The sequence below is a fragment of the Oncorhynchus nerka genome, linkage group LG16, assembly GCF_034236695.1.
Source record: "Oncorhynchus nerka isolate Pitt River linkage group LG16, Oner_Uvic_2.0, whole genome shotgun sequence".
NCBI classification, from domain to species: Eukaryota; Metazoa; Chordata; class Actinopteri; order Salmoniformes; family Salmonidae; genus Oncorhynchus; species Oncorhynchus nerka.
Genome location: NC_088411.1, coordinates 16,304,685 through 16,448,863, shown reverse-complemented (window position 1 = coordinate 16,448,863; position 144,179 = coordinate 16,304,685). Strand labels below are relative to the sequence as shown.

Sequence of the window (144,179 nt, the reverse complement as noted above, 5' to 3'; positions counted from 1 at the left end):
ATGGGCCTGAGTCGTGCCTGTCAATGCAATAGAAAGAATCCTACTCCAATGCGCTCTGCTTACAAGAAAAAAAAAATTTCCAGGTATGTTGCAATGGAAGTGGCTAATATTGCATTGATTCGATCACAAATCACAAAGGGGAAAACTAGACAGTTGAGTGAAGTTCAATCTTGTGCTTCTCTGAGTGGGCTGATATTTCTTCTGCGTGACAGTCCTGAGGGAACATTGCTCCTAACCATAAAACTAACCTTAGCTCCTAACCCTGAACCTAATTCTAACCCTTAACACTAAGCCCCCTAGAAATAGCATTTGATCTTCTGTGGACTAACAAAATGTCTCCAGCTGGTAAATTATTTCCCTGTTTACTATTATTTTGGGGACTTCTGGTCCCCACAAGTATAGTTAAACACGTCCACACAGCACACATTCACATGTATGCACAAACACACATACACACGCACACACACACACACACGATATTCCCCCAGAGAAGCAATCCTTTAAATCACTGGGTCTCTTTAACACGAATCTTCATGACAATTTAACTCATATCTCTTCCGCTTTATCCATCTCTCTATATCTGTCTCTGTCTCTCTCTCTCTCTCTCTCTCTCTCTCTCTCTACTCATTAATGATAAAACAGCTGCTACATCATCTGTTTATACTGTTGTGAGCGGTGGAATGTAGAGATGGAGATCTCATACACAAATAGATTAGCATCTAGGGGTGTGAACGTTTAAACGTTATAACATTTCAACGAAATTGCGATCGTTAAGAAAAAATCCCTAGCTGGGGAAAATATTTTTTTTGTTTTTGTTTTTTTTTTCTCCCACAAAATGGCAATCACAGTGCAGTTATCACAAAACATATTATTTCCCCGAGTTATTGCCTAACTAGACAATAGGCTATAAAGGCCTGGGGAAAGTTGCGTAATTGAAATAAGAGCACAGAGGAAAAGGCTAACTTTAGGATACTCTGGTGGATTTGCAAGACAAGACATTGAGAGATACAGATTACCAAGACAGATGAACACGTTTATTTCTGCCTGCCCCCTCCTCTCTCTCCCTCGTGCTGGCTCACTTGCTCTTTCTCTTCGCTAATGATGCGAGTACGTGCTCAGTTTTCGGTCTGATGATATGCCCTGCTTTACTGAAGTTGAAAGACATTGCAAGCCAATACATTTGAGATGCAGCATTCCATTGCGAGATACAGCCATTGATTACCGATAGATAGGCCTAAGTGCCACGGTTCTGACTCTGTTGGTGGCCTGGTGGCCGACCTGCCTATACTGTGACCCTCCCCTCTCTTGCCGTCCCTAGATAGCTCGCTATGAAAGATGTGAGTGTTTGTTTTCTCGGAAGTACGGAAAGTAATCAGTCTCCTCCGCTCCAAAAATACTGAATCCGAGGAGTCAAGGAGCCGATTCCTAGCGGAATCGAATCTTGACACTCAGAAATGGGAGTCGACACCGGTAGCCGACGTGCAAGGAGTCAAGGAATCAATTATTTTGGAGTCGACTCTCCACCAGTATGTCATTGTCGTTAACAGTTGGGAAAATGGCAGAGAAAGGCAAGCGACAGCAGCGAAGTCCCGTATGCCAATACTTTGAGAAGATAAATGAGAAGGTGGTGAAATGCAAACCTTGCGAGGTGGAATTTCAGTATTGCTGGCAGCAGAGCAGGCGCATTGTGAATTCAGGTGGAAGTCTATGAATTTTTCTTATAGTTTGTCAAATTCCTAGTAGCATCCACACATAAAGACAGTGCTAAACACACACTCTCACACACACACACACACACACACACACGTCTACAAGCGAAAATTACAGTATTCATGAACACACACACGCACGCACACACACACCTACTCCCTTCTGCTCAACGGCTTCATATATGAGACACACTACAAAAGCCCTGGGGAATATAGAAGAATATATATGAGGCTATATGAGGCTATATGAGGCTATATCTCCCCTGTAACTATTCCCCAGGTCGTTGCTGCAAATGAGAATGTGTTCTCAGTCAACTTACCTGGTAAAATAAAGGATAAATAAAAAATAAAAATAAAATATGGACGGCTGCTCTACTCTACTCACATGTGAGTGTGTGTGGGGGTGGGAGGTGGGTATGTGTTTTGGGGTGTGTGTGCGCGCGTGTGTGCGTGCATATGCACATGTTTTGTGTGTGTGTGAGAGTTGACAAATTTGAAAACGTTTTGCAGATGGCGAGGTGGTATTCTGTAGCAAAGTAGATATAGATATACACAGAGAATGGGAAAAGGCCATCTTGAATTGTGCAGTTGACCTAGGCTACACTCACTAAAGGCCAGCGATGGCTGTGGGCTGAGTGTGTTATGGTCAGTCATTAGTAGACCTGCTCTCGCTACACTGCTCAGTCATCACACACTCATTTAGTCTCTATCACTGCTGGATGGGTGACTCACCTTTGGGGACACACACACACTGAAATGTATGACACACTCACATCATGTGTTTTATCCCTCTCAACCACTCCAATCTCCACAATTGTGTATCTCACTCCATATACTCCTTCTCTTCCTCCCTCTCCCTCTTTCTCTCTACCCCTCTTGCCACCTCTGTCTCATTCTCTCTCCTCTCTACCCCCTCTCTCCACCTCTCGCTCTTTCTACCCCCTCTCTCTATCCCCCTCTCTCGTCCCCTCTCTCCCTCCCCCTCTCTCTGATCTGTCATGCCAGTAGAAAAGCTGTCAGCTCAGTGAGCCAGCTAGCGAAGCTTTGTCTCCACAAGTCAACATCTCATCACCTCTACCGGTCCCATTAGCACCTTCTCTCTCTTTCTCTAGCTTCTGCTTCTTATTCTATTTTCACAACACTTTCCTTAGAAAATCTGCAATAGCATTTTCGGGCCTGGTATGACTCTTCTATGTTCCCTGGGACTTCTTCTGCATTTTTCTGTAACAAGAAACATATCAGATAATACAATCAACCACTTAAATTCCTCTTAACTCTTTTCCTGCAATATTTGTGGTATGTGTTTCTCAGATGACAGGCAGAGTGGAAGTTACGAATGTAACTATGGTTCTACTTCATACCTTTCAGACCGTCAGTACGGTTGGAAGTATGGATTATGTCCCTCACGCTCCTCGCAGGTCGAGTAATAATAACAAACAAAGTCAAACCGGCGACGTGACAGCGTGGGAAGACGTGCTCCGGCGGTTCATAAAAATAAAAAACAGACGACAGATCAGAAAATCTTCTCGCCCAAAACGATTCAGAGTGACAGGAAAGTACTGACGGTCTTCCAGGTATTCGTAGAACCATAGTTACATTCTTAACTTCCGTTCTACATCATACCTTTCAGACAGTCAGGACGGTTGAAAGTATGGATGACTCATACCAACAAGGTTACGAGGAATAGCACTACTAACCTCTGATTAGCGCATCAGTGCCACTGGAAAGAATGACAGAGCCCATGTTGTGGCAGGATGCGACGTTGACCTTGTAACATCTTGAGAACGATCAGCAGAGGGTCGGGCTCTTCAGAGTCCGCACCCATAGCTGTAGTTGGTCTGGGCTGGGATGCCATATCCTGCCATCCCAACTGTGAGAGCAGATCCTGTCTGTGAGGGAGCTGCCACGGCTCTCTCCCCCAGATGATTGAAGAGGGTTGGAAACCAGGGTCTTGTTGGCCATCTGGGGCTGAGCCTGAGAGGCCCTGTGCAGCTATTGCTAAGATCAGGGGAGCTGGAGGGAAAGCAGACAGTAGGACCTCTAGCCATGTGTGAGCTAAAGCGTCCATGCCCAGGGGGCTCTTGGACTCTGCCAGAGAGAACCAGGGGGAGCAGTGGGATGTTTGCTCTGAGGCGAACAGGTCCACGTGTGCTGTTCCGAACCGCTGCCATATCATCGTCACTACTTGCGAGTAAAGTCTCCATTTCCCCGGGGGCGGTTTCTATCACGACAAGAACTCTGCCACCTCGTTCACCTTGCTGGGGAGATGAATGGCTCGTAGGAAGACCAGATGTGGTAGGGACCATGTCAAGAGTTGTTGGGCCACCTGTAGGGACCGTACAGACCTCATTCTCCCTTGATGGTTGATGTGGAACACTGTCGATGTATTGTCTGATCGAATCAGGACATGTTTGTGTTTGAGAACCGGCAGAAAGTGATTCAGGGCTAGGTAAACTGTCTGAAGTTCTAGCATGTTGATGTGCTCTTTCCTCCAGTGGGGGCACCGCCCTCCCCGAACAGACCTGTGTTGCCACACTACTCCCCAACACTGCCACACTACTCCCCAACACTGCCACACTCCTCCCCAGCCTGTTAGTGAAGCGTCGGTCATCACTACTTACCGCCTTGCCGGAATTGATCCAAGAGGGACACCTGTAGTCAGGAAGGCTCTCTTGCTCCACGGCCACAGAGCACGCTCTTGTCACCTGTATTTTGGTGTTTCTGTCCCGCTTGGGGTCCAAGTGGAGGTTGTTGAACCACATTTGTAGTGGCCTTAAAGAAAGTAGGCCTAACGGTGTCACCGCAGAGGCTGCCGGGGGCAAGCCCATCAGTTTTTGGAACGTTCATACCTTCAGCAATGCATTCAACTGGAATTGCTGCAGAAGAAGAAGAGTGCTGTCCACGCGCTGAGGTGTTATACATGCCCTCATAGTGCGGGAGTTGAAACTGCTCTTTTCGTTGTTCGCGATAAGACCCAGTGCAGTGACGTGGGTCAAGTGTCAGCTCTGTGCCCACGGCCGCACACTCGGGAGAGGGGGCGCAGATGAGCCAGTCATCGAGGTAAGGAAGGATCTTGATCCCCTGTAAGTGGTGGTAGCTCAGGGCTGCGCTCACACATCTTGTGAAGACGCAGGGAGCCAGGGAGAGACCGAAGGGTAATACTGCAAACTGGTGTGCCTGTGTTCCGGTAAGTAAGTATCTTTTAAGTCCAGGGATGTGAACCATTCCCATGCAGTTACGGTCTGGAGAACCTTTTTCCCTTTTTTTACCGGGGGCACCATCGGTTTGGTAGACTTTCCCTCTTTTGATGGCCCTGTGTGGGTCCTGTGAAAAACAGGCCTTCAACTCTGGCTAGCCGCACTTCCCTCACCTTCACAGGCAGGACAGCACAGTTATTGCAGAGGTCAGAAAGGGCCTCACGCACGTGACCAACGATTCGGCAGGCGGGGCACAAGTCACGACCATCTTCTACTTGTGGTTCAGCTCCACAAGAGGAGCGTGACCCTGCATGCCCAGCATCCTGGTGATGTGGTGTTCTCTCAGAATGAATGAAAATGCTACCCCAATACACAATATGAGTAGAGCGCTACAAGCATGGATAATCTGGCGGGAGCTGTACAGCATGCTATGACCAGAAGGCTGGAACAGGTGGCTTATTTATCCGAAACGCCAAGCTGACGACACACAGTGGCAGCTAAGGTGGAATTGGTAACCTAGCTGACGACACACAGTGGCAGCTACTGTAGGTTGAGTTGGTAAACTAGCTAGCTAGCTAGCTTGTAGCATGCTAGTAAATGCCATCTCACATTTTATAGCTGGCTAGGCTAACAACCTTCCTAGGCATGGTTATCTAGGGAAGTGACCCGTTCGAGTTTTAAATAGTCGAAGGTTGACTAGTGCCCGGTGGCCTCGATAATGAGCACAGCAGTGGAGGATATCTTGACAAGGTTAGCCCCGGAGAATGGTGTTCAACACACATACTAGTTGGTGGGCTAAGTCAACACAAGAAACGGAAGCCCGATATCCTCTGATTAAAGGGATAGGTAGGTGAGAGCTGTCACACAGCCTCTGAGGGCGAATTTCGCACACTGACCCACAGATCACAGGCTGTTGGGGACAGACTGATAGTACACACAACTCACACACAGAGAGTGCGTGGTCTGACGTCCGGTTTTATATGAACCGCGGGGCACGTCCTCCCACGCTGTCACGTCACCGGCTTGACTTTGTTTGTTATTATTACTTGACCTGCGAGGAGCGCGAGGGACATAATCCATACTTCCAACCGTACTGACGGTCTGAAAGGTAAGAAGTAGAACCAATGCTGGTGTGAGTACAAACTGTAAGGCCAGGAGGGTTCAGGAATCTTAGCTAGGTTGTGATGAGTTCATGGGGGCCAGGAGAATAATATGGCTAGGGTACCTCTGAGTTTCTGGCATCTCTCGCCCTGAATTCTCTCACTCTCTCTCGCTCAGGATTCCCCGTCTACTCTCCTCTACTGTACGGGGGGCTGCATCTCCCTGACAGAAATACAGATAGCTTTACACAGAGAGCAGAGCGTGAAACCGCTACACACACTTCACTGAGTAAACCCAGAGACGCATACACACTTCACTGAGCTAGCCCTGAGCCACGAGGGCATACCCCACCACTGGGTGGATGGAGAGAGAGAAAGGAGAGAAAGAGAGGGAGAGAAATAGGTCATAACAAAGAGGGGGGAGGGAGGGAATAAACCTGGAAGAGAAGAGAAGCTCCTGATACATTTTTTTTTTAACTGTCACCATGACAACCTTGGAAGGTGGGAGCTAGCATACCAGAAGGATGGAAAAACCTGTGGAGTGAAAGGAAAAAAAGTGAGAGTGGGGAAAGGGGGGAAAGAGCAAGATATTGTAATGTGTCTATGCTCAGGTGGGCCCCAACAGCCACGCCCATAGGTCAAAATTTGATCTCAACAAGGCTGATGTTCACAAGCTATCACCTTAGTAACCCCCACAATCCGTCCATTATAACTTTACACCCCTATATCAGCTAAACACAGGAGAGGAGAGAGAGGGAAAGAGGGAGAGGGAGGGATAACAAGAGACAGGAAGACTGTCCTACAAAGACGACACACAGTAACTACGAATTTGATTTTTTTAAAAATCTTTGATCTGTTGTAATGGGCAAGTATATGATCTGATCGTTTCCCGACACTAGAACAAGCCAGTTGATCAGAACATATCAGAAATTGCTGTCAGTCTAGACATAAAAATAGTCTGATTTTGCAGTAAAGAAAGCAACATAATTACTGCATTTTGCATTTGTAGGGCAGAATATAGAGGGGAATACAGAGCGAGAGGAAGAAGTAGTTGTGCATATTCTAATTGTCTTGTGTTACAAGAGACCAGGGTTATTGGGGGACATGAGGGAGAGGGAGGGGAGGGAGGGAGGGGGAAGTAACACTTTTTTTTTTAAACACCATATTGCAAATCCCAGAGTCGATGCCAAAGCACCCAGCTCTCCTTCTCTCTGACTTCCCCCTTCTCTCCATCCCTCCCTCCCTCTCGCTCCCCTTCTCACAATCCCTCCCTCCCTCTCGCTCCCCTTCTCACCATCCCTCCCTCCCTCTCGCTCCCCTTCTCACCATCCCTCCCTCCCTCTCGCTCCCCTTCTCTCCATCCCTCCCTCCCTCTCGCTCCCCTTCTCACCATCCCTCCTCCCTCTCTCCCCTCCTTCTCACCATCCCTCCCTCCCTCTCCCTCTCTCGCTCCCCTTCTCACCATCCCTCCCTCCCTCTCGCTCCCCTTCTCACCATTCCTCCCTCCCTCTCGCTCCCCTTCTCTCCATCCCTCTCAGTAACTTGGGTTCTAATGGGGGCACATTTATATATTTCTATCCCTCCCATCTCCATCTCTCCATCTCCATCCCTCTCCAGATCTCCTCAGGGTTAGAATGTATTGAATAATTCAGAAGATTGTCTGATTTATAAGGGTGCTTATACAGTATTTCCCAGACATTTCTGTCTCAGTCTAACTGACGACTCATTATGGCTACAGACTGTACGACGGTCTACATGTTCTGTTCATTATGGCTAAAGTATGACAATGAAGGGGGGACATCTCACATGACACCCTACTCCCTATAGGTCATTATCAATAAAACATGATTATTCAATAAATATTTGGTTTTAATTTCATCCCCTCTTGAAGAGCCTAGTCAGAACTACATATTTCCCATTATTCCACTCTGTGTTGTCAGATACGTGAGGGTAGTCTATCCATTTGGCATATAGCTAGCTAGCCAGCTAGGGCAAACAACCTGTGCCGGGTTAGCTTGCTTCATCAGAGATTAGACTTTTGGAAAGAGAAAGTCCTCGTCCTGGTATGGTAAAGTTGTCAGTCGGACTACTGTCATCACCACTATAGATGGCAAGAAAATGTAGCCATCTGCCAGTAGTTTATCCCCTTAAAGCTAGCTTGTTAACTTACCATATTGACATAATCTATTAACTAGCTAGCCAATTTGACGTGGTTCATCAATCAATGTAGCCTATTATGTATGTCAGCAGTAATCGTGATTAAACACTCTCAAAAGCAATGTTGAAAAGGGGATATGATCATGTCGGCTAACTTCGCTAGGTAGACCTTCGTTGGTTGGAGAAAAAAGTACATTATGTCTACTTAACACTATGTTTAGCCAACTGTACAAGGTTTCTACCGGTAGCTTGCAAAGTAAAAATGATCAGCTAACATTACATCGGCAAATGCTGCTGCTTGACAGGCAGAGCCCACAAAGGACAGGAAATGAACCTAAACCACTCATACTTGTCAGGAATAGTTCACTTTAATTTTATATCACTCAAATATCCAATTAATGGTGGCCATTAAGTGACATGATCAATTGATGTTTACTGATCATGAAAAGCAGGCAGTTACTTGCTGTATAAGTCTGATGATATAGAGCTAAATGTGCTCAATTGTTTTGCATGGAATAATCAGGGGGGGGTGTACTGACTACACTCTTCAAGAGGTGATGATAGTACAACCAAACAGTTGACATTTATTTAACAATCCCTTGAAAACGGCACGCAGTTGTCAATGGTTTTAGCAGAGCTGGGGGACTCCTTGCCCCCAGCAGGCTAATTGAACACTGCACCTTATTGTGACATGTTATTGATAACGACCTATAGAATGAACTACTTTTGACCAGAGCCACATAGTGCTACATCTCAAATAATCTCACATGACTCACTAGCACTTCTGTTTACATTTTAAAGCGGATGATTTTGTAGCATTTATTTGGACTATGATTGGGCTTGAGCAGTTCCTCGTATAATATCTATAATAGTACTACACCCATCCTTGACCCTTACCTGCCTGTCAGTTGTGTTAGGGTTATGGATGTGTCCCTGGCCCTGAGGTCACGGGCTTAGTGTGTTACAAGGCTAAGGGTCAAAGGTTACTATATCGTGTTTAATAAAAAGGAAAATGCCGCACACTGCTGCTCATGCTCCCAGATGATTTTACTATAACAACGTTTCGAACCTTCAGTCGGATGCCTGATGAGCATGAGCGGCAGTGTGCAGCGTTTTTATTGACCTTTTTCATGGATTCACCTACAAAATGTACCTGGATGTGCGTTTGTTCTTCTGCTTTTGTACTACATCTTGTTTAACTTGGCGAGGGGGAAGAACGGAGGAGAGGAAGCGATGAGGAGGGGTCAAGAGGATACCTTAATAAGAACATATAATCTTATGGGGTTGTTACGGATTATGTAACCTTTGACCCCTAGCCTTGTAGCATATTAACTCCATGACATGTAATCCATTTTGCGGTCCCGTATGGCTCAGTTGACCGAGCATGGTGCTTGCAACGCCAGGGTTGTGAGTTTGACTCCCACAGAGGACCAATACAAAAACGTATGATTATGACAACTTTCTGTTTTCTCAATAACTTTTAAATCAGCTTCGAAAGAAGGCGTGAGTTTCAGTTTGCTCCGCCCGTGCGAGTCTGACCACAAGTCAGAGACCACTTTGATGACCAGTGGTATAGTGCTATTTTTTTAGGTCATCCTTTCCTCATTCAAAGTTTGTACTGACAAATGTAGCCAATTGTGGTCACACCAGATACTAACTGGTTTTCTGATCCACGCCCTTACCGTGAAGAGCACACTTCTCCAGCGTGCCAGTGGCCGTCTAAGCATTTGCCCATTGAAGTCGGTTACGACACCGAACAGCAGTCAGTGACCCTAGTGAGGACGACGAGCACGCAGATAAGCTTCTCTGAGATGGTTTCGGGCAGTTTCTACAGAAATTCTTTGGTTGTGCAAACCCACAGTTTCATCAGCTGTTCGGATGGCTAGTCTCAGAGGATCCCGCAGGTGAAGAAGCCGGATGTGGAGGTCCTGGGCTGGCATGGTTACATGTTGTCTGCGGTTGTGAAGCCGGTTGGAGGTCAAAAAACGACATTGGATGCGGCTTATGGTAGGGAAATGGACATTCAATTATCTGGCAACAGCTCTGGTGGACATTCCTGCAGTCAGCATGCCAATTGCACGCTCCCTCAAAAGATGAGACATCTGTGACATTGTGTTGTGTGACAAAACTGCACATTTAGTGGAATTTTATTTTCCCCAGCACCAGGTGCACCTCCTGTGTAATGACCGTGCTGTTTAATCAGCTTCTTGATATGCCACACCTGTTCAGGTAGATGGATTATCATGGCAAAGGAGAAATGCTCACTAACAGGGATGTAAACAAATTAGTGAACAAAATTTGAGAGAAATATGTTTTTTTTTACGTGTATGGAACCTTTCTGGGATCTTTTATTTCAGCTCATGAAACATGGGAGCAACATTTTAATATTGCGTTTATATTTTTGTTCAGTGTAGCTTAATATATTGCGAAGTGAGCTTTATTTCATTGTATTGTTTAGCTTACGGTCTGTATCATAAATAAACTATCATTTGATTAGCTTGAACACATGGTTACGATATACCCTATTACAGAATTTAAGAAAACATAGAGGGGAACTAACAATTTATAGAATATACTTGCATAGGTTAAACATGCTATCAACTCAATTGACCACGTACAGTGGTGAACACAAATCATTACTAGGTAGAATTTCGGGAAATTATTTTAAAACAGCCATAAAATCAAGCTTTTGATGTGTTGTATTCATAGATCTCAATAAACTATAACCTAAATGCATTACTACTTCCAACTTCGTCCAGTTCACATATCCATTTGCCCACCCTGACATAGCAAGCTAGAATGGGGCTAGAATGGGCCAATAGCCAACGTGGGCTAAATATCCCAAGCAGGGCTACAGCAACGTCCAGGGTCGGGCTCCTTGGGCTTTGCGGTGCCCACTCTGGTTTGGGTGTCCTCGGCAGAACAATGTCGCCTTAACTAAGTGGTCACACATCGTTCTGGGTTCCACTGTGCAAGAGTAGATAGCGTGTCCGTGGAGTTTTATGAACATCAAGGCAGACACACTATGAATTAGGATTGTTTTTCAACATTGTGATTGGCCAAAGTGGTCAGGCGTCCGACGGGCCTCCGCAATGCAGAAACGTAGCCAATAGTTCTTCATCGTTCTCGCCACCGCCAGAGAGAAGACAGGGAAGAAACCACCATTTACAGTGCCTTCAGAAATCTTTCACACCCCTTGACTTTTTCCGCATGTTGTTGTGTTACAGCCTGAATTAAAACATGGCCCACACACAATACCCCATAATGTCAAAGTGGAATTATGTTGTTATGTTGTGAACCATTTTTACAAATGTATAAAAAATGAAAAGCTGAAACGTCTTGAGTCAATAAGTAATCAACCCCTTTGTTATGGCAAGCCAAACTAAGTTTAGTAGTAAGCATTTGCATAACAAGTCACATAATAAGTAGATCTCTGGAACAGGATTGTGTCGAGGCACAGATCTGGGGAAGGGTAACACATTTTCTTTGCAACATTGAAGTTCCCAAAGAACACAGTGGCCTCCATCATACTTAAATGGAAGAGGTTTGGAACCACCAAGACTCTTCCTAGAGCTGGCCGCCCGGCCAAACTGAGCAATCAGGGGGAGAAGGGCCTGGTCAGAGAGGTGACCAAGAAGCCGATGGTCACATAAGTATATGTGTATTTGAACCCAATACAAATGTATATGTGTATTTTAACCCAATAATGGTTGAATTGAAGAAGTTTAAGCTAACTATCAATCATTGTTTTTGCGACCAGTGGAAAGCCTTATTGCTCAATCTAATTTGTGCTGATAAAAAAATATATCCATATGCTTAACGGACACATGCTCAAACTCGCTCACTTTTGACAGACTTAAACAGCTGCAAATGATTGAGATATTAAAGTGTCACCAACAAAAACATAAACAATAGGCCTATAGCAAATGTAGCATATGGCAATCATTTTTCACATGTAAATAGCACTTTTCGGTTGTGCTCAAAACATGCCATTTCCTAAGAGCAGCAACTGGTATCAATGAACCCAGTCAGTCCTCCATGAGGACAACAAAATCATAAACAACAGTCCTTAGTTTTTGGGTTATGCTCAAGTAAAACAATTTGGCTAATCTATATTTCCAAGTCCTATTCTTGAAGATCAAGGGATATTAAATGAATTGGAATGACTGGACATCTAACAGATATAGTCTATTCGTATTATTATCTGTAATAAAGTAGAAAGCAATGGGTTCGGAAAAGCCTACTTAACCCACGAAGTACAATGCAACATCCATTTATGGCCAGCTATGTAAACTCGAACATTGATTTATCCTGCAATAGATGTCATTCAATTGTTCATTTTTGTCTACTTCTAATGCCTTTCAAGGGGAAAGTAATCTAATCAGATTACATTACTGAGTTTGGGTAATCCAAAAGTTCTGTTACTGATTACAATTTTGGACAGGTATCTAGTAACTGTACATTTACAAAGTAACTGACTGACCCCTACAGATACCTATGGAGTTCATGTTGAGTGACATGTCCTCATGGTGAACATGGTGTCAAATTATCCTGGATCTGGACGGCCTATTTTAATAACTAAGACACACACCCCACTGGGCACAGACGTCAGTTCAACTTCTAGTTTTTGGATGAGTTGACAACTAACGTGAATTCAAAGTGAAATCAATAAAAAAAAATGTAGGGTTAAAAATATGAAATGGCCTTACGTTGATTACTTTTTGCAAGTCCAATTAGTTTTCCACATTGATTCGGTGTCATCACATTGATTTTTGGGGTTGGAATTACGTGGAAACAATGTTGATTCAACTAGTTTTTGCCCAGTGGGACACATCCTCTCTCATTCTCTTTCTCAATATCCTCCCCCTCTGCTTCACTCTCTCTCTCTCTTTGCTTACAGTTTCCCCATTTACTGTACCTTCATGGTCTAGTCAGTAGTAGACTTTTGTGCCGCAACTTCCTTAGTAGAGCATTGACCAATCAGTTGCTCCGATGAGCCAATCAGAATGGATTCTTAGTTTTCTATCAGGACAATTGGAGTTCTATTTGGACAAACTGTTCACTTTACCTCCTTTCTCCTTTCTCAAATACCTATTCTTTCCCTCCCTGCAAGCCTACATTTCTGACGTTCTTTTTCACGCTTGGGTGAGTTGTTCTCCAGATTTGTTTTTCATGGGGGACAGAAATGGTCAAGCAGATGAAATTTCTTGCATGATTACGTTTGTCAAACTCTCTCAATCTCTCAGCTGGACCATCATTAAAGCAATTCATTTTTGGACTTGGTGTTGAGAGAAGAGAGTGGGAAGGGAGCTGACAGAGAAGGAAAGAGGGAGAGGATGGATAGAGTAGTGTGAGCGGAGAAGATAAGAGAATAGCCCAGCATCCTTCTCTATCCCCAAGTCATCCCCTCCATAACTACAACTCGTCTAATGACTGTTCATTAAAAGAAGATAGTAAAACCCAAATGAATCCACATCCGCTTGTATTGACTGATAATTACCTGTTTTTATTATTTTAGTTCCTGTGCGCTGTTAAACATGGTCCCCCGTCGTCTCATTTTAGGGGGATGGTTTTGAAGTGCACTCATCATAAATTAAATTAAAAAGCAGCACGTCTGCAGATAAAGACACGGCCCACTTCTCAGACCGCCAGCAGACAGAGCGGAGTGTGTGTGTGTCTAGTTGAGACAAATAAAACATGTGAAGACTTTTGGTGTGAAAAGTGATATATAAAGAAATATCCCTATCTCTATTATCTAAGCCATGGTATACCCTTCACTACTATTTCACAGTCTACCTCGGTGGAATGGAAAGCACTGGGAAGCTAGTTAAGTGTAACACATGGTGGGTCTGGGAGAGGACCTATTTTAGTGTAACACGTGGTGGGTTTTGTGAGGGGAGGGACTATTTGAGTGTAACACATGGTGGGTTTTGTGAGGGGCCTTTCCACTATGTGCCACGTTAATTACTTTCAGCTGTCAACTTCCTCCAAAACATCTTATCTGATGCTACTTCACCCGCACAAGGAAAACACACACGCCAATACACACACACACACACACACACACACACACAAAATACACATATGCTTACAAACACACACAGTGCAACACACACTATCATCCACACTATGCCAAAACTACACACGCTAACAAACACACACACAAGCCAACAGACACATGTCACAAACACATACACTACCGAAGACAACTTCAAAACAACTTCAAAACAGAAGGCAGAAGCACGACTATTCACTTTTTACTTCTAACGAACATAAGAGACATTGTGAAGAATCACACAACCAAATCTCTAGTGTTCCAGAACCATGCCAGTGTGCCAGAGGAGCTGCCTTTATTTATTAATTTAATTTGTGTTGTTTTAAACAGGCACAGCCCACTAGTACGCCGATGGGAGCTAGGACCCAGCGAAGGAGGACCAGCCAAGCAGCCCTCAGTAAATTAAAAGCAGACTTCTTTCCTTCTTTCTCTCGCTGTGTTTTTTTTCTCTCGTTCTTTTTGTCTTCTGCGAGGAGAGGGAAAGGCGAGGGAGACAGAGACAGAGAGAGAGGGAAGGAGAGAGAGGGAGAGAGTCTGTTACTGGTTTTGTAGCCACATCTTGTAGGAAATCCTGAACAGAAAATGTTAACGAGAAACACGAACCGAGCACCGAAGCTCCCCTCCCTACGCTGTGTGTCGGCAACACACACACACACACACACACACACACACAGATACCCAAGTACACACATAGGCCGTCATTGTAAATAAGAATTTGTTCTTAACTGACTTGCCTAGTTAAATGAAGGTTAAATAAAAAATAAAACATTTAAATAACCTCCCACACATTCTCTCTCTCACACACACACACACACAAACCCCCCTTATGCGTACACACACCCATACAGACCCCCACCCCCATAGAAACCTCTAGAGATCAGACAGGGTTTCCCTGTGTGTCTACAACACCAGACTGGAAAGCCCAGAGAACAGTCTCCACCATAGCATTGTAGGACAGGCAAAACTATCGAGAAACTCTCTCTTACGGATCAAAAGACAACAAGACAGCTCGCTAGCAGATGAGATCTACCTTCTGAGAAATGCCTATCAAATGCAAATCAACCCACCCATCAAAGCCCCTGGTATACATGGAAGAGAAGAGGGCTACAGTATATATTAACCGGCATAATCATCATCCTCATGCTCACACAAATGCTTTAATCTGATCCTAGGTATGGGCTTACAACAAAACAAACATGAAAAATCACTTGAAAAGAACACGTGATAAAAAGTAAAAAATAAAATAAAAAGTGTTTTTTTCAGACACAAGTTTCAAATCACATGGTAAAAACAAACGTGGTTTCCTAACATTTCACATGTGATATTAATTGACGGGTTAGCTGGCAACGTCACAAAAACGATGTGTTGTTTTGTTTCAGCAAGTTCTGTCTTGTTCTTGATACCATGCCTAGTTTTGAGGTGTTTTGACTGATGTCACTAATATGGCAAACATTCGCTAGCTAGCTAACCTGTAACCTCTAACTGTAACGATGCATTTGAGATTAAAAGTGCTCATTGTACAAATGTATTATGTTTTCAATAAACACCGCAGATGAAATACATTTGACATGTTGTCAACAGTCTAAGCCAACCCCGTCTGTTTTGTCCCGTAGTTGTGCATGCGTCGGTTTTGTTGCTAAACAACCAACCCCTCTAGAAGTTTCACATGTGTGCTTTTGTAACTGGTGGGATTAGAACCCGGGAAACGCCAACGTCTTGACCATTCGACCAAAAGGGCCAACACTAATTTGCAAGTCGCAGGCCTCATCAGTACCTCATCAAGTAACCATGAGCAACCATGACCGACTCATAACCGACTCATGTTCGCTGCGTGTGCATTTTCACATTTGAATGCCAACTAGGACTGTCAAACTAATTTGTTCAAATTGACCTTTCATTTGATTTGATTTGATGTAAATACAATAATTTTGACATCTTGATTTCCTCCAAAGTAACGGTTAACAAAATCAGGTAAATTGACACACTTTCTTTCAACCTCAAAGTCAACTTGTTTTGACATGGCATTGTTGTTTTTAGCTGTACAGATGATGTATTTGGAGTATTTTGAACACTTTCAGACAATGCGATTATAAAGAATGGTGCAATAAAAACACACACATTTTTAGTTACCTGATTTAATTCTAACCGCACTCGTTGACCTTTTGTTAAATAAGGAGACACAGAGCGCTAGCTTTCTCTGTCCTTTTAACTGGGCCTCTTCCAATGATCCCTCACCAATGAAGAAGAGAGGTGTGTGCCTGCAGCAATTACACTCAGAAACAATCAAATAATATGAATAAATACATTATTGCTTTTTAAAAACTTGAATTATTATACTCAGGTAGGCTAAATTAGCTTTTAACAGGATGGCATTACAGAATTTGCAATTTCGCATGTGGAAACATTGCTACTGTAACCATGTTAACACCACCTTTTCTGTGGGGAACCACCACCACCTGTGAACTGCAGTTCCACAATTTGAAAGTTAGAATGTTGTGAATGTTTCTTACGTGTGAAACTGCAAACTTGATTTTTCACATGTAAAAAATTTTTAACATGTGAAACAGCAACAAAACAAACATGTAAAAAGGTGGTAACATGTGACATTTAAGCTCAACATTTGAAAACAGCTATTTCACATGTGAAAACGCGATTTTTAACACGTCAAAAATGGGGGTTTCACATGTGGAACTGCAAATTTGACATCTTCTTTTTGTAAGGGTGTCGATACCATCCGCACCCAAGCGCGCGCGCACGCACATCCTGGAGGGAGATTAGGTGTAATGACTGGGAAACTGTAAATGTCACAGCCATTTGAGCTAGGGCTGAATCCTAGAGGGTGTGGGTGTATTTGTGTGTTTATGTGTGTGTGTGTGTGTCGTCGTGTCAGAGACATGATCAAAAATGTATCCGGTAAAGGGCAATGAAGTGAGGCAAAGTCATTACAGTGGACACAAACACACACACACACGTACACATACACAGATGGTAACATACATAAACACGCACGCTCAGATATAAAAAGTCACATCAATACACAGATACATAGCACACACACACACACACACACACACACACACACACACACACACAGAAGCCACAAATACAGAGCACCTGTGACTGAGAACCCGAGGAACCCTAGACTGAGAGGGTAGTGAGAGGGCTCTGGCCAGAACACACACACATACTGGACAGCGAGGCCAGAAAGATCATGACTCTTACATAAGCCTTCTTCCCCCAGAAGTATTTATATCACTGGTTGGTTATCTATAATAAGACATCTCTCTCTCTCTCTCTTTCTTCCATTCTTCCCAGACAGGCGTGGGGATCTCTGATTAGAGCCCCAATGACAGAGGGAGAAGAAAGGAGGGGTGAGAAGAAGAGAGAGGAAGGCGGTGAGGAAAGGGATAGAGGGGTGTGAAGAAGAGGGAGAGCAGAGGAGGGGCGAGAAAGAGGACTGCATGTGTGTGCCAGTCAGCGAACGTACGCGTGTGTGTGTGCGTGTGTATGGGTGTGTGTGTGTGTGTGTGTGTGGTAGTGAGATAAGGCTAGTGGTCAGTCTGGTGTATGTCACTGCCACCTAAGTTCCAGTCAGACACATGACAAAAATAGGATTTCTGTCAGACCTGGCATCCCATAGCAACACACACACACACACACACACACACACACACACACACAGGTAACTGCCACACAGGTGTGGTTCCTGAGTTAATGAGGCAATTAGCATCCCACACTGCTTAGGGTCATGTATAAAAATGCTGGGTAGGCCATTATTTTGGCTACCCTGGTTATGCCTCCATAGGATGACAATTCCCTCATCCACAGGGCACGAGTGGTCACTGAATGGTTTGATGAGCGTGAAAACTATGTCAACTACATGCCATGGCTGTCTCATTCACCTTATCTCAACCCAATTAAACACTTGTGAGACATTCTGGAGCAGCTCCTGACACAACGCTTTCTTTTTTCCCACTGTATTTTTGGTTAGTTAGTTAGCTGTAATGAAGTAGGCTAGTCTAGCTTAGGGGTATTTTTGGTTAGTTAGTTAGCTGTAATGAAGTAGGCTAGTCTAGCTTAGGGGTATTTTTGGTTAGTTAGTTAGCTGTATTGAAGTAGGCTAGTCTAGCTTAGGGTTATTTTTGGTTAGTTAGTTAGCTGTAATGAAGTAGGCTAGTCTAGCTTAGGGTTATTTTTGGTTAGTTAGTTAGCTGTAATGAAGTAGGCTAGTCTAGCTTAGGGGTATTTTTGGTTAGTTAGTTAGCTGTAATGAAGTAGGCTAGTCTAGCTTAGGGGTATTTTTGGTTAGTTAGTTAGCTGTAATGAAGTAGGCTAGTCTAGCTTAGGGGTATTTTTGGTTAGTTAGTTAGCTGTATTGAAGTAGGCTAGTCTAGCTTAGGGGTATTTTTGGTTAGTTAGTTGTGTTGAAGTAGGCTAGTCTATCTTAGGGGTATTTTTGGTTAGTTTGTTAGCTGTAATGAAGTAGGCTGGTCTAGCTTAGGGGTATTTTTGGTTAGTTAGTTAGCTGTATTGAAGTAGGCTAGTCTAGCTTAGGGGTATTTTTGGTTAGTTAGTTAGCTGTATTGAAGTAGGCTAGTCTAGCTTAGGGGTATTTTTGGTTAGTTAGTTAGCTGTATTGAAGTAGGCTAGTCTAGCTTAGGGGTATTTTTGATTAGTTAGATAGCTGTATTGAAGTAGGCTAGTCTAGCTTAGGGGTATTTTTGGTTAGTTAGTTAGTTAGCTGTATTGAAGTAGGCTAGTCTAGCTTAGGGGTATTTTTGATTAGTTAGATAGCTGTATTGAAGTAGGCTAGTCTAGCTTAGGGGTATTTTTGGTTAGTTAGTTAGCTGTATTGAAGTAGGCTAGTCTAGCTTAGGGGTATTTTTGGTTAGTTAGTTAGCTGTATTGAAGTAGACTAGTCTAGCTTAGGGGTATTTTTGGTTAGTTAGTTAGCTGTATTGAAGTAGGCTAGTCTAGCTTAGGGGTATTTTTGGTTAGTTAGTTAGTTAGCTGTATTGAAGTAGGCTAGTCTAGCTTAGGGGTATTTTTGATTAGTTAGATAGCTGTATTGAAGTAGGCTAGTCTAGCTTAGGGGCTATTTTAGGGGTATTTTTGTTAGTTAGCTGTATTGAAGTAGGCTAGTCTAGCTTAGGGGTATTTTATTTTGATTAGTTAGATAGCTGTATTGAAGTAGGCTAGTCTAGCTTAGGGGTATTTTTGGTTAGTTAGTTAGCTGTATTGAAGTAGGCTAGTCTAGTCTAGCTTAGGGGTATTTTTTTTTGGTTAGTTAGTTAGCTGTATTGAAGTAGACTAGTCTAGCTTAGGGGTATTTTTGGTTAGTTAGTTAGCTGTATTGAAGTAGGCTAGTCTAGCTTAGGGGTATTTTTGTTAGTTAGTTAGTTAGTTAGCTGTATTGAAGTAGGCTTGAGTCTAGCTTAGGGGTATTTTTTAGTTAGTTAGATAGCTGTATTTTTGAAGTTAGCTGTATTGGCTAGTCTAGCTTAGGGGTATTTTTGGTTAGTTAGTTAGCTGTATTGAAGTAGGCTAGTCTAGCTTAGGGGTATTTTTGATTAGTTAGTTAGCTGTATTGAAGTAGGCTAGTCTAGCTTAGGGGTATTTTTGGTTAGTTAGTTAGCTGTATTGAAGTAGGCTAGTCTAGCTTAGGGGTATTTTTGGTTAGTTAGTTAGCTGTATTGAAGTAGGCTAGTCTATATTAGGGGTATTTTTGGTTAGTTAGTTAGCTGTATTGATGTAGGCTAGTCTAGCTTAGGGGTATTTTTGGTTAGTTAGTTAGCTGTATTGATGTAGGCTAGTCTATCTTAGGGGTATTTTTGGTTAGTTAGTTAGCTGTATTGAAGTAGGCTAGGCTAGCTTAGGGGTATTTTTGGTTAGTTAGTTAGCTGTATTGATGTAGGCTAGTCTATCTTAGGGGTATTTTTGGTTAGTTAGTTAGCTGTATTGATGTAGGCTAGTCTATCTTAGGGGTATTTTTGGTTAGTTAGTTAGCTGTATTGAAGTAGGCTAGGCTAGCTTAGGGGTATTTTTGGTTAGTTAGTTAGCTGTATTGAAGTAGGCTAGTCTAGCTTAGGGGTATTTTTGGTTAGTTAGTTAGCTGTATTGAAGTAGGCTAGTCTAGCTTAGGGGTATTTTGGGATATTTGTTTCTTTCCTTGGGTCCAGCTCAGCCCCAAGCGGTGTTTGTATACAATGCAGCGTCATTGTCAAGGACATTTTTGCTTGCAACAACCAATCATATCGCCATCTGCATCCAAAAAGTAACCAAGAATTGCACTCGTTAACCAATCTGAGACACCAGCAGAACCAAGGAGTAACCAAGAATTGACCGATGAGAACAGAGCTATGGTATTGGTCGGAAAGAGGAGAGGAGCGTCCCTCCTCTCCGTCTCTATCTTTTTTTCTGAAATCAGAAGTTTTGTGGTCTGCTGTTTTGATTGGAATATCTTACACTAGCAGGTAAGATCAGTGCATTAGGCTGCATCAGTTAGTTAATAACTTAGCTAGCTACAGAATTTACAGTAAGTAGCTAGTTGCTTGTTTTGACAAGTTGTCAAATGACAAGTGTGTGTGTGTGTGTGTGTGTGTGTGTGTGTGTGTGTGGTACTAATGTGCTGAGCAAGTTGAGATGTTAGGTAAAGGTTAAGACACTATTCATTTAATGTTCCATATGTACATCTGCTCACTGTGACTGCATTCTACATCTTAACCTGATCATTACCAACGTCTTATTTCCACGGCAGACATGGAGCGTCCCGTCTTCAAAAAGTTGCTAGATTGGAGCCTTGTCCTGGAAGACACCAGCTTCTACAGATGCACCATTGAGAGCATCCTGTCTGGCTGCGTCACCGCCTGGTGAAGGCAGCTGCACCGAAAAATCACCAAAGACTTCAACCAAGGCCTATTCTCTCTGCTTCAGTCTGGCAGAGAGGACCAGAGCATCCACCACCAGGCCATAAACACGTTGACAAGCTGTCCACCTGTACAACCTGCACCTTAAGAGACTGTTTCCTCTGTGTATTGTTGTGACTTGTTAGATATTTCACTGCACTGTTGGAGCTAGAAACACAAGCATTTCGCGACACCCGCGATAACTTCTGCTAAACATGTGTCTGTGACAAATAACATTTGACTTGAATATTGCTTCCCTCCCTCTCCTTCTCCCAACCTGGGCTCCAACCAGGGATCCTCTGAACAACTTGTCACCCACCTGTTACTCACTACCTATCGCTCCACAACCTGGGCTCCAACCAGGGATCCTCTGAACAACTTGTCCCCCACCTGTTACTCACTACCTATCGCTCCACAACCTGGGCTCCAACCAGGGATCCTCTGAACAACTTGTCCCCCACCTGTTACTCACTACCTATCGCTCCACAACCTGGGCTCCAACCAGGGATCCTCTGAACAACTTGTCCCCCACCTGTTACTCACAACTTCCACAACCTGGGCTCCAACCAGGGATCCTCTGAACAACTTGTCCCCCACCTGTTACTCACTACCTATCGCTCCACAACCTGGGCTCCAACCAGGGATCCTCTGAACAACTTGTCCCCCACCTGTCACTCACTACCTATCGCTGCGCACAAACACACACACACACACACACACACGGCTGCTATTATTTATTACATTTTATTTGTACTGCTCACTTGATCTACTTGTTGACAATGGCCCATTTCATAGTACATACCGTTACTGCTAGTTTTACTTCTACTTTATAACCTTTCATATTCATTTAGCACTTGTCTTAGTGTTATTACTTTTGATATTTTGATATTTCACTAGACTGTTGACAGGTAGCTTGCAAGTAAGCATTTCATTGCACCGTTTACACCCCGCTGTACCCGGTGTATATGAAGAAGAAATTGGGATTTGATTCGATTCGATTGAAGGATGCTTGCCACTTCAGGAGACACCGTTCTGAAAGAGAGTGCACCAGGGCTATATCTCTGGAGGATTTCAGCCAGAAGGACTGTACTGCTCCGGAGGTGACAACCCAGCCCATCTGGGTCTCCGTCTGGGACCTCCACACCTGTGCCTGACTGGGCCTCTGTCCATCCTCCACATACACTACATCTATGCTCGGGCTGTTCCTCAGTCAGCACCCTGTCCTCTGCTCCTCCTCCTTCTGATGGAGCCAGCGATCAGTCTCTCTCCTTTTTCAGTTAATTATATATCAGTGTAATTATTTGTGTTAATTTGTTTGTCCCTCTGTGGTGTTTATTTAACTCTATTACTATTTTTCAAGCTTATACAGAATCAATTTCAATGATTTATTAGTCGACAGTATTCTTCCCTTCCTCGATTCACTCAAGTCACAAAAGCCCTTAGCTGAATGCTTTAATTACATTGAGATCAATTCGTGTCGGTCTTTGAATGCTCCATTGTATAAACACGTGTGCTACTGTATGTGCACTGATTTCAAACACTTAGCGTATATTTGTCATTCTCACGTCTTCCAACAATTCTGTCTTGAATTACTTCCTTGATTTACAATCAAAACAACTTTGTCCCAACGTTCTGTTTTTGATGTAAAATTGATCTTAAAATGAATAAATGAGGGCCTTTCTCTTAATTGAAAATAACCTAATTTTACTCCTGTGGTGTTTAGGCTTAACACATGAACCCTTTCACAAGTTTGAATCCTGACGAGGGTGAGTGGTTTGACAAAAAGAGACTCATTTTCATCATATTAAAAAGTTATGGATGATGATGACAGATTCATGGGGGAGAGGAGCAAGGATTGTCGGAAGAAACCAACAGGAGGGAAGATCTCCAGGAACAGGGTTGGAGAGCCCTGGCCTATATCCTAAATTAGGCCAACAAGTTAATTGCATTTATGTAAATGTTTTCAAGAAGTAAAACGAACAGTCTGATAATTTACACATCAAAGAAAAGTGTCCCGGCTCGACTCATCTTTGGATAGGCTTAAATGCATAAACATTTTGACAGCTTTTTATGAAATTAACTATTAAAGCCATACATTACAGGCTTTCAATCCACACCAAAGACCAGAAGTAAAGTGACAAATTATACACAGCCTAACAATAAAATGTGGTGGAGCAACCACATTGGAGGAGAGTTTATCATTCTACAGTAGGCTTACATCTGTCAATCAACTGAGCTCATCAACTCAGCCAGGGAAACACAGTAGGCTATCATCAGCTTCCACTCCTTTCATTATGTGACAATGGATAGGCTAATGGGTAGTCAGAATGTAGCCTATTGGAATATAATCAAATATGGGGCCTATTGTAACCATTGATGGCACTAGATTATCGCCAGCTGATGGCCTCGATTCAATCAGATCAAGTGTTTAGCGTTAACCGGCGATAGCCGACACCTGCATATCAGATTTTTTTTTTTTGGGGGCGTTCAGAACGAGAAAGTGGAGACTATACAGAAATAGTGACGCTCAAACTGAAAATCATTCAATAAAATAATGAGGGTTTCTATGAGCTTAATCAATGTGTAGATTACATCACACATTCCAGTGTTCCAACATGTAAACAAGGCTGCATGGGACTTCACTTAATGCGACTCTGTGCAGCCAATGGCAATGTCCGGTCTAGGTATAACGCCAGGAGAAGCTTGTGGATTGGACAGTTCTAACGCCGTTCCACCTCCGACACCGCAAAAACAAATCGCTATGCAGATGTCGGCTAAAGCGGATCTGATCGAATAGAGCCCGATGTCTCGTTAAACCATCAATATGTGCTAAACCCCCCCCCCCTAATTACCGCTCCCTAAAAGATGTCGGCGTTGCCTCAGTCCTGCTTGCAACCAAAGTCTTTCAAGATATCAAAGATGCAGTTTGTTCGCCCTCTGGTTGGTATTGTCATCAGAACAACCTTTTTTAACAGACTAATGGCAATTGATCTATTTTGACAAATCTTCCGTAAAATAGAAATAGTTTACCACGGCACATCTACTGTGGCACTTTACCCCACACTTTGTATGAACGGAAACTAATGTTGGTGTAGCCTACTGTTATTTTATTTGTTTCCCATTTATGTCGCCCAAAAGTGTCTGGTGTGGTCATTTCGGGCATAAAATATCCCTGGACTGTCCATATTTGAAAATGTGTACCTAAATCACCTCAATCAGGGTAGGAGATATGCTCAGACAAAGAGTGAGGGAGGACAGAAGAGAGGAAGAATAAAATACACCTGAGAATAAAAACCAGAGGGCAGAAAGGAAGTATAAAACAGCTACCAGTCTGCCTGTTCGCTTGTTGTGAAATGGGTTAATATGACTAGAGAGAGAAGGAGGGAGGGAGAACAAAACAAGAGGGGCCCCTATTTAAAAGGAAATCAAAGAACAAATAGGTCTGACTAAAATAAAGTAGGAGGGAAAGTATGGCTAAAGAGAGAAAGGAGAAGGGGGAGGAGTAAGAGAGAGCGAATGAAGGGGGAGCGAGAGAAATAAAGGAGCGAGGGGGTTTAGGTATTAGGTAAGTCTGGGCACGCAGACAGAGCTAAGCGAGGCAAGGTAACCAGATTCAGATGCCCAATACAAGTATAGCACGTTAAACCATACATACTGTACATTCTCCCTCTCCTCCTCCCTCACCCCCCTATCGCTCCCTCTCCTTCGCCCTCCTATCGCTCCCCCCCCCCCCTATCGCTCCCTCTCTTCCTCCCTCACCCCCTATCGCTCCCTCTCCTCCTCCCTCACCCCCTATCGTTCCCTCTCCTCCTTCCTCCCCCTATCCTTCCCTCTCCTCCTCCCTCACCCCCTATCGCTCCCTCTCCTCCTCCCTCACCCCCTATCGCTCCCTCTCCTCCTCCCTCCCCCTATCGCTCCCTCTCCTCCTCCCTCCCCCTATCGCTCCCTCTCCTCCTCCCTCCCCCTATCGCTCCCTCTCCTCCTCCCTCCCCCCATATCGCTCCCTCTCTTCCTCCCTCCCCCTATAGCTCCCTCTCCTCCTCCCTTTCCCCCGTCTCTTCATCGCCACTCTTCTCCTTCCTCTACTTCTCCTCTCCTCTCTCTCCCCATCTTGCCCCCTCTCCTTCTTCTCCTCCCGCTCCTCATACCCCTCTCATGCCATTCTGTGCATCCAAGCCCCCTCTCCTCTCCTACAATGGTTTAATGAGAAGAAGCTGGTATGAAAATCCTGGCTAGAAGCCTACATAAACTAACAGCCATCTCACGACACAGGCAGCCCACAGAGAGAGAGGAGGGAGGGAGGGACGTCGAGAGAGAGGAAGGAGGAAGGGGGGGAGAATAGGGGAAAGATGGAGAAAGAGAGAGGTTAGGAGGGAGAATAGAGGAGAAAGGAAAAGACAGCAGGGGTAGGAGAGGCAGTTGTGGGGGAGAGACGGAAAGAGTAAGGGGTGAAAGGGAAAAGGGGAGAAGAAGAGCGAAGGGAGGGTTTGAAATCGAGGAATGAGGAATGCCCTCAGAGGGACACACACAGAGAGGGTCAGACACACACAAGCACTGAGTGAGGGACAGACACACGCGTACGGGGAGCGGGACAGACACACAGACAGACGGGAAGGGATTGATGCAAACACATCAGTAAAGGTATCTCTCTATTTTCTCTCTTTCTCCCTCTTTGTCCGTCTCGGTTTCTCTCTTTTAACATTATTTTACTTGCTACTTCTCCGCTCTTCCTCTCCTGACATCCCCTCCGTCTCTCCCTTCCCTGGCTTTCTCATTTTATCCTCCCTCCCCTCCTCCCACTCTCCTTCTCCCCTCCCTGGCACCCTCACTCCCTCCCTCCCTCTCCTCCCTCACATAATAGGGAGTCAGTCTGTGGTTTTAACTGGCTTCATGTTCATTTGTTAACTAGGCCACTAGAGTCATGGGGGAAGAGCACTACACATGTCTGACAAGACAAATAAAGAAATACAACAACAAATACCAGCACACGCACATTCCCATACCCACCCAGATACACACACACATTCACGTATTAGACACACATAGCCGAATAGTTACACCGTGTGCCTCACTTAAGTCAAAATGCAAAGAGACCCATTTCTCATACACTGACAACACAAGGGCACAAACACACACACAATACACACACACAAATGCTGACAGGTCAGAGAAATTCTGTTCTTCAGTAACTCATACACTGTAGGATCCCCTGCCTGCTACAGAGAGTATTATGGCCAGTACTGGTGGAAGTATTACATAGTGAACATGGTGTCATGAGTATTGTCACATCATGGGGGAGATACAGTGGGGAGAACAAGTATTTGATATACTGCCGATTTTGCAGGTTTTCCTACTTACAGAGCATGTAGGGGTCTGTCATTTTTTATCATAGGTACACTTCAACTGTGAGAGACGGAATCTAAAACAAAAATCCAGAAAATCACATTGTATGATTTTTAAGTAATTCATTTGCAATTCATTGCATGAGATAAGTATTTGATACATCAGAAAAGCAGAAGTTAATATTTGGTACAGAAACCTTTGTTTGCAATTACAGAGACCATACGTTTCCTGTAGTTCTTGACCAGGTTTGCACACACTGCAGCAGGGATTTTGGCCCACTCCTCCATACAGACCTTCTCCAGATCCTTCAGGTTTCGGGGCTGTCGCTGGGAAATACAGACGTTCAGCTCCCTCCAAACATTTTCTATTGGGTTCAGGTCTGGAGACTGGCTAGGCCACTCCAGGACCTTGAGATGCTTCTTACGGAGCCACTCCTTATTTGCCCTGGCTGTGTGTTTCGGGTCGTTGTCATGCTGGAAGACCCAGCCACGACCCATCTTCAATGCTCTTACTGAGGGAAGGAGGTTGTTGGCCAAGATCTCGTGATACATGGCCCCATCCATCCTCCCCTCAATATGGTGCAGTAGTCCTGTCCCCTTTGCAGAAAAGCATCCCCAAAGAATGATGTTTCCACCTACATGCTTCACGGTTGGGATGGTGTTCTTGGGGTTGTACTCATCCTTCTTCTTCTTTCAAACACGGCGAGTGGAGTTTACCCCAAAAAGCTCTATTTTTGTCTCATCGGACCACATGACCTTCTCCCATTCCTCCTCTGGATCATCCAGATGGTCATTGGCAAACTTCAGACGGGCCTGGACATGCGCTGGCTTGAGCAGGGGGACCTTGCGTGCGCTGCAGGATTTTAATCCATGACGGTGTAGTGTGTTACTAATGGTTTTCTTTGAGACTGTGGTCCCAGCTCTCTTCAAGGTCATTGACCAGGTCCTGCCGTGTAGTTCTGGGCTGATCCCTCACCTTCCTCATGATCATTGATGCCCCACGAGGTGAGATCTTGCATGGAGCCCCAGACCGAGGGTGATTGACCGTCATCTTGAACTTCTTCCATTTTCTAATAATTGCGCCAACAGTTGTTGCCTTCTCACCAAGCTGCTTGCCTATTGTCCTGTAGCCCATCCCGGCATTGTGCAGGTCTACAATTTTAACCCTGATGTCCTTACACAGCTCTCTGGTCTTGGCCATTGTGGAGAGGTTGGAGTCTTTTTGATTGTGTGTGTGGACAGGTGTCTTTTATACCGTTAATGAGTTCAAACAGGTGCAGTTAATACAGGTAATGAGTGGAGAACAGGAGTGCTTCTTAAAAGAAAACTAACAGGTCTGTGAGAGCCAGAATTGTTACTGGTTGGTAGGTGTTCAAATACTTATGTCATGCAATAAAGTGCAAATTAATTACTTAAAAATCATATAATGTGATTATCTGGATTTTTGTTTTAGATTCCATCTCTCACAGTTGAAGTGTACCTAAGATAAAAATTACAGACCTCTACATGATTTGTAAGTAGGAAAACCTGCAAAATCGGCAGTGTATCAAATACTTGTTCTCCCCACTGTATATAGGCTCATCAGTTAGAAGTTTAATTTTGCGTATCTTCATACAGTGCTCAGACAGACAGACAGACAGACAGACAGACAGACAGACAGACAGACAGACATATACACCTGCATACATAAAGGCATGTACACACACATGAACAAACACTTTTGCAGATTGACCAACTGTGCTGGACCTGAAGTCCAAAATGTATAATGATTAATTGACTGCAGTGAGAGACAGGATTACCTGCCATGACAACCACCTGACACAGTAAATCAGTGTGTGTGTGTGTGTGTGTGTGTGTGTGTGTGTGTGTGTGTGTGTGTGTGTGTGTGTGTGTGTGTGTGTGTGTGTGTGTAAATCAGTGGCAACGACACTGGATGTGCCAATTAATGTGTGAATAACAACTCCTGTGATCTGAACATTGGGAGAGAGAGGGGGAGAGAGAGAGGGAGAGAGAGAGAGGGGGAGAGAGAGAGGGAGTGAGAGGGGGAGAGAGAGAGGGAGTGAGAAGGGGAGAGAGAGAGGGAGAGAGAGAGCGATAGCGGCAGATGTAGACAGAGAGAGGAGAGAGAGAGCGATAGCGAGAGAGGTCGACAGAAAGAGGGAATAAGGGCGAGAGAGAGGTGTAAGTAACACAGTAGCACAGCCATGTGAATACAGAACTCAGTAAGGGGCCTGTTCTTAATGAATAGCCCTCTTTTACCTGCTATAGAACACACATACACTGACTGATGAACAGGAATATGTGTCTGTGTTGAATCAGTCCTTGAAATGAGTCTTGAACTCTTTGTTGGTTGCATAACATTGTTCAAAGTGTTGAGTGTTGTGGCCAACACATCCAAGGCAATCGCTGGGCTAGCATCTCCACGCACACACACACATGCACACAAACCCACACCGCTGCTGACAACAGTAGGGTTCTAATATCCTTTGAAGTAGGGTGTGTATCAGATTCCCCCTTACTCCCCTCGTTTTCCCCAAACAAACACACACTCAAACACATATTTTTGAAAACAAACACATCCAAAATACATAGCAGGGAGATCTGCAGTCTGCACGCCATGTGAATCACACACATACATCACACACCACCTACAGGGGATCGTTGCGTGCGTAACGACATATAAATAGTTAAACAAACAATGGTAATGCTATACTGCATGCGACTGGCTATGCCATGTAGCAACCCTCTGGAGGGATGGAGAGAGCGTTTGTCATTACCATACTTACATATATACATGACACGTACATCCTGTACTGTAGTTCTGACACTGCACACAGACACGCCCACACCTGTGATAAGCATAGCATTTCTCAGCAATGATCAGACTCAAGCATCAAGCATTTCAAGACGCATGAAATTCTCCAGAGGAACAGAGAGAAGGGAGAGGTGGATGGAGAAATGGGAGAGAGAGGGGGAAGACTCCAATTTCGAGAGAGACAAGAGAGAGGAAAGGAAAAGGAGAGAGAAATTATGAAAATAAAGTAGCTGGGTACAGGGCAGTGGAGGCTGGTGGGAGGAGCTATAGGAGGACGGGCTCATTGTAATGGCTGGAATAGAATAAATGGAGCGCTATCGAACACATCAAACATATGGAAAGCACATGTTTGACTCCGTTCCTTTCATTCCATTTCAGCCATTACAATGAGCATTAAAAATGCTCTCTGAAACCCCACTCTACTCTCCAACTGGGGTCCTTTCTTTCCTCTATCTCCTACTCTCACACTCTATTTCGCTCTCTCTCTCTCCCTCTCTCTCTCTCTCTCTCGAGCCAACACGAGGCGTTTAACTCGAGGAGAAGAGGAAGAGAGGAAGAAGAGCACAATACATGTTCTGCTGATTAGCTGAGTGTTCGCTTCACCTTTCATTGTTTTATAGACTTATCGGATACATACACACTACCTCTATCTGTTCCTCTTACCGCTCCATCCCCAACGTGCATTTGTCCCTTGGAATAGATTCATGCTCATCTATCTATCCTGTATTTCATTTCCCCAACATGTTATGAATTCACCAATGCGGTTTTTCCAAAGCCCAGATGTTCATTTTACAGCTCTCTTTCATGTTAAATGCTACGTGGTTTCAGTTCGCTAATATTGCCAGTTTATTTTGTCAAGCAACCATTTGTTTCTTTCATGTCATTTGTCTGCTGTCTGATCCTCTGAGTGGATGCGGTGTTTAGGAACTCATAAACATTCTCAGACACTTACGTGGTAGATGTTTTCTTTTATTTAATCTAATTTCATTTTCATATCGTTGATTGTTTTGTGTTCCCGCTCCTCACCGCACCGGCTTGTCACGTGCTCCACTGTGCGTCCTAGAGCGTGCGCGAATGCGTGCCAGTATTGGTGGGCACAGGTGCGAGCGCACCACTCTTCTGTTTTGGTTTGGAAATAGCCCCATACATGTCATTACTGGATATTTTTTGCTGTGATGAGAATTCAAAGGTATATAAGTCTGCCTTAAAATGACGTTCATCGTCGTTAATGTCTGCTAAGTGATAATGAGAACATTGTATATTGAGGTTTTGTGCCTGTTTTATGTATTTTTGCTGAAGGTTGTTTATTAGGCTTTCTTCCCATAGATTGTTGATCCAAGGTTTGTCCAGGTTCTGGTCACGTTCCTCTGCCCAGGTGTTGCTGATGCCTGCCAGATCTAACAACGCCTGGATAGGTATTTTACGTATCCGCTAACCACATCATATGGTATAGCAAACCCGACTTGCACAGTTTGATGGAGGATGGGGAGGATGGTCAGAGCCTAGTACAACCTGCCTATGCCAAGTAAGTATGAGTACGATGATGTTCTCCGTGTTGCTCTACGACCCCTACAAGCATCAAAGGACTCGTCTGAAACCAGTACCGCCGATCTGCCAACTTCTTTCTGTAGTGTCCGAACAGTTTGGGCTACACACTAATATTTATTATTTTATTATTTATTAGGATCCCTCAAATAGCTGCTGCCAAGGCAGTGGCTACTCTTCCTGGGGTCCAAACAGGAAACAACACAACAAATAAAATACATAAATATACACAGCACTACATTTACAATACAATTTAGTCATTCAGCAGATGCTCCCATCCAGCGCGACAAACAGTCAGTGCATTACTCTTAAGATACCCAGGCAAGACAAACACATATCACAGTCGTATCCCAACCACGTATCACATACATAATACAATGCAAAATACAATACAATATGACCCCACTATGGAAAGCTGAGACACAAACACGTACATGGTGTTGTTGTTTTGCTCTACGATGCCCACCAGCCTCACAACACTCGTCTGAAGGTAGCCTGGTATCAGTACCTATGGAAGTAGTTTAGTGCCCAAATGTTTTTGTAAAATATGGGCTAAAAATAAATAAAAATAATGTTCTAATCTTTCTCATATCTCCCAGATACAGGACAAACACTTTAAAACAAACGTATTTATTTTTTGACCTTCTGTTTTTCCATGTATGAATGTGTTATTATATGCGCTAATTGCATTACAACCAAATTCAACAAATAATTTGTATAGCTAAAAGGCTCATAAAATTCAAAATCAAAAAGCTAAATGATCCTTGATATGACCATCTTAAAACAATTCCATATGCTAGCTTAGTTGTCCCCCCCCTTTGATATCTCTGCGCGTGACTCACAAAACTACCTCTAACTTCCTTCATACTGGATGCAGAGACATACAAATAGTGTCCATGAGTTCATCTGACTCTAGGGAAGTAGATAACTGGCTTCATTGCCAAAATCCTGAAGTATCCCTTTAGGGCCGTGAGACACCTTTCTTTCGGGTTTTTTCCCCTTTTGTGCATATTCATATAATATACTTTACATTTACATTTACATTTAAGTCATTTAGCAGACGCTCTTATCCAGAGCGACTTACAAATTGGTGCGTTCACCTTATGACATCCAGTGGAACAGCCACTTTACAATAGTGCATCTAAATCTTTTAAGGGGGGTGAGAAGGATTACTTTATCCTATCCTAGGTATTCCTGAAAGAGGTGGGGTTTCAGGTGTCTCCGGAAGGTGGTGATTGACTCCGCTGTCAATGGATAATATATGTATCAGTAGATAAAGAAATGATGTTGATACTACTAGCATATATAAGCACTCTGATGTCATTGACCTCTGTGAACCAATGTCACTGCATCTCAATAATAATACATTCATTGTGAATGTTAAGAACATATATACGTTACTATGTCTATTTGCTGTGCATATTCCTGTTACTTAAGCAACAACTGTCAACAATAAAAAAAAACGTATCACAAAAAAAAGACACATTATCCCTTACACTCTCTCTCTCTCTCTCTCGCTCTCAGGCTCTTAACAGCAGAGTGAAGGGGAGAAAGGAGGAGAGGAAAACAGGAGGACAACATGGAGCAGAACATATTTGCTCCAGATTAAGTAAGTGTTCATTTCACCTTTTATTATCTTATACAGGAAATAGATACGGTGCATTCGGAAAGTGTTCAGACCCCTTGACTTTTTTCACATTTTGCTACGTTACAGCCTTATTCTAAAATGGATTAAACAATACAATCCTCATCATTCTACACACAATACACCATAATGACTAAATAACAACAGGAAAAAAATAAAATTTGGCAAATGTATTACAAATAAACAACAGAACTACCTTATTTACATAAGTATTCAGACCCTTTGCTATGAGACTCGAAATTTAGCTCAGGTGCATTCTGTTTCCATTGATCATCCTTGAGATATTTCTACAACTTCATTGGAGTACACCTGTGGTAAATTCAATTGATTGGATATGATTTGGAAAGGCACACACCTGTCTATATAAGGTCCCAAAGTTGACAATGCATGTAAGAGCAAAAACCAAGCCATGAGGTCGAAGGAATTGTCCGTAGAGCTCAGAGAAAGAATTGTATTGAGGCACAGATCTGGGGAAGAGTACAAAAAATGTTTGCAGCATTGAACATCCCCAAGAACACAAAGGCCTCCATCATTGTTACAAGGAAGAAGTTTGGAACCACCAAGACTCTTCCTAGAGCTGGCCGCCCGGCCAAACTGAGCATTCGGGGGAGAAGAGCCTTGGTCAGAGAAGTGACTAAGAACCCGATGGTCACTCTGAAAGAGCTACAGAGTTCCTGTGTGGAGATGGGAGAACCTTCCAGAAGGACAACAATCTCTGAAGCATTCCACCAATCAGCCCTTTATGCCAGTGACCAGATGGAAGCCACTCCTCAGTAAAAGGCACATAACAGCCCGCTTAGAGTTTGCCAAAAGGCACCTAAAGGACTCTCAGACCACGTGAAACAAAATTCTCTGGTGTGATGAAACCAAATTGGAACTCTTTGGACTGAATGCCTAGTGTCAAGTCTGGAGGAAACCTGGCACCATCCCTATGGTGAAGCATGGTGGTGGCAGCATCATGCTGTAAGGATGTTTTTCAGCGGCAGGGAGACTAGTCAGGATGAACGGAGCAAAGTACAGAGAGTTTCTTGATGAAAACCTACTCCAAAGCGCTCAGGACCTCAGACTGGGGTAAAGGTTCACCTTCCAACAGGACAACGACCCTAAGCATACAGCCAAGACAACACAGGAATGGCTTCGGGACAAGTCCCTGAATGTCCTTGAGTGGCCCAGCCAGAGCACGGACTTGAACCCGATCGAACATCTCTGGAGAGACCTGAAAATAGCTGTGAAGCAACGCTCCCTATCCAACCTGACAGAGCTTGAGAGGATCTGCAAAGAAGAATGGGACATACTCCCCAAATGAAGGTGTGCCAAGCTTCTAGCGTCATACCCAAGAAGACTTGAGGCTGTAATCGATGCCAAAGGTGCTTCAACAAAGTACTGAGTAAAGGGTCTGTATACATGTAAATGTGATATTTAAGTTTTTTATTTTTAATACATTTGCAGAAAAATATATGTTTTTGCTTTGTCATTATGGGGTATTGTGTGTAAATTGATGAGTCCATTATTTTAAAAAAAATCCATTTTAGAATAAGACTGTAACAAAATAAAATGTGGAAAATGTCAAGGGGTCTGAATACTTTCCGAATGCAGTGTAATACACACACCTGTTGAGATTCAAAGGGAAAGAGAAGAAGCAAAGGGAGACGTAAAAACAAAGCATATCAACATCCATAATTGATTAAGACCTAACGTCCAAAGTGTTGGGACTCTAAAACAAATCAATTACTGTGTGTCCTTCAATACTGGCCCGTATCAGTCTACCAGTGCAATAACAGAGTAACCCTGATGAAGGCAGCAAGCTTGCTGAAACGTCATTGACTGGCGATAAATCATTAGCATTGGAGCTAGCGTGAGGCGCTAAGTTCTCACCGCAGCCAAAACAATGATAGAGTGGTAGGGAGAGGAGAGCCATCGGTCAGCTCTCTCGCTCGCTCTCTGCAGACTGGACTACACAACCCTCTGGTACTAAATCAGTAGGGGACACGGAGGGAAAGAGATGGGGGAGGAAGAGAAAGAGGAGGGAGGATGAAGGATGGAGAGAGAGTGTGTGTGAAGGAGGGGGGTTTGTGAGACGGAGAGCAAGTGAGAGAGAGCAAGGAAGGACAGAGAGGGAGAGGATGTGGATGTGTTCCCACTCTCCTTTCCTCCATGTTTAGAGGATGGCCTTGGCACCACCCTGCTGTCCGACAGAGAGGAGACATCTACGGGAGTCGTATGTGTGTGTGTGTGTGTGTGCGTGTGTCCGTGCGTGCGTGTCAGAGACCTCTCTCCCCATACTCCCCAACACATGCAGTCATCATTAGCAAAACCAGGAGGGGGAATTTCACACTGGCAACGCGCCGGGCCCCACATCACTCAATGTAGACACCCTGGGGGTCCTTCATTAAGGTCTAAATGCCAGTGTGAGTGTCCAGGGGTCCTAATTACCTCAGCCTGGCCCTCGATACAATAGCCAGGGGCCGTCAGGGGACACCAGGGGCTGCCTGTAGATCCTGCCCGTAGACACTGATCTAGGATCAGCTCACTCTTGAGTCCTAACCCTGTTTGGGAGAGTTTTGGCTCTAGTGTGCCCCGGTGTGGTGGTATGTACACTATGTGAGTTTTCTCTCATAATCCTGAACAGCGATGAGACTTCAGTAGCACGCACACACACACACACAAGCTCTGTGGGGGGTACAGAGACAGATCGATCTCAGTTAGATTATAAAGTATTACACAACCGCTGACCTTTTCCTAAATCGCTACAGAAACACAGAAAGGGCAAAACATGGAGCAGATACATCAAAATAACCACCCAGCCCTGGACACACACACACACACACACACACACACACACACACACACACACACACACACTGCAACCATGTTAAACATCGCCATCATATAGCAGCACAGCGGGTCAAATAATTGTAGTGACATCCCTCTCTCTTTCTCTTCTGCTCTCCCCCCGCCCCTCTATATCTCTCTCTCTCTCTCTCCTTCTCTCCCCCCTCCATCTCTCTCTTTACCGCTCTCTCGCTCTCTATCTCTCTTTTCCTCCCTCCCTCCCCCTCTGTTTCTCTAAGCAGGGATTTAGCAGGCAGCCAGTTCCCGCTCTAGACGCTCGGTCTGTATATTCTCACATTGTTTGGCCTCTCCGACTTCTCCAAAGGCCAACTTAGCATCCCCTCAATTACCTACCGCCACATCACAACCACTTGTCCCTCTGTTTGGTATGGCACAGGTTCCCCCTAATGTCCATGTCACTGCAGTTAACAGGGGTCCTGGTGAACAAAGAATGTGTCGTGTCTCATAGAGCACAAGCACAACATCAAAGCATTAGAGGTCAGAACTGATTGGCCAGTCAATGTCTCCCTGCAGATTGTTTCCTTTTTCTTGGCTGGGTGCTGGGCCTGTAGCCCTCAGCAGCCTGTCTGTCTACGGAGCGCTGTGTGCCAAAGGAGTTCCAAGCGATGGAGGGTCTCACTCCTCAAATTGGGGCCCTGGTAATGAGCTCCCTCTGGGGGCCTTGTTCCTCCCTGTGGCTCCTAAAGCCCCTGGAGGCCCCTGGTCCTCTGATACAGAGTAGAAGGGGAACAGAGGAGAAGCTCTGCTGGCATTTACAGATATGGACATGAGAGAGCAATGGCTGTGACCTCTAGCAGAGAAATACCCCACTGACGACGCATACCGCTGATAAGGACTGAGGGAGACTGAGGGAGACGGACGGCAGAGAGGAAGGGTTCTGTGATAGTGCAAGGGGGGGCAGATGCAGAGTGTGTGTGAGAGTATACTGTCTGCATATATGAACCACAGTGGAGAAACAGAGACAGACTCAGACAGACAGACAGAGGAAGTGAGAGACGAGCATCTCATTGAGAGTTTTGATGGGAGAGAGAAACACTAACACTGGAGGTGAGGAGATAAAGGTCGGCGAGAGGATAATCAGGTGAAAGAACTCAATTCTATTGGGTTGTGTTACAACTCACACACACACACACACACACACACACACACACACACACACACACACACACACACACACAGGTCCACAGCAGACATCACAGTGTGTGTAAGCCAGCACATACACATGCCAAACCAGCATTCTTTCCCCTTCAGAGGGCTGCTGCTCCAAGAGCATCTACCTAAACACTGCAACCTCGCAACACACACACACCGCCACCCACGGAAGTCTAGGTATGCTCCACATATATGCCATAATGCAAACACACACACACACCAAGCTAGTTATATCTCTTCTCTCCTCTCTGGGGTGAACGAAATCAATGTGGGTCTGTGCTCTTTTGAATCAATAACCGGTTTCTCTCTCAAGTATGATTTAATAAAGGACTAGACTCCACTACTGTAACATTCGCAGACACAGAGACACAACACAGAGCTAGCAGTCAATAAACAACAACACAGAGCTAGCAGTCAATAAACAACAACACAGGTATGTATCAAGAAATGAGTTAGAACATAACCTCTCTCAGCCCTACAGAACTGACTTCTGATGAAACCGTGTGTGTGTGTGTGTGTGTGTGTGTGTGTGTGTGTGTGCGTGTGTGGAGGGCCATCGATGTTCACCACCTCCTGTAATTATGATTAATCAATCAATTCTAATCAGGAAAAATGCTAAATTATAAAAGAAATCAGGTGCAAATCATTTGAAATGAACAAGTATAGGCCTGCAACCCCTCGACACACAGCAATCAATATATGGCCTCTGTTCTTTATAAGGCCTTGCAGCCAATGCTATATTGTCCATATTGCATTAGCAATATTCATACTCGGTCATATCTGACCTCAATTTCATGAGGTCACCAGATATCCAGCAGGACAAATCGATAGGTGCAAGCCAAGGATTGGCCCCTGAACTAAGACCCGATGTCCGTTGAACTCCAGGTTGAAGTTACTATCCTTGAAACTCACCAATCTGACCTAAAATAAGCTTCTAAGGGCAAATGTCTCCGACTTCTTTGCCAGCAATAACATTAACAGACAGAGAGATTATAAGAGGCATAATTTCACATGCATCTCCATGAAGCCTTGTAGACCTTCCCAGATACTCTGAATCCCAAATCAACCTCAAGACTTAAACCCAAGGCACTTACGTAGATCTGAGAGGATTGGATGAGCGCATAACCAAAAGCAGGTGCATCTTACCTTCACAGATGTGTGTGCGGGTATGGATATATAAGAGATGATCCCATGATCCAAGCAGAGCACACATGAGTGAACTGACAGCTATTATTTCTAAGTAAAAGGATATGGGTTGCAGACCATCTTCAGACACCAGCTCCTCGGAGGGGTGGTTTGTTTCAGGTAGAAAAACACGACGGGAGCCAGGGTGGGGTGAGGCAGCTCATCATCCCCGCCTGCCGAGGCCTCCTCCCCGGATGTAGAGAGTCCATCAGGTCCCGGTGATACTGGCTCCACCTCGCCGCGTTCCACGCCTCCTCCTCCGGCCCCAGACAGGTCGTTGAGCCGTATGAAAGTTCTGGGGAGAGAGGAGCGCCCCTCTGTGTCCCTGGCGCGGAGGTCACCGGGGAGATTTCCCCCATCCTCATCCATCATTCACCCCCTGAGATGGAGGGGTGGAGGAAATGTAAACATCACCAACATAGAAATGTGTAAACCAACATAGAAATGCGTAAACCAACGTAGAAATGTGTAAACCAACATAGAAATGCGTAAACATTCAACTATAACGTCGTCTCAAGACGCTCAACATAATAACTTGTATATGTCCATAATTATTTCCATATATTTGGGCAAAACATAAACATAGTTTAAGAATGACAGAAGGATTATGCACACAAAAACAACTTGCCTACATATTTAGGCATCATTAAAGTGTGTGTAGGATGATTTTAGGAGGACAATTGTTATTGTTGATGGATAAATTCATATTCGTTGCATAAATTTCAAATAGATTAAAGGATATTTGGGGAAAAACGAAAACTCGTTATTAAGATTTTATACCAGGATTGTATAACATTCTTTATACGGGTTTCTGGGCTCCAAGACATATGCTTACAATTAAATCCAAATATTGGAGCAGTATATAGTGGGGAGCAGCGGGATCCGTTATTAGATTTCACCCAAATATGCATTCACCTCCCAAGAAGTCCGTTTTAAACGAAAATCTGTAGTTATTTTGACACTACCTTACTGTATTTGTTTTTAACAACGATCAACACTTGTTTATGATCCTATGTCACCCAAATTTCTCGCAACATTTGGCAACAGATAGGGGTCCAACTGAGCTGCAGTGCCTCGTCATTTTGGATAGAGGGATTCCCGTCCCCGTGTATTTTCTCTCCACACTGTATCACATGCCATACTGCATCTTTAAGAAATGAACAATTATTCAAATTCCTGTTTTCCAAACTTCAATCATGCGTTTCAGCAACATCAATGGATTATTAAACGAAATTCGTTTGCTTTTGGAATCGCGTAAACCAACCACATGACACAACCAATAACAAAAACAGGCGTTTTTATCGTTGTAATTGTTGATGTATTACCTGTAATAGAATCAGTAGATGTGCCCAAAGCGCGCTCAGTCATCGCATGATGGATTCTCGTGGCAAAAGTGCAGCCCGAATCGCGCGTGCAGGGAAGAAGGGAAGAGAGAAGGGGAGGAAAAGAGTCGGTACGTGCGTGCGTCTTGCGGGCTGTATAGTTTCCAGGTGGTCGCTACAGCGGGTTTATGGGCATCATGCGCCAGGCATGGTTTTTATTCTCGAGCTCTCTCGGAACTCCACGGTCTCTTCATAGAACCTTTCCCTTTGTAATATTTTCGAATTCTGTCTAAATCCTGGTCAGATTCCAGACACAAATCCTGGTCTGGCGTTTATAGCAGAATCTCCACCGTTGGCTCTCCTATTCCTTCCCTCTCCCTCTGACCCTTCTTTCCCACTTCAGTCAAAACAACTCAACTCAAATCAATACACAAAAAAAACTATCAACAAACAATTCGGTTTCTCCTCGTTTTCGTCCTCGGTTTTAGTATCCAAAGGTGTTCATTCCATTCATCCAAACATGAGGTGTTTTAGCGCCTGCATGTACCCCAGCCTAAAAGTGTTTCATAATTGAAATACAGTACTTAACATTTCCGCTCTAATAACACATCCATAAGGCATCCTTTGCGTATACGCGGGGTATGGGTGCAGCGCGTGTGAAATGATGTGTTTAAGGTTCCGTCACATTATTACCGACATAACCACACAAAAGTATCTCCCTATATCTATCTTTCTCCTGAATCTTTTCGTTCTGCGAGGCTGCCCACACCAAGAATCCGCTCCTCAGAACGCACGCACAGCTGGAATTGGATTCAACTTCTCCTCCCTAACCGCAAATCCACCAACCAGAAACGGACTATATCCACTCGACTATTCTATTGGCCTACAAATGTGTCCGTCTCAAATGTATCAGGAGGGAGGGGGAACAGCTGGAATCCGATTGTCAACTATTGGCCAATGATAAGCGAGGAAGTGTTGGTATCTAACCAAAGCTACTTGATGATTGGGCGACAGGTTTATTATGGGAAGTTTAAGAAAAAAAAACGTTTCCATGTGATATAAACGATGCCTTTGTTTCCACCGTCACCTTCACACGTGTGATGTGTTATACAATATTTCTGCACCAATAGTCTATTTAATAAATAACGCACGAGGGGGTGTGGTATAATGGTCAATATACCACCGCTAAGGGCTGTTCTTCTCCACGAAGCAACTCGGGAGTGCCTGGATATAGCCCTTAGACGTGCTACATTAACCATATACCACAAACCCCCCAGGTGCCTTATTGCTATTATAAACTGATGATCAACGTAATTAGAGCAGTAAAAATAAATGTTTTGTCATACCCAAATCAAATTTATTTATATAGCCCTTCGTACATCAGCTGATATCTCAAAGTGCTGTACAGAACCCCAGCCTAAAACCCCAAACAGCAAGCAATGCAGGTGTTGAAGCACGTTGGCCAGGAAAAACTCCCTAGAAAGGCCAAAACATAGGAAGAAACCTAGAGAGGAACCAGGCTATGATGGGTGGCCAGTCCTCTTCTGGCTGTGCTGGTGGAGATTACCCGTGGTATAAGGTCTGATATACCATGGCTGTCAGCCAATCAGCACTCAGGGCTTATAATAGCAAATATAACACTTTTAAGTTATCAGCAGGAATCCTCCACATCAACTGAGAAGCATATTATGTACTAACAACATTATGTACTAACAACATAGCGCCAGCGACATAGGATACAGCGTGTTTGAGTGCACGCGCGCGCTTGTGTGTATGTGGTCGAGACTGATGTCACGGCTCGATTGGTCTTGCGCTAGAGGAGGAGAGGACTGTTCTGGAATGCGGCGGATGGAAAGCGCGGCAGCCAGGCGTCCTCGTGCAAGGGATGCGTATGTTCAGCCGGTGAGGGTGGCCGCAAGAGGAAGATCTCTCTCTCTCTCTCTCTCTCTCTCTCTCTCTCTCTCTCAATTCAACTCAAAGTGATTTATTGGCATGGGAAACACATGTTTACATTGCCAAACGAGTGAAATAGATAATAAACAAAAGTGTCACTCCCTTTCTCTCTCTCTCTCTCTCTCTCTCTCTCTCTCTCTCTCTCTCTCTCTCTCTCTCTCTCTCTCTCTGTGGAGGACAGAGTTGGTTTAGGAAGCAACACAGCCTGAGGCAGAGAGCCAGTGTGTTTTGCTATGGGATTTAGATGTCAGTCATTTCACTGTCTGTTCAGCTGACAGAGGGAGATACCTCTGCCTGTCCTGGAATGAAAATATTTTAGTGAGGAGGTTTTCATAGTGCTGCTGCTGCACATTCAAAACATCTCAGAGTTGAACAGGTAAAACTAGGGCACTGAATGTGCATTCTCTCAGATTATAATGTTCTTCTCACTAGTGATTTCTTTCCTGGCTGGTATACCATAGCTATTGAAAGGCAGTAATGTAGAGCCAGTTTGTCCCTACCACACTGTGGTGAGACATGAAGTAGTTAGAGTACAGTTAAAGCCACACTCCGGAGTCTGTGTTTCAGATCAATGATAGCCGCATGACTTGATTTGCAACGAGACACACACACACACACACACACACACAAACGAGAGAGAATCACACCTCTTTTATTTCCTCCCTATCTTACCACCCTGCCCTGCGTAACACTTTATTTTCATTATTGTGTAAAATTATTGATCCAAGAGTAGGTGAGGAATCAATATCTACAACCCATGTCCATTCCATCCTATCCTTCCTAGCTGTTAGTTATCCAATAGCGTATCCATCATTTGAGCATTATGACTACCTCTCTCTGTGTGTGTAGAGAAAGAGGCCAGTACACAACATGTATTTAGGGCCAACCTAAAGAGAGTAGCTGTTGTTGGTTTGAATATTTAAAATGCTACACCTTATTGACAGGCCAACTGTGACTTACTGCATCAATGCTGATGACGCACAATATCCCCACCATAGAATGAATTCTAGTGTTTTCACGGCATTCCATACACGCCTTGTCGTACCTATACAGTTATTCATTGATCTTTGAATGTAATTCATGTTCGTTTCCTTGATGTTCAAAGATGAATAGGAATACTCTTCAATAGTTCCAAAGGGGTCTGTTGTTAGATTTGTTTAATTTCATATCTGCTGGTGATGTGGCTTCTAGTATGACTAGAATAACAAGTTCACATTTGTAGGACACGTCACCAGTATGCCCCTTACACATTGTGGCGTATTTCATCACGCCGTACATCATCTTCACCCAATCTCATTCCGCTACTGGACGGAGAGCATAGGCAAAGCATAGGGTTTCACAACACACAACAATATGGAGGAGAGCCTAGTCTCTCGTCAGAGATCACATTTATTTAGGAAGATTGCAAAATATGACCTTTTCATTCAAAACAGGAGAGACACATTGTTTCAGGTGATAATAAAACATGTCTCATTTAGTTTCTTTTTCCACAACTTAAAAAAAAAACTTTCTAGCAAGTCAAGCTAGCTTACAGACCAGCTAGCTAGCTACTGTAGCTAGCAAAAAGGTAAGCTAGGTTGAAGATACTGTAGCTAGCTAAAAGGTAGGCTAGGTTGAAGATAGTGTAGCTAGCGACATCTACTTAATAATTATCCTCAAAAACAAACGGCATTACCATCACAAGAAACTAAAACGGGAGGCAACAGTCCTATAATTAGCTTAACAGCCAATGTGTATTATTTATCATTCACATTAAAATAGTACTCCCTTACAGGAATGTGCCATTGTTTACAAGCTAGCTCTGCGATACCACTCCGTTGTGGACAGTCCCCACTGAAATGAATGACATCCGGCACAGTGCAACGGACTGCTCAGATACAACGTGAATGAGGCCATAGATCTTTACATTCTATATATTCCATCTTATTGTCTGACACCTTCTCCTCTATAGTCAAAACTCTGTCTTTCATTATCTGCATGGGTCTCTGATCACTCAATGTCTTTTGTCTGATCACTCAATGTCTCTTGTCACCAAAAGCACTCACGAACTTCTACAGATGCACAATCGAGAGCATCCTGGCGGGCTGTATCACCGCCTGGTACGGCAACTGCTCCGCCCTCAACCGTAAGGCTCTCCAGAGGGTAGTGAGGTCTGCACAACGCATCACCGGGGGCAAACTACCTGCCCTCCAGGACACCTACACCACCCGATGTTACAGGAAGGCCATAAAGATCATCAAGGACATCAACCACCCGAACCACTGCCTGTTCACCCCGCTATCATCCAGAAGGCGAGGTCAGTACAGGTGCATCAAAGCTGGGACTGAGAGACTGAAAAACAGCTTCTATCTCAAGGCTATCAGACTGTTAAACAGCCACCATTGAGTGGCTGCTGCCAACACACTGTCATTGACACTGACCCAACTCCAGCCACTTTAATAATGGGAATTGATGGGAAATGATGTAAATATATCACTAGCCACTTTAAACAATGCTACCTTATATAATGTTACTTACCCTACATTATTCATCTCATATGCATACGTATATACTGTACTCTACATCATCGACTGCATCCTTATGTAATACATGTATCACTAGCCACTTTAACTATGCCACTTTGTTTACTTTGTCTACATACTCATCTCATATGTATATACTGTACTCGATACCATCTACTGTATGCTGCTCTGTACCATCACTCACTCATATATCCTTATGTACATATTCTTTATCCCCTTACACTGTGTATAAGACAGTAGTTTTAGAATTGTTAGTTAGATTACTTGTTGGTTATCACTGCATTGTCGGAACTAGAAGCACAAGCATTTCGCTACACTCGCATTAACATCTGCTAACCATGTGTATGTGACAAATAAAATTTGATTTGATTTGATTTGATTTCTTTTACCTAAGGTGAGCTGAGGTGTAAATAATGGGTGGCCACAGGAATTGAACCCTCAACCTTGGCAGTGCAAGTGCCCTGCTCTACAAAGCAAGCCATTCAGGACCGTGCGTGTGGGTGTGTGTGTGTGTGTGTGTGTCCGTCCAAATGTAATTTCAAAATCAAATCAAATTTTACTTATAGTGAAATGCTTTACATGTGTGTTAATGACCCGTTGTTACCTCCCCAGGCTGTGTGACTGAACGTTGTCCTACAGAGGTAATGACTTCATTGATCACTCTCCCATCACCCTCCTCCTCTCCTCAGCAGCTCTCTTCTTATGGTGTTAAATTAACCCCTTACGTTAATGTATTAGCCCATTACGTTATTGCAAACATACTGTGTTAGCCCATTACATTAAAACTACATACTGTGTTAGCCCATTACGTTAATGCTACATACTGTGTTAGCCCTTTATGTTAATGTTAGATACTGTGTTAGCCCATTACTTTAATGCTACATACTGTGTTAGCCCATTACGTTAATGCTACATACTGTGTTAGCCCTTTACGTTAAATGCTCAGTACTTTGTTAGGCCATTACATTAATGCTACATACTGTGTTAGCCCATTACGATAATGCTACATACTGTGTTAGCCCTTTATGTTAATGCTAGATACTGTGTTAGCCCATTACTTTAATGCTACATACTGTGTTAGCCCATTATGTTAATGCTACATACTGTGTTAGCCCTTTATGTTAATGCTAGATACTGTGTTAGCCCATTACTTTAATGCTACATACTGTGTTAGCCCATTACGATAATGCTACATACTGTGTTAGCCCTTTACGTTAATGCTACATACGGTGTTAGCCCGTTACGTTAATGCTACATACTGTGTTAGCCCTTTATGTTAATGCTAGATACTGTGTTAGCCCATTACTTTAATGCTACATACTGTGTTAGCCCATTACGATAATGCTACATACTGTGTTAGCCCTTTATGTTAATGCTAGATACTGTGTTAGCCCATTACTTTAATGCTACATACTGTGTTAGCCCATTACGTTAATGCTACATACTGTGTTAGCCCTTTATGTTAATGCTAGATACTGTGTTAGCCCATTACTTTAATGCTACATACTGTGTTAGCCCATTACGTTAATGCTACATACTGTGTTAGCCCTTTACGTTAATGCTCAGTACTTTGTTAGGCCATTACATTAATGCTACATACTGTGTTAGCCCATTACGATAATGCTACATACTGTGTTAGCCCTTTATGTTAATGCTAGATACTGTGTTAGCCCATTACTTTAATGCTACATACTGTGTTAGCCCATTACGTTAATGCTACATACTGTGTTAGCCCTTTATGTTAATGCTAGATACTGTGTTAGCCCATTACGTTAATGCTACATACTGTGTTAGCCCTTTATGTTAATGCCAGATACTGTGTTAGCCCATTACTTTAATGCTACATACTGTGTTAGCCCATTACGTTAATGCTACATACTGTGTTAGCCCTTTACGTTAATGCTCAGTACTTTGTTAGGCCATTACATTAATGCTACATACTGTGTTAGCCCATTACGATAATGCTACATACTGTGTTAGCCCTTTATGTTAATGCTAGATACTGTGTTAGCCCATTACTTTAATGCTACATACTGTGTTAGCCCATTACGTTAATGCTACATACTGTGTTAGCCCTTTATGTTAATGCTAGATACTGTGTTAGCCCATTACTTTAATGCTACATACTGTGTTAGCCCATTACGATAATGCTACATACTGTGTTAGCCCTTTACGTTAATGCTCAGTACTTTGTTAGGCCATTACGTTACACTACCAGGTGCGGACAAGATGTAACACAAAGATTTTACATAACCGTAAACCGTAAACCATGTTTGAATGATGTGTATCCTTGCCTGAGACCACAACACATATGCTAGTACCCAGATAAAATACCTATAGGCTTGATCTCAGCGGGTCTTAGGGCACACAGACGACTTATTGCTGAATGTACACACTGATCATTACATTTTACATTACATTGCACAATCAGTTTACTGAACTGTAATGCACTTTGCGACACCCTACTGTAAGCCTACATTAGTGTGAAAACAAAGTGATTTCTAGCCTGACCCTGTTCTACCCGTGAGATGGCTAGTCTGGTCTGCTCTGGACTGGGCTGGTCTCTGTACATCTGTCAATACATCAATACAAACCCTAGAGGACAGGCAGGCAGCTGGCTAACAAAAAGCCTATATCAATCTAAACACTTAACACCTTCGATGGGGCAATTACACAGTAATACAACTGGATGGTCTCAAATTACATCATAATAGTGTATGATACCAACTATGATATAAAAATGTATAATGCTGTATTTAGACATTTCTATGTGACTATTGGGTAAAGAGCACTGACATATGCCCACCAGCAAGAACTCTCCGTAACCTAGGATACAGAACACCGTCTGTCTGAAGCTGGAATATTTGAGTTCTGTATTATTTATACTGCGGTAATGACATGGTTCTGTAGCTCACTACTCATTCAACTCATGAGAGGTCTGGCATGGATCAGATCACTAATATATCACCTCAGAGACAGGAGAACGCTCTTCCTCTTGTTCCTCTCCTCCTTTCTTCCTCTGTTTTCATTTTCTTTTTATTTCCCTCCCTAATTAGTACAACTTCTTCACAAACAAAAACTGATTAAAAGAAAAGTTGTTATTGAAGGGCGGAAGCAGAGGGAAGAAGCAGAGAAAGAGAAAAATAAGAGAGGGGCAGAGGGAGGAGGAGAAGGAAAGAGACAGAAGGGCCCCTCAGAGCTGTCTTTCTCTTCTTTCATCTTTTTCTTTGAGTCTACTCCAGCTCTGTGATTTTTGGCTCCTGTAGAGCTCCAGGATCCTTCAGTCGCCTCTCAGAGAAAGTCACCCCAGGACGAGCTGCCTTCCCTGGGATGACGGGGAGCTGTGTGGGGCCCCTGAACTGGAGCTCCAGTAGGGTGACCGAGGGAGAATCACAGCCGAGGTGAGAAGGTCTTGTGGAGCACGGCGGGAGGCAAAGGAAATACAGTGGATATTTTTGATTGCTCCCGAGGAGGTGGATTTGACCAAATGTCCTAATTCTTATCCCACTTTTCAAAAAAAATAAAAAATTACTCTGACAGACAACAACATCCAAACAGAAAAATCAACAAACACTTTGGCTCCTAACCGCTGTCCCAAAACAGTGACATCCCTTCTGTCATGAGAACAAAATGGCATCTGCCTGCAAGAAAAGCTAAATAATGTGCCTGACTCCAGCTTATATAAACTTAAATCGGGTGCTGGATCCTCGTATATGGTCCAAAGAACAGAAATAGGACACCACTCCGGTAGATTGACATATTTTTATTGCTGCACGAATGGTTGGGGTATGAACCCTTCTTCAGCGTGCAAGGCAATGGCAATCAATGTCACAACAACAATAGCAAACATGTGGGCATAATTAGAACTTCACAGTCAGTTTTGGCACAATCAAGAGATCCCAGCAGAGGGAGCTGTGGGGGAAACCTGCCAGCAAGGCCCATATGGGGTTAAAAGGCTGCTGTGTCCAACCATAACCCCCCTCAAAAAAATGTGGTGAAATTTGCAGCAACTTGGGAATGTGCAAAAAATAAATCCATGTGAAATTTCACACGTGTCCGTGATTATTTTTTTTTACCGTGTGAAAAAATTGACGTGAAAATCTCTGTGTCATCACAATAGGCCAATATGTGTCCGCGCCCTCAAGCGTATGTGTGTGTTGCTGGCTGATTGTTCAGGATATTAAGAGAGCCTGGGCCAGGTTATCAATACTATACAATACATATAATCACTGTTCCTTTAACTGCCTGAGAGAGTGCCCTTACATTTTTCACGTGATTTGTTTAAACGTGTGTTCATACATGTGTCCGAAAACCACGGGTATTTTCCGCCCCCAAAATGTAAGGGCACTCCCTCAGGCAGTTAAAGGAACAGTGATTATATGTATTGTATAGTATTGACAACCTGTCCCTGGACATCAGGCTCTCTCAAAATACTGAACAATGAGTCAGCAACACACACACACACACACACGCACACACACACACACACACGCACGCACACACGCACGCACACACACACACACACACACACCCTTCAGCCATTAGAAGCAATGAAGCTGTAATGTTGCATAAGGCCCATCTGGAATATTCTTTACTCTACTATAAAGAAGTGACATGATGGGAAAGCACAAGAACAGAATAAAAGGGGAAAAAATGGAGCATTAGACAGAAATGAGGAGAGACAAAATTAAATTAAGAGTGAGAACGACAGTGAAAGTACAGAAATGGATGATATATTGTAATGAAGGTATCCTTTGAGCCCTTGACTTGCTTCGTTAATGGTGTGTGTGCGTGCGTGTGTGTGTGTGTGTGTGTGTGTGTGCGCTTGGTGCTTAGTGCTTAGTGTGTGCTTGGTGTTTAGTGTGTGCTTGGTGTGTGTGTGTACGTTAATGGCATATTACCTAATGAAGCGCAGTGCTATAGTCTGGAAAGCAGCCACATTAATAATCTCTAATTATCCTCTGGTTTACATGTCTTAGTCACACCATTCATTACATTGAGTCTCATTTTTTTTATTTCTACATGCTCCCTCTTTTCTCCTATCCTGCTGTCCTTTTTTTCTATCTATTTCACGCCCTTCTTTGCCACTCTTATCGGCCCATTTCTTTCCCTTCTCTCTCTCTCCCTCAGTCTCTCTCTCTCTCCCTCATTCTCTCTCTCTGCCGCTCTCTGTCTCTCTACTCCCTTTTGACTCATTTACTCCCTCATCTTTTCAACAAAGGCTTTTTATCATCACTCTCTTTCATAATTTCTTTCCCTCTCCATTTCAATATTAGCGAACCATGAAGTCCAGAAGAAGCTGGTGGGTGTAGCAATAGGAGGACGGGCTCATTGTAATGGCGGGAATGGAATAAACAGAGTCAAACATTGGGTTTCTATATGTTTGATGTATTTGATACCATTCCATGTATTCCATTACAATGAGCCCGTCCTCCTATTGCTCCCCCCCACCAGCCTCCTCTGATTTAGTCAGTAAAATACATCTTGTCATTTCCGCCAAAGACTTAACTTTATTTTTCATTTTGTTCTTCTAACAAACTTTCACAAAACTTTGGTGGGCCTTTATACCTTGTCAGGTGACTTTTTTTCCCCCATCTCTCTTTATTTTCTTCTTCTGTCCTGCAGACAGCTGTCTGAAAGACTGGAGAAAGATCTGTTTCATTTCAGCCCCCCCCGTCCCTTGTTAGGTCAACATCACATTGTTACTTCTGACAGCCGAGGGTGGGAAGGGGTGTGTTGGAGGGGTGGGCACAGGTACATCTGACCTCTGACCTAAGCAGGCATCACCCCAGTGCTGTGAGGGAGAGGAGAGGGGGATGGAAAGAGGGAAGAGAGTTGAGACAGCTGCTACCCCCCAAATGAGAGAAAAGAGGCTAGGACCTGTACACATGCACCTGACAATCACATGCACGCACACACACACACACACTCAAACACAAATACACACACACACACACACACTAGTTTGACGGGGTGCCTGCTTTTCCATCACGGGGACCAGAATTAGAAGTTTTGTTTCTAGATGATATATTCCCCAATGAAGATTAAATACAAGGTTCAGGCTCGGCATCTGTCTTCTAGTTAATTTCCCAGAGAAATGAGCGGCGGAAAGGGAGATCAATATTTCCATTCCTGTGAAGTGTGTGTTTGAAATGATTTGGATGATGGAAAAGTTGGAGTGTGGACACTAGGAGGGAGTGGACGTGCATATTTTTGTGTTTGTCTTTTTAGGGTTGTGTATTATGTGTCCCATACACCTCTTCCTCTGCTTTTCTCCACTGTTCTCCATGGCCTCTTCCCTCTCTTTTGTACTTTCTTCCCACCCTCATTTTTAGTTCCCTATTTCCTCTTATCTTCTTCCGTTTGCTATTCATCCTCCTTCTTCTCCTTCATCCTCTCTGTGACTGATGGATCACCCACTTATACTTATTCCTGTCCAGGCATTCTGCTTCAACCTCTGTCTTTCTCTTTAATCTGAAACCCCCCCTTGCTCTGGCCTCTTTGAATGTGTGCGGGTCTGAGTTCGTGGGTGTATGTACACTGAGTATACAAACATTAAGCACACCTGCTCTTTCCATGACATAGACTGACCAGGTGAATCCCTTATTGATGTCACTTGTTAAATCCACTTCAATCAGTGTAGATGAAGGGGAGGGGAGACAGGTTAAAGAAGGATTTTTAAGCCTTGAGACACTTGAGACATGGTTTGTGAATGTGTGCCAGTCATAGGGGAAATGGGCAAGACAAAATATTGAACTGCCTTTGAACAGAGTATGGTACTAGGTGCCAGGCGCACCGGTTTGTGTCAAGAACTGCGATGCTGCTGGGTTTTTAATGCTCAACAGTTTCCCGTGTGTATCAAGAATGGTCCAAAGGACATCCAGCCAATTTGACACAACTGTGTGAAGCATTGGAGTCAACATAGGCCAGCATCCCTGTGGAACGCTTTCGACACCTTGTAGAGTCCATGCCCCTACGAATTGAGGCTTCCATGCCCCTACGAAAGGGGGAGGACGGGTGCAACTCAATATTAGGAAGGTGTTCCTAATGTTTGGTATGCTTAGTCTACAGTATGGTGTGTGTTTGTACGTTCCGTTGCATGAGGGGCGACCACTATGTAAATTCTGCTGTCTGATTCGCAGTGGGTCTTTGATAGGAGCCAGATCAGAGAGTAGGGGAAACAGACGGGGTACCAGATGTTAGAGGTGTACAGTAATCTCCATAACCCCTCAAAGCCAGGCTGTCCCAATCCCGTCCTCACACATCTTAAGGACGTCTCAGATGTTGGATGGATGTAGCAGAAAAGTGTTACAAGGTGAGTTTGTGTGTGTCCATCTGTGTGTGTTTTTCTCATGTGTGGGGTGTGTGTTATCCCTGACAGATCTGATCTCTTGGGGATTTTCCAGTTTGGTCTTTTCCCCCTGTCAACCAATTCACACATCATTAGAGAGACAGAGAGAGCGAGCGAGCGAGAGAGAGAGATAATCAGAGACAGAGACAGTGACAGAGTGACAGGAAGAGAAAATGAGAGAGAGATAGTAATAGAGAGAGAGAGGGGAGAGAGAGAGAGAGAGAGAGAGAGAGAGAGAGAGAGAGAGAGAGAGAGCGAGCGAGAGGAAGAGGGAATGAGAGAGAGAGAGAGAGAGAGAGAGCGAGCGAGAGGAAGAGGGAATGAGAGAGAGAGGTCCACAGTTTGGCCGACCATCAGTTCTTGCCCAGCGATCTGGGAAGACTTACGACCACAATAACGAGGAGCTAGGCAAATATTTGCTTTCCGCTGCAAAACCTCCAGATGAAAAAGGATCCCCAGCTTTTATCCATGTTCCCTGTGGTCACAGCCCTGTTTTGAGTCTACAAACTTCATCAAAAAGGAATTTGACTTGCAGTTTATCAATCTTTTCACTGGGCTGATACACTTGCAGTTTGAGGTCTTGAAACTAACCACAGATCTAGGATCAGGGTAAATCCTAACCCTAGCTTTATGTCCACACCCCGGTTAAACCCTAATTATTGAATTAATTGTTTTTCTGTATTTGATTTACTGTTGATATGGATTAATATGTAATAAACATGATTGTATGTGCAGAAAGAGAGGCACACAGATGCATTCCCTTGGGGAAACGGAAACAGGAGTTAACGTTGCATGTTTAAGTACACTATTTAATGAAGTAGTTTACACTTGTTAGTCTACAGTAACCTGTTGTAACTAATTACTGATGTTCCTGCCTTTGACCAGTTTAACTGCCAGTATAAAATGTCTGCCAGTGTTGAGTGTTATGATCAAAGTTTGACGCCAGACTGAGCCAAGGGCACACTGATAATGTACTATATCTGTGACACAGTGTGATTCTGTAGCAGCTGATGTTGTGACTTCCTACAAGCCTCTCGTGCTGGTGTTTACAGGGCAGTTGGTGCTGAGTGATAATATTTAAGGGCCTTCTCAGAGAAGGCCCATTAGACATTTGCTCTGCTTCTGTGCTGGAGATGTCTCCCTGTTGCAACTTGTAATTAAAACCTAAATGATTTTTGATTGATGTTATCAAGGAATGCTCTCCTCTTTGTTCACCTGGAATGTCCCGTTACACCCTTTCCCTAGCTTCATGTCCTGCTAGTGATGTATCTACTCTAATAATACATTCACATCAGGTGTCAGGTCTGCTCCTGCTCCCCCTCTCTGGTGCTCGAGGCCACCCGGCTGCTCCTCATTACGCACACCTGTCACCATCGTTATGCGCACTAGCGCTTCATCGGACTCACCTGGACTCCGTCACGTCATTGATTACCTCCCCTATATCTGTCACTTCCTCAGTTTCCTCCCTGTGTCTGCATTGATGTTATTTTGTTTCTCTTGTCCAGACGGTTTCATGTCTATTTATTATTAAATAGTCACCCTGATTCAATACTGTGGTGATTTTAGCATATAAATCTTGGTGGTTCAAAAATGAATAAAAGTAGGATGCATTGGGCAAAGCCACTACACAACACTAAACAATACATTAATTGCACTATAAAGGTAACAAACCGTGCTACTTCAAGCAGTCCTAACATCTTACCACTGCTCCACCTGGCTGTCAGCAGAGCCTTGTCTGGCAGTCTCATTTACTGCCTTTTGAAAAACATAGCTGATATGGCTGACCACAAATGTGGTTTATAATGACAATTGAGATGTACAAACTATGGCATAAGGGGACGACAAGCATAATCCGTAATTTCAATTAAGAAATTATTGAGCGAGCTAGGATGGACGTAGTCAATATAACTATGTGTTTAGCACTTTTGAAATGTTCCGTGACAGATTCCCGAACCGTTCTCACAGTGTTCTCCCTGCTACACCAAGTCAGAACCGTAGTATAAATAAAGGGGGCATATAAGCAGACAATGAAATCTATTACAATATTCAATGATTACATTTCTCTATATCAGGTTATAGGCTACATGTGCACAACCAAGTCAGAAAAGTAGGCAAAATAAAGAAGGGTAAATAGAACAAATTATTAGGGTGATGCAAATTGGCTACTAACATCTTATTACACAACATACACTAACTACTACTTTCTTAGCTACAGTATCTATATCTCCCTGGCATAGAACATCATTTATGCAGCAGGATACAATATATTTTTGGACTCACCTTGTTATGCTGTGCTCGCTTGAACAGGAAGGTGGGGCGGCGATCCTTCACGGGCAATTTTGTCATCAAAGTCTGTCATTCTCTGGATTTAAGGTGCTTTCAAAACAACTGGAGGCCAGATTCACAATTTTGAGTTGGATGACCATTCAAAGTATATTTTCCCAGTCGGAGCTCGTTTATCCCCAACACAAATCATGCTTCATGAGCTGCACAAATCATGCTTCATGAGCTGCACAAATCATGCTTCATGAGCTGCCTTTGGAGCTGGCTTACTCAAGACAGCAAAAGAAGAGACCATGTTTGTATGTAGCTTTATTAACTCAATGATATATATATATTTTTTTTTACATTGTTTGCAAACTGATATGTGACACATATTAATGCCAAAATAACATGTGGGGCTCAAAACAGGTGAGACATTGATTCAACCTGTGTGTGCCCAGAGGTAGCCAATAAAAATGAATCCTTCTATGACAACTCCCTGGGCAGCTAATTGTGTCATGTTTGCCAATGAGAAAAGCTACCAGCTAACATTTTAAGACGAAGGTTTAAGCCAGAGGTTTAAGCAAGAGTTCGCAAGTATGGACTCCCTGTGTCTTCTCTTTATTGATACGATCCCAACCTAGGACCTTGACATGACAGTCAGTCAATGAACACAGTAACCAAATTCTCAATAATAACCCTTTGCTGACGAGTGGTTAAATCTGTGTATGCGAGAGAGAAATATTAGCCCCATAGACCACAGCAGAGGGATTTATTAGAAGCGTTTGTTAGCCAGGAGGGCAAGCCAAGACATCACTGTGTCAATGTGTGTCTGCGTGTGTTTGTGCAAGCCTGCGTGGTGTTTGTCACTCTAAAGGCAAAATCAAACTAAATTAAAATATTGCACTGTGATTGATGCATCGTTCTCTTTATGTTTGGGAAGATTAGGGTTTTGATATTGATTTGAGAAACAATCACATTTCGATGATGATTCAATTAGTCACGGCAAACACAACTAAACAAAGGCAAGACTGACAGAAATGTCCTCAAAGTCAGAAAAAAAACAGAAAGAATTCCAGCCAAAATGTATTCATTCTGTTCCAGAAGTGGACTTCCTCCACTCTCTCAGTGGACTTGATAACTTGTCCTGTTCGTTCTAAGCCTAACATATTTCTATCTTTCTGTTCTCATCTCTCCATCGCTCTCCCAATCTCCCATCTCTTCTGAAGATGGAGGGATGGGTATTAGATGATAGTTTTGTAGGGAGCAAGAGTTCTGGGAAGGACTGAGGTCTATAAATACCTCCAGTTAGTCAGTTAGGCAGTCTTGTCTTCTCTTACAGAGAGAGTGACTCATACATTACCATATGCTAACAATAACAGTCCGCTCCGGCCCGGCATTTGAAGATAAAATTCCTTCATATAATTTCCATCAGAAAGGCTAGCTAGTTGGTCGTAATTTCATTGATGTGATATGAATAAAGACAACATTACAAAAGAATGTGTGCCCCGTTGATTTTTGCTCTGTGAAGTATGAAGTTCACGATGACTTCCTGGTGATATTACTGTAAACTGTGCCTTGTATGGTGTCACCATGCTATATTCTTTCAAGCAGGCTTACCATAATAGTTAACTAACTGCAATCTCAAAGACACATTGCACTATAGGCTGGACCGAGACAGGGTAAAAAACAACTACAAAAACCAAGAGAGTAAGTGAGACCTTAGTGAAGGAGACCATGAAGACGACCATATGAAATCTCATTCAACCTTTATTAAAATTCCAATCCTTTTTGAGACAGCGCCCCCATCTATTGTCTGACAATGATAATGACCACAACATAACCCCAGCATGACTGTACACTGAGTGCACAAGACATTAAGCGCCCCTGCTCTTTCCATGACATAGACTGACCAGGTGAAAGCTATGATCCCTTATTGATGTCTGCTAAATCCCCTTCAATCCGTGCCGATGACGGGGAGGAGACGGGTTAATGAAGGATTTTTAAGCCTTGACACAAGTGAGACATGGATTGTGTACGCGTGCCATTCAGAGGGTGGATGGGCGAGACGAAAGATTGATGTGCCTTTGAACGGGGTATGGTAGTATGTGACAGGCGCACTGGCTTGAGTGTGTCAAGAACTGCAACGCTACTGGGTTTGTCACACTCAACAATTTCCCGTGTGTATCAATAATGGTCCACCACCCAAAGGACATCGAGCCAACTTGACACAAATGCGGGAAGCATTGGAGTCAACATGGGCCAGCATCCCTGTAGAATACTTTCGACACCTTGTAGAGGTCATGCCCCGACAAATTGAGGTGGTTCTAAAGCCAAAAAGGGGTGCAACTCAATAATAGGAAGGAGTTGCTGACGTTTTGTACACTCAGTGTATAATGACTAAATTGACTCCAGTCCTTCACCTCTGTAACTGGGCCACACCAGATGGTCAGGGCCTGGTGACATTTGGTCATCAGTATTCTCAGACCACTTTTGATGAACTCACAGTTAGTTCCTCTGCTTTACATGGCTCTGCAACACATTAGAAATGTCAACAAATGTCAAGGAAATGTCAAGGGCTAGCTGAGGGACCCACAAACACACACACAGCAAATTCAAGCAAAGGGACAGAGGCACACTCATACAAGCTACATCCTTTGGGCAGCTTGTTCTCTGTTCTCCTTTGTGTTCATGTTTGTATGTGTGTCTGTGTGTTGTGTGTGTATGTGTGTACACTCTGACATCAGTTTGCCTCTGTGGTACCATGGTATGTTTTTACCATTGATAACCAAAGTCATTGATATCATCTTACCTGTGCAAGCCACAACCAATGTGACCCTTGACGTTTGCTTTGGAAATGGGAAATTGATTATAGAATATTGAAATAAACCATTGACATTTGAAAATAGTTATTTTTTAATGTGACTGTGTCATAAATGTGGTTACAAGGTTAGGGTTTTTATTTTTACTCATTGAAGAAATCTTTATGTAAACTCAGTAGTCAATAGGAGTGAGGTTGATGAAAGAAAATGTCATATCAGGGAGAGAGAGAGAGAGAGAGAGAGAGAGAGAGAGAGAGAGAGAGAGAGAGAGAGAGAAGATGCAAAATATTTTTTGGGGGGTGAAACAAACAAGAAATAAGACAAAAAAACAGAAAACTTGAGCGTGCCTAACTATTCACCCCCCCCCCCTCCAAGTCAATACTTTGTAGAGCCACCTTTTGCAGCAATTATAGCTGCAAGTCTCTTGGGTATGTCTCTATAGGTTTGGCAAATCTAGCCACTACGATTTTTGCCCACTCTTCAAGGCAAAACTGTTCCAGCTCCTTCAAGCTGGATGGGTTCCGCTGGTGTACAGCAATCTTTAAGTCACACAACAGATTCTCAATTGGATTGAGGTCTGGGCTTTGACTAGGCCATTCCAATCAATTTAAATGTTTCCCCTTAAACCACTCGAGTGTTGCTTATGTAGTATGCTTAGGGTCATTGTTCTGCTGGAAGGTGAATCTCTGTCCCAGTCTCAAATCTCTAGAAGACTGAAACAGGTTTCCCTCAAGAATTTCCCTGTATTTAGCGCCATCCATCATTCCTTCAATTCTGACCAGTTTCCCAGTCCCTGCCGATGAAAACATCCCTATGATGCTGCCACCACCATGGGTCACAGTGGGGAAGCGGTTCTCGGGGTGATGAGAGGTGTTGGGTTTGCGCCAGACACAGCGTTTTCCTTGATGACCAAAAATGCTCAAATTTTGTCTCATCTGACCAGAGTACCTTCTTCCATATGTTTGGCGAGTCTCCCACATGCCTTTTCGCGAACACCAAACGTGTTTTCTTTAAGCAATGGCTTTTTTCTGTCCACTCTTCCGTAAAGTCCAGCTCTGTGGAGTGTATGGCTTAAAGTGGTCCTATGGACAGATACTCCAATCTCTGCTGTGGAGATTTGCAGCTCCTTCAGGGTTATGTTTGGTGTCTTTGTTGCCTCTCTGATTAATGCCCTCTTTGCCTGGTCCGTGAGTTTTGGTGGGGCAGGTTTGTTGCCTTGCCATATTCTTTCCATTTTTTAATAATGGATTGAATGGTGCTCTGTGAGATATTCAACGTTTCTGATATGTTTTTATAACCCAACCCTGATCTGTACTTTTCCACAACTTCATCCCTGACCTGTTTGGAGAGCTCCTTGGTCTTCATGGTGCCACTTGTTTGGTGGTGCCCCTTGCTTAGTGGTGTTGCAGACTCTGGGGCCTTTCAGAACAGGTGTATACACTGCTCAAAAAAATAAAGGCAACACTTAAACAACACAAGACACCCCCAATAAAGGAGTGTTTCTGCAGGTGGTGACCACAGACCACTTCTCAGTTCCTATGCTTCCTGGCTGATGTTTTGGTCACTTTGAATGCTGGCGGTGCTTTCACTCTAGTGGTAGCATGAGACGGAGTCTACAACCCACACAAGTGGCTCAGGTAGTGCAGCTCATCCAGGATGGCACATCAATGCGAGCTGTGGCAAGAAGGTTTGCTGTGTCTGTCAGCGTAGTGTCCAGAGCATGGCGGCGCTACCAGGAGACAGGCCAGTACATCAGGAGACGTGGAGGAGGCCGTAGGAGGGCAACAACCCAGCAGCAGGACCGCTACCTCCGCCTTTGTGCAAGGAGGAGCAGGAGGAGCACTGCCAGAGCCCTGCAAAATGACCTCCAGCAGGCCACAAATGTGCATTGGTCTGCTCAAACGGTCAGAAACAGACTCCATGAGGGTGGTATGAGGGCCCGACGTCCACAGGTGGGGGTTGTGCTTACAGCCCAACACCGTGCAGGAGAACACCAAGATCGGCAAATTCGCCACTGGCGCCCTGTGCTCTTCACAGATGAAAGCAGGTTCACACTGAGCACATGTGACAGACGTGACAGTCTGGAGACGCCGTGGAGAACGTTCTGCTGCCTGCAACATCCTCCAGCATGACCAGTTTGGCGGTGGGTCAGTCATGGTGTGGGGTGGCATTTCTTTGGGGGGCCGCACAGCCCTCCATGTGCTCGCCAGAGGTAGCCTGACTGCCATTAGGTACCGAGATGAGATCCTCAGACCCCTTGTGAGACCATATGCAGGTGCGGTTGGCCCTGGGTTCCTCCTAATGCAAGACAATGCTAGACCTCATGTGGCTGGAGTGTGTCAGCAGTTTCTGCAAGAGGAAGGCATTGATGCTATGGACTGGCCCGCCCGTTCCCCAGACCTGAATCCAATTGAGCACATCTGGGACATCACGTCGCGCTCCATCCACCAACGCCATGTTGCACCACAGACTGTCCAGGAGTTGGTGGATGCTTTAGTCCAGGTCTGGGAGGAGATCCCTCAGGAGACCATCCACCACCTCATCAGGAGCATGCCCAGGCGTTGTAGGGAGGTCACACAGGCACGTGGAGGCCACACACTACTGAGCCTCATTTTGACTTGTTTTAAGGACATTACATCAGCGTTGGATCAGCCTGTAGTGTGGTTTTCCACTTTAATTTTGAGTGTGACTCCAAATCCAGACCTCCATGGGTTGATACATTTGATTTCCATTGATCATTTTTGTGTGATTATGTTGTCAGCACATTCAACTGTGTAAAGAAAAATGTATTTAATAAGAATATTTCATTCTTTCAGATCTAGGATGTGTTATTTTAGTGTTCCCTTTGTTGTTTTGAGCAGTGTATATACTGAGATCATGTGACAGATCATGTGACACTCATCTATTTAACTAATTATGTGACTTCTGAAGGTAATTGGTTGTACCATATCTTATTTAGGGGCTTCATGGCAAAGGGGGTGAATCCATACGCACATACCACTTTTCCATTTAATATTTTTTGTTTGTTTTTGAAACAAGTTATTTTTTAAATTTAACTTCACCAATTTTGACTATTTTGTGTATTACATGATTACATTACATGATATCCAAATAAAAATCACTGTAGCTTCTCTCTTCCCCAGTAGCCTCAACCGCTCTAGTTATCCCCCTCTCCAACAAAGCCCTGGAAACACTCCATAGATATTATAGCTGGGAAAGAAACAAAATGAGCAGGAGAAAGAGAAGGATAGAGATAGAGAAAGCATACACGTAGTCTACTGAATTAGTTCTCTCTTTCTTTACCTCATTTACATTTACATTTAAGTCATTTAGCAGACGCTCTTATCCAGAGCGACTTACAAATTGGTGCTTTCACCTTATGACATCCAGTGGAACAGCCACTTTACAATAGTGCATCTAGGTCTTTTAAGGGGGGTGAGAAGGATTACTTTATCCTATCCTAGGTATTCCTTAAAGAGGTGGGGTTTCAGGTGTCTCCAGAAGGTGGTGATTGACTCCGCTGTCCTGGCGTCGTGAGGGAGTTTGTTCCACCATTGGGGGGCCAGAGCAGCGAACAGTTTTGACTGGGCTGAGCGGGAACTGTACTTCCTCAGTGGTAGGGAGGCGAGCAGGCCAGAGGTGGATGAACGCAGTGCCCTTGTTTGGGTGTAGGGCCTGATCAGAGCCTGGAGGTACTGAGGTGCCGTTCCCCTCACAGCTCCGTAGGCAAGCACCATGGTCTTGTAGCGGATGCGAGCTTCAACTGGAAGCCAGTGGAGAGAGCGGAGGAGCGGGGTGACGTGAGAGAACTTGGGAAGGTTGAACACCAGACGGGCTGCGGCGTTCTGGATGAGTTGTAGGGGTTTAATGGCACAGGCAGGGAGCCCAGCCAACAGCGAGTTGCAGTAATCCAGACGGGAGATGACAAGTGCCTGGATTAGGACCTGCGCCGCTTCCTGTGTGAGGCAGGGTCGTACTCTGCGGATGTTGTAGAGCATGAACCTACAGGAACGGGCCACCGCCTTGATGTTATTTGAGAACGACAGGGTGTTGTCCAGGATCACGCCAAGGTTCTTAGCGCTCTGGGACGAGGACACAATGGAGTTGTCAACCGTGATGGCGAGATCATGGAACGGGCAGTCCTTCCCCGGGAGGAAGAGCAGCTCCGTCTTGCCGAGGTTCAGCTTGAGGTGATGATCCGTCATCCACACTGATATGTCTGCCAGACATGCAGAGATGCGATTCGCCACCTGGTCGTCAGAAGGGGGAAAGGAGAAGATTAATTGTGTGTCGTCTGCATAGCAATGATAGGAGAGACCATGTGAGGTTATGACAGAGCCAAGTGACTTGGTGTATAGCGAGAATAGGAGAGGGCCTAGAACAGAGCCCTGGGGGACACCAGTGGTGAGAGCACGTGGTGAGGAGACGGATTCTCGCCACGCCACCTGATAGGAGCGACCTGTCAGGTAGGACGCAATCCAAGCGTGGGCCGCGCTGGAGATGCCCAACTCGGAGAGGGTGGAGAGGAGGATCTGATGGTTCACAGTATCGAAGGCAGCCGATAGGTCTAGAAGGATGAGAGCAGAGGAGAGAGAGTTAGCTTTAGCAGTGCGGAGCGCCTCCGTGATACAGAGAAGAGCAGTCTCAGTTGAATGACTAGTCTTGAAACCTGACTGATTTGGATCAAGAAGGTCATTCTGAGAGAGATAGCGGGAGAGCTGGCCAAGGACGGCACGTTCAAGAGTTTTGGAGAGAAAAGAAAGAAGGGATACTGGTCTGTAGTTGTTGACATCGAAGGGATCGAGTGTAGGTTTTTTCAGAAGGGGTGCAACTCTCGCTCTCTTGAAGACGGGAGGGACGTAGCCAGCGGTCAGGGATGAGTTGATGAGCGAGGTGAGGTAAGGGAGAAGGTCACCGGAGATGGTCTGGAGAAGAGAGGAGGGGATAGGGTCAAGCGGGCAGGTTGTTGGGCGGCCGGCCGTCACAAGACGCGAGATGTCATCTGGAGAGAGAGGGGAGAAAGAGGTCAGAGCACAGGGTAGGGCAGTGTGAGCAGAACCAGCGGTGTCGTTTGACTTAGCAAACGAGGATCGGATGTCGTCGACCTTCTTTTCAAAATGGTTGACGAAGTCATCTGCAGAGAGGGAGGGGGGGGGGATTCAAGAGGGAGGAGAAGGTGGCAAAGAGCTTCCTAGGGTTAGAGGCAGATGCTTGGAATTTAGAGTGGTAGAAAGTGGCTTTAGCAGCAGAGACAGAGGAGGAAAATGTAGAGAGGAGGGAGTGAAAGGATGCCAGGTCCGCAGGGAGGCGAGTTTTCCTCCATTTCCGCTCGGCTGCCCGGAGCCCTGTTCTGTGAGCTCGCAATGAGTCGTCGAGCCATGGAGCGGGAGGGGAGGACCGAGCCGGCCTGGAGGATAGGGGACATAGAGAGTCAAAGGATGCAGAAAGGGAGGAGAGGAGGGTTGAGGAGGCAGAATCAGGAGATAGGTTGGAGAAGGTTTGAGCAGAGGGAAGAGATGATAGGATGGAAGAGGAGAGAGTAGCGGGGAGAGAGAGAGCGAAGGTTGGGACGGCGCGATACCATCCGAGTAGGGGCAGTGTGGGAAGTGTTGGATGAGAGCGAGAGGGAAAAGGATACAAGGTAGTGGTCGGAGACTTGGAGGGGAGTTGCAATGAGGTTAGTGGAAGAACAGCATCTAGTAAAGATGAGGTCGAGCGTATCGCCTGCCTTGTGAGTAGGGGGGGAAGGTGAGAGGGTGAGGTCAAAAGAGGAGAGGAGTGGAAAGAAGGAGGCAGAGAGGAATGAGTCAAAGGTAGACGTGGGGAGGTTAAAGTCGCCCAGAACTGTGAGAGGTGAGCCGTCCTCAGGAAAGGAGCTTATCAAGGCATCAAGCTCATTGATGAACTCTCCGAGGGAACCTGGAGGGCGATAAATGATAAGGATGTTAAGCTTGAAAGGGCTGGTAACTGTGACAGCATGGAATTCAAAGGAGGCGATAGACAGATGGGTAAGGGGAGAATGAGAGAATGACCACTTGGGAGAGATGAGGATCCCGGTGCCACCACCCCGCTGACCAGAAGCTCTCGGGGTGTGCGAGAGCACGTGGGCGGACGAAGAGAGAGCAGTAGGAGTAGCGGTGTTGTCTGTGTTGATCCATGTTTCCGTCAGAGCCAAGAAGTCGAGGGACTGGAGGGAGGCATAGGCTGAGATGAACTCTGCCTTGTTGGCCGCAGATCGGCAGTTCCAGAGGCTACCGGAGACCTGGAACTCCACGTGGGTCGTGCGCGCTGGGACCACCAGATTAGGGTGGCCGCGGCCATGCGGTGTGGAGCGTTTGTATGGTCTGTGCAGAGAGGAGAGAACAGGGATAGACAGACACATAGTTGACAGGCTAGAGAAGAGGCTACGCTAATGCAGAGGAGATTGGAATGACAAGTGGACTACACGTCTCGAATGTTCAGAAAGTTAAGCTTACGTAGCAAGAATCTAATTGACTAAAATGATTAAAATGATACAGTACTGCTGAGGTAGGCTAGCTGCGTTGTTGACACTACCCTAATCAAGTCGTTCCGTTGAGTGTGAAGTTTCTACAATGCTGCTTTTCGGGGGCTCGCTGGCTAGCTAGCAGTGTTGGTTACGTTACGTTGCGTTAGGAGAACGACAATGGCTGGCTAGCTAACCTAGAAAATCGCTCTAGACTACACAATTATCTTTGAAACAAAGACGGCTATGTAGCTAGCTATGTAGCTAGCTACGATCAAACAAATCACACCGTTGGGACTGTAATGAAATGAAATGAAAATATGATACTACCTGTGGAGCGAAGCGGAATGCGTCCGGAATGCGAAAGTTCTATTCAGTAGACGTTGGCTGGCTATTGGCTAGCTAGGAGTGTCTCCTACGTTAAGGACGACAAAATAGCTGGCTAGCTAACCTCGGTAAATTAAGATAATCACTCTAAGACTACACACTCTAACTACACAATTATCTTGGATACGAAGACAGCAAAGACAACTATGTAGCTAGCTAAAACTACAATAATCAAGTCGTTCAGTTGAGTGTGATAGTTACTACAGTGCTACGGTAGCCGGTGAACGTATGCTAGCTGGCTAGCTGCTAGGCAGCTAGGAGGACGACGAAATACGATAATAACGCAATTATCACTCTAAGACTCCACACTCTAAACTACACAATTATCTTGGATACGAAGACAGCAAAGACAACTATGTAGCTAGCTAACACTACACTAATCAAGTCGTTCAGTTGAGTGTGATAGTTACTACAGTGCTACGGTAGACGGTGAACGTGTTGGGCAGATAGGAGACGACGAAATACGATAATTACGCAATTATCTTTGATACAACGACGACTATGTAGCTAGCTAGGAAGAAATTGCTAAGATTAGACAAATCAGACCGTTGTACTATAATGAAATGTAATGAAAAAGTTATACAACCTGCAGACCGAAGCGCGGATGCGACCGGCTCGCTCCAACCCGGAGCTTGACCTCCTGTTCTTTCTCTTTAGTACCTCACTAGACACACACACACACACACACACACACACACACACACACACGTAAGAAATCAAACACAATATGTAAGTGCTAAACCACTCAAGTAACCAGGGATAGGGTAGTGGCTGGCACATGGAAGAAAGAGACTGAATTCCAAGTTCACCCTGCTCTTGAGAATGTGAATTGATCAGCTACACGCATGGATATGTATCTCAACAACCACATATGTCAGCTAGGCTCCTTCTCCATGATAAAGACTGAGATACACAGAATGCAAAATACATTTAATATAACGGAAATCCCAACTCTTCAGAAAAAGAAAAAAAAACTTCACAGATTTTCATTGTAAAGGGTTTAAACACGGTTGCCCGTGATTGTTCAATGAAACATAAACGATTAATGAACATGCACCTGTGGAACGGTCGTTAAGACTAACAGCTTACAGACGGTAGGCAATTAAGGTCACAGTTATGAAAACTTAGGACATTAACGAGGCATTTCTACTGACTCTGAAAAACAACAAAACAAAGATGCCCAGGGTCCCTGCTCATCTGCGTGAACGTGCCTTAGGCATGCTGCAAGGAGGCATGAGGATTGCAGATGTGGCCAGGGCAATAAATTGCAATGTTCGTACTGTGAGACGCCTAAGACAGCGCTGCAGGGAGACAGGACGGACAGCTGAACGTCCTCGCAATGGCAGACCACGTGTAACAACACCTGCACAGGATCGGTACATCCGAACATCACACCTGCAGGACAGGTACAGGATGGCAACAACAACTGCTCGAGTTACACCAGGAATGCACAATCACTCCATCAGCGCTCAGACTGTCCGCAATAGACTGAGAGAGGCTGGACTGAGGGCTTGTAGGCCTGTTGTAAGGCAGGTCCTCACCAGACATCACCGGCAACATCGTCGCCTATGGGCACAAACCCACCATTGCTGGACCAGACAGGACTGTCAAAAAGTGCTCTTCACTGACGAGTCGCGGTTTTACCTCACCAGAGATGATGGTCGGATTCGCGGTTATCGTCGAAGGAATGAGCGTTACGCCGAGGCCTGTACTCAGGAGCAGGATCAATTTGGAGATGGACGGTCCGTCATGGTCTGGGGCGGTGTGTCACAGCATCATCGGACTGAGCTTGTTGTCATTGCAGGCAATGCTGTGCGTTACAGGGAAGACATCCTCCTCCCTCATGTGGAACCCTTCCTGCAGGCTCATCCTGACATGACCCTCCAGCATGACAATGCCACCAGCCATACTGGTTGTTCTGCGCGGGATTTCCTGCAAGACAGGAATGTCAGTGTTCTGCCCTGGCCAGCCAAGAGCTCGGATCTCAATCCCATTGAGCACGTCTGGGACCTGTTGGATCGGAGGGTGAGGGCTAGGACCATTCCTCCCAGAAATATCCATGAACTTGCAGGTGCCTTGGTGGAAGAGTGGGGTAACATCTCACAGCAAGAACTGGCAAATCTGGTGCAGTCCATGAGGAGGAGATGCTCTACAGTACTTAATGCAACTGGTGGCCACACCAGATACTGACTGTTCCTTTTGATTTTAACCCCCCCCCACTTTGTTCAGGGACACATTATTCAATTTCTGTTAGTCACATGTCTGTGGAACTTGTTCAGTTTATGTCTTAGTTGTTGAATCTTGTTATGTTCATACAAATATTCACACATGTTAAGTTTGCTGAAAATAAACACAGTTGACAGTGAGAGGACATTTCTTTTTTTGCTGAGTTTAGAAGTGTTATTATCTGTAAATATGTGTGCCGGATCCATCGCTCTGCTGTGGGACTGAAAACCATTTTCCTTCTATGGCCAAGAGGGCTTCGCCACACTGTTTAATGGCACTCCTACTGTATGTCCAATGCAATCTTTATAGCGCAACATAACAGCAGGCAAAAGGCAATAGAATGCGAGCAGGCTGTCATTACATGTTGATGGAGCCTATAAAACACATGATATATTCTCTCCAATCTCCCATGTAGGGACTCCAGGATCCCAAAGCAGTAAACACGATGTAGAGGAGAAATGTAAAACCCTTCCCATCACTCCTTCAGTTTTCCCCTTTCCCCCGATTATCTCCCCCCCCATCTCCCTCCATTGCTTTGCCTCTATCCTCTGTGTTCAATCCCTTTCTTCTTTCTCCTCCCCCTCTCTGTACTTCCCCTCTACCCCTCTTTTCCCTCTATCCATCAGTGTCCTCTAGAAGACTCTACTCAGTGATAGGGACTGTCTCCCAAAGGGCACCCTATTCCCTTTGTAGTCCACTACTTTTGACCAGACATATGGGCCCTGGTCCAAAGAAGTGCACTGTACAGGGAATAAGGTGCCATTTGAGATGCACCCAGGGTAGTGGGATAAGCAGCTATTAGATCTCTATTTGGGCTCGTCTGCTTCAATATCAGTCCAGTGCAGTGGTGTGTGGTGGACGTACGTCTCGGTGCGTGTGAGTTCGTGGCCCTGTCTCTGTGACCTTTCCTCTGATGCTGATGAATATGAATGGACAGATCTGTCTTCACCTCCCCTCTATCCCTCCATTCCAGAATACCATAACCGAGTTACAGTGCCTTCAGGAAGTATTCATACCCCTTGACTTATTCCACATTTTGTTTTTGTTACAGCATGAACACAATCTCCCATAATGACATAGTGAAAACATGTTTTTAGAAATGTTTCCAAATGTATTGGAAATGAAATACAGAAATATCTCATTTACATAAGAATTCACACCTCTTTGCTATGACACTCCAACTGAGCTCAGGTGAGATGTCACCAGAACTTGATTAGAGTTCACCTGTGGCCAATTCAATAGTTTGGACAATGATTTAGAAAGAAACACACTTGTCTATATAAAGGTCCTAGAGTTGATAGTGCATGTCAGAGCAAAAACTATACCATTAAGTCCAAGGAACTGTCCGGAAATCTCTGGGATTTTGATGCTGCATACACTACCGGTCAAAAAATAACACCTACTCATTCAAGGGTTTAATTTATATTTACTATTGTCTACACTGTAGAATAATAGTGAAGACATCAACACTATGAAATAATACATATGGAATCGTGTAGCAGCCAAAAAAAGTGTGAAACAAATCAAAATATATTTTATATTTGAGATTCTTCAAATAGCCACCATTTGCCTTGATGATAGCTTTGCACTCTTAGCATTCTCTCACCCAGCTTCATGAGGTAGTCACCTGGAATGCATTTCAATTAACAGGTGTGCCTTGTTAAAAGTACATTTGTGGAAATTCTTTCCTTCTTAAAGTGGTTGAGCCAATCAGTTGTGTTGTGACAAGGTAGGGGGGTATATAGTAGATGGCCCTATTTGGTAAAAGACCAAGTCCATGTTATGGCAAGAACAGCTGAAATAAACAAAGAGAAACAACAGTCCATCATTACTTTAAGACATGAAGATCAGTCAATACGGAACATTTCAAGAACTTTGAAGAACTTACAATGTAGAAAATAGTAACAATTAAGAAAAACCCTTGAATGAGTAGTGAGTAGTGTTCTAAAACTTTTGACTGGTAGTGTATATCTGGGAAAGGGTATCAAATAAAATGTTATTTGTCACATGCGCCAAATACCGTGAAATGCTTACTTACAAGTACTTAACCAACAATGCAGTTCAAGAAAGACTTAAGAAAATATTCACCAAAGAAACAAAAGTAATAATAGTAAAATAAAGAAATAAATTACAATGAAAATGAGGCTATATACACGGTGGATCGGTACCAAGTCAATGTGCGGGGGTACACTTTAGTCGAGTTATTTTGTACATGTAGGTAGGGTTAAAGTGACTATGCATAGATAATAAACAGCGAGTAGCAGCACTGTAAAAACAAAGGGACGGGGGGGGGTCAATGTAAGTAGTCCGGGTGGCCATTTGATTCATTATTCAGTAGTCATAATGCTTGGGAGTAGAAACTGTTAAGGAGCCTTTTGGTCCTACACTTGGCGCTCCGGTACCACTTGCCATGCGGTAGCAGAGAGAACAGTCTATGAATTGGGTGACTGACTTTTGGGTCTTCCTCGGACACCACCTAGTATATAGGTCCTGGATGGCAGGAAGCATGGCCCCAGTGATGTAATGGGCCGTACGCACTACCCTCTGTAGCGCCTTATGGTCAGATGCCGAGCAATTGCCATACCAGGCGGTGATGCAACCGGTCAGGTTGCTCTCAATTGTGCAACCGTATAACTGTTTGAGGATCTGGGGACCCATGCCAAGTATTTTCAGTCTCCTGAGGGGGAAAAGGTGTTGTTGTGCCCTCTTCACGACTGTCTTGGTGTGCTTGATGTTAGTTTGTTGGTGATGCGGACACCAAGGAACTTGAAACTCTCGACCCGCTCCGCTCCACTACAGCCTCGTCGATGATAATGGGTGTCTGTTCGGCCCGCAATTTTCCTGTAGTCCATGAACAGCTCCTTTGGCTTGCTCACATTGTGGGGGAGCTTGTTGTCCTGGCACCACACTGCCAGGTCTCCGATCTCCTCCCTATAGGCTGTCTCATTGTTCTCGGTGATCAGGCCTACCGCTGTTGTGTCGTCAGCAAACTTAATGATGGTGTTGGAGTCGTGTTTGACCATCCAGTCGTGGGTGAACAGGGAGTACAGGAGGGGACTAAGCACGCACCCCTGGGGGGCCCTAGTGTTGAGGATCAATGTGGCAGATGTTTGTTTTTTTAACCCCTTTTTTCTCCCCAATTTCGTGGTATCCATTTGGTAGTAGTTACATTCTTGTCTCATCGCTGCAACTCACGTACGGACTCGGGAGAGGCGAAGGTCGAGAGCCATGCGTCCCCCGAAACACAACCCAACCAAGCTGCACTGCTTCTTGACGCAATGAATCAAATCAAATCCAATTTATTTATATAGCCCTTCGTACATCAGCTGATATCTCAAAGTGCTGTACAGACACCCAGCCTAAAACCCCAAACAGCAAGCAATGCAGGTGTAGAAGCACGGTGGCTAGGAAAAACTCCCTAGAAAGGCCAAAACCTAGGAAGAAACCTAGAGAGGAACCAGGCTATGTGGGGTGGCCAGTCCTCTTCTGGCTGTGCCGGGTGGAGATTATAACAGAACATGGCCAAGATGTTCAAATGTTCATAAAAGACCAGCATGGTCGAATAATAATAATAATTCTTTTCCTCAAAGAAGTTCATGAATTTATCACTGCTAAAGTGAAAGTCTTGGGGAATGCTGCTTTTTAGTTAGCTTTGCGACAGTATCAAAAAGGAATTTCGGATTGTTCTTATTTTCCTCAATTAAGTTAGAAAAATAGGATGATCGAGCAGCAGTAAGGGCTCTTCGGTACTGCACGGTACCGTCCTTCCAAGCTAGTCGGAAGACTTCCAGTTTGGTGTGGCGCCATTTCCGTTCCAATTTTCTGGAAGCTTGCTTCAGAGCTCGGGTATTTTCTGTGTACCAGGGAGCTAGTTTCATATGAGATTTTTTTTTAGTTTTTAGGGGTGCAACTGCATCTAGGGTATTGCGCAAGGTTAAATTGAGATCCTCAGTTAGGTGGTTAACTGATTTTTGTCCTCTGGCGTCCTTGGGTAGGCAGAGGGAGTCTGGAAGGGCATCAAGGAATCTTTGTGTTGTCTGTGAATTTATAGCACAACTTTTGATGTTCCTTGGTTGGGGTCTGAGCAGATTATTTGTTGCAATTGCAAACGTAATAAAATGGTGGTCCGATAGTCCAGGATTATGAGGAAAAATATTAAGATCCACAACAATTTATTTCATGGGACAAAACTAGGTCCAGCGTATGACTGTGACAGTGAGTGGGTCCAGAGACATGTTGGACAAAACCCACTGAGTCGATGATGGCTCCGAAAGCCTTTTGGAGTGGGTCTGTGGACTTTTCCATGTGAATATTAAAGTCACCAAAGATTAGAATATTATCTGCTATGACTACAAGGTCCGATAGGAATTCAGGGAATTCAGTGAGAAACACTGTATATGTCCCAGGAGGCCTGTAAACAGTAGCTATAAAAGTGATTGAGTAGGCTGCATAGATTTCATGACTAGAAGCTCAAAAGACGAAAACGTCATTTTTTTTTTGTAAATTGAAATTTGCTATCGTAAATGTTAGCAACACCTCCGCCTTTGCGGGATGCACGGGGGATATGGTCACTAGTGTAGCCAGGAGGTGAGGCCTCATTTAAAACAGTAAATTCATCAGGCTTAAGCCATGTTTCAGTCAGGCCAATCACATCAAGATTATGATCAGTGATTAGTTCATTGACTATAATTGCCTTTGAAGTAAGGGATCTAACATTAAGTAGCCCTATTTTGAGATGTGAGGTATCATGATCTCTTTCAGTAATGACAGGAATGGAGGTGGTCTTTATCCTAGTGAGATTGCTAAGGCAAACACCGCCATGTTTAGTTTTGCCCAACCTAGGTCGAGGCACAGACACGGTCTCAATGGTGATAGCTGAGCTGACTACACTGACTGTGCTAGTGGCAGACTCCACTATGCTGGCAGGCTGGCTAACAGCCTGCTGCCTGGCCTGCACCCTATTTCATTGTGGAGCTAGAGGAGTTAGAGCCCTGTGTATGTTGGTAGATAAGATGAGAGCACCCCTCCAGCTAGGATGGAGTCCGTCACTCCTCAGCAGGTCAGGCTTGGTCCTGTTTGTGGGTGAGTCCCAGAAAGAGGGCCAATTATCTACAAATTCTATCTTTTGGGAGGGGCAGAATACAGTTTTCAACCAGCGACTGAGTTGTGAGACTCTGCTGTAGAGCTCATCACTCCCCCTAACTGGGAGGGGGCCAGAGACAATTACTCGATGCCGACACATCTTTCTAGCTGATATGCACGCAGAAGCTATGTTGCTCTTGGTGATCTCTGACTGTTTCATCCTAACATCGTTGGTGCCGACGTGGATAACAATATCTCTATACTCTCTACACTCGCCAGTTTTAGCTTTAGCCAGCACCATCTTCAGATTAGCCTTAACGTCGGTAGCCCTGCCCCCGGGTAAACAGTGTAGTATGATCGCTGGATGATTCGCTTTAAGTCTAATACTGCGGGTAATGGAGTCGCCAATGACTAGAGTTTTCAATTTGTCAGAGCTAATGGTGGGAAGCTTCGGCGTCTCAGACCCCGTAACGGGAGGAGAAGAATCGGCCTCTGACTCCGACCCGCTGCTTAATGGGGAAAACCGGTTGAAAGTTTCTGTCGGCTGAATGAGCGACACCGGTTGAGCGTTCCTACAGCATTTCCTTCCAGAAACCGTGAGAAAGTTGTCCGGCTGCGGGGACTGTGCCAGGGGATTTATACTACTATCTGTACTTACTGGTGGCACAGACGCTGTTTCATCCTTTCCTACACTGAAATTACCCTTGCCTAACGATTGCGTCTGAAGCTGGGCTTGCAGCACAGCTATCCTCGCCGTAAGGCGAGTACAGCGGCTGCAATTAGAAGGCATCATGTTAATGTTACTACTTAGCTTCGGCTGTTGGAGGTCTTGAAGAATAGTGTCCAGATAAAGCGTCCGGAGTGAAAAAGTTGAGGAAAAAAATAAATAAATATATGAACGGTAATTAAAAAGTGAAAACCGTAAAGTTGTCAGGTAGCAAAATAGGTTGGCAACAAAACGCACAGCAACTCGAAAACAAGCCTGCAAGTTGTGACCGGAAATGACTTACTCCCCAAGCTATGACACAGTGAGCCCTGTGTGTCAATGCACATCAAACCCGGAAGCCGGCCGCACCAATGTGTAGGAGGAAATACGTAAACTACCCAGACTCTGCCTAGAGCTGGCTGCTCCCCATCTAACTTAACAGAGCGAGAGAAAATCTTAATTATTATTTATTTTTTTACCCCTTTTTCTCCCCAATTTCGTGATACCCAATTGTTTTAGTAGCTACTATCTTGTCTCATCGCTACAACTCCCGTACGGGCTCGGGAGAGACGAAGGTTGAAAGTCATGCGTCCTCCGATACACAACCCAACCAAGCCGCACTGCTTCTTAACACAGTGCCATCCAACCTGGAAGCCAGGAAACACCGTGCACCTGGCAACCTTAGTTAGCGCGCGCTGCGCCCGGCCCGCCAGAGGAGTCGCTGGTGCGTGATGAGACAAGGATTTCCCTACCGGCCAAACCCTCCCCAACCCGGACGACACTAGGCCATTTGTGCGTCGCCCCACGGACCTCCCGGTCGCGGCCGGTTACGACAAAGCCTGGGCGCAAACCCCGAGTCTCTGGTGGCGCAGCTGGCGCTGCAGTACAGCGCCCTTAACCACTACGCCACCCGGTAGGCTGAGCGAGAGAAAATCTTAAAGGAAGAATGGGAGAAAATCCGCAAATTCAGATATGCAAAGCTGATATAGACATACCCGAGACGCCTCAAAGCTGTAATCGCCAACAAATGTGCTTCTACAAAACAACATATTTACTCAGGGGTGTGAATACTTATGTAAATGAGATATTTCTGTATTTAATTTTCAACAAATATTTGATCCATTTTGAATTCAGGCTGTAACAACAAAATGTGGAATAAGTCAAGGAGTGACCACCACTTCCAATTTTGATGGGGTGATACTTTCTGTACCTACTCACACATGTAACTGTAAGTTGCAGGTGTGTGTGCGTGAGTGAATGTGTGTGTGAGGAAGTGAGGTGATTGATGTGCCTGCTGCCTGTTACTAGTGTGTGTGTGTGTCTCACACGGCGCAGGTAGCCCACCGGTACTGGGCCGATAAGCCCCAGGCCTCCAAGAGAGGAAAATCAATACACACCACTCCTCAACTCTGCCTGGCTCCGCTGTGAAAGCACGCACACACGCACAGGGATAAGAGGTCTGATGAGGACTCCCAGTGATCGGAAGGCCTCAGGTAACCTTTTCTTATTAAGATTCCTGGAAAAGTTCTCACATAGCCAGCAACTTAACATTGCTGTTATTGGCCATGTTTCCTTAAATGGAACAGACATTTCTCTCACTTATTTCAAGACGGACAAAAATGTCCCATCACGAGATTGGGACATGATAAAACTACTCCTCTCTTTCTTCCATCTCTTTGTGGTAGGTCTGTTTCGTTTTTCTACTGTATACAGCTCCACGGATTCTCTTCCCCCTCTCTCGCTGTCCTTTGTTCCCCTTTACTCAATCATCTTCTATTCTTCAATATAGAGCTCTGTTCCCTCCCTTTCTGCCTTCCCATTTTCCTACCTCTCGTCATTGTTATATTCTCTTCTGTACAGCACTTTGTATCTCTCCGTTCCACCTCCCCCTTTCTCTCTTTCCAGGTTGGCATGTCGCTCAGGCCCCTGTGGCCTCATTATCAGCCCGGCAGACTGAGGGAGCGGGTCACACACACACACACACACACACACACACACACAAACACACCCTCTGCCACTCCCTTGGTCTTGGGCAGGTAAATTGTCTCCACTCATCCATGCCATGTAGATTACAGTTTCGTAATCACCAAGGCAACGGGCGAGCCAGGGTCAAACACTAATCTAGGCTCTAATTAAAATGTAGCTGGTGCAGCTCATCAAAAACAATTAACTCACAATAACAGGGACGGGCAGGGAGTTGAGGAGGAAAGGAAAGGAACAACAGCAGCATCTCTCTTTGTCTGCAAGTTTCTTTCTACGAGGAAAAGAAGGAAGGGAGGGGTGAGAATGAGAGAAGGAGCTAGAGAAGCATTTGCCATATGTGACCACTTCCAAAATGAGAGTGAGAGCGAGCTGAATATGACAGGCGAATGGGGAGGGAGACAAGAGATACAGTACAGAGGAAGAACTGCAGAAGGGTAGAAGCGTCCCTAACCTGCCTCACAAACCATTGGCTGGGGATGGCAGAGAGGAGAACAGGCGTTTGAGGAAGAGAAAAAAAACGAGGCAAAGTGACAAAAGGGTGACAGAAGCCAATCTGACAAGTAACAAGTGAATTCAGGACATGACATAACTAGAACAGAACACAGGGCCTCATCATCCTTCTCTCGCTCTGCATCCCTGGTCTCCCTCTCCATCATCTCCCTCCCTCTCTCTTTTCCCATCCCTCTGCTCCCTCCCCTTGTTCCTCCACAGATGCACTCGTCTGCCAGCATGTGTTCTTTCATTCTGTCGTTCTCGTGGCCCACGCCATCTCTGTTGGGGAGGGGTTTGGCAGAGAGAAAGAAGGGATGAGAAGTGAACGAGTGTAGATGGCTCGGTGGAACCGTTGTCCCTCATTCTTTCTTTCTCCTACTCTCTCTCTCGGGGGACAGGAAGATGGAGGTTGTTTGACCCAACAGTTCTCGCTTATTTGGTTTTCCTTCCTCTCCTCATCTTGTTGTTTCCTTCCTTCTGTCTTTTTTTTCTCCGTTCTTTCGTTTCTGCCGCTTCCAAAGCCCAGAGCGGGACCTCCAGAGACGAGCTCCCTCGCTTCAGCCTCCAACATCCCCGGACCCATCTGTCTCACACACACACACACACAGTTTACATTCCTCAGTATGAATCCTAGAGAGCAGTGAGACAGTGAGAGATGAAAAAAAAACAGTGTCCGTGTGGGTATTTATAGTACAGGAGTCTGAGGCGCAGGATGGAGATAAGTATTACGGACAGGGGACTCTTCTCATAGGCTGCATTCCTGTTTACATTGGTTGAGGAGAGATTGGCTGTATGGGCTTCTTAGGGACGCTTCACACGGTGACATTCCAGGATACACATCACACTAAGTGGTCCATTATCAAACATGGGGGGGGGGGGGGGGACATGGAAATGTATGGTGCTTCATACTTCAGTATCGTAGTAGCCAAAGTCAGACAAGGTGGGGAGTTGGGAGAGCAGGATATGGAGAGAAGGTGCCTTTAGCCTCCAGTGTATATTTTGTTTACTTTTCAGAGTCGCGGCCCCCTAGTTCCACTTGATGATCCATCATCCCACACATTTAGTAAACACAGAACAGAATAATAAGAGTATTCAAGTACTGTTTATTTGCAGAGTTAGAGCTGTAGAGTGTTCCATACATCGTATGCATAGTCTATACATCTATGGGTCTTTATACTATAGTTTGGGCGTCATAGCATGCTAGAGGGCATTAACAGGCTACGGGGGTGAGTTATGGAGAGAAAAGGGCAGTTCATAGCGCATTCAAGCACGCACACGCGCACACGCTTCTCCTGTCTGCTCCATGCAAGAGCTTGTGTGATAATATCAGCAAAGGAGAAGAACATTCTGTATGAGTTCATCCATAAAGAGAGTTCTCTACTACATCTTCAGACCAATTCCTCAATGCATCCCTGGAACACTATCTATCAACATCTACCAGTGGAGGCTGCTGAGGGGAGGACGGCTCTTAATAATGGCCGGAATGGAGTCAATGGAATGGTATCAAACGTGGTTGCCATTGGTTGATACCATTCCATTGACTCCAATCCGGCCATTACTATGAGCCGTCCTCCCCTCAGCAGCCTCCACTGACATCTACACACAGTTTATTAGTGTACTGCTGAAGAACTGATACGGCCTTTGCTTGGTATCGCTTTAGTAGGTCTGTGACTAAGTTATGCAGACAACTGCTGTTATTGGAACTGCTGGCTTGTGACTCCTAGAGATTACGCGCCTCCACATCTTGATATACGTGGTGGGTCCCACTATCTACAGAGCATTTAGACTGGGCCCTTATGGCCAGGGAGAGTATGGTTACTGTAGTGTTACAGAGGGATGTGTTATACCTGCTGTGCAGGAGGTTAAACTAAGGTAGAGGTGGAGGTGAGCGGGGCAGGGTTAGGACTGGGTTAGCTGGAGCAGGTTAGGACAGGGTTCATCTGGTCCTCTCTCCCTCTATGTCTCTCGCCATCCCTCCCGCTCTTCTTTACTCTAGCAGTAGCCTGCGTAGCTCCTGTGGGTCTGTGACAGGCAGGGCACAGGTGAAGTCCTCACACACGTATGCTGTGGCACTGCCACCCTGGCAGGTCAGGGAGGAGAGGATGGGTAGACGCTGGTACAGATAGCCCTCTGTCTCCCCATCAGCTAACATCAGGACCTGGAGAGAGAGAGAGAGGCAGACAGAGGAATAGCAAATGCTGGTATACATTGTACACACAAGTGTACTTAAAAGGGTACAGACGCTCGTCACTGTTGTGGTACCCTGTTAGGTACAACCATTTAGTTATAGGTACAAAATTGTACCCTTGCAGTTTGTACCTTAAAAGAGCCTTGGGGTACGAGAAAGTACCTTTCTTATATGTAGTCCATAGGTACAAAAGGGCACCTTTAGAAAAAGGTAAACATTTGTGTTTTTAGGTTACCACCAAAGTGACAAAGTCGTTCCTTTTATGTGGCAAAAATGTACCTCTAAACATTATTGGGGGTGTTGTTCTTACACTGTAGTGTATAAAAACGTACTTGCATATTTCCCAGGGTGTCTTTCAAGTGAATTTCTTTGTTACCAGTACCACTCATGGCTGTTTGCTAGTGACAGAGACATGGTTGTTGCATTAAATGGCTTTAACCCCTTTAGCCTTCACCAAGTGAGTGCCTAAGCAAATGTTTTATCATTTAAATTAAAAAACTCTTTATGACCAGAAAGTATTCACACCCCTTGACTTTTTCCACATTTTGTTTTGTTACAGCCTGAATTGAAAATGTATTCAACTGTGATTTTGTGTCACGAGGCTACACACAGTAACCCATAATGTCAAAGTGGAACTTTGTTTTTAGAATTTTTGACAAATGAATAAAAAATTAAAACCTGAAAAGGTCTTCTGTCAACAAGTCTTCAACCCCTTTGTTATGGCAAGTCTAAATATGTTCAGGAGTAAAAATGTGCTTCACATATCAAATAACGAGTTGCATGGATTCACTGTGTGCAATAATAGGGGTTAACATGATTTATTTATGACTACCCCATCACTGTGCACCACACATAAAATGATCTGCAAGGTCCCTCAATCAAGTAGTACATTTGAAGCACAGATTCAACCACAAAGACCAGGGAGGTTTTCCAATGCCTCGCAAAAAAAAGGCACCGATTGGTAGATAGGTCAAAAATAAAAAAGCAGATTCTGAATATCCATTTGAGCATGGTGAAGATATTAAAGGGCCAATGCAGTAGGGCTGTACCCGACATAAAAAAAATGTTGGTCCACTGAGTCATCCCGACCGAGAGTTATCCAATCGATTGGTCAAAATGTTTTAAATGATTTTTTCCATATATAGACAGACACACCCTGTGTGTTTGAATAAAACCAACTACATATGTACTGAACTTGTCTGATGCTTTAAGCACACTGCTTGATGAAATAATTAAGACATACAAATGACTCAGGAAAGCGCCCGGTGGTCACAGTGTTGGACAAAAAGGACAGCTTTGTGCCTGTGTGACTGGCAAATGTTGCCTCGCTCTCCTCCCTACTGCAGCGAAAAAGCACCGCAGCACAGCAAGTGTTTATTGTGCTGTCCGTGCAACATAATTACAGCCATTTAAGCTAAGTTTCTTATTTGTTTCCGACAAAAATTCTGTTACCGAAATCCCTAATTTGTCTAGAAAATACATTCCCTATTCCCTCAACCTTTGCTCTCTTTATGTGGAACATGGAAGCATCGCATGCATGTGACCAACAGGGCCTGACCTATAGCCTATCATAATCACATCGATACATTGTTATAACCAAACTCTGAACACGGTAACGTCGTCAGCAAAATGGATGCGTACGACGTGAAAAAACTCGAAATGGGCGAATGTTCACTGGTTGCTCAGGAGGGAAAGGGAAAGTCAGATCTATGGAAGACATTTGACTTAGTTGTGGAAACTACTGGAGATAAAGAAAATGCTGTTAGATAACAATATAATTAGTTTCTGACCATTTGAAATGGTGTAAACAAAACTAAATAAATAAGAGAGTGTACCAGAGAGTCTGTCCTAACAGAAAAAAAATATATATATATATAAAATATTTATTACGGCAGACTAAAAACAGTATCATGCATTTGTGAATTAAGGTTCATTTATTGTTTAGGCCAATTATTCAAAGCTCCCTTTGTTATTTAATTTGAACACTAAAATGCCTGATTTCATTTCAAAGCATGAATGTCTCGAATGCTGTGTGCTCTTTAATTACTTGCTACTTTTATCTCTTATTCTTATCTGTATTTTTTTGAAACTTCATTGTTGGTTAAGGAGCTCGCAAGTAAGCGTTTCACTGTGAGGTGTTGTATACCTGTTGTATGTGACTAATAAAATAACAAATGTGAGTTGATGGCATATATAGGCCTAAGTAAGTCACAGTAATATTACTCAACAGGATGTGCTCTTAGGCCTACTGGTGGTGGTTACACAAGGCTACGAATGACAACAACATTACTTAATATTATAACGATGATCATAATAATACTAATTGAAATGATAACAATAAGATGGAGATCAAGAGAAAGGAGGCTATAGGAGTGAGAGCTGCGTACATATTATGTTTGACAAACAGGTGCTGTTAGATATTAGATATTAGATACAATATTATTTTTCTGCCTGTCTGGAACAGTGTGAACGCTAAATAAATGATGAGTAATACCAGTCTGTTCTAACGAGAGAGAAAAAATGAGGAAGCTGTTATTACAGCAGAGTAAAGATTTAAAAACAGACAAATCTGTGAAATTGCTTTATCCAACATTTTGCCATCGCATGAGGCTTGGTGCTCACGGAATCATTAGGCTACAAACACTGAAACAGGCAACAGAAGCAAGATCCGTCTTATTTCTAAACACATACAGTGCAATCAGAAAGTATTCAGACCCCTTCCCTTGTATACATTTTGTTACATTACAGCCTTATTCTAAAATGTATTTTTACCTCATCAATCTACACACAATACCCCATAATGACAAATAAAAGTCAGAAAAACCTCATTTAAACAAGTATTCAGACCCTTTGCTATGAGACTCGTAATTGAGCTCAGGTGCATCCTGTTTCCAATGATCATCCTTGAGATGTTTCTACAACTTGATTCTACAATTCAGATTGAACACGATTTGGCAAGGCACACACCTGTCTATATAAGGTCCCACAGTTGCCAGTGCATGTCAGAACGAAAACCAAGCCATGAGGTCAAAGGAATTGTCCGTAGAGCTCTGAGACAGGATTGTATCGAGGCACAGATCTGGGGAAGGGTACCAAAACATTTCTGCAGCATTGAAGGTCCCAAAGAACACAGTGGGCTCCATCATTATTAAATGGAAAAAGTTTGGAACCACCAAGACTCTCCCTAGAGCTGGTTGCCTGGCCAAACTGAACAATTGAGGGAGAGGGCCTTGGTCAGGGAGGTGACCAAGAACCCGATGGTCACTCAGACAGAGCTCCAGATATCCTCTGTGGAGATGGGAGAACCTTCCAGAAGGACAACTATCTCTGCAGGACTCCAATTAGGCCTTTATGGTAGAGGCCAGACGGAAGCCACTCCTCAGTAAAAGACACAGCACAGCCTGCTTGGAGTTTGCCAAAAGGCACTTAAAGACTCTCAGACCATGAGAAACAAGATTCTCTGGTCTGATGAAACCAAGATTAAACTTTTTGGCCTGAATGTCAAGCGCCACGTCTGAAGGAAACCTGGCAGAAGGGACTAGGAGACTTGTCAGGATCAAGGCAAAGATGAACGGAGCAAAGTACAGAGAGATCCTTGATGAAAACCTGCTCCAGAGCGCTCAGGATCTCAGACTGGGCCGAAGATTCACCTTCCACCAGGACAACGACACTAAGCACACAGCCAAGACAACGCAGGAGAGGCTTCGGGACAAGTCTCTGAATGTCCTTGAGTGACCCAGCCAGTGCCCAGACTTGAACCCGATCGAACATCTCTGGAGAAACCTGAAAATAGCTGTGCAGCAATGCTCCCCATCCAACCTGACACAGCTTGAGAGGATCTGCAGAGAAGAATGGGACATACTCCCCAAATACAGTAGTGCCAAGCTTCTATCGTCATACCCAAGAAGACTTGAGGCTGCAATCGCTGCCAAAGGTGCTTCAACAAAGTACTGAGTAAAGGGTCTGTATACTTATGTAAATGTGACATTTCAGTGTTTTATTTGTAATAAATTAGTCAAAAATGTGTAAAAAAAATGTTTTGCTTCGTCATTATTGGGTATTGTGTGTAGACTGTAGAAGAAGTCAAGGGATCAGAATACTGTATATGGATGATGTATAAAGCCAGGCACATTTAACAGTTAGGCTATTGATTACAGACCTAATTAAGTTGGGGTTTGTGCTCTCCTCAATTTTCTTAGACAATTAGGCTAACTCCACTTTGCACAGCAACTAGTATTACTAGAGAACGTTGGAGAACATTTTAACCTTTATTTAACTAGGCAAGTCAGTTCAGAGCAAATTCTTATTTTCAATAACGGCCTAGGAACAGTGGCTGTTCAGGGACAGAACAACAGATATTGTACCTTGTCAGCTCAGGGATTTGAACTTGCAACCTTCCGGCTACGAGTCCAACGCTCTAACCACGAGGCTACGCTGCCGCCCCACAACGTCTGTCATTCCGTTGGACGATTTGGACGAACCCCCTGTAATTCTTTTTTTTCCCCAATAAATGTTACTCTGATGATGTTTTCTAGGCGTGAAGATATTTCAACAAGTCCATTTGTTTCACAAATTTCGAAACCTTACCAAACCATCTCTGGTATAGTGTCACCATAATATTTGAATTGAGGAAGTGTGATCATAATCATTAGGATATTGTGATCTAAATGTCCCCCAGCCTTGAGCTAAACAGTGCACTTGCACGTTAGATGTGTTTTAAGGCTATGGATGCGAAAGTGAATATATCATTTTCAAATGTTTAGGTTAGTTGTATTCTGCATTGCAATCTATTAACAGCAAGGGTTACATTAAATAGGCGCAATATTTTTTTATTGATGAATTTGCAATATTCAAATCATACGCAGAAAACATGAAGAAAAAGATTTACTGTGAAAGTTGATACATGATACATCCCTTGTACAGTTGAAGTCGGAAGTTTACATACAGTCATTAAAACCCGTTTTTCAACAACGCCACAAATTTCTTGTTAATTAACAAACTATAGTTTTGACAAGTCGGTTAGGACATCTACTTTGTGCATGACACAAGTAATTTTTCCAACAATTGTTTACAGATTATTTCACTTATAATTCACTGTATCACAATTCCAGTGGGTCAGAAGTTTACATACACTAAGTTGGCAGTGCCTTTTAACAGCTTGGAAAATTCCAGAAAATGATGTCATGGCTTATAGGCTAATTGACATCATTTGAGTCAATTGAAGGTGTACCTGTGGATGTGTTTCAAGGCCAACCTTCAAACTCAGTGCCTCTTTGCTTGATATCATGGGAAAATCTAAATAAATCAGCCAAGACCTCAGAATTTTTTTTTTAGACCTCCGACCTCTAGGCTTGCAAGCAGAAGAACACCATCCCAACCGTGAAGCACGGGGGTGGCAGCATCATGTTGTGGGGGTGCTTTGCTGCAGGAGGGACTGGTGCACTTCACAAAATAGATGGCATCATGAGGTAGGGAAATTATGTGGATATATTGAAGCAATATCTCAAGACATCAGTTAGAAAGTTAAAGCTTGGTCACAAATGGGTCTTCCAAATGGACAATGACCCAAAGCATACTTCCAAAGTTGTGGCAAATGGCATAAGGACAACGAAGTCAAGGTATTGGAGTGGCCATCACAAAGCCCTTACCTCAATCCCATAGACAATTTGTGGGCAGAACTGAAAAAGCGTGTGCGAGCAAGGAGGCCTACAAACCTGACTCAGTTACACCAGCTCTGTCAGGAGGAATGGGCCAAAATTCATTCAACTTATTGTGGGAAGCTTGTGGTAGGCTACCTGAAATGTTTGACCCAAGTCAAACAATTTGAAGGCAATGCTACCAAATACTAATTGATTGTATGTACACTTCTGACCCACTGGGAATGTGATGAAAGAAATAAAAGCTGAAATAAATAATTATCTTTACTATTATTCTGACATTTCACATTCTTAAAATAAAGTGGTGATCCTAACTGACCTAAGACAGGGAATTTTTACTAGGATTTGTGGAATTGTGAAAAACTGAGTTTAAATGTATTTGGCTGTGTACATAAACTTCTGACTTCAACTGTAGGCAGCACGATCAATTTATCAAATCAGTTATTGTTTCTTGTTCAAAGCGTGAGCAAAACCTGTCAAACGCAGACATTTCTCTCAAAACACAGGGATGACGATTCGCACGGGACTAGTATTATCAGAGGACCTTGGAGTACTCCTAAAAACAGTATGTTATTCTGGCTGGAATTGTTACTCTCCTGCCATGTACAAATGACTGACATGGCAGATTCGGACGGAACTAAAATTACAGATGTGGTGGTTTGTGCTTGTGCACATAATTACATTACCCGACCACCCACAGTAAAACTAATCCCGTCCAAATAGGGCTTAAGGCAAGTGCTGTTTCCTCGTCTCTGCTGCCTCCGATGTATTGTTCTCAATCCCAATATGCTGGTTCATTTAGCTATTATGCACAGAGCAGCATAGGGAAAGGCGCCAATTCTACGGCGCACGGAAGATTCTGTTTCAGAAAAATATGGGGTACAGAAATGTACCATTATACTAAATGATCCACACATGCACAGTAAATGGTACCGAACAGTACCATGTGAGATTGTGTACCTCTGAAGGTACATTGTGTATTTTGACATTGTTGTACCCCAGGGAACAATACTGTACCCTAACCCTACCCTTCCGAGAATGTAGCCCTGTCAGGAGAGAGAAGGGGGGGGGTGATGATAACAAGGAGGTAGCTTTTTCAATCAACAATCACTCTTTTTATCGACGAGGGCAGCTCTGCACTGTGCATGACTCACAGTGTGTGAGACTATGGTGTGTGTATGTGTGTGGAGGTAAGGGGGGGTCTGTTTTCCAGACTTCTCATCAGGAAGCGCCACATTCATATCGATCCCCTTTCCACGTCCCTGTGCCTCCCTCTCTCCCCGAAATAACTTCATAAGACTAGGGTCGATGCCCCCCATCACATCAGTTACAGTAACAAGGAATGTGTGTGTGTGTTGTCACTGAGAGGCAGCAGAACATCTATGTTCCTCAGTCTGCTTCCTGTCAAATGCGTGTCACTTCCTTTAGCCTGTCAGACAGTCTGGCTCCCCAAAGAGTGGGGGAGAGAAAGATGGAGGGAGAGAGGGATGGATGGAGAACAGGAGGACTCATGAGAAGAGGAGGAGAGAGAGGGTGACCCGCTGCTGACCTTTTACCTGAGGAATTGCGGTCGGTCTCTAGTTTATCTACATGGATCGAGCGTCTTGTTGCGGTCATGTCACTAATGGGCTGGTTCCATTTCAACTGCTAGTCCCTAGCCCCTAACCCCTTGGCACTTCATAGATCTGACAGGATTGGATGGACATTAGAAATGTTGTTATTAACTCTCCCTCTAAGTAAAATGTCCTTTTTTTCGGTGCTTATCCTCTCAGATCTGAGTGAAGTTACTGGGGAGTAGTGCCTAGTAGTGAACTTGGAACAAGGCCCGAGGTTTAGTGAGCAGTGGGCTGTAATACTGAGACGTGGCAGGACACTATATTTACAGAGCGAGAGAAAGAGCTTTTGTTTGGCATAACACCAAAATATGTTTTATTTTATTTATCTTCGGGGAACACTGGTGAGAAGTGTGATGGAATGTGGGCAGAACAGCATGACTGTTGCCATGGAGACGAAAGAAGGATTTCCCCGGCCTGCTGAACCCTTCTACTGGACTCTGCTCTTCCTCTCTTTCAGTCTCTTTCTTCCCTTTCTTTCTTTCTTTCTTTCTTTCTTTCTTTCTTTCTTTCTTTCTTTCTTTCTTTCTTTTTTTCTTTCTTTCTTTCTTTCTTTCTTTTCCACTCCCACCTCTTTTCTTTCTCTCTTCCTCACTCTTCTTCTCTCTCGGTCTCTTTCTATCTTATCTGTCACATAGCATACCAACTTCTCTATGGATGTCATGTTTCTATCTGTATCCAGTCATACACCTGGGGACAATACATGGCAAAGGCTCTATGTGAGAGTGTGTGTATAGTTGGATTCGTAGTCTGTGTGTGTGTGTGTGTGTGTGTGTTAGTGTTCTAGGTGAGTGAGTCTGTAGTTCGTTAGCACAGACGGCACAGTTGGCTGCACACAACAGCATTGCTAAACTCCCACAGGCTTCGTCCCCTCATACTCTGACTGACCCTGCTACCGCAGGCACGTACACCGCTGTGTTGCATTTGTGCCAAACTCCACTTCTTCCATGAAGTTTAAACCGTGCAGCGATATTATGAGCTGTCCCACCTGTGTGCGTGTGTGTGTGTGTGCGTGCGCGCTAGAGAACAGATGGCTCAGGCTTATGACACAGAGAGTAATAGAACTAACAGTGTAGCCTACCTGCACTGCCACAAATAAACAGAAACATACACAGGAGCCCACTGCCTGCTGACACACACACACACACACACGCACACGCACACACACACGTACACTTTATGAGCTCCCGAATCCTGACACACCTGAGGAAGAGTGATGAGCATAACATCTCTGAAATCCTGGGCTTTGTGCAGCCATGCATTAAGAGATGTACTCTCTCTCTCTCTCACTCTCTCACTCACTCTCACTCTCTCCCACTCACTCACTCACTCACACAGAGTCGAGGACCTGTTCAGTCACTGAAACAACCTGGCATCTGGACATCCCCGTAGGCAACACAGACGCCGCTCTGACGTGTGGCGAACGGCACACATGCAAAACACACACGCAGTCAGCCGCTCACATCACCGCAAGATACATGTATTAATGTAATATCTAACGAGAGAGAGGATGAGAGGCCGAGGGAGAGAGACCAGGCGAGAGGCAGACAGAAGTATGGGGGAGATACAGTGGGGAGAACAAGTATTAGAATCACTGCCGATTTTGAAGGTTTTCCTACTTACAAAGCATGTAGAGGTCTGTAATTTTTTTTATCATAGGTACACTTCAACTGTGAGAGACGGAATCTAAAACAAAAATCCAGAAAATCACATTGTATGATTTTTAAGTAATTAATTTGCATTTTATTGCATGACATAAGTATTTGATCACGTACCAACCAGTAAGAATTCTGGCTCTCACAGACCTTTTAGTTTTTCTTTAAGAAGCCCTCCTGTTCTCCACTCATTACCTGTATTAACTGCACCTGTTTGAACTCGTTACCTGTATAAAAGACACCTGTCCACACACTCAATCAAACAGACTCCAACCTCTCCACAATGGCCAAGACCAGAGAGCTGTGTAAGGACATCAGGGCTAAATTGTAGACCTGCCCAAGGCTGGGATGGGCTACAGGACTATAGGCAAGCAGCTTGATGAGAAGGCAACAACTGTTGGCGCAATTATTAGAAAATGGAAGAAGTTCAAGATGACGGTCAATCACCCTCGATCTGGGGCTCCATGCAAGATCTCACCTTGTGGGGCATCAATGATCATGAGGAAGGTGAGGGATCAGCCCAGAACTACACAGCAGGACCTGGTCAATGACCTGAAGAGAGCTGGGACCACAGTCTCAAAGAAAACCATTAGTAACACACTACACCGTCATGGATTAAAATCCCGCAGTGCACGCAAGGTCCCCCTGCTCAAGCCAGCGCATGTCCAGGCCTGTCTGAAGTTTGCCAATGACCATCTGGATGATCCAGAGGAGGAATGGGAGAAGGTCATGTGGTCTGAAGAGACAAAAAAATAGCTTTTTGGTCTAAACTCCACTCGCCGTGTTTGGAAGAAGAAGGATGAGTACAACCCCAAGAACACCATCCCAACCGTGAAGCATGGAGGTGGAAACATCATTCTTTGGGGATGCTTTTCTGCAAAGGGGACAGGACGACTGCACCGTATTGAGGGGAGGATGGATGGGGCCATGTATCGCGAGATCTTGGCCAACAACCTCCTTCCCTCAGTAAGAGCATTGAAGATGGGTCGTGGCTGGGTCTTCCAGCATGACAACGACCCGAAACACACAGCCAGGGCAACTAAGGAGTGGCTCCGTAAGAAGCATCTCAAGGTCCTGGAGTGGCCTAGCCAGTCTCCAGACCTGAACCCAATAGAAAATGTTTGGAGGGAGCTGAAAGTCTGTATTGCCCAGCGACAGCCCCGAAACCTGAAGGATCTGGAGAAGGTCTGTATGGAGGAGTGGGCCAAAATCCCTGCTGCAGTGTGTGCAAACCTGGTCAAGAACTACAGGAAACGTATGATCTCTGTAATTGCAAACAAAGGTTTCTGTACCAACTATTAAGTTATGCTTTTCTGATGTATCAAATACTTATGTCATGCAATAAAATGCAAATTAATTACTTAAAAATCATACAATGTGATTTTCTGGATTTTTGTTTTAGATTCCGTCTCTCGCAGTTGAAGTGCACCTATGATAAAAATTACAGACCCTTACATGCTCTGTAAGTAGGAAAACCTGCACAAAAAAAACAGCAGTGTATCAAATACTTTTCTCCCCACTGTAGTTGTGGACATGGGGTCTGTGTCAGTGAACTAGGAGTTTTATCAGGAAGTCAACAGACGGTCTAAATCACATGGTGACGAGACATCGGAAGCCCTGCCGCGTTCCGTTAGCCAACCACTGACAGCCTAACGTCGCTTCAAAACGACTTGTGTTGGAAGTTGAGCGTCGATAAAAAGATATCATCAAGACTGACGCTCAGATTTAAATGTCACAGGAGATTATCCCAAATAAATAACGCCACTTGACTAGGAATTGTTACTCGCTCTAAATGCTAAAATACCACTGGGACATTAGTCCCGTTTCAAAAGTCCCCGTTCACTCCACCTACGTCCCACTAGCGTTGTCACCCGCAGCTCAACAATTACCAAAAGATCAGATTGTGTCAAACTACTGGTTTCACACTAAACTGAAAATGAGTATGTGTTGGGCTAAAGAGGCTGCGAGGGCGGTCTTAAGCTCGGGACGATTTGGAACTGGGTACACACTAATTGGTGGCACATGGAGCCTGGTAACACTTCACATCAAAGTGGGACTTGAAAAGGGGTGTGATTAAAATGGAGGCTGGACAGGGAGAGAGCCCGCTACAGCTGTATTAGATGGGACTGTTAAAAATGCAGAAAATCAGCAAATCAAAATAAACGTTCTACCACATTGACCAATATTCTAATTTGGGGGAAGCTCGATTGATTCTGAGTTTGTGCATATAAACGTTTATCCGTGAAAACTGTTTCTAAAGACTTGTACTTTTCTATTTTTGTGAAAATCACTTGCGCTGCTCATGCTTTGAAGTCCACAATGTAGGGGCGAGTTTGTAAGGGCTATGCTAGGTGGTGATTGACAGGGATCAGCCAATTAAAACCCGTGGCTGTTTCAGCCACACCTGCCTCACACTTCCAGTCAAGTCTCGTTCTGAGGAACTGTGAAGCCAGACGGTTCGACCGAGAGAGAGCTTGCCTCAGGACTACCTGACATGATGACTCCTTGCTGTCCCCAGTCCACCTGGCTGTGCTGCTGCTCCAGTTTCAACTGTTCTGTCTGTGATTATTATTATTTGACCATGCTGGTCATTTATGAACATTTGAACATCTTGGCCATGTTCTGTTATAATCTCCACCCGGCACAGCCAGAAGAGGACTGGCCACCCCACATAGCCTGGTTCCTCTCTAGGTTTCTTCCTAGGTTTTGGCCTTTTTAGGGAGTTTTTCCTAGCCACCGTGCTTCTACACCTGCATTGCTTGCTGTTTGGGGTTTTAGGCTGGGTTTCTGTACAGCACTTTGAGATATCAGCTGATGTACGAAGGGATATATAAATACATTTGATTTGATTTGCTAGTGGATGAGATTAGGTACACGCTAAATTAGAGTGTTGAATTAGTAGCTGGACACAGTGGTGAAAGCTGCCCAGGGCCTACCTGCCCAGGGCCTACCTGCCCAGGGCCTACCTGTCCAGGGCCTACCTGTCCAGGGCCTACCTGTCTTGTCCGGACGCACTGGCCAATCAATGGCATTAAGCTATTTAATCCATGCTTTCTCAAACTCGGTCCTGCACATTTTGTTTTTTGTCCTACAGCTGATTCAAATAATCAAAGCATGATAATGAGTTGGTTATTTGAATCAGCTGTGTAGTGCGAAGGCTAGGACCGAGGGAAACCCTGATCTGATTCATTAATACGATTCGTCCCCGGGAACTGGAGAGTGTGAGTGTGTCAAAGAAGTACCAGAGAGGAGAGGAAGAGAGAGGAGAGGAAGAGAGTGGAGAGGAAGAGGAGGAGAGTTAGGGGAAAGAGACAGAAAAAGAAGAGAGGGTTGAGTTAGAAGTAGCAGAGAGTGAGAGAGAGAAATCTCAGTCCCAGACGTCGATAGATGCTACCCGATCCTATAGGACAGCCAAGAGAGGAATGACTGAAGGAGAGGATGCTTGCTCGGCGCCATTGACTAGCTGCCTAAGTGAGTGTTTATCAGTCACCAGAAACATCTCCACTCCCTATTGCTCCAAAGCATGCACGCACACGCACACACACACACACAGGTTACATCCTCCAGAGTGGGTGGGTGTGTGTGTATCAGCCTCTACAATCAGTCAACATCCTCACTCTGTATTGTTCCGTCGCACAAACGCGAATGGCTACATATTCCTGATTCTCCAGGGTGCGTGTGTGTCTTATCAGTGTGCCGTGGGTATTATTTACATAGCTGTGTGGATAAGAGCTGAGCCTTGTTGAGGAGTGACAGACAACAGGAGACGAAACCGCGGAGAGAGAGACAGCCAAAGAGGATCTGACGTGGGCTACAACTGGAGTCATTGACAGAGACTGATCGGAGTTTAAACACTGACTGAGTTCGCAAACTTCACATATGCACACTCATCCCTCCCCACCCTTCATCCATCCCAACTTCTCCCTCTTTCTTTTCCCTACGGGAGACGAGAAGGTGAGGGACAGATGGATGGAGACGTGACGATAGAGTGATGACGATGGGAGTTGATTGGAGTGTAATCGTGAAGGAAGGAGAAATGGAGATGTCGGAAGGCTGCAGACAGCTCCCTGAGATGGAATCCGTCTGCTAGAATGTCTAGAGCTGTCAATCAAACTATGGTCTGGCCTCTGACTGGTCGATAGGCTCAGCAGGCGATTAACAGAGTGCAATAAAATGGCTAACACACACACACACGCACTCTCTGAGAGTGGGCGATGAGAACCCCCGACAGAACTGGACGACAGGAGGAGGAGAGGAAAGAAGGGAGGAGAGCAGGTGGGGGACGAGTCAAGCTGTTGCATGCTGGGTAGCTCCGAGAACACCTACAGCTCAGAAAAGGACATGGGGGGAGAGGGAAGGGAGGATAGAGGATAAGAGAAAAGGGAGGAGAGAATGTAAGGGAGAAGAGCGAATGAGAGAAAAGCGTGAATAAGTGAAGGGAGTTGGTAAAAGAGAGGGAAGCAGTAGTGATAGATCGGTAGTGTGTAAGGTGGCAGACTGTTCTATGCTTGTTAAGTCTGCTGTCATCCTGTGTCGACAGCAGGGTTGTTACCATTGCTCCTCTCTCCTCTCCCTCCTCTCTCTCCTCTCTCAGCTCTCCTGCTCCCTCTTTCCCCCCATCCCTTCCACCCCTCCATCTTACTAATTCCCTCTATTCCCCCCCTTTATCTCTCCCCCTCCTTCCCTCCCCCTTACTCTGTTGGTGTCTCAGAGGTCTTGTTGGAGAAGTCATGTGTCTCCCTCGTTTATTACAGACCATTCTAAAGGCCTGGCTGTTAGAGGCCACAAACCTCAACTCATCCCTCTCTTTCTGTTTCCCCTCCTGAGTCCTCTCCTTATTTTGCCTTCTCAACTTCTCTGCAGTCTTCTCCTGTTTCATCTCTCCATTCCCCTGATCTCCATTCTGCTCGTGACCTTTCTTACCCCCGTTTCCCTCCTTCCCAAATCACCTGAAAGGATCCCCCAGACTCACCCAAATACCACCCCCAACCACCCCCAGTACCCCAAGGGCCCCTTCAACACCTGCCACAGACATTTAAGGGCCCTAACAACCCTCCACATACCCGATCCCCTCCCTGCTGCACTACTTAGTACACTCCCCAGGAAACAAGCCAGAGTAACCTTTCTCATGCTCTTCTCTGGGTCGAATGGTGTACTGCAGACAGTACTAGTGCAGGGAGTCTTCCTAGAAAAGGTATAGTTTAAAGTGGAGGTACATACAGTCTAACTGAGATGTTTTCCACAAGACAAAGTAGCCAGCCAGGCTCCCCCGGACTGGGAGGTGTTAAAATGTATGTTTTGCTGAACATGCTCTATTTTGGTGGCCTCTGGTACATTCGAATGCTAGATTGTATTTTCAAACAGCAACTATCAGGAAATAACACTGATCAAATGTGTTCACACTTGTACAGTGTTTGTTTCATCAGCTGTTGTACAATGTTATATAAAAACACAGGGAAAACTTAATTTTGACTGTCTAGTTCTTTAGGCTTCAAGCTTCCTTTTAAGAGGCTTTTTTTCATCTATCTACAATCTAGGTATGATTGAAGAAGCAAGCAGGTGTTAAACATGGGCTTTGCTACACAGACAGCAGCATTTGACTACTCCACTGTCAACACTTTGGTTGAACTTGGCAATTGATCCGGGGGGGGGTGGTAAGTACGGATCAACTACGGTCCGGTACACCACTACAGTCTAACAATGATGAGCAACCAAGTTGACAGAGCTGGGAGAGTTTAAAAAATAATAAATGGGCAAATATTGTACAATCCAGGTGTACAAAGCTCTTAGAGACGTACCCAAAGGTGATTCTAACATGTATTGACTCAAGGGGTTGAACATTTATCTAATCTTGATTAAATAAGTATTCAACTCCCATGATAATTTGTTATACTCTTAATTAAAGCTCTGTCAAGTTGGTTGTTCATCATTGTTAGACAGTAGTGGTGTAACAGACCGTAGTTGGCAGCGATTACAGCTGTGTCTTTTTGGGCACGTCTCTAAGAGATTTGTACACCTGTATTGTACAATATTTGCTCATGATTCTTTTTTAAACTCTTCAAGCTCCGTCAAGTTGGTTGTTCATCATTGTTAGACAGTAGAGGTGTAACGGACTGTAGCTGATCCGTGACCTGTACGGATCACCCCCCACGGTTCGGCACGCATGTGAACCGCAGATCAATTGCAAAGTTTAACCATCATAGTGTGAAATACAGTTTTACTGCCGCGGTGACTTTTTGAAGTCATAATTCCCTACGTCTCGATGCAGAGCTGCAGTGAAAAGATAGAGGCAAGACTGATGCAAGACTGATGCGTGCTGTGTTTTACTCTGAAGCCTGAAGGTTGATTTGATCATTTAAAAAAAGCATTTGTGTGCACTGTTCACGTGAACGGGGCACGTTGAATCCCAACGAATCAATCCTGGATGCTCGCGTAGCAAAAAGCAAAGAAGAAAATAAGACCATTGACAGCCATGGAGCTAGCGGAGGAACTGAAGAACTGGAAAAGCCTCCCGAAAGGGCTTGAGGGCTTGGCGAAAGGGCTTGAGCCACGCTACGAAATCCCCTGGCGCACCCACTTCAGTATGAAGATGGACCGAGCACGCCCCCATTCTCATCGACGGGGCTGTAGTGGAGCAGGTTGGTGTCCACATCAACAACAAACTAGAATGGTCCAAACACACCAAGACAGTCGTGAAGAGGACACGACAAAGCCTATTCCCCCTCAGGAAACTAAAAAGATTTGTCATGGGTCCTGAGATCCTCAAAAGGTTCTACAGCTGCAATATCGAGAGCATCCTGGTTGCATCACTGCCTGTTACGGCAACTGCTCGGCCTCCGACCGCAAGGCACTACAGAGGGTAGTGCGTATGGCCCAGTACATCACTGGGGCTAAGCTACCTGCCATCCAGGACCTCTACACCAGGCGGTGTCAGGGGAAGGTCCTAAAAATTGTCAAAGACCCCAGCCACCCCAGTCATAGACTGTTTTCTCTACTACCGTTCTCTTTCTACCCCCAAGACATAAGACTCCTGAACAGATAATCAAATGGCTACCCAGACTATTTGCATTGTGTGCCCCCCCCAACCCCTCTTTTATGCTGCTGCTACTCTCTGTTTATCATATATGCACAGTCACTTTAACTATACATTCATGTACATACTACCTCAATTGGGCCGACCAACCAGTGCTCCCTCACATTGGCTAACCGGGCTATCTGCATTGTGTCCCACCACCCACCACCCGCCAACCCCTCTTTTACGCTACTGCTACTCTCTTTTCATCATATATGCATAGTCACTTTAATCATATCTACATGTACATACTACCTCAATCAGCCTGACTAACTGGTGTCTGTATGTAGCCTCGCTACTTTTATAGCCTCGCTACTGTATATAGCCTGTCTTTATACTGTTGTTTTATTTCTTTACTTCCCTAATGCCTTTTTTTGCACTATTGGTTAGAGCCTATAAGTAAGCATCTCACTGTAAGGTCTACACCTGTTGTATTCGGGCGCACGTGACAAATAAACTTTGATGTAATATCGTGCCAGATCTTTATGAACAGGAAAATATCAAAATTGTTCACGAATTATCCAAGACATCCTCTGTTGCCCTCACCACAGACGGCTGAACCTCCAGGGCAACGGAGAGCTAAGTGAATGTGACTGCTCACTACACCAGAGGCGTGAGAGATGTGAAGTCCTGTGCTACAGACACGCCCCCTCTATCAGAGTCACACAGGCACAAATCTGGCGCAGGTACTGCTAGGAGCAGTAGCAGAGTTGAAGCTAGAGGCCCAACAGCAATATCCCAACCACCACAGATAATGCCAAGAACCAAGCAAATGCAGTGATAGGGGCTGAACTGGGGCCACAGATAGCTTGCTTTGCACATGTGATCAATTTAGCATCTCAAAGGGGAATCTCAGGTAACCAGGTGGACCGCCTCCTTGGGAGGATCAGGAAGGTTGTTTCCTTTTTGCCGCTCATGTGCTTAACACCAAGCAAGACATGCTACAGCTACCGACCCACAAGCTCATACACCATGTCACAACAACATGGACCTCCATGTTGGAGCGCCATCTTGAGCAGCTCTATACTCTGCACTGACAGACAAGACCCTGAAGAAAACATAAAGACATCGTCACCTTGTCTGATGATGACGTGGAAGTGTCAAAGGAGGTCCTAATGTACTGGACTACCTTCATAGAGCTACTGCACTGGATCCAAGGTTGAAGTCCCTGTCTCACCTAGACCCTGCCCCCCGGAGGACATACAGTGATGTCACCACTGAGATTCTGGCCACTGAAGAGGTAAAAGAAAAAAAAGTGAATTACTTAAATAATAAATATAGTGCAGTCTAATCTTAGTCTATTCTATTGCTATTAGAATCATCCATTTTTGACTTGGAATAATAATGGCTTTTGTTAAATGTTATTGCCACGATTATAGTTCTATGAAATATGAAAATAAATAATTAGTTTAATAGGTCAAGTCATTTTCTCTGCAGGGTCAAGCCACCGAGCCGACAGGAGCAGACTCAGAGGCACCTCCTCTGCAAAATAATTCAGCCATGAAGGAGCTTTTCGGGGAGACCTTTGCGAGCAAGGACACAGGCAAGACGTTTGCCAACACCATCAAAGAGGAGGCATCCTACAAGGCAGCAAGCGGCGTTTCAGTGGATGGTGTCCCACTGGCATGGTGGAAAAGCAATGAGCGTAAATACCCTCACATTGCCATGACGACAAGACACTATCTGACTGTGCCTGGCACATCAGTTCCTAGCGAGAGGGTGTTCTCCACGGCAGGGGACATAGTGACTGCAAAGAGGTCTACCCTCTCCCCAGACAATGTAGACATCCTCATCTTTTGGAAAAAATCATTTTAATGTATAAGCTCAGGTCTGTTTTGCTTTCTTTCTTTTTGTACTTTTGTTTGATGACGTGGACACAGGCTATTTTTTCATTCACTATTGTTCAAAGGAAGAAGGTATCATGCCTCATATTGCACTTTAATTTAACAATTGAGTATTGAATATTTTATTTTAATATTTTATTTAAACATTGAAAAGTTCTTTGCTTTAAGTGTTCTTTAAGTAATAAATGGAAAGCAAAGTTGTGTCTCCCTTTTCTTTTGCTGATCTGAAAAACGATCCGAACCATGAGTTTTGTAATCCGTTGCACCACTACTAGACAGTCATTTTCAAGTCGTGCCATAGATTTTCAAGCCCATTTAAGTCAAAACTGTAAATGGGCCACTCGGGAACCTTCAATGTCGTCTTGGTAAGTAACTTGTGTATATTTGGCCTTGGGTTTAAGGTTATTGTCCTTCTGAAAGTTAAAATTTGTCTCCCAGTGTCTGTTGGAAAGCAGGTTTTCCTCTAGGATTGTGCCTGTTCTCAGGTCTTTATTTTTATACAAACGAAACTGCTTAGTCCTTGCTAATGAGCATATCCATAACATGACGCAGCTACCACCATGCTTGAAAATATGACAAGTAGTGATGTTGGATTTCCCCCAAACATAATGCTTTATATTCAGGACAAAAAGTGCATTTCTTTTCCACATATTTTGCAGTATTACTTTAGTGTCTTATTGTAAACAGGAAGAATGTTTGCCATATTTTCTTATTCTGTACAGACTTTCTGTCACGACTCCCACCGAAGTTGGCCCCCCCGCCTGTTCGGGTGGTGCTCGGCGGTCGTCGTCACCGGCCTACTAGCCGCCACCGATCCCTTTTTCTTTTCGGTTAGTTTTGTCTCATTAGTTACACCTGTTCCTATTTTGTGTGTTCTTGATTGGCTTCCCTATTTAGCTTGTGGAACCCGCCCCTTTGTTGTGTGGGATTATTTAGATGTTCTCGTTGTGTCGTCTGGACCTTGTTACCCGTTGTTTTGGGTTGGTCAGTGTTTTGGCGCCCTGCGTGTTTGGGCATTTACTTTTGGTGCCGCATTAAAGTGCCTCTTTCCCCTGGACCTCTCTGCTCTCTGCGCCTGATTCCTCTCTACACACCTAGCCAGCCGTGACACGTTCCTCTTTTCACTCGGTCATTTAGGTTAGTATTGTGGAGTAACTACAATGCTGTTTATACATCCTCAGTTTTTACAGAGTGAGTCCATGCTGCTTATGTGACTTAAGAAAATGTAGCTTTGCCATAACAAATGTGTTGAATAATTGACTCAAGACATTTCAGATGTCTCAGGTTGAGGGAGCGTGCAATTGGCATGCTGACTGCAGCAATGTCCACCAGAGCTGTTGCCAGATAAATAAATGAACATTAAAATGACCAAAAGCCGCCGCCAACGTTGTTTTAGAGAATTTGGCAGCATGTCCAACCACAGACAAAGCCAGCCCAGGACCTCCACATCTGGCTTCTTCACCTGCGGGATTGTCTGAGCCCAGCCACCCGGACAGTTGATGAAACTGTGGGTTTGCACAACCGAATAATTTCTGCACAAACTGTCAGAAACAGTCTCAGGGAAGCTCATCTGCATGCTCGCAAGCCTCACCAGGGTCTTGAACTGACGGCAGTTTGGTGTCGTAACTGACTTCAGTGGGCAAATGCTCACCTCCAGTAACACGCTGGAGAAGTGTGTTCTTCTCAGATGAATTTGGTTTCAACTGCACCGGGCAGATGGCAGACAGCTTGTATGGTGTTGGGTGAGCGAGCGGTTTGTGAACAGAGTACCCCGTGATGGCGGTGGGGTTATGGTATGGGTAGCTATGAATAACGAACACAATTGCATTTTATCTATGGCAATTTGAATGCACAGAGATACGAATGACGAGATCCTGAGGCCCATTATCGAGCCATTCATCCCCCGCCATCACCTCATGTTTCAGCATGTTAATGCAAGAATCTGTACACAATTCACGGAAGCTGCAAATGTGCCATACTCACCAGACATGACACCCATTGAGCATGTTTGGGATGCTCTGGATCGACGTGAACAGCGTGTTCCAGTTCCCAATAACATGACTAAAAGAATGTGGACACCTGCTCATTTAACATCTCATTACAAAATCATGGGCATTAACATGGAGTTGGTTCCCCGTTTGCTGCTATAAGAGCCTCACACTTCTGGGAAGGCTTTCCACTAGATGTTGGAGCATTACTGCGGGTAATTGCTTCCATTCAGCGAAAAGAGCCTTAGTGAGGTTCGGGCACTGATGTTGGGCGCTTAGGCCTGGCTCATAGTTGCCGTTCCAATACATCCTCAAGGTGTTTGATGGGGTTGAGGTCAGGGCTCTGTGCAGGACAGTTAAGTTCTACCATACCAATCTCAACAAACCATTTCTGTATGGACCTCGCTTTGTGCACGGGGGCATGGTCATGCTGAAACAGGAAAGGGCCTTCTCCAAACTGTTGCCACGAAGTTAGAAGCACAGAATCGTCTAGAATGTCATTGTATGCTGTAGCGTAGTGTTAAGATTTGCCTTCACTGGAACTAAGGGGCCTTGCCCAAACCATGAAAAACATACCAAAAGAGAAATTACATGGTTACAGTAGACTAGCCAAGAGGAATGCCCAGTATTTTTTTGAAGCTTTCTTTTTGCAGACTATCAACAGCAGCTAGCATATTGCTAGTATGTTCACTATTGGAGGTTAACTTTTGCAAATCACTTTCCCTAAAAGAAATACGCTCAGTGAGACATCAGTACTGCTCGAGAAGTTGCGTGGTGGCGCATGAATGACCAGCCAATCAGATTTCTCAAATACAAATAGCATGACATTTACGCGCGTAGTCTTCAATGGTAGACTGCGACAGAGCAGGTAAATGTTGAACTGGAATGCAAAAAGGCACTGAAAAGTCACTGGCCCAAGAGTTACTGGCCCAGTGACTGACGATATCCACTGGCCCAACGTGATTTAGTGGCCCCGGGCCAGCGGGCCATCGTTACTGTCGGACCCAGCGCGTGAAATGAAATAAATGAATATGCCATTAAACAATAGGCTGTGTGGATTTCAACTCATCCTTAACACATTATATGGGATGTGCAAATTCATGCGCTCTTCCTCTGTGTAGAAATTTGACTGCAACCACAGCTCGCACACACACCCAGGTACCGAGAGGCGGGACTGACAGCAGACGGTCAAACCATCCGTGTTTCCCTGTCATCGCTCACTTTGTGACTGACAGGCGCCTGTCCTATCAATAGATTGGACGATATGCATATTCCAGCATTCTAGCAGCAATGGGCTCAGCAGACTTCTTTTTCTGACTAGCCTAGTAAATTTAAGTGGAAAAAAGTACCCGGTTGAAAAATACTCTGTAATCGGCTGTATAGCCGACAGCCGACACTAGTGTAAAATACTGCTAATCCCTATTCCCTTATGATAGAAAGAGAGGGTGTGAAAAGGAAGGTGATTTTTAGACTGAAGAAGAAAGAGACGAGAAAAGGAAAGAGATCCAGAGCGAAAGGGTGTGTGTAACAGAGATTGATTGGGTACTTGTTAAAAGGTGATGTGTGTAAAACCGAAGTGAGAAAAAGGTTAGGCACAAACAGCAACCCTGATAATCAACCCATATTGGCCTTCAATAGAACATCTACCAACATCTAGCACACAGCAATTACAATCAAGGCCGATTTTACACATCATTGTCTCGAGCATTAATTGATATGGGGGGGTTAGGGGAGCATTTAACTCTAGAGCAGGGGTATTCAACTCTTACGCTACGAGGTCCAGAGCCTGCTGGTTTTCTGTTCTACCTGATAATTCATTGCACCCACCTGGTGTCCCAGGTTTAAAACAATGAAAAAACACTCTGGAACTAGCGTCGAGATCCAGAGTTGAGTTTGAGGGCTCTAGATTAGAGCAATGAATATACATGGCATAAACAAAGTACGTGCATTTGTGCTAAAATGCATCAAACTGGACACAGCTCATTCCCCTCAATTAACCCTGCCTTGCCTCAGCCCTGACCGACAGATGACTTCATGATTAGAATTGAATTAAACTACATCGTCTCTCCCTCTGCCTAATGTGTCGTGGAGAACACTTCCCTTGTTATTTTATTTCCTCCACTCTCTTCTCTCATCTGTCCTTCACTCTCTCTTCTCCCTTTCTCCTCCACCTTATCCTCCCTCCTCCCTTCCTCTCCCTCCCTCCCTCCTTTCCTCTCCCTCCCTCCCTCCCTCCTCTCCCTCCCTTCCTCTCCCTCCCTCCCCCTCCCTCCCTCCCTCCCTCCCTCCTTTCCTCTCCCTCCCTCCCTCCCCCTCCCTCCCTCCCTCCCTCCCTCCTCCTTCCTCTCCCTCCCTCCCTCCCTCCCTCCTTTCCTCTCCCTCCCTCCCTCCCCCCTTTCCTCTCCCTCCCTCCCTCCATCCCTCCTATCAGATGTTATGGGAACAGTAGTTCTCCCGCTAGAGGGCAATATTGTACTCAGGGGCCTTTAGTGTATTAAATCAGTGGTTCCCAACCAGGGGTCCTAACCTGGGGTACTTGGCCTATCCATAGGGGGTACTTGAGAAGACTCATGAGACCATAGGCTTACTGGTCAAATGCACATGAGGGGGAACTTCCGGGGAACTCTGGGCCAGAGCAAAATTCAGAAAAGGGTTGGGAACCACTGTTAGATTATCAGCTCTCGGCCCGCCCAAGGCTCTCTCTCCTGGGGTGTGTGTGTGTGTCCAAGGGTACTGCTAATGGCTTTCTGTTTTGTCTACATCTGGAGATGCATGTCTGTGGTACCCTCTTTCTTTCTCTCAATTATAGGCTTGTTAAAAATGACAACATCTCTCCTTCCATTCATGATATCGGCCCAACCGAGGGTTTCCATTTTCTATCCCTCTTTTTCTGCTCTCCATTCTAAGCCCCAGAAACATCCTGAGGTCCCACGTTATCCCTGACCCTCTTAGCTAGAGCTGACATTGCTCTCTCCCAGAACTTCTTAGGGCATTTGAATATGGACACCCAGCGGTGTCCTGTTACGTTCTCTCTCTTTTCTTGTGACTCATGGCTTTATCCGGTGCTGCATGACATTCTCTCTACATGTTCATCTGTACGGGTTATTGCTGGTCCTGGTGGTAATCCTCATGGTCAATCTCTATGCTGTGATCTCCTACGTGTTCCCATTACCCCATTGAACTGAGATATCACCAAGGTACATGTTTAAACATGTGAAATAAATGAGCATTATAGCATTTTCTTTCCAAACAAATGACTGCTAAACAGCAGCAGACTACGTCACGATAAAGATAATAGAATTGCATTGAGTGTGTGTGTGTGTGTGTTGGTGTGCGTAAGTGTCAGTGGTCGCAAAGTATAGATTGCCGCGGTCTTTCCTCAGTGGCATTAGGGTATGTTGTTAGACAGTGGCTAGAGAGGACGCCGTAATGAGAGAAACATCACATACTGGAAGAAATAATACGCTACTGAAAACATTAGGATATTCATCCTACAGGATGAATCGCGTTTCATTTTCTGCTCCCCATTAAATAAGAGAGGCAATGCAAAACCGCCACCTGTCATCCTTCCTCAATTGCACATGCCGACCCTCGTGACGCTGGCTGCCGACAGTTTTCTTCCTACCTGATTAAAGAGATAAAGTCCAGACAGGCTCGACTTATTTTTAGGAAACTCTCTGAATGGACAGAGATAATTAGCGAACTCATACATGCGCACCCACCCACCTAAAAGGACCCATTAATCAAAGCCGCCTGCAGCGCATCTTGCTCAAATCACATTTCTCCTTTCTCAGGAAAAAAAAGGGGGGAAAAGTATTAAAAACCTCGTCTTTGCTTCAAATCCTTTCTATAGGATATCAACAACTAGTCGACACTATAGGATAATGCCAAATCAATGTAGCCTATCACATAAATTGACAAGGAAAGTGGAGGGGACATATGGAGACAGCTGTGATATAGGCCTAGGCTACTGTATATGAAGATGACATTTTTATTTTATTTATTTATTTATCTTATTTCACCTTTATTTAACCAGGTAGGCAAGTTGAGAACAAGTTCTCATTTACAATTGCGACCTGGCCAAGATAAAGCAAAGCAGTTCGACACATACAACGACACAGAGTTACACATGGAGTAAAACAAACATACAGTCAATAATACAGTATAAACAAGTCTATATACAATGTGAGCAAATTAGGTGAGAAGGGAGGTAAAGGCAAAAAAGGACATGGTGGCAAAGTAAATACAATATAGCAAGTAAAACACTGGAATGGTAGTTTTGCAATGGAAGAATGTGCAAAGTAGAAATAAAAATAATGGGGTGCAAAGGAGCAAAATAAATTAAATAATTAAACACAGTTGGGAAAGAGGTAGTTGTTTGGGCTAAATTATAGGTGGGCTATGTACAGGTGCAGTAATCTGTAAGATGCTCTGACAGTTGGTGCTTAAAGCTAGTGAGGGAGATAAGTGTTTCCAGTTTCAGAGATTTTTGTAGTTCATTCCAGTCATTGGCAGCAGAGAACTGGAAGGAGAGGCGGCCAAAGAAAGAATTGATTTTGGGGGTGAATAGAGAGATATACCTGCTGGAGCGTGTGCTACAGGTGGGAGATGCTATGGTGACCAGCGAGCTGAGATAAGGGGGGACTTTACCTAGCAGGGTCTTGTAGATGACATGGAGCCAGTGGGTTTGGCGACGAGTATGAAGCGAGGGCCAGCCAACGAGAGCGTACAGGTCGCAATGGTGGGTAGTATATGGGGCTTTGGTGACAAAACGGATTGCACTGTGATAGACTGCATCCAATTTGTTGAGTAGGGTATTGGAGGCTATTTTGTAAATGACATCGCCAAAGTCGAGGATTGGTAGGATGGTCAGTTTTACAAGGGTATGTTTGGCAGCATGAGTGAAGGATGCTTTGTTGCGAAATAGGAAGCCAATTCTAGATTTAACTTTGGATTGGAGATGTTTGATATGGGTCTGGAAGGAGAGTTTACAGTCTAACCAGACACCTAAGTATTTGTAGTTGTCCACGTATTCTAAGTCAGAGCCGTCCAGAGTAGTGATGTTGGACAGGCGGGTAGGTGCAGGTAGCGATCGGTTGAAGAGCATACATTTAGTTTTACTTGTATTTAAGAGCAATTGGAGGCCACGGAAGGAGAGTTGTATGGCATTGAAGCTTGCCTGGAGATTTAGATGCACTACTGTTCCACTGGATGTCATAAGGTGAATGCACCAATTTGTAAGTCGCTCTGGATAAGAGCGTCTGCTAAATGACTTAAATGTAAATGTAAATGTTGTTAACACAGTGTCCATAGAAGGGCCAGAAGTATACAGAATGGTGTCGTCTGCGTAGAGGTGGATCAGAGACTCACCAGCAGCAAGAGCGACCTCATTGATGTATACAGAGAAGAGAGTCGGTCCAAGAATTGAACCCTGTGGCACCCCCATAGAGACCGCCAGAGGTCCGGACAGCAGACCCTCCGATTTGACACACTGAACTCTATCAGAGAAGTAGTTGGTGAACCAGGCGAGGCAATCATTTGAGAAACCAAGGCTGTCGAGTCTGCCGATGAGGATGTGGTGGTTGACAGAGTCGAAAGCCTTGGCCAGATCAATGAATACGGCTGCACAGTAATGTTTCTTATCGATGGCGGTTAAGATATCGTTTAGGACCTTGAGCGTGGCTGAGGTGCACCCATGACCAGCTCTGAAACCAGATTGCTTAGCAGAGAAGGTATGGTGAGATTCGAAATGGTCGGTAATCTGTTTGTTGACTTGGCTTTCGAAGACCTTAGAAAGGCATGGTAGGATAGATATAGGTCTGTAGCAGTTTGGGTCAAGAGTGTCCCCCCCTTTGAAGAGGGGGATGACCACAGCTGCTTTCCAATCTTTGGGAATCTCAGACGACACAAAGAGAGGTTGAACAGGCTAGTAATAGGGGTGGCAACAATTTCGGCAGATAATTTTAGAAAGAAAGGGTCCAGATTGTCTAGCCCGGCTGATTTGTAGGGGTCCAGATTTTTCAGCTCTTTCAGAACTCCAGCTGAATGGATTTGGGAGAAAGAGAAATGGGGAAGGCTTGGGCGAGTTGCTGTTGGGGGTGCAGTGCTGTTGACCGGGGTAGGAGTAGCCAGGTGGAAAGCATGGCCAGCCGTAGAAAAATGCTTATTGAAATTCTCAATTATGGTGGATTTATCAGTGGTGACAGTGTTTCCTATCTTCAGTGCAGTGGGCAGCTGGGAGGAGGTGTTCTTATTCTCCATGGACTTTACAGTGTCCCAGAACTTTTTTGAGTTAGTGTTGCAGGAAGCAAATTTCTGCTTGAAAAAGCAAGCCTTGGCTTTTCTAACTGCCTGTGTATAACGGTTTCTAGCTTCCCTGAACAGCTGCATATCACGGGGGCTGTTCGATGCTAATGCAGAATGCCATAGGATGTTTTTGTGTTGGTTAAGGGCAGTCAGGTCTGGGGAGAACCAAGGGCTATATCTGTTCCTGGTTCTACATTTCTTGAATGGGGCATGTTTATTTAAGATGGTTAGGAAGGCATTTAAAAAAAAATATCCAGGCATCCTCTACTGACGGGATGAGCTCAATATCCTTCCAGGATACCCCGGCCAGGTCGATTAGAAAGGCCTGCTCGCTGAAGTGTATCAGGGAGCGTTTTACAGTGATGAGTGGAGGTCGTTTCACCGCTGACCCATTACGGATGCAGGCAATGAGGCAGTGATCGCTGAGATCTTGGTTGAAAACAGCAGAGGTGTATTTAGAGGGCAAGTTGGTTAGGATGATATCTATGAGGGTGCCCGTGTTTAAGGCTTTGGGGAGGTACCTGGTAGGTTAATTGATAATTTGTGTGAGGTTGAGGGCATCAAGTTTAGATTGTAGGATGGCTGGGGTGTTAAGCATGTTCCAGTTTAGGTCGCCTAGCAGCACAAGCTCTGAAGATAGATGGGGGGCAATCAGTTCACATATGGTGTCCAGAGCACAGCTGGGGGCAGAGGGTGGTCTATAGCAGGCGGCAACGGTGAGAGACTTGTTTTTAGAGAGGTGGATTTTTAAAAGTAGAAGTTCAAATTGTTTGGGTACAGACCTGGATAGTAGGACAGAACTCTGCAGGCTATCTTTGCAGTAGATTGCAACACCGCCAAATTGACAACCATTAGAGAATAGCAACACATGCACGCAGCATGTCCATATTCTATCTGCTGTTGACACATTTTTGTGAACCAACGGATGGTACTGTTGGCACCAGGCCTACATTTTAATCTGTGCAATCACTTATTGACAAGGGTAGCCTAAACTCTGGTGGATATTTCACCGCTCCCTCCTTTGTAATTGATGCATCTCCTCTGGCAACTCACCTCTCTCTTAAACAGGTAGCCTATGCTATATATAGACAATAAACAGCAATATACAGTACCAGTCCAAAACTTGGACACACCTACTCATTCAAGGGTTTTTCTTTATTTGTACTATTTTCTACATTGTAGAACAATAACAAAGACATCAAAACATACGGGAAAAAAGTGTTAAATAAGTCTAAACATATTTTATACTTGAGATTCTTCAAAGTAGCCACCCTTTGCCTTGATGACAGCTTTGCACTCTTGGCATTCTCTCAACTAGTTTCACCTGGAATGCTTCACCAACAGTCTTAAAGGAGTTCCCACATATGCTGAGCACTTGTTGGCTTTTCCTTCACTCTGCGGTCCAACTCATCCCAAACCATCTCAATAGGGTTGAGGTCAGGGAGATTGTGGAGGCCAGGTCATTGGATGCAGCACCATCACTCTCCTTCTAGGTCAAATAACCTTTACACAGCCTGGAGGTGTGACCTGGGTCATTGTTCTGTTGAAAAACAAATGATAGTCCCACTAAGAGCAAACCCGATGGGATGGTGTATTGCTGCAGAATGCTGTGGTAGCCATGCTGGTTAAGTGTGCCTTGAATTCTAAATAAATCACAGACAGTGTCACCAGAAATACACCCCCACAACATCACACCTCCTCCTCCATTATTCATGGTGGGAACCACACATGCGGAGATCATCCGTTCACCTACTCTGCGTCTCACAAAGACACGGCGTTTGGAACCAAAAATCTCAAATTTGGACTCATCAGACCAAAGGACCGATTTCCAGAGGTCTAAAGTCCATTGCTTGTGTTTCTTTACCTAAGCAAACCAAGTAGTGGTTTCTTTGCAACAATTCGACCATGAAGGCCTGATTCACGCAGTCTCCTCTGAACAGTTGATGTATCTATTAGTTGAACTCTGTGAAGCATTTATTTGGGCTGAAATCTGAGGTGCAGTTAACTCTAATGAACTTATCCTCTGCAGAGGTAACTCTGGGTCTTCCTTTCCTGTGGCGGTCCTCATGAAAGCCAGTTTCATCATAACGCTTGATGTTTATTGTGCACTTAAAAGAAACTTTCAAAGTTCTTGAAATTTTACAGATTGACTGACTTTTATGTCTTAAAGTAATGATGGACTGTCATTTTCTTTGCATATTTGAGCTGTTCTTGACATAATATGGACTTGGTATTTTATCAAATAGGGTTATCTTCTGTATAGCACCCCTACCTTGTCACAACACAACGGGTTGGCTCAAATGCATTGAGGAAAGAAATTCCACAAATTAACATGGCACACCTGTTAATTGAAATGCATTCCAGGTGACTACCTCATGATGCTGGTTGAGAGAATGCCAAGAGTGTGCAAAGCTGTCATCAAGGCAAAGAATATAAAATATAAAATCTATTTTGATTTGTTTAACACTTTCTTGGTTACTACATGATTCCATATGTGTTATTTCATAGTTTATGTCTTCACTATTATTTCTACAATGCAGAAAATAGTCAAAATAAAGAAAAACTGTTGAATGAATAGTTGTGTCCAAACCTTTGACTGGTTCTGTAGTTTGAAACCTAGAACTTTTCGAGGAGAGAAGCGTCGATTGATCCACTTGTTTGCTGAACAGATATAAAATAGGCGACAGTGTTGGCAATGAACTGTCGTGGAAGTTTGAAAGGTGAGAGCGACGTGAAGCTATGGTATGATGTGATCATACTGGATAAATGGATACATTGCTGCATTGCAAAAAAACAGGCAGAGAGAATTTCATTAATTTATTCATTCACACAACGAACCCACAGACCTGTCGGTGGCAGTGCGTGGACTGTCGGTGGCAGTGCGTGGACTGTCAGTGATAGTGTGTGGACTGTCAGTGGCAGTGTGTGGACTGTCAGTGGCAGTGCGTGGACTGTCAGTGGCAGTGCGTGGACTGTCGGTAGCAGTGCGTGGACTGTCGGTGGCAGTGCGTGGACTGTCAGTGGTAGTGCGTGGACTGTCAGTGGCAGTGTGTGGACTGTCAGTGGCAGTGCGTGGACTGTCAGTGGTAGTGCGTGGACTGTCGGTGGCAGTGCGTGGACTGTCGGTGGCAGTGTGTGGACTGTCGGTGGCAGTGTGTGGACTGTCAGTGGCAGTGTGTGGACTGTCAGTGGCAGTGCGTGGACTGTCAGTGGCAGTGTGTGGACTGTCAGTGGCAGTGCGTGGACTGTCAGTGGTAGTGCGTGGACTGTCGGTGGCAGTGCGTGGACTGTCGGTGGCAGTGTGTGGACTGTCAGTGGCAGTGTGTGGACTGTCAGTGGCAGTGTGTGGACAGTCAGTGGTAATGCGTGGACTGTCAGTGGTAATGCGTGGACTGTCAGTGGCAGTGCGTGGACTGTCAGTGGCAGTGTGTGGACTGTCAGTGGCAGTGTGTGTGGACTGTCAGTGGCAGTGTGTGGACTGTCAGTGGTAATGCGTGGACTGTCAGTGGTAATGCGTGGACTGTCAGTGGCAGTGTGTGGACTGTCAGTGGCAGTGTGTGGACAGTCAGTGGCAGTGTGTGGACTGTCAGTGGTAATGCGTGGACTGTCAGTGGCAGTGCGTGGACTGTCAGTGGCAGTGCGTGGACTGTCAGTGGCAGTGTGTGGACTGTCAGTGGTAATGCGTGGACTGTCAGTGGTAATGCGTGGACTGTCAGTGGCAGTGTGTGGACTGTCAGTGGCAGTGTGTGGACTGTCAGTGGCAGTGTGTGGACTGTCAGTGGCAGTGTGTGGACTGTCAGTGGTAATGCGTGGACTGTCAGTGGTAATGCGTGGACTGTCAGTGGCAGTGCGTGGACTGTCAGTGGCAGTGTGTGGACTGTCAGTGGCAGTGTGTGGACTGTCAGTGGCAGTGTGTGGACTGTCAGTGGCAGTGTGTGGACTGTCAGTGGTAATGCGTGGACTGTCAGTGGTAATGCGTGGACTGTCAGTGGCAGTGCGTGGACTGTCAGTGGCAGTGTGTGGACTGTCAGTGGCAGTGCGTGGACTGTCAGTGGCAGTGTGTGGACTGTCAGTGGTAATGCGTGGACTATCAGTGGTAGGCTATACCCTGTATTTTCTGTAGCATTAAAAAGATTCTGCTGATGTTTCCAGTCATATAAAATGTAATAGGCTAGAAATTACATGTAATGTGTTTATACAGACGTAAGGCCAAATTTTTGCTGGGCAAAGAAAGGAGATGAAACGTTTCTCTATTTGCCATTAAAGGCATTGGAATTGTTCCATGCATCTCTCTCACATAGTAGGGTAGGCTACATACACATACACAATAAATCAATATTTTGCTAAGTTTTATATAGGACTATATACAGTTACTTCACACAAATATTTTCATTAATTAAGTGCCTGGGTTTGTAGCCATGAAAAATGAAAAACGCAGACTGTGCCCCAATGATCTCTGTCGGAGCCCACGGGTCCTGCGGTGTTGCATCCCTCTACCCCTGTGCAATGGCCAAGTTACCTCACAGCTACCCCCAGTGAAAAATTCCTGATTGCCGCCGCTGAGCAGGACTGTGGTTGTAAGAGGCAGGCTGAACGATTGGCTCATTGGTGATGGTGTGTTAAGACAAGAAATACTCAGCTATCGAACATCCCCAAATTAGCCTTTTTCTATATCCGTGCTGAGGTTGCGTGATCACCTCAGCATTGACAGGACAGAGAAACCCGACATGTTCACATGCGAACAAAAGAAAAGACAACAAAGAAATGAATAAAACTCATAATGACATGAGATGAATAAAGATAGGAGCTAGGACTGAAATAGGTGCTGGAGGCCTATTCATTTCTGGGACTGGTAGGCTACTGTTTATATGGGCAAGAGCTCCACAATACTTTTGAGCTAATATTCTATATGAGGACAATGAGCTCAGTAGAAAATTTGAGGTGCTGGTCGGCTACTCAGCTCCGGTGACCTCCTGCCCAAGTCAAACACAGGATATAAATGATAAAGCTATGTCACAGGCAATTGATACATTAAAAGGGGGATACATCTGGGGAAGAAAATAAAGGGCCTCATTGCCAAAATCCAGAAGTATCCATTTTACAAAAGGAGGGTTGCTGAAAAAACTATTCACACAAGGAAACAACTAGGCCTATTTTAGAAATAGGCCTACAGCTACACAGTAGCCTAATGGTGGCTGGCCGACAGGGGTGGAAAAAGTACCCAACTGTCATACTTGAGTAAAAGTAAAGATACCTTAATAGAAAATGGCTCAAGTAAAAGTAAGTCACCCAGTAAAATTTGAGTAAAAGTCTAAAACTATTTGGTTTAAAATATACTTAAGTATCAAAAGTTTAAATCAATTAAAATTCCTTATATTAAGCAAGCCAGATGGCACTATTTTCTTTTCTTTTTTTTAATTTACGGAAAGCCACGGGCACACTCCAACATTCAGATATCATTTACAAACGAAGCATGTGTGTTTAGTGAGTCCGCCAGATCAGAGGCAATAGGGATGACCAGGGATGTTCGGTTGATAAGTGTGTGAATTTGACTATTTTCCTGTCCTGCAAGACATTCAAAATGTAACGAGTACTTTTGGATGTCAAGGAAAATGTATGTAGTAAAAAGTACAAGATTTTCTTAAGGAATGTAGTGAAGTAAAAGTAGTCAAAAATATAAATAGTAAAATAAAGTACCAATAAGTGGTACTTTAAAGTATTTTTACTTTACACCAGCGCTCGCTGCAAATCAACTAGCCTCATCTTAAAAAAAAAGAAGAGACAATTGATTAGATTACTCCGCCAATAAAAAAATAAATACAGAATGTACATGTAAATGTACATGTAGCTCTGAAGCTAACATCAGTTCACTAACGTTACTCTAGAACTTTATTTGCGATAGCAAACCATAACGCAAAATGTGCTAATTTCAAAGCTGATTGTTTTTCCCTTGCCGAGACGAACCGCCCAAGCCCAACTGTCTGGCTGCGCGAGTGGAGACAGGAGACAGGAGACAGCGCATATTATTTTCTAAAAGAAGACAATAGACTACTTAAATGAAAATGTTGTTGATCAGTAGGCCTAAATGGTCCCAAATGAAAAGGGAAACAGATTGTCATCTGCAGCCCCAAAGACCACTGGAATCAGCCAAAACGATCTCAACATCTCAATGGATGAACACACTCCTATTGAAGATGCATCCACCTGTATTGTGAGTAGGCCTAGGCTACATCTTGATTTACCCAGTTTATGAAGAGATTGACCATTCAAATAAATGATAACCATTATGTTGTTATGTAGTTCAATTGTTAAAGACCAAGTCAAATTGATTGTATGGTTGTATAATGTATTTGTTACTGCATACATGGTTGTCTCTGGGAAAAAGTCTCAAAATGTTCAAATTGAATTCTATTTATTATTGTCATAACATATCGGTCTCTTTGACCTCCAAAAATTGATATCGGACGTGAAAAAAACTAAAATCGGTCGTTCTCTAAATCAGTAGTTTCATTAGGATTCATTTAGGCCTTAATAATCACTTGCGATACAGCGAGGCCACTGTGCCTGACATTTAAACACGAGGTTAGCCAACACCCCAGGCACTGTCACAACCAGCCCTGCTGTGTGTGTGTGTGTGTGTTTGAGACCGTGTGAGAGTATGAAAGTGTGTGTGTCTGTGTGTGAGAGAGATGAATTTGACAACCTGACCTTTTGGTATGATTGCTGTAACACTCATTATGAGACAAACTTAAGGACAAGAGGATGTGTCACTCCAAAATAACTTAGAAATAATTTAAATAAGCAATAAAGCCCAAGGGGGTGTGGTATATGGCAAATATACACAACGTGTATATTGCACAACGTGGAGTGCTTGGATACAGTCCATATACCACAAAACCCCAAGGTGCCTTATTACTATTTAAACAGGTTACCACCGTAATTAGAACAGTAAACAAGCTATTTTGTGTCATACCCGTGGTATATTGTCTGATATACCACAGCTTTCAGCCAATCAGCATCCAGGGCTTGAACGTCCCAGTTTATAATAAGTAACAACTAACTAGTAATAACTCATTTAGAGAGAGGTTGGTCAGGATGTACTGTACTGGTGGATTGCTGCTAAAAACTGCCTAATAATGGATTTAGCCCTTAATTCTTACCTTGTGTGGAAGGAACAGAGAGTTGACTGTTGCTAGCAGACTGGAGGTGTCCGGTGCATCCCTCTGACCACAGATTACTATCTAGAGAGGAGGGAAGAGAGAAAGAGAGAGGAGAGAGAGAGAGAGAGAGAGAGAGAGAGAGAGAGAGGGAGAGAGAGAGAGAGAGAGGAGAGAGAGAGAGAGAGAGAGAGAGAGAGAGAGAGAGAGAGAGGGAGAGAGAGAGAGAGAGGAGAGAAGGAAGAGAGAGAGAGAGAGAGAGAGAGAGAGAGAGAGGAGGAGAGAAGGAAGAGAGAGAGAGAGAGAGAGAGAGAGAGAGAGAGATAGTTTGCTTTACCAGCACCAGGTTGTTTTCTAGCTTCTTTTTAAACATGGAGCCAATGTTTTCAGCACTTTTATTTCCATGACTGATCAAAACTCGTTTTCTCATGGCTCGAATCGCTATAAAATCACAGTATAGAATCGCAACACATATCGTGTCGGCAACCTCAGTTTTGTGATAATACCATATCATGTGGTCCCTTGCAATTACCAGCCTTACTTCTCATGACCTCTGACCTCACGCTACACAGCTAACTCTTAGCAGTCTACCAACACATGAGTGTTGAGAGAGAGAGAGAGAGAGAGAGAGAGAGAGGAGAGAGGGGGGGAGAGAGAGGGAAGAGAGAGAGGTTCAGGATAAACCAAATTACAACACAGTCAAAACAAAACTATATTGCTTATTGGGAAACACAAACACAAGCACAAAGCAAAATGCAGTGCTATCTGGCCTTAAATCGACAGTACACCGTGGCTAAATATTTGACCATCAAAACCTTAGAAAAACCTTGACAAAGTACAGGCTCAGTGAGCACAGCCTTGCCATTGAGAAGGGTAGACACAGGAAAACCTGGCCCCCTGTAGAGGAAAGGCTGTGCAACCACTGCACAACAGCAGAACCTGAGACAGAGCTGCATTTCCTGACAAAATGTCAAAAATATAAAACAATTAGAGAGTGTAATTTTCCCAAATTTGAAACCCTTATTCAAGGTCATTCAAGGAGAACATTAAAGGGAGAAGGAATTAATGAATGATGAAGAAAATATACTAAGACAGAGAAAGACTGAGTGACCGAGCAATAAAGAGGTATAGGACAGAGAGGATTAGAAGAGAGAGAGAGAGAAAAAGAGAGAGAGAAAAGAGAGAAGGATCAGAGAGAGGCAAGAGCTAGAGGTCAGAGTGGTGGTTGTAGCAGTAACGAGAGAGGAGAAGGTGTGTTCGGGGCTCGGCTAACCTTGTCTGATCCCTAGCTTGTTATCATCAGCCCCCTATCTGACTTATACACACACACACACACACACAGCTTGTTATCTCCGCCCCCTCGGTGACTTCTCCTCCGCAGGTGAAATATGATGGACAGAAGACTTCCAATGTTCTTGCCTTCTTTTCTTTCTCTCCCTAAATGTTTTTTTCATCTCCTTTGTTAGCACAAATATCCAGCCGTATGGTAAAAGTTCTGTTTGTTCCACTCCAAACTATGCAACTTTTGAGTTGGTGTGCGTGTGTGTTTGTGTGGACCGTACAGTTTGTGTTACCTGTTTGAGTGTGTAGTGGTTAGCCATCAGGCCCCTGACCATCTCTGGCAGGGCTATGGGGACTCTGGTCAGCCGGTCAGAGAAGGCAGCCAGTAGCTGTTGTGACCGCTGTGACCAGTCCTTACGACCAGTGTAGTGGGACAGGCGCAGTAGGTTCAAGGCAGACACAGAATTCGCACTGGGCTCTGCACCATCCTGGTCTGAGAGAAACAGAGAGACGTAAAAGACACTCATTTCATATGTTGGGTGAAAGATCAAAAAGTGTGTACTGTTTTGAATTCAGACTCAGAGCCAACTTCAACTTTTTCAAATGAAATAGATCTTTGACAAGTGACTCCTGCAGTAAGAGAAAAAGCGCCTCTACATACGTTTGCTGGGGAGAACATTTGTTCTGATTATGCCTGAGCGTGCCTGTATGTGTGCGTGCGTATGCATGTGCATCAATGTGTGTCAGATGTGACTTGAAATGACTGACAGGTGACCTCGTGACTCAGTCCTGTTAAGTGATTGGTGTTTATCTCCTTTTGGTGGCCAATGAGATCACAGCGCTGCTCTTCTCATTAGTGATGGGCGGAGACAATTGATTTTTTTGATAGTTACATATCAGGATAATATTTTTTATGATACATCGTATCAACAATATTGCAATATCATTTTTGCAGTAGTTTGCTTTACCAGCACCAGGTTGTTTTCTAGCTTCTTTTTAAACATGGAGCCAATGTTTTCAGCACTTTTATTTCCATGACTGATCAAAACTTGTTTTCTCATGGCTCGAATCGCTATAAAATCACAGTATAGAATCGCAACACATATCGTGTCGGCAACCTCAGTTTTGTGATAATACCATATCATGTGGTCCCTTGCAATTACCAGCCTTACTTCTCATGACCTCTGACCTCACGCTACACAGCTAACTCTTAGCAGTCTACCAACACATGAGTGTGCGCGAATGTCTGTCTGTGTGTGTGTGGGGGGGGGTGATGGGTGATGACTAACACAAGCCATCCGCTTTTGATTCAGACAGACAAATAGGAGATGGCTTCTGACAAACACACACACGCGCACATGCGTGAGGCTATAGTCCACTAAATAATTGTATACATTTACTGTGATCCCCAAGGCAGGAGGCCTATGCACACAGTCATGCATAACCACATAGGGTTCACTAAATCGTTTTTCATATCTCTCCTCACCCTGAGCCCCATGGCAGAAATCATACCCACACGGAACAGTGGATTGAGATGAAACACACACATACACAGCAAAGAGTGGTGGAACGGGGTGAGACACACACAGCTTTGGGTCGGGAATGTAAAATACACAGTGGCACTGGACTGTAGGGCAATCCATCTTCCTGTGACAGAAACACACACACACACACACACACACACACACACACACACACACACACACAGATTTGTAGCATCACTAATGGAGCTGAATTCAACACATTGCGAGCAACATAATGGTCCCGTCAATCCTCAGAGATGAGAAAAGGCCTCGCACGTCTGGTCTAATCACACACACAGGCACCACACACGACACACATGACACACATGCATTTAAAATGTGGAGTCGCGCACACACACAGGCACACCAACACAAGTCAGTTTTAATCTGTCAACAGGCTAAAACAAAAATAATTATCATCTTTTTAGCTTTCTTATTTTCCATTTTACTTTTTTTCTCTACCTTGGTATGTCTTGTCAGAGCCATTTGCACAATGGCATCAGCCAAGAGGCAAGGTGGTGTGTTTGTGCAAGTGTTTGTGCTATTGTCAGCCTGTCTGTCTGTCTGCTTGTGTGTATGTGCACTTGTTTTCCTACCTAAGTACCTCAATGTCCTAACAATTCACCCGAATGTCCTGACAAGGTAGGAAAACTTTCATTTTTTTTTAAAAGTCAGGACTTTTTCATGTCCTGAATTTGTTAAAATGCTATTTTAAGCTATAAGTGGCGCACAATTGGCCCAGCGTCATCCGGGTTAGGGGAGGGTTTGGCCGGCTGGGATGTCCTTGTCCCATCACTCTCTAGCAACTCCTTGTGGCGCGGCGGGCGCCTGCACGTTGACTTCCGACGCCAGTTGTACGGTGTTTTGTCCGACACATTGGCGCAGCCGGCTTCCGGGTTAAAAGAGAAGTGTGTCGAGAAGCAGTGCGGTTTGGCAGGGTCGTGTTTTGGAGGACGCATGGCTCTCGACCTTCGGCTCTCTCGAGTCCGTACGGGAGTTTCAGCGATGGGACAAGGCTGTAACTACCAATTGGATATCACGAAATTGGGGAGGGAAAAAAAAGGCTAAAAAGTAACCTCCCCCCAAAGAAATTCTAAAAATAAATAAATACAATTTTAAAAAGTCCATAATTGTTACGAAAATAAAGTTGTGTGTGTTCAATTACTGGAGATTGGAGCTGTGCCATTTAGAAATAAGACCTGGTGCTCTTACAAACATTTACTTTTTTCTCCAGGACAGAAAAACATCTCCTGGCAAACATGACATATTGAGTGGGTATTGATAAATCACAGAAAAATGGATATTGAAGAGCCATTCTTCATGACTTTTCTACACAACATCATTGAGAAAGAAACTCACCCTGTTTGAGTCGCAGCAGTACGGTGGGATCTGTGGGGTCGCTGCAGTAGTAGCCCCCTCCCTCTGCGTCCCAGAAGAGGAGGTCCTGTCGGTCCTGTAGCTCCTCCCCCCAGCGGAGCCACTCTGGCTGCAGCGTGGCCTCGTACAGGTCCAGCAGTCCACAGATAACATACGCATAGTCGTCCAGGAAACCAGCAATGGGTGACACGCTGAGAGACAAAAGGAGAGATACAGGGCATTCGGAAAGTATTCAGACTCCTTGACTTTTTCCAAATTTTGTTACGTTACAGCCTTATTCTAAAATGGATTAAATTCATATTTTTCCTCATCAATCTACACACAATAACAGAATTTTTAGCAAATATATATATATATATATATATATTATTATTTTTTAAACTGAAATTCATTATTTACATAAGTATTCAGACCCTTTGCTACTCGAAATTGAGTTTAGGTGCATCCTGTTTCTACAACTTGAATGGAGTCCACCTGTGGTCAATTCAAATGACTGGACATGATGTGGAAAGGCACACACACTTGTGTATATAAGTTGGCCTCCATTATTCTTAAATGGAAGAAGTTTGGCCAAACTGAGCAATCGGGGGAGAAAGACCTTGGTCAGGGAGGTGACAATGGTCACTCAGACAGAGCTCAAGAGTCCCCTGTAGGGATGGGAGAACTTTCCAGAAGGACAACCATCTCTGCACTTCACCAATCAGGCCTTTATGGTAGAGTGGCCAGATGGAAGCCACTCCTCAGTAAAAGGCACATGACAGCCGTTTGGAGTTTGCAAACATGCACCTAAATGACTCTCAGACCATGAGAAACGAGATTCTCTGGTCTGATGAAAACAAGATTGAACTCTTTGGCCTGAATGCCAAACGTCATGTCTGGAGGAAACCAGGCACCCTCCCTACGGTGAAGCATGGTGGCGGTAGCATCATGCTGTGGGGATGCATTTCAGCAGCAGGGACTGGGATTCTAGTCAGGATCGAGGGATATGAACTGAACAAAGTACAGCGAGATCATTGATTGAAACCTGCTCCAGAGCGCTCAGGACCTCAGACTGGGCCGAAGGTTCACCTTCCAACAGGACAACGACCCTAAGCACACAGCCAAGACAAAGCAGGAGTGGCTTCGGGACAAGTCTCTGAATGCCATTGAGTGGCCCAGCCAGAGCCCAGACTAGATCCTGATCTCTGGAGAGACCTGAAAATAGCTGCGCAGCAACGCTCCCATCCAACCTGACAGAGCTTGAGAGGATCTGCAGAGAAGAATTGGAGAAACTCCCCAAATACAGGTGTGCCAAGCTTGTAGTGTCATACCCAAGAATACTCAAGGCTTTAATCTCTGCCAAAGGTGCTTCAACAAAGTACTGAGTAAAGGGTCTGAATATTTATGCAAATGTGATATTTCCATTTTTAAATATTTTATATATGTGCAAACATTTATAAAAACCTGTTTTTGCTTTGTCATTATGGGGTATTGTGTGTAGATTGTTGAGAACACATCATTTAAATAATTTGTATAAGGTTGCAACGTAACAAAATATGAAAAATGTGAAGGGGTCTGAATACTTTCTGAATGCACTGTATGAATCAAGGATTGATTGATTAATCAAATTACCGATAAATCAATTACTAGTTGTATGACAAACACTGTTTATAAGCTGTATAACAAATGTCTATGTGAGTCAAAAATAAGACATTTTTACCATCTTGTATTTCAACCCCAGTAACCACAGTAACTCTTCATATAAACTATACCCCCCCCCCCCCTTCCAGAACTATATTTCCTAGGCTCCTGTAAGTCCCTTCCCAACACCCCCACCTGCCCTCCACCACCTACCCCCGGTACCTCCCCAGTACCTTCCTCCCACAGCCCCTGTGTCCCCAGCCTGTCTCGTAGGGTGACACCCCGACAAGGTAAGTGTGGGGGACAAACGGTGACATGAGGGCAGATAGCCCTGTGTCTGGGGACGGTGGCGGGGTGAGGTGGGCGATGGAGAAGGCATATCCATCTTTCCATGGGTCAGCCAACACTTCACCTAACAGGACTTCCCAGGCTGAGGAGAGGGGTGAGAGCAACTGTTAGGAGACTCACAGCTACATACCAAATGGAAACCCTATTTTCTATGTAGTGACCTCTACTTTTGACCAGAGCCATTTGGGAAGCACCGGTAACAGACTGTCATCTACTCCACGTGTGAAGGTAAGGTAGATAGAGGAAGAGGAAATGGAGAGATGGTGAAATTAGCAAGAAAAACTGTTTGGAAACCCACATCATCTAGCTGCAGTCAATTAGATGGAAAACCTTTCAGTCTGAAAAGGCCTTCACACACACACTACAAACAAACAAATATGCGCACCCACACACATAAATGCACAGGCGCACGTACACATGCACACACACGACCCTGAGTATGTATTTGGTTCACCTGAGCACACACACACACTCATATTTGTTTTAAAACTTTTTACTCCTTTTTCTCCCCAATTGGTAGTTACAGTCTTGTCCCATCGCTGCAACTCCCCTACGGACTCGGGAGAGGCGAAGGTCGAGAGCCATGAGTCGTCCAAAACATTACTTTTCTTGACACACTGCTCGCTTAACCCGGAAGCCAGCCACACCAATGTGTCGGAGGAAACACCGTCCAGCTGGCGACCGAAGTCAGTTGCAGGCGTCCGCCCCACCACAAGGAATCGCTAGAGCGAGATGGGACAAGGAAATCCCAGCCTGCCAAACCATCCCCTAACACAAACGACGCTGGGCCAATTGTGCGTCGCCTCATGGGTCTCCCTGTCACGGCTGGCTGTGACACAGCCTGGGATCGAACCCGGGTCTGTAGTGACGCCTCAAGCCCTGCGATGCAGTGCCTTAGACCGCTGAGCCACTTGGGAGGACCCCATACACTCTTTTTATGATTTCAAACAGAATTTACTTTAATGCGTTTACTGTTCTCAAAAGAGACCCTTCTCTAGGTCACAGACAGTCACTGTGCCGTACTAGTAGCAGACAATTCAAACGCAGAGCAAAGGCACAAGGGAGAAAAGCTCTCTGATGACGTATTTCCCATCTGACTCATTAAATAGAGTTTGGGGTGGGATGTTAACTTTGATGCCATTCCAGTATTTGTTGAGGATTTGGGTTCAATAATAACTGAAAAGGAGAGAATGGTGGGAGAAAGAGAGCGGGGGAGAGGAAAAGAGCCCTTGATTATTTGAATCAGCTTGTGTTTTTGCAGGGCTAGACCAAAAATGTACAATTTTAGGGGTGCATGATAGGAGGACCAAAATTTAACCAGTGTTGCACAAATTCCTCTCTCAAAACTTGTTCTAAACCACAGTATTCCTCCCAGCTAGTTCTCTCCCTAGTAACATCATACTGTGAGGCGGTACAGCACCACAACACCTCTAGGTCTTTTACCCAATTCTATACCGTCCTAGCCATCCCTTCAGAGAATTTAGTTTGTCCTGTGTGTGCCTGACATGGGCGCAGCCTATCTTCGGAGAGAGAAAAGGCCCAGATAAGCATTCTCCTGGGTAAACATTCTACAACTTGCTACCTGCTGATGGCATGGGAATATGACTAGTAGGGACGTGCATCTTTCTCTTTCAAGACGATTCGATAGATGGGCTCCGATGCGATACGTTTTAGTTTGAAACGATTTGGTTTGATTATGTGCGGACTGATTCAATACGGCCCACGGAATCATGTTCAGAAAGAATTTGCGATAGTAAGTTTTGAAAAACGTATTTGTTATTCAAATGAAAAGCCCAATGAACACTCGCCTTTGTGTAATGATTTAACTCATTTAACTCATTTAACTCATTTAACATTTATTTTGAAGGCACGTATAAAATAACAACTGCACGAGGACAGACAGTGACTGACACACACGTCACATTTACAAATAGTAGCTAGCTAGAAATTGAGCAAAATGAGTTTTTCAAAGAAAAGGGAAATAGACAATGAATGTAGGGTGTTCCAGCAATAGTGGACATCAAAATATTTATTTATTGAGATATCAGGGAAAGCTGTGTGCTTAGTGTGCAAATAGAGCATCGCTGTCCCGACCCTTCCAGACAAAGCATGCAGAGAAGCTGAGGGTGAATTCAATACAGAATGTTTCATTCACTCCGCAGCAATACTTTGCCCCGACAAGAAAGAGCTGTTTGAAAATGTTTCCCTGTCAAGACGAACAGTGACCCGGCGTGTTGAGGACATCGCAGAGAATATGGAACAACAGTTGAAAGACAAGGTAAAGGATTTCACTGATTTCTTCTTGGCCCTGGATGAGAGCAGTGATGCACAGTTGTTGATATTCTTACGAGGCATAACTTTGAAATTACAGAGTTGCTTCAGTGCAGTCAATGAAGAGCACAGTCACAGGGAAAGATTTATTGGAGGAGGTTAATAAGTGTGTGGCAAAGCTGTGACTGCGTTTTGAAAAGTTCTCCAGTGTGACCACTGACGGGTCCCCAAACTTGACAGGAAAAAATGTTGGCCATTTGAAAAGGATACAAGATCAAATAGCTGAGCTAAAACCTGCATTGCATTATTCATCAGGAGGTGCTCTGTAAATGTGTTCTGAAAATGAGCCATGTTGTGGATAGTCATTAAAGCAGTAAACTTCATAAGAGAAAAATCTTTAAACCACAGGCAATTTGTCTCACTGTTGGAAGAGACAGAGTCGGGTCATGCAAATCTCCCCTACCACACAAACGTGAGATGTCTGAGTTTGGGGAAGGTGCTTAAAAAAGATGTGGGACCTGAAGTCGGATATTGCTGAATTTTGCAAATGAAAGGAAAATGTGGATTTCCCTCAACTGCAAGATTTAAAAAATGGTTGGCTCCTTTTACCTTCACCGATGACATCAGGGCCCTCATGAATGAACTGAATTCTAAACTACAAGGGAAGGGCCTTTTTGCACATCAGATGTACAGCCTTGTCAAAGCCTTCAATGAAAAATTACTCCTCCTGACCCGCCAAGTAGAAGTCAACAATCTCACCCACCTTCCGACACTACTAGTCTGTTCCTTATCAGATGACAACAATCTCACCCACCTTCCGACACTACTAGTCTGTTCTCTATCCGATGACAACAATCTCACCCACCTTCCGACACTACTAGTCTGTTCCTTATCAGATGACAACAATCTCACCCACCTTCCGACACAACTAGTCTGTTCCCTATCCGATGACAACAATCTCACCCACCTTCCGACACTACTAGTCTGTTCCTTATCAGATGACCAGCGGGGAGAAGTATACGTTGCTGCCACGTGCTTTGAACGCTGAGTTTTCTAGTCGTTTTGAGGATTTCAAAGTGTTGGAAAATGACATGCTGTTGGTTTCCTCTCCTTTCACCTTCAATGTGGATAACGCTCCCACTGACCTGCAACTTGAGCTTATCAATCTTCAGTCTGATGCAGTGATTGGAGAACTATTCAAAACAATGTCACTGACGAGGTTCTATGCATGTCTCGACAAACAAAACCTTCCAAAGATTAGGAGTCATGCTCAGAAGATCTTTGTGCTGTTTGGGTCAACCTACATACGTGAACAAACCTTTTCAGTAATGAAATATAACAAGTCAAGGCACAGATCATATCTTACTGACTCTCACCTCTCAGCAATCCTGCGCATAGTGATGTCAGAAACTATACCTGACTTCACCGCTCTAGTCCAGTGGTTCCCAAACTTGTTATAGTCCCGTACCCCTTCAAACATTCAACCTCCAGCTGCGTACCCCCTCTAGCACCAGGGTCAGCGCACTCTCAAATGTTTTTTGCCATCATTGTATACCTGCCACACACACACACTATACGATACATTTATTAAACATAAGAATGAATGTGAGTTTTTGTCACAACCCGGCTAGTGGGAAGTGACAAAGAGCTCTTAAAGGACCAGGGCATAAATAATAATAATAAATAATGTTGCTCTTTATTTAAACATCTTACATATAAAACCTTATTTGTTCATCGAAAATTGTGAATAACTCACTATAGTTTAATAAGAAGGGTGTGCTTGAAAGGATGCTCATAACTCTGCAATGTTGGGTTGTACTGGAGAGAGTCTCAGTCTTAAATAATTTTCCACACACAGTCTGTGCCTGTATTAAGCTTTCATGCTAGTGAGGGCCGAGAATCCACTCTCACATAGGTACGTGGTTGCAAAGGGCATGAGTGTCTTAACAGTGTGATCAGCAAGTACCAGAAATCTGCCAGTGGCTTTTGATTAAATTAAATTCTCACAGAACCGCTTGCTGCAATTTCGATGAAGTTCTCTTGTTCAGATATCAATAAGTGAACTGGAGGCAGGGCATGAAAGGGATAACAAATCCAGTTGTTTGTGTCATCCGTTTCGGGAAAGTACCAGCGTAATTGCGCATCCAGCTCACCCAGGTGCTTTTGACATTGATATTGTCTGTAAGCTTGAGTTCATTTGCACACAAAAAAATCATACAATGATGGAAAGACCTGTGTGTTGTCCTTGTCAATGCAGACAGAGAAGAGCTCCAACTTCTTAATCATAGCCTCCTGCACATTGAATATAGTTGCAGAGTCCCTGTAATCCTAGATTTCGATCATTCAGGTGAGAAAAAAAACATCACTCAGGTCAGTCGTGTGAGAAACTCTTAATCCAGCAAGCGGTCAGACTAGTGGAAATTATAGTCAGTATAGAAAACTTTAATCTGATCTCACAATTTTTTTTAAAACGTGTCAATACTTTGCCCCTTGATAACCAGCACACTTCTGTATGTTGTAAAAGCGTTACATGGTCGCTGCCCAAATCATTGCATAGCGCAGAAAATACACGAGAGTTCAGGGGCCTTGCTTTAACAAAGTTAGATCATTTTCCACACACAGTCTGTGCCTGTATTTAGTTTTCATGCTAGTGAGAGTGAAGAATCCACTCTCACATAGGTACGTGGTTGCAAGGGCATCAGTGTCTTAACAGCGCGATTTGCCAAGGCAGGGCACTCGGAGTACAGCCACCTCCAGAAATCTGGCAGCGGCTTCTGATTCAATTCCATTTTCACAGAACTGCTTGCTGAAATTTTGATGAGGCTCTCTTGTTCAGATATCGGTAAGTGGACTGGAGGCAGGGCATGAAAGGGATAATGAATCCAGTTGTTCGTGTCATCCAATTCGGGAAAGTACCTGCGTAATTGCGCACTCAACTCACTCAGGTGCTTTGCTATATATCACATTTGACAATGTCCATAAGCTTGAGTTCATTTGCACACAAAAAAATCATACAATGATTGAAAGACCTGTGTGTTGTCCTTGTTAATCTCACTAGGGTAGGGGGCACTATTTTCACCTCCGGATGAAAAGCATGTCCAAAGTAAACTGCCTGTTTCTCAGGCCCAGAAGCTAGGATATGCATATAATTGGTAGATTTGGATAGAAAACACTCTAAAGTTTCCAAAACTGTTAAAAAAATGTCTGAGTATAACAGAACTGATATGGCAGGCGAAAACCTGAGTAAAATCCATCCAGGAAGTGAGATATTTTTTATGTGGGTGCTTTTCTCTTGTCTGCTTATACAGTATGTCAATGGTTTGGACCTAGATTGCAGTTCCTATGGCTTCCACTAGATGTCAAGTCTTTAGAAATGGTTTCAGGCTTGTATTCTGAAAAATGAGGGAGTAAGACCACTCTGAGTCAGTGGATAGTGGGAAGTCCCCAGAGCTGTTTTCTGCACGCGACCAAGAGCGAGCCTTTCTTGTTTTTCTTTTATATTGACGAAGTTATTGTTCGGTTGAAATATTATCGATTATTATGACTAAAAACAACCTGAAGATTGATTATAAACATGTTTCTACAAACTTTACTAATAGTATTTGGATTTTTCGTCTGCCTGTTGTGACCGCATTTGAGCCATTGGATTACTGAACAAGACGCGCCAACAAAGCTGAGGTTTTTGGATATCAAGAGGGACTTTCTTGAACAAAACGAACATTTATTATGTAACTGGGACTCTTGAGAGTGCAACCATACGAAGATTATCAAAGGTAAGTGATTCATTTTATTGCTATTTCTGACTTTTGTGACTAATCTACTTGGCTGGTAACTGTTTTGTGCGCTGGGCGCGGTCCTCAGATAATCGCATGGTATGCTTTCGCCGTAAAGCCTTTTTGAAATCTGACACCGTGGTTGGATTAACAAGAGGTTCATCTTTAAGCCGATGTATAACACTTGTATGTTTTATGAATTTTTATTATGAGTATTTCTGTTTTTGAATTTGGCGCTCTGCAATTTCACCAGATGTTGGCTAGGTGGCGCAGTTGCGTCCCACACCCCCTAGAGAGGTTAACGCAGACAGAGAAGAGCACCAACTTACTCCAATATACCGCACATTGAATAAAGTTGCGGAGAGTACCTGTAATCCTAGATTCAGATCATTCAGGCAAGAGAAAACATCACCCAGATACAGTGGCTTGCAAAAGTATTCACACCCTTGGCATTTTTCCTATTTTGTTGCCTTACAACCTGGAATTAAAACAGATTTTTTTGGGGGGGGGGTTGTATCATTTGATTTACACAACATGCCTACCACTTTGAAGATGCAAAATATTTTTTATTGTGAAACAAACAAGAACACAAAAAAACTGAACTTGAGTGTGCATAACTATTCACCCCCCCAAAGTCAATACTTTGTAGAGCCACCTTTTGCTGCAATTACAGCTGCAAGTCTCTTGGGGTATGTCTGCTCCAGCTCCTTCAAGTTGGATGGGTTCCGCTGTTGTACAGCAATATTTAAGTCATACCACAGATTCTCAATTGGATTGAGGTCTGGGCTTTGACTAGGGAATTCCAAGATATTTAAATGTTTCCCCTTAAACCACTCGAGTGTTGCTTTAGCAGTATGCTTAGGGTCATTGTTCTGCTGGAAGGTGAATCTCCATCCAAGTCTCAAATCTCAAAGACTGAAACAGGTTTCCCTCAAGAATTTCCCTGTATTTAGTGCCATCCATCATTCTTTCCAGTCCCTGCCAATGAAAACATTCCCACAGCATGATGCTGCACCCACCATGCTTTACTTTAGGGATGGTGTTCTCGGGGTGATGAAGTGTTGGGTTTGAGCCAGACATAGCATTTTCTTTGATGCCAAAAAGCTCCATTTTAGTGTCATCTGACCAGAGAACCTTCTTCCATATGCCTGTCCACTCCTCCGTAAAGCCCAGCTCTGTGGAGTGTACGTCTTAAAGTGGTCCTATGGACAGATACTCCAATCTCCGCTGTGGACCTTTTGCAGCTCCTTCAGGGTTATCTTCGGTCTCTTTGTTGCCTCTCTGATTAATGCCCTCCTTGCCTGGTCCGTGAGTTTGGTGGGCGGCCCTCTCTTTGCATGTTTGCTGGTTTGCTGTGGTGCCATATTCTTTCAATTTTTTAATAATGGATTTAATGGTGGTCCATGGGATGTTCAAAGTTTCTGATATTTTTCCCTGACCTGTTTGGATAGCTCCTTGATCTTTATGGTGCCGCTTCCTTGGTGGTGCTCCTTGCTTAGTGGTGTTGCAGACTCTGAGCCCTTTCAGAATAGGTGTGTGTGTATATATACTGAGATCATGTGACACTTAGATTGCACACAGTTGGAATATATTTAACTAATTATGTGACTTCTGGAGGTAATTGGTTTCACCAGATCTTATTTAGAGGCTTCATAGCAAAGGGGTGAATACATATGCATGCACCACTTTTCCGTTTTTTTAAGTAATTTTTTTCCCATTTCACTTCACCAATTTGGACTATGTTGTGTATGTCCATTACATGAAATCCAAATAAAAATACATTTAAATTATTAGGTTAAAATGCAACAAAATTGGAAAAATGGCAAGGGGGATGAATACTTTTGCAAGGCACTGTAGGCCAGTTGAAAAGTATGGTCAGTAAAGAAAACTTTAAGCTCGTCTCAATTTTAAAAAATGGTCAATACTTTGCCCATTGATAACCAGCGCACTTCTTTCTGTATGTTGTAAAAGCATTACATGGCTGCCCATATCATTGCATAGTGCAGAAAATACACGAGAGTTCAGGGGCCTTGCTTTAACTAAGTTAACCATTTTCACTGTAGTGTTTATAAAATGTCTTTCAAGCTGTCAGGCATTCCCTTAGCAGCAAGAGCCTCTCAGTGGATACTGCAGTGTGCCCAAGTGGCTTTTGTGCCATCCGTACAGATACCAACATGAGCAGCAGCTGCGTTTGTGACTTCACATTTTGCATGCCGAACAACCTCAGACAATATCAGTAGCCTAGTCAAACTGCGGGCTGTGTGCAGCTTTGCGCGCTGACCAACGAGAGGTAGGCCTACCACATGTTAGTGGAATTCCCGCGAGCGAGTAACGGTTAATGTGATTGGATATTAATTATTTGACATTGTTGTTATTATCGCTGTACACTAGATGGTTTAGTTTTATTTTTGGCAGTGAAACAACCCTACTCAGGCGAGAAAGAAAAAAAACTTACCCAAATGTATAGCCCCGTTGGAAAATACAAATGGACTGTTTGAAAATGTGAAGAAAAAAAACTTTTTTTGTTTGTTTGTTAAATGTGAATCACATTCCACTAACACTCCTCACACTGATTGAGTAGTTTAAATGTAATGTTGAGCTCTCTCTCCTTGTGTTTTTGTGCATACCCGTTAACAGGAGTCCTGTCTGTGTGGTGCTGAATGCACAATGTACTTTCCCTCCGTGTAGTTCATTGCATGTTTAATAATGAAAATACCTACCAAAAGGAGAACATCTCATCTCATAATCGAATGGTTTAGACCGTTTGGAAGTTGACTGACTAGGAGAGTGAGCTTCTCTTCTTCTCCAGCTTCGACCATGCAGTAGGAGTAGCAAAAGTGATTGCTGTCCTCATTACGAAATTATCAACTTGACCCTGTATATGTAAAAATGACCATATATACACTGATTGCTTCATGCTAAACAACCCCAAAATGTTTATAAAAATCCAAAGTAGGCCAAGTCCCGATCAGCGTGTACAGCCAGATGAGAGTTGTCTCCGGCACGATGTTATGTATTTGATAAAAATAACCTAGCAAATTACATTAGTTGTCACTCAACTAATAAAGCCTAATATCGCGCAAGCAATTACACGAAACATTTAAATGGTGAAGGTGACACGCAGATGTACCAGATCAGGAGTAGGCCTACCTCTCGTTGGTCAGCGCGCAAAGCTGCACACAGCCCGCAGTTTGACTAGGCTACTGATATTGTCTGAGGTTGTTCGGCATGCAAAATGTGAAGTCACAAAATATGAGATATTTCCGGAAAGTAGAAAGTAATTTGAGCAGCAACAAAAAAATGGCGAACCCGGCGATTCATAACGCTTGAAATCGATTTCCTGACCGATGTATGCTACATTTGGATAGGTTTGGGGTCCCATGGACATATGCACTAATATCTTAAACATTTGAGCCGGGGACCGCATCAGTGAATCGTTACACCCCTAATGACTAGTACGAATGAGACGGGCCCACTGGAACCAGGCCAGTGAGTGTGTATGCATGTGTTCACACACGTGTGGGGGTTCCTGCCGTGGTTTCCTGCAGATTCAGTGGCATTTCCACATTTAGGGCCCTATAAAATCTGCGTTGCGGAGAACACAGAAGGAAACACGGAATCCAGACATTAAAAGGGAATTCAACAATATTAGAAAATGTATTGAAATTAGTTGGAAATTAACTAAATGTTTTGAACTTATTAGAAAAGTTATTAATTTGCCCAAGTTTATCATAAGACATGAACTAAATGCACTAGTGATTTGGATTCCCTGCAACTTTCTGAAAAGCCAACAGCAAACTGGATTAGGGCTGGGTAGGGCCTGTTTTTCCATCAATAACTAGGGTATGGGCAGGGCTCGGGTATCACTAACATTTTGAAGCCGAGCCATTCTATGCTGCTCATTCTCTGCTGCGCAGTACAGTCGTATCTGTCTCAGACATAAGTGCTTCAACCTCGTCAAATATAAGGCAGGAGAGATTCATTCACAGAAAAGAATGCTCCTTGAGTTTTGTCTGAGTAACGAAAAGTAACTAACAGCTAACTGCTCTCTGGTGCCTCTTCATTTAGCTGAGCAGCCTAATCGGAGCCATTGCTATGGATACTTACAGACTCAGAGCACCATGAGCGAGCTGCGAGCCAGGAGCGGGTGACACAGAGAGGAGCAGCTAATGTTTTTAGTAAAGAAGTTATTTCTGATGTCGGGTTGGGCCAGTCCTTAAATTTGGCAGAAGCAATCGGGCTTGGATAGGGTCGGGCCTGAACCTCACGGGCATGGGTGGGGCTCAGGTTTTAAATTCATGTCCGTGCACACCTGAATTAAAGGGTAATTGCACTCCAAAACCAACATTTCTTAGATTTTTCCCAGACCTCAAATGGAGTCTCCTGATGTGGTTCAAACATTGTTGTGGACTTGAACATCCAATTTACTTTCTATTTAAAAAGTGTGTTTTCAAGATTGAACCCCCAAAAAAATAAACTGAGAAAACAGAATTTGGGAAAAATGGAATCAGGCAAAAAAACATATTTACAAATAAAAACGGATTTCATAGGGCCCTACACAGTTTGTGAATACATTCACTCACTCATGGAATCTGGGGCAGGAACAACCACAACACCTGGATAAACCATGTATTGGTCCCCCACCTACCAGCCAGTGTGTATGGCGGATCCAGAGCCTTCAAGGACATTATCAAGGACATAATACAATATCCATTTCCATGACAAGCTACAGGACTGTTTCGCTAGCACAGACTGGAATATGTTCCGGGATTGATCCGATGGTATTGAGGAGTTTACCACATCAGGCTTCATTAATAAGTGCATCAACGTCAGCAAGACATAGGAGCAGGTTGTGGACTACAGGAAACTGCTTTCCATCCAACCGCAAAGCGGTACAGAGGGTAGTGCTTACAACCCGGTATATCACTAGGACTGAGCTCCCTGCCATCCAGGACCTCTATATCAGGCAGTGTCAGGGGAAGGTCCTAAAGATTGTCTAAGACTCCAGCCACCAAAGTCATATACTGTTCTCTCTGCTACTGCAAGGCATGCTGTACCAATACACCAAGTCTGGAACCAGCAGGACCCTGAACATCTTCAACCCCCAAGCCATAAACCTGCTAAATAGTTATTTTAATAGTTAGTCCAGGTTATCTGTATTGACCCTTTTTGCATGAACTCTTTTGACTCATCACATTAGCTGCTGCTACCATTTATTATCTATCCTGTTTAGGGATGCACAATATATCTGTGAACATGTCTAGTTTAACACCGACGTGCAAAACCAATGTCAAAGCTGACGTGCATACCTATATAACGTAGGTACACGACGTAATGACTGTTACGTCCCCCAGTTTCTGTGTTGAAGTTTGTGTATTTGAGTGTGTTTCAGGAGATGCCATCCTGAAATCCCCCAGCAGCTGATTGGTCGACTCCACGATTAATTGGAGAGCTGACCCCGCCCCCTCGTCAGGACGCAGCTGTCTCCAATTTCCAGTGCCTACTGAAGCTATAAAAGCCAGTGTTCTGTTGTTCAGGGGAGAGTGATTGTGATATAGATCATTGCTGAGAGAGGAGGTTGATGGCTGAGGGGTATAGCATGTTGGTCATTGGTATGTACTGTATTAGTTGTTGCTGGGAGCAGTTGTATGTTCTGTGTGAGTTTGTTGCTCAGTCAGAGCTTATTTGATGTCCTTAGTGAAATTGTTTAATATTCTGTTTCATTTGTTCCCAGGGTGGAAGGGGAAGGCACCTAGGGAGTGCTTAGGCAAGAGGCCCGCGGGCATACATAACCCGTAGTATTCACTGTCTAGGCACACTAGGTAAGACCTGGGCGGACCACCCCCTGTATTTTGGTTAGGGCACCAGGTGGCGCTAAATTAGGTAAGTAGTGGTTAGGCAGGTAAGATAGGAGATGGGGCTTTGATATTTACTTTCTTTGCTTTGGTTCCGTCCAGCCCCTTTTCCCCATATTACCGTGTGAAGTAATAAATTCCTAGTAAACGGTAAATTCTCTGCCTTTTGTCATCCTTACTCACACCTACAGTCCATACCTCTTTCACTTCAATGAGAGTTGAGTTGTAACAGGGTGTTGCGTTCCCTCTTCACAGAGGCGTGCGTAACAATGACGTCACGTAAAATGTTGCTCTACACGTGCAACACAGCATTCCTAACCTAGCCCACAATGTCTGCTGTGTGGATCGAGCCGTCAACAAGCCGAGCAGTCATTTGAAAGAGTAAGAAAATTTCAGCAAGACAACTCAAAGCTGAAATCCATAAAGGCCAAGATAATGGAATTCATTGCCCTTGACAATCAACCGTTCTCTGTCGTGGGTGATGTTGACTTTCGCCGACTGGTCGAGCACCAGTACACACTACCAAGTGCGCTATTTTTCAGATGTTGCCCTACCGGAGTTACACAGTAATAGCGTCATTGCTATTAGCTTCAAGACATGCATACTATGGAATGCCGTTTGGGTCTTTGCATGTCAAAAAAGATACAGTAGCTCTGTCAAAGCTGTACAAAAAAAGTCTGCAAACACCGGCCACGAACAATGTTTTTACAATACCGCAATGGTAATAAAGCATAATTTGTTTGACGAAACTTCTGGGGTAGCTAGCTTTATCTTGGTACCTAGCTAGCACCAATACAACCAGCCTGAAACAATGATCAGGAGAAACTGCAGTCGTTTTCATTATTCCTAGCAATGATTTAGGAATCCTTGTGAGTAAGTATTAGCTAGGTTGTTCGCCTATTGAAATTTAACTTCAGTTCATTAAAATGAATAGCTAGCCAGCTACTTAACCCTGTTGCCCAAAGCTAACGTTATAAGCAGCCAGCTAGCTTCATCTGGCTAGTGAGGCTCAACCGGACTTGGTTATGTGTTGTAAAGCTAGCCACAACAAGGATTAGGCACAATAGTGGAATTTACGGTGTGCCTTCAAAATAAAAGTATGTCATTGACAGTGATGCAAATTAATACAAATAGTAGAATTATGCCATAGTTTTATTTTGATGGCTAACCGCAAAGTCCACTATTGTGGCTAATCCTTATTGTGGCTAGCTTCACATAGATGGGTCTGACCACCATTAATCAAATATGTGGGTTATTTTAGATGACACCTATTTATATAGTTAGCTTTACTTTTTTATGACCAGCACTGTAGGTGCAGGAGACAACTTTACCAGCATCATAGCATACGTATCGATGAATCATTGTGACATGAAATACAAGTGATAGTTATTACACTAAGTAAATCATGTATGAAGGCGTTAAGTTATTATGTGACGTGAATTCATTTTCAGGTCCTGATTGGTCAACAAACTTATTTGACATGTCAAATAGTGTTATCTACTGGTCATTGTTTTCTTTTTTGACACGCAAAGACCCAAACGGCGTTTGAACAACTGAACAGTACAGCAAGTAAGTGAAAGAGATTTTTTTTACTGGTAATGGGGACATACGTAAATGCCAACAAAATAATTTTTGGGTCAGTGGAGCGTGCGTGTGTGTAACCTTTATTTAACTAGGCAAGCCAGTTAAGAACAAATTCTTATTTACAATGACGCCCTACCCCTGCCAAACCCGGACGACACTGGGACAATTGTGAGCCGCCCTATGGGACTCCCAATCACGGCAGGATGTGATACAGCCTGGATTCGAACCAGGGACTGTAGTGACGCCTCTCGCACTGAGATGCCGTGCCTTAGACCTCTGCGTCCATGTGTGTTAACTATTTAACTGTACTAGAATGCCTAAGGTCGCTAACATTTTAAATATCGGTATAGTTTTTTTTGGCAAGGAAAATACCAGAATCAGCCAAAAATGTAATATATCGGTGCATCACTAATCCTGTTGCTTAGTCACTTTTTCCCTACCTATATGTACATACACTATCTACCTCAATTACCTCGTACCCCTGCACATCAACTCGGTACTGGTACCCCGTGTATATAGCCATGTTACAGTTATTTATTCCTTGTGCTATTATTTTTCTATTATTTCTGTTGGGAAGGGCCCGTAAGTAAGCATTTCTCTGGTTGTTTATGAAGCATGTGATAAAATACAATTGTATTTGTGTTTTAGTTTGTGAAACTTATATAACACGGGGTCAAATTGATGTTGGTGAAAGGTCCTCATGTGTTGTCACCTACCTGCCCAATTCATTGTATTATTATAATTTTTTTATTTAACCTTTAATTCAGTCCATTGCTCACTTGCGATATGTGCAGATAATTGAAACTTATGCTCAAATCACACACTGATGTCAAGTACTAAAGTTATGATTTGTCACCTAAACATCCTCATCATTACCCCCCATCTTACCCCTGCTCCACCTCCATCTCATCTCCACGGTAACAGGAGCGAAGCATGATCTGTCGCTCCGCGTCCCACAGGTGCTCCTTTAGGAAGCCAGCGGCCTGCACCGCTCTCTCCAGCAGAGCCTTGTCATCCAGCACAGCACCGACACGTGCAAAGCCTGATAACATCAGACCTGGAGAGAGAGCAATAAAGAGATATGGGAGGAGAGAGATGGAGGGAGAGAAGGGTTATGAAGCCCATTGTCATATTTCCAAACCCAAAATATTGTCAAGCAACTGCCAGCAACATTGTTTCAATGGAATTCTGTGTTATCGTCCCATACTGGAACGCTGTATCATTATCTCTCTCTGGAGCAGCTCAGTGACTCCGTGAGGTGGCAGTTCAGAAGCAACTTGGTGATTACCAGGCTTTGAAGTTCCCCTGGTCGCTGGGTTCCTTTTCTTTCCTTCCCTCTATCCCTCCCTCCATGTTTCATGTCAGTATCAAAGCTTTGGTAGGGAGCAGCCTAGTCATCAAAGCCCAGTAGAGTGCTGTCTGCACTGTGGGACAGCTGATTAATGAAGTGATTGACTAATTAAGGACTAGATGGAGGAGAGAGGTTTAATGGAAGGGTTCCTGAAATCGCCTAGCTTCGTTACCTCACAGATACTGATACACTCCCGCATCAGATGGAGACCTGGGTGCAGTGTGTGTGTGTGCTCTTACCGTTCCAGGAGGCCAGCATCTTGGTGTCGAGGTGAGGGGCTGGACGGCTCTTCCTGACTTCGGCCATCTTGGCTCTAGCGGAGGCCAGTAGCTCAGAGACCTTTGCTACACTGAGGCCAAAGCGTGCAGCTGTCAGCTCCACAGAGTAACGAACAATCAACACATTCTGGCCCTGCAGCTCCCCGTGAGGGTCCTGACACGCCCAGAAGATAATTACAGCAGACACACAGAAGATAATGTTAATGATAATTTAAAAGATACTTAGGACAAGGTCTATCTTGGGGACCAACGAGCTTGCGCGCGCGCACGCACACACACACACACCTGTTCCATGTCCACGTTGCCTTGTTCTTTGACCCCGTAGTGGTGCATGAAGATGTCAGCCTCTGTAGCGCCCCCTGTTGCTCCCTCCACCACGACAGGAAGTAGTTCTCTGACCTCTGACCCCATCCACACACAGAATGCCCCCTCCCTCTTTTCACTTCCCCCAGCAGCAGGGAGAGAGTCTGCGTCCTCAGCACTGTAGAAGCCCCCAGACTAAACCCCCAAGAGAGAGAGAAGGGGTGTTTAGAGAACATAGTGTTAATATCATTCTCTGTATGATAAATGTAATGAATCTTAAACCAAGGTCATGATCCTTGGATTGAATGTTTCTTTTTTGTTGATGTAATTGATTATGAAACCAAGAAACTTGCCGAAGGAAATTGTTGCACTCGCTTTCTCAAGGGGTCCTTGGCCTAGTTACATTGTCTGTAACCTGAATAAATGTGTGCATTAAATGTGAAAAGTAATGCGACCAGGCGGTGAATGCATGTACCCAGGCCCAGCTCTGTCTCTTGATCGGCCTGTCCAACCGGATTATTATTATGTTCAGAATGTGGCGAAACAAATAAAAACACTAAAAGGCATGCCGAAACTAAAGACTCAAAAACAAACGAACGGCCTCATGGCCACCAAACAAAACCAGCAGCCTCACGGCTTGCAAGCTGGGACTCTGACCGACGACCACCCTAATTGGCAGCACCTGATGTGCTTATCAACCAGGCTCAGCATCTGGACAAGGTAGCTGCTGCCCCCTAGGGAAATGGAGTGTGGAAGTGCTAGCTAGCTGTAGTGCTGTCTGAACTACCTAACTTATTACCTAACAATCGTGTGGGGAAAAAAACAAGGTTCAGTCATCAACTGCTGTTTGTGCACGCCACTGCCCGCAGCACATGAGATTAAAGGTAGATGACATGCAACTACTCCGTTTAACAGTAAGTAAATTTACTAGAAACTCAGAAAATTCAGGCCAACTCCATTGTCTGCACATTCTCTATATTCTCTCTGCGACAATGACTCTGAGCTTTCGTGGGAATGCCCTGTACGAGGCAGCCGTATAAAAGAAAGTGTCCGTGGTAAATTACCTTCCTTGCGTAATTCCTTACCGTATAATTACATAATAAATCTTGGTGAATAGAATGATCTCAATGAGTGTGGTTTTAATTGTGTGCTCTGTTCTGGGCTGTCGAGACATTAATCAAACTAAGATGGCCGCCGCCTTGCCAGGGCAGAGAGCAGGGAGAGGAAGAAACAGGTGGACCTTGATAGTAATCCAGGGGCATTTTTTAAAAGAGTGCGATACCTGGCCCTCACACACATGCACGCATGCACGCACACAGAGGTGTTAATGAAGTAGGAGGGAGATGGCTCACCTTGTCACTGAGGTCTCTGGAGACATAGAGGAGAATGTCCCGGGCAACGTCAGCAAAGACTTGCTCCCCCGACACCTGCACCCACACAAGACAACATATCACAAAACCACACTGCAACCATGACACAAGCAGACCAACACCATTCCACAACCAGGCCTGCACTCAGAGAAGACAACATATCACACTGCAACTGTTACACAACCGGAACCCAACCAACCATACGCTACTGTAATTAATATTGCACGAGTCTCCTGAGACCTGCACTCACAACAACATATAGCAACGATAACGCAACTGTATTCTGAACCAACCACTGTACAACACCTATAAAAAACTTATTGCACTTGATCGCACACCTCCCAAATACAGCACCTATATATCCCTGTACTACGCATTGAGGCTGGCTTTACAGTGAATCATTACCTTTTTAAGATGAAAAATACATCAGTGAAGAAGCCTTGTTGGCGTTTTCTACTATACTACAGTGTTGATTTATTCTACTGTACCACCAACAAGGTAAGGGACACGTCTATGGGCCTATACATTGCTATTAGGTATAACGGTTAGCCGCTGAAAATACATTTGACCGGTTGTGCTTATTGGTCTATAGGTTAAAAACTGTTTTGATGGCCACGATTAAAAAGAGCTACTATTTTTATTTCTCAATCTCAACTCATAAAAGTGTGAATCCTAATCACTATTCTTGTGCATACTGTAGGCTATAGTCAATGGTTGGCAGGTTCTCAGTGCATCACCCACCACTTTACAATGTGAGCTTGAGGCAGTATAATTGTTTGAAACCTGAACGGTTTACTTTACTTCAGATAATGAGGCATGTCTTACCTTTCTTTAAAGTAGCCTGGCCAAAATCCAATCATAGAAATGTGAAGGCAATTATTTTATCATGACTTCCTCTAGCCATTAACCAGCATTTCTCTCCTGTTCTATTGGTTTTCATATCAACTTCGTTGTCCAGAAGCCAAAAGGCACAATCCTAGTCATATTAGCAACCCATCCTAGTTGTTGCAATTAGTTTCTAACAAAGATTTTAAATCTTTGTCACATGGACTGCTCGCATTCGGTGCGCTGTATAGAAGGGTGTTTTCCACTAATTGCCTTTTGGCAAATGTTTGAAAATAATGTACTCAAATCAAATGTTATTGGTCACATACACATGACTAGCAGATGTTATTGCGAGTGTAGCGAAATGCTTGTGCTTCTAGTTTCGGCAGTGCAGTAATATTTAACAATTGTAAGAACATTTTGAAAATAAGGGGTGTGGATAGGCTCAGTTGAACAACCTATTTTAGGTCCTGATGTTATTATGCAACTTGACTCTGCACTGAACATCTCTGAAGGGAAGGTGACGTGGCAAATTAGACAACTGCAGGGATCTACAGTTCAGAACCATCCTATTTGGACTACGAAGAATAATGAGGATATGGAACCAGTGTGCTTGACAGGTGTTGCCCCACCTTGCACAAAACAATATCCCATTAGCAAGGAAGCTATGGATGCTACTAAAGTTGTGATTAAAGATCTATTGGACATGGGTATAATTGAAAAGACCCATTCTGCCGACATGCTGTTCATACTCTTTTTTGACAATGAATCAAGCTGCACAGGTCACAGCTGCTCGTTGGAACAAATGGAGCCTCCAACTGTGTTGGCTCCTAACATCATAATACAACGTGGCACACCATGTAATCCAGCTACTCTGATGTATCCTACAGATACCACATTACTTGAACACAACTGTTGTGAGTTGGTTTTGGATCAGCTCTCTGATGGGTTTACTAAGTGGCATCTGTTGGAAAACCCTGAGTTTATCTCATACACAGACGGTTCAAGCATTGTGGAGGGGGGTGTGAGGAAGGCAGGCTGGGCAGTTCCTACAATGGACAATGTGATAGTGACAGGCACGTTACCTGCAGTAACATCAGCACAGGTGGCGGAATTGGTGGAAAAACAACTAATGTCTACACAGACTCAAGGTATGCTTTTGGTGTTACCCATGCTTTTGGAAAACAGAGGATTCATGACATCACTGGGAGCTCCTGTGAAGAATGGACCAGAGGTGAGAGCTCTACTGAATTCTCTCCAGTTACCTGGACAAGTTGCAATTTTGAAAATGAAAGCACATGGAAAAATCTTTACAGACCAGAGTAAAGGTAATGAGTTGGCTGACAAAGCTGCCAGGGCGGCTGCCAATAGAACACCTCTTTCACCTAAACTGATTAGGAGATACACATTGGATACATTGCAACACATTAGAGATATGCAAAGCAGTGCACCAAAAGATGAAGTGTGGGAATGGATGGCTGTAGGATGCAAACTCAATCAAGAAGGTGTGTGGAAATACAACCTGAGATGTGTAGTGCCAAATGCACTCCTACCCTGCTTGATGACACAGCTCCACCCTTTGGGACACATTGTTGTGGACAAGATAGTTTATTGTTGTGTTGGAAAATGGTGGAAACCTGGTGTGCGGAAAGAGGCTGAGGCTGTTGTGGCGAATTGCAACATTTGTATGGAAAACAAATCAAATCAAATCAAACAACACCAAAGGATGAGTGAAAGTACAGAAACAACGAGCGCCTGCCCCACCAGGACCCTTCAGACATGTACAGCCTGAATACATCACGCTGCCCAAATGTAAAGGGCCCGAAGATGTGCTGGTCGTTGTTGATCGTTTCTCACAGTAAAAGCCTTGAAGGTTGAAGCCTACCTTAGAAAGGAACTGCACAACACACAGCTAAAATTTGATTCGAGAAATCATTCCCAGATGGGGATTTCCGGAACAATTAGACCAAGGCACTCATTTCACAGGAAAGGTGTGTCAGGAGGTGGTTCGTCCTCTGAACAAACTGGCAACTACACTGCCCTTATCACCCTCAATCGAGGGGACAGGTAGAACGCACAAGTTTTGAAAGAGACTTTCAAAGATGCATCAAAGAATGGCATGGCCGAATGCATTGCCTACGGTATTGTGTAGTTTACGGGAAACACATAACAAACCCACAGGGTTGAGTCCGTTTGAGGTCGTCACAGGTCGACCCATGTCACTACCAGGCACGTTGGATTTGAGAAAAGCAGACGTTCACATTGAGTGGCACAATGCTTAACTATTGCATACAACTCTCTAATGCAGTAGGGGAAGCAGACAGATAAGTAAAAGAGGCGTAGGGAATAACTCCTGAGGGGGGACATGACGTAGAACCAGGACAGTGCGTGATGGTAAAACAATATGTAAGAGACACATTAGGGACAAAATGGGAAGGTCCTTTATCAAGTTTTGCTCATAACGAGGTCAGCAGTGAAAGTCCAGGGAAAATCACAATGGATACATGTCACTCTTGACTACCGAATACACACAAATGTAATTAAAGGGATGGAATAAGAATATATACATATAAATATATGGATGAGCGATGACCGAGCGGAATAGGCAAGATGCAATAGATGGTATAAAATACAGTATATACATATGAGATGCAATATGCAAGATATGTAAACATTACTAAAGTGGCATTATTAAAGTGACGAGTGATACATTTATTAAAGCGGCCAATGATTTCAAGTCTGTATGTAGGCAGCAGCATCTGTGTTCGTGATGGCTGTTTAACAGTCTGATGGCCTTGAGATAGAAGCTGTTTTTCAGGTCTCTCGGTCCCAGCTTTGATGCACTTGTACTGAGCTTGCCTTCTGGATGGTAGCAGGGTGAACAGGCAGTGGCTCGGGTGGTTGTTGTCCTTGATGATCTTTTTGGCCTTCCTGTGACATTGGGTGCTGTAGGTGTCCTGGAGAGCAGGTAGTTTGCCCACGGTGATGCGTTGTGCAGACTGCACAACCCTATGGAGAGCCTTGCGGTTGTAGGCGGTGCAGTTGCCGTAGCAGGCGGTGATACAGCCCGACAGGATGCTATCGATTGTGCATCTGTAAAAGTTTGAGGGTTTTCGGCGACCAGACAAATTTCTCCAGACTCATTTCAGTTTGTCCATGAAGTGTACGCCGAGGAACTTGAAGCTTTCCACCTTCTCCACTGCTGTTCCGTCAATGAGGATAAGGGGGTGCTCCCTCTGCTGTTTCCTGAAGTTCACGATCATCTCCTTTGTTTTGTTGACGTTGAGTGCGATGTTATTTTCCTGACACCACACTCCGAGAGCCCTCACTTCCTCCCTGTTCGCTGTCTCGTCGTTGTTGGTATTGAACTTCTTATGGCTGCAATCCCGTTAACGGGATAATTTATATCAACAACCGCTGAATTGCATAGTGCCACATTCAAATAATATTACAAAAAATATTTATAATCATAAAATCACAAGTGCAATATAGCAAAACACAGCCTTTTAATCCACCTGTCGTATCAGATTTTGAAAATATTTATTTACCTTTATTTAACTAGGCAAGTCAGTTAAGAACAAATTCTTATTTTCAACGACGGCCTAGGAACAGTGGGTTAACTGCCTGTTCAGGGGCAGAACGACAAATTTGTACCTTGTCAGCTCGGGGGGTTTGAACTTGCAACCTTCCGGTTACTAGTCCAACGCTCTAACCACTAGGCTACACTGCCGCCCCAAATATCGATCGCTCGACAAAACATTATAAACAAAGCAATCAAATTAATCGTTTACCTTTTGATGATCTTCAGATGTTTTCACTCACAAGACTCCCAGTTACACAATAAATGTTCCATAAAGATTATTTTTATATCCAAAATACCTCCGTTTGTTTGGCGCGTTATGTTCAGAAATCCACAGGAAAGAGCGGTCACGACAATGCAGACAAATTCCAAATAGTATCCGTAATGTCCACAGAAACATGTCAAACATTTTTTATAATCAACCCTCAGGTTGTTTTTAAAATATATAATCGATAATATTTCAACCGCAACTGTCTTTTTCAGTAGGAGAGGGAAACACAATGGCTGCCCAAACTCTGTTGCGCATACAAAATGCTGCTGGCACCCGGCCATACAATCTCGCTCATTTTTCAAAATAAAAGCCTGAAACTATGTCTAAAGACTGTTGACACCTTGAGGAAGCGATAGGAAAAGGAATCTGGTTGATATCCCTTTAAATGGAGCAAAGGCAGGCTATGGAACATGGAGTTTTCAAAATAGAAGCCACTTCCTGGTTTGATTTTTCTCAGGGTTTCGCCTGCAATATCAGTTCTGTTATACTCACAACAGCCCCAAAACATCACTGCTCTAGAGGAGATCTGCATGGAGGAATGGACTTAAATACAAGCAACAGTGTGAAAACCTTGTGAAGACTTACAGAAAACGTTTGACCTCTGTCATTGCAAACAAAGGGTATATAACAAAGTATTGAGAAACTTTTGTTATTGACCAAATACTTATTTTCCACCATAATTTGCAAATTAATTAATTAAAAATCCTACAATGTGATTTTCTGTATTTTTTTTCTCATTTTGTCTGTCATAGTTGAAGTGTATCTATGATGAAAATTACAGGCCTCTCTCATCTTTTTAAGTGGGAGAACTTGCACAATTGGTGGCTGACTAAATACTTTTTTGCCCCACTGTATATTAGCAACTGAGACTGAGGAGCAGGCCGTTTACTTTGGGCAACTTATTCATCCAAGCTACTCAATACTGCCCCCCAGCCATAAGAAGTTAAGCCTACTATGGTTGTGTCGTCTGAAAACTTGATGATTGAGTTGGAGGTGTGCATGGCCACGCAGTCACGGGTGAACAGGGAGTACAAGAGGGGGCTGAGCATGCACCCTTGTGGAGCCCCAGTGTTGAGGTTCAGCAAAGTGGAGATGTTGTTTCCTATTTTCACCATCTAGGGGCGGCCCGTCAGGATGTCCAGGACCCAATTGCACAGGGCGGGATGGGGGTTGAACGCTGAGCTGCAGTCAATGAACAGCATTCTTACATAGGCATTCCTCTCGTCCAGATGGGATAGGACAGTGTGCAGTGTGATAGCGATTGCATTGTCTGTGGACCTATTGGGGTGGTATGCAAATTGAAGTGGGTCTAGGGTGGCAGGTAAGGTGGAGGTGATATGATCCTTGACTAGTCTCTCAAAGCTCTTCATGATGACAGAAGTGATAGTCATTTAGTTCAGTTTCCTTTGCCTTCTTGGGTACAAGAACAATGGTGGCCATCTTGAAGCATGTGGGGACAGCAGACTGGGATAGGGAGAGATTGAATACGTCCGTAAACACATGCTCTGAGGACGCGGCTAGACATGTTTAAATGTCTTACTCATGTCAGCCACGGAGAAGGAGAGGGGGGGCCCGCAGTCCTTGGTAGCAGGCAGAGTCTTGATTGATTGCATTGCGAAGGGAATAACCACACTGTTTGTATTCGGCCATATTCCCAGTCATCTTTCCACTTATCCACGGTTTCTGGTTGGGGTATGTTTTAATAGTCACAGTGGGTACAACATCTCCAATGCACTTCCTTATAAACTCACTCACTGAATCAGCGTATAGATCGATATTATTCTCTGAGGCTGCCCAGAACATTTCCCAGTCTGCGTGATCAAAACAATCTTGAAGCATGGATTCCGATTGGTCAGACCAGCGTTGAATAGTTCTTGTCACTGGTACTTCCTGTTTGAGTTTCTGCCTATAGGATGGGAGGATCAAAATGGAGTCGTGGTCAGATTTACTGAAAGGGAGGACGGGAGAGGGCCTTGTATGCATCGTAGAAGTTAGAGTAGCAGTGATCCAGTGTATTGTCCACACAAGTTCTACAATCAATATGCTGATAGAATTTAGGTAGCCTTGTTCTCAAATTTGCTTGTTAAAATCCCCAGCTACAATAAATGCAGCCTCAGGATATATGGTTTCCAGTTTGCATAGAGTCCAGTGAAGTTCCTTGAGGGCCGTCGTGGTCTCGGCTTTGAGGGGGATATACACGGCTGTGACAATAACCAACGAGAATTCTCTTGGGGGAGAATATGGTCGGCATTTGCTTGTGAGGAATTCTAGGTCAGGTGAACAAAAGGACTGAGTTCCTGTATGCCAGCAGCATACCACCCTGCATACCACTGCTGGCTTGCTTCTGAAGCTAAGCAGGGTTGGCCCCAGTCAGTCCCTGGATGGGAGACCAGGTGGTGTTGGAGGGCCAGGCCAGTAGGAGGCACTCTTTCCTCTGGTCTAAAAAATATACCAATTCCCCAGGGCAGTGATTGGGGACACTGTCGGGGGCGTTAAACGGGTGTCCTGACTCTTTGAGGTCATTAAAAGATCCCATGGCACTTTTCGTAGGGGTGTGTTAACCCTGATGTCCTGGCGAAATTCCCAATCTGGCCCGCAAACCATCGCGGTCACCTATTAATCCAGTTTATAATTGGCTCATTCGTCCCTGTAACTATTCCCCAGGTCGTTGCTGAGAATGTGTTCTTAGTCAATTTACCTGGCAAAATATATATATATTTTTTTAAATGTTGTTACGATTACATCATTTGACATTGTTTTACCGTTTGTTGACCGGTTAAATGAGCGTAAGTTAGTCGGCAGCAAAATGTACCGAAATATGTATACTTATAATTGCTATGCATATAGACTCACAATCACACAATATGCTACAGCTCACTTCACAGCTTCCCCGGGAGGCTACAGCTCACTTCACAGCTTCCCCGGGAGGCTACAGCTCACTTCACAGCTTCCCCGGGAGGCTACAGCTCACTTCACAGCTTCCCCGGGAGGCTACAGCTCACTTCACAGTTTCCCCGGGAGGCTACAGCTCACTTCACAGATTCCCCGGGAGGCTACAGCTCACTTCACAGCTTCCCCGGGAGGCTACAGCTCACTTCACAGCTTCCCCGGGAGGCTACAGCTCACTTCACAGCTTCCCCGGGAGGCTACAGCTCACTTCACAGATTCCCCGGGAGGCTACAGCTCACTTCACAGCTTCCCCGGGAGGCTACAGCTCACTTCACAGCTTCCCCGGGAGGCTACAGCTCACTTCACAGCTTCCCCGGGAGGCTACAGCTCACTTCACAGATTCCCCGGGAGGCTACAGCTCACTTCACAGCTTCCCCAGGAAACTAAGTTATTGTAGCCTCCCGAATGAGGTTCGCTTCTGCTGCAGCTTTCCCTGTAAAATATTGTACGCTTTGCGGCAGTGGTTCGCATTGCTATACATACCCCTCACATGATGTGACATCCCCTAACAGAGTTTATTAATCTAGGCGAATTCTGCTGACTAAGACTTTTTTGGCAGGAAAATGATTATGGTAGAGACAGGGGTTAAACGATGTGGCTGCCACACAAACACACGCATGCACACACCTGGTAGGCGCTGATGTAGGCCACAGCCAGCTGGGCCTGGTCATAAAGCATCTTCTCAAAGTGGGGAACGTGCCAGGATGAGTCTGTAGAGTAACGATGGAACCCCTGCAAGAGAGGAAGATAGGGAGAAGAAACGAATGAGAAATACAACAAACGTTCTCCTCTTGCTCATGCCAGCTGTGTTGTGGTGTGCTGTGTGTAGTGGAGTAGCATGTCCTAGGAACGATGGCAAAGTGGCGTTAGTGTGAATGAGAGTATGTACCTGTGCCACATGGTCGTGGATGCCCCCCAGGGCCATCATGCGGAGTGTGTGTAGGGTCATCTGGAGCGCCTCGGACCCCTCAGTGGACGAACGGTTCACAGACCAAAATGACATAAGGAACATCAGATTCACTACAGAAAGAGAGGCAGAAAGAAAGTGGGAGAGAGAGAAAGAGACCGTGAGATAGAAAGAGGAGAGAGAGCAACGGTCAGACAGACAGACAGAGACGCAAAGACAAAAAGAAAGAACTGGAGAACTCCTGTGTGCGTATGTACCTGGTGAGGGGAACTTAGGTGCATCCCTGAATCCTCCATATTCCTCCTCATAGGAGTGTGCGAGCTGTACGAAGCAGCGATTGGCTACATCATGGGCTGGGGGTGGGGTTTCCCCTGGGTTAGCTGCGATAGAGGTTCCCTTCTTCAGAGCTTCTATAACTCTCTCACCACTTGACTCCAACGCTTCACGGTTATCCTGCCACTGAGAGGGAGCGGAACAGACACGGTTGCTACAGCACTAATATCTTTGCCACTCACACACCCAACAAGCCACTTGGCATATCCATGTAGGCTACTGTATACACACATTTGAACTTTGTAAAGTGCTGTATTTGTAGAGTTCAAATACAGCTTGGACATTGTTATGACCTGCTCCATAATTCTGGTCAAGACAGTTTTGAGTCCAGGTCTCCGGCCACTGTCCTTTGGGGGGAAGTAGGTGCCCCCAATGAAAGGTCGTAGGTCAGGGGTCAGCCACACACTCATCGGCCAACCACCACCTCCGCTGGTTGCCTAGGGACCAGGGACAGCAACACAGATTAACAAACACAGCAGATATGGGGACTTGATTACTACATGTTTACACACACAGGCACACAAACATTCACGCAGCCACACACACCTGCACGAAGGTCATGTAGACTTTGTCCACATCAGGTCTCTCTTCACGGTCAACTTTAATACAGACAAAGTTGTCACTGAGGGTCTTTCCAATCTCCTCGTCCTCGAAGGACTCTCTCTCCATCACATGGCACCAGTGACACGTAGAGTAGCCCACTGACAGGAAGATAGGCTTGTCTTCACTCCTGGCTTTGTCAAAAGCCTCTTGTCCCCATGGATACCTGGGAGGTGGGATAGATTCATGTATTTAACTGGTACTATCTTATATTAGTTTACATATACTGAACAAAAATATAAAAATGCAACATGCAACAATTTCAAAGACTTTGTGGTGAATTACAGTTAATCAGGAAATCAGTCAACTGAAATAAAAGCATCAGACCCTAATCTATGGATTTCACATGACTGGGCAGGGATACAGCCATTGCAGCCATCACCCACTGGGGAGCCAGGTCCAGCCAATCAGAATGTGTTTTCCCCCACAAAATGGCTTTATTACAGACACAAATACTCCTCAGCACCACCCCCAACCCCCCCTCAGTGGATCCCACAGGTGAAGAAGCCAGATGTGGAGGTCCTGGGCTGGAGTGGTTACACGTGGTCTGCGGTTGTGAGGTCAGTTGGACATACTGCCAAACTGCCAAAAAATGACATTGGAGACCGTTGATGCTAGAGAAATGAACATTAAATTCTCTGGCAATAGCTCTGGTGGACATTCCTGCAGTCAGCCTGCCAATTGTACGCTCCCTCAAAACTTGAGCCATCTGTGGCATTGTGTTGTGTGACCAACACTTTACATGTTGTATTTATATTTCTGATCAGTGTACTTCATTAGGTTTAGATTAGTCCTACTGGTGAAAGAGAATAATAAGTGGACTAACCCTCCAGTCCACGTATTGTGTGTGTGTGTGTGTGTGTGTGTGTGTGTGTGTGTGTGTCTAACCCACCAGTCCACCGGGTTGTGTGCGTGTTGCAGCAGGTAAGGGGACCTCTCCTGTCCCAGGCGGTTGGGGGGTCTCTGGGGAGTGGACGGGGGGCTACCCTGCCCCTCGCTCCCAGACGCCATACTCAGACTTGCTCTGCTTGTCATACTGGTGGTTCAAGTGAAACACAGAGGAAGCACTTTGATCATCATTGGCAAACTTTGTAAACTACAACAAAATGACTGACTGAAAATAACATTCTGTGGAGTTTGCCATCAATGCCATCAAACCTGTCCATGTTAGCTAAGTCACATGTTATGTTTATAGAAAGGTTATTGCTGGGTGAACTGCGTGCATACTTGGCATGTACGGTATGAGTGCTGCATGATATCAATGTTGGCTAGACAGTAGCAGCTTACTATAATCGTTAGCTACTGTAGCTAGTTAGCTAGCTACAGTAGCTACTTTCTCCATGCACGAGCCCTATCAAGTGACAGCTGTCAAAACCACAGTGCTGGCTGTCAAGCATGCTAAAAACACTAGCCTTTGAGCTAGCATGGTTTTTAGTTCTCCAAACTTGCAGAACACACCGTAAAGCATCACCGTGGTATGTCCAGTGTTCACTGGCAATCGTGTCAACACTGCAAAGAGTATCATCAGGTGTATTTACAATTGGGTAAATAGCTAGCTGGCTAGACCAAGGACGAATGGCATCTAGCCTGCTAGCTAGCTAACAACAGCTCGCACAAGACCACTTGGCGACCCGCTAACTCCCCAGGCGAGACAATGATGTAATCCACAGCTAATCGTTGCATTATTGTAGCTAGCTGACGTTAGCTAGTTTGCGATTAATCATTTAATTTGACAAGTCAGTCGCAAGAGGCGATTGTCATGTTATGTGTCTTTTCATTAGCTACTTTACCTGAAGCAGTATTGGGACGTCCTGGGACTCAGCAGCGAGGGGGACTTGTCGCTGGCAGGGGGTGGTGTGAGCCCGCTGATGTCCCGACTCTGTTCTGGGCTGTGCGACTTGTTGTCACCTCCCAGGAGAACGATACTTAGCAGGCGAGCTGGGTCAACGCGGCTATTTTTTGACGACGACCGTGCCCATGCGAGTCTTAACATCTTAATCCAATGTGCCTTGTCAAAGGGCTGGCTGGCTCAGTGGAGGTTTGCCTACTTTGCTTAACACGGCAAGTGCAACTCTCCGACCAACCAACTATGACAGTTTTGTCACTGACTTTGGGAAGTGTTGCCAACTATTGTTTTGTTTGTGAATATTGCTATTGGCTCCTTGTTTTGACGCTAGAAGTCGCTAGACTATGTTTGGCCGTCGCCGCGTCGACGTCACAGCACCTATTTGCCTTGGTGCAGAACAGATGCGGTCCCCTACGTAGCGTTTTCGCACCCTCTCCCGCCGCACATCTCCTCCACTTGTGCGTCCTTGCCTGTGTGTGGGACTTCTGTTGCACAGACAGCTTCTCCCGCTTTCGTTTGCGTCAGAATTCGGTGGGAAAAGTCTCCAAATGCTTCATTCTATAGCTTCGTTCTATAACTAGAGGACTCCTGATATCTCCAGGAGTGCTGAGTATACTTTTTGTCTTTATTTGTCGTTGTCTAATACCATAGGAGGAGCTGTAGGAGGACGGGAAATTTGTAATGGCTGAAATGTAAAAGGGGCATATCGAACATATGGAAACCACATGTTTGACTCAGTTACATTAATTCCATTTCAGCCATTACAATGAGCCTGTCCAGGCACCAGCCTCCGCTGTCTATTACTGAATATTTTTTCTAGCTAGGGCCATGTACTTTATGTGCTGCCTGTCTTCCCAGTAGCCTACTCTGCGTGTGAACTGCTGACTGCTCATAACATGCAGTTGATTGTTGACACATCAACCAGGATAAAGGGGCAGGGCAATTTGTGACCTTGTTTTGGTAGTCAGTGGCTGTATTGGAGGGGGAGTTGTTTCACCTCTTCTGAGTGTACATAACCAGTTTCTCAGGCTCCATCTCTGTGTGCTTCGTTTTATAGATAGAGGACTGCTGATATCACTCCTGGAGTAATAAGTATAACTTGTCTTTATTTGTTGTTGCCTAGCACTGTCTTTTTACAAGCTAGGGCCGTCATCTTCAAGTGCTGCCTCTCTTCGCAGTAGCCAATTTGGTGTGTGAACTGC

The 144,179-nt window shown here is 44.4% G+C and overlaps 1 protein-coding gene across 2 annotated transcripts; it reads right to left on the bottom strand.

The window, feature by feature from the left end:
• Positions 1 to 74,335: 74,335 nt before the first annotated feature.
• Positions 74,336 to 143,557, bottom strand: spata20 (spermatogenesis associated 20). Of its 2 annotated transcripts, none has more exons than XM_029684838.2 (15): positions 142,922 to 143,548; positions 142,024 to 142,167; positions 141,078 to 141,297; positions 140,825 to 140,968; positions 140,456 to 140,657; positions 140,181 to 140,311; positions 139,919 to 140,023; positions 131,649 to 131,723; positions 130,279 to 130,491; positions 129,955 to 130,147; positions 129,253 to 129,421; positions 112,896 to 113,104; positions 110,307 to 110,506; positions 108,736 to 108,816; positions 74,336 to 75,410 (listed from the first exon to the last, which is right to left on the bottom strand). In XM_029684838.2, the coding sequence occupies exons 1-15, from the start codon at positions 143,122 to 143,124 to the stop codon at positions 75,240 to 75,242; spliced, it is 2,460 nt and encodes an 819-aa protein (XP_029540698.1). In that variant the 5' UTR covers positions 143,125 to 143,548; the 3' UTR covers positions 74,336 to 75,239. The 2 variants fall into 2 exon arrangements, with proteins under 2 accessions (XP_029540698.1, XP_029540699.1); XM_029684839.2 differs by lacking the exon at positions 74,336 to 75,410 and adding an exon at positions 109,274 to 109,319 and having other exon boundaries at positions 108,734 to 108,816; positions 142,922 to 143,557.
• Between the last annotated feature and the right edge of the window lie 622 nt (positions 143,558 to 144,179).

Excerpts from the sequence above, each read along its gene's own strand:
- spata20 (XM_029684838.2), bottom strand. The coding sequence starts at position 143,124 with ATGTTAAGACTCGCATGGGCACGGTCGTCGTCAAAAAATAGCCGCGTT. Across the intron at positions 140,312-140,455 it reads ACCTAAGTTCCCCTCACCAG|TGAATCTGATGTTCCTTATG; the intron begins GTACATACGCAC and ends CTCTTTCTGTAG. Across the intron at positions 110,507-112,895 it reads ACTGCTGCGACTCAAACAGG|ACCAGGATGGTGCAGAGCCC; the intron begins GTGAGTTTCTTT and ends TGTTTCTCTCAG.